We start from the raw sequence: 134,102 nt of genomic DNA, 5'->3' as shown, positions 1-134,102 counted from the left end.
AGAAAAGTCCCACAAAAAGGAACTGCAGCAAGGTAAGGGGTGGGCAAGGGGACAAGTCTGAGGTTCTCGACCTTGTGCTCTTTTTTTTCTTGTTCAATTTAGATCGCCCAACCTGACTTTCTCCGTGAGGGGGTAAAAAGTCTTAGGGTTTAATCTTCCCATTGTTTAAATTGCTTTTGTACCACCTGTACCCATTGCTTTTTTTTTTAAGTGTTTCTTTTTAATTGGTTAGTGCTTTTTTGTTTTGTTTTTTTATTAACGATTTCAACATAACAAATTATCAACACAAATCATCTTCATTATTTCCCCCCTCCCACCTCCCCAGCAAAACCCTCTCTTCCCCCTGAGACTTCCCTCAGCTCCTCTCTCTGATTTCTCAACCCATATTAATCTCTGCATATTGTAAAATTGTACACATCCTTATATTATCTGTCTACTATATTAACCCTCAATAAATTTGTGTATGTTTATTCAAAACCTGCCAAGGAGTCCAATTCATTTTGTTGTCTTTTTAAATAATTTGTAAAAGGCTCCCATTCTCTTTAAAGTCACAGTTGTCCTTATCTCACAATTTGCATGTCAGTTTCGCCAGTTCTGCATAGCTATCAATTTCTCATGCCACTGTTCTTTTGTCGGGGTTTCCTCATTCTTCCATCCTTGTGCAATCAAGACTCTTGCCACTGTTGTAGCATACATAAATAAGTTCTTTATTTTCCTTGGCAGGTCTTGTCCTACAATCCCTAAAAAAAACCGCTTCTGGTTTTTTTACAAATGTCATTTTAAACATTTTCTTCAATTCATTATATATCATTTCCCCCAAAAATTAATTTCTCTACATTCCCACCACATATGGTAAAAGATCCCTTCCTTTTCTTTACATTTCCAACATGTGTTTGACCTGGATTGGTTAGTGCTTGTTGTGTCTTTCTTTGTGAATCGTTTCACAGAACACATTGACTGAATTTGTATGAAGAAAAAATGGCTTCTGGGAGGATAGAAGATATCTGCAACTCTGAGCTCCTTTGGGAGAAAACGTGGGATTCAAATAAAGCAAGCAGACACATAGGAACTGCACCTTCACATCTAGCTTTGTCCCCCGCTTTTGCTATTCTACTCTACTAGAACAAAATAAGAAAAGTCCCGTCCGCCCGTTCATCCCCCCGACATATGTTGCCACTGCAGGATGATTCTGCAAGGCTTTTCCAAATCTTGTCCTTCAGCTGGAGTAGAGAAGCTTGTTGAACCTGCAGCTGCTGCCTTCTACTCAGGCCCAAACTACAAATTATCGGTACATTCCACAACTACTACTCCTTCTCCCTTGTAAAATGTTATTAGAGGAGATGCTAGACGTGATAGATGAAGAGGAAGGGGAGAGACTTCTCTGTCTCCCTTTCTGTCTCTGTTTCCTGCTTCTTGCTTCTAGAACAAAGTTCAACATTGAACAATGGAAGCGAGCTGCAAAAGGGTCTGGAAGATTGTGCCTGAGGGGGAGGGAGGGGGAAAGAGGCTTTTGCAGGGGGAAAGGGATGAGGCTTGGAGGCTGACAGAGGTGTCAGGAGTTCAGCCTACACTCGAGTAGGACTCTGGCAGAGACACATGCCCAACTGGCATGTTCCCTCACTCCTGGTCGATCGTTCGGGAGCTTCATAAGCTTTCTTCAGCCCGAACATCACAGCGACCGATGCCAACAGATATCGGCACACTTAGAGATCTGCAGAGTTTGCGCACCTTGCGTAACAGACCTCAACAACTCAGCATTTTGGCTAATCTACTTTATTTACATATAAACACACATGGAGCACTGCAACATGGCTCCCTCTCTCTCTAGCATCAGACAGCAAAGAGAAAAAGAACAAAGGACAATAGTCCCACTTCATGGAACACAGTAACACAAACATCCTGTCTCCGTCACTTCCCACTCTGTGGAGTCAAAACATACACCATCATGTGATAGACAAAAATCCCATGACTGCAACCATAGATCAGGAATTCTAACAAGAGGTTGGGTGGGGATCAGGCAGCCTAACCTCCCTGACAGCTTTACCTTGCAACAGGCACCAAGGCAACTCAGATCGTCTTGGAAGGGAGTGGAAATAGCTGAATATGCAACATAGGAAGCTGCCTTATATGGAGTCTAACCAGCTCAGTAAAAGTGAAAGGTAAAGGACCTCTGGACGGTTAAGTCCAGTCAAAGGTGGCTATGGGGTGCAGTGCTCATCTCGCTTTCAGGCTGAGGGAGCCGGCGTTTGTCTGCAGACAGTTTTCCAGGTAATGTGGCCAGCAGGACTAAACCGCTTCTGGTGCAACTGAACGCTGTGATGGAAACCAGAGCGCATGGAAACACCATTTACCTTCCCGCCACAGCGGTACCTGTTTATCTACTTGCACTGCCTGCTTTCGAACTGCTAGATTGGCAGGAGCTGGGACTGAGCAACGGGAGTTCACCCCATCGCGGGGATTTGAACTGCCAACCTTCCGATCAGCAAGCCCAAGAGGCTCGGTGGTTTAGACCACAGCGCCACCCGTGTATTGTCTTACGCTGACTGGCAGCAGCTCTCCAGGATCTCAGATACTTAGAGGTTCTAAATCCAGAAAATGTGTCTTCAGACCAGAGCAGGGAAATGCCTTAGTGTGTGTGTGTGTGTGTGTGTGTGTGTGTGTGTACACACAAGTCTGTAGCTCAGTCGTAGACCATCTGCTGAGCATGTAGAAGGCACCAGTTCAACCCCGGACCTCTACAGCTTGGGCTCGGAAAGGCAGCTTCCAGTGTGGTGTAGTGGTTAAGAGTGGTAGACTCGTAATCTGGTGAACCGGGTTCGCGTCTCCGCTCCTCCACATGCAGCTGCTGGGTGACCTTGAGCTGGTCACACTTTTCTGAAGTCTCTCAGCCCCACTCACCTCACAGAGTGTTTGTTGTGGGGGAGGAAGGGAAAGGAGAATGTTAGCCGCTTTGAGACTCCCTAGGGTAGTGATAAAGCGGGGATATCAAATCCAAACTCCTCTTCTTCTTCTTCTTCTTCTTCTTCTTCTTCTTCTTCTTCTCCTTCTCCACAGAATCCCACAACCATCACCTTAGGATTGTTCTTCCAAGATGGAACAAGGAACGAACCAAAAAGGAAAAAGTGGCCGCAGAGCTACAAAACAGAAGAGCTTTTCTGGGACAGACATTGCGAGTGCATCGGGTAATACCTGACACCGGTGTGTCACACAGTGAAAAAGTGCTTGAGGCCTGGGTTGACTTGCCCTTTCGTAGACTCATGGCCATTACTGTTAATTAATTGGTTGTATTTTTATTTGCAACACCTACTTAAGAATGAAATAAGTAGTATATTACTGCCAGCCAGAGCCTCCTCACCTGTAATTGAGGCCTCTTTTCTGGCTGCCGCAGAGAAGATGCAACTGTTCAGCCCCGGTTGGCCAACCTGGTCTTGCTCTCCCCACACCTTGCCAGCAGCAGCCGTTTGAGAGATGCTTGAGGGCAAGCTGAGGCGAAGGGGTTCGGAGCCCTTGGAGGCCACTCTGGGCAGCTTCCGACAAAACACTAAAATACAATAACCTATTAAACATTAAAAGCTTCCCTAAACAGGGCTGCCTTTAGATGCCTTCTAACATCCCACTTTTCCATAGGACGTCCCTGTTTTCATTGGAAGGTCTGGAGTTATGTGACATCCAAGCCAAGGAGATAAGTAACTATACAACCTTTAGAAGACATCGGACAACAGCCCTGTAAAGGGAAGGTTTTTTAAATGTTTAATGTTTTATTATTATTCTATATATGTTGGAAGCTGCCCAGTGTGGCAGGGGCAACCCAGTCAGATGAACGGGGTGTTGTTGTTGCTGATGTTGTTACTGTTACTATTATTATTTAGGATGCCCCATTTTCATCGGAGAAATGTTATCGAGAGCATGACACTAGCATTGCTCCTGTTCGCCAGGACCTCTTTGCCACCCTGCCCTGCCACAGCCCCATGATGTCAAGCAGCAAGGATGTCTTTATGAGGAGGACAGCTCTGCCCCAGCTGCTTCTTCTTCTTCTTCTTCAATCACTCGTAGCAGAGTAAGATTGTCTTCCATAAACACGATTTTAACAATGAGTCTGTAACTGATTGTGGAGGCCAGTTCTGGATCCACAAGTCCTTCCACAGTGGGGACATTGGTTTCTGCCACAAAGGATGAGCCAGTTCGTCAATGTCAGTTTCTTGTTTTTCCAGTCTTCAGTTCGGTCCTCCACATTTCCACGTCAGTTTGTGAAATATGTATATATTTTTTCAAAAGCCCTCAGGATAATCCATCAGCATTTCAGTGCAAAATTCTCCCAATATACACATTTCTGCCTGCAATTCTGCCCAATATACACAACTTTGCCAAGCAATTGTCCCTAATGTGATGCATTTTGATGTGTAACTTTCACCGATTTTTATGCACACTCTACCATGACATATATATTTTTCTTTTTGTACGCCTTCCTTGGGCTGGAGAACTTGTGCTGCCAAATCCAGAGAAGAACAAATGTCAAAGGATGGCTCTGCTTCGGTGTGTGTATTGTTTCGCAAAGTCTGGATTAGGTAGGTTCACCTTTACATGGTGTAATGGGAATTGGGGTTGCTTGTGGGTAAATTCCAAACTGCTCCCAGCTGTTGGGGTAGCTAAACCTTTCCCTGATTTGACAGCCCTTACAAGGCGACTGTCTCAGTCACTGGCAGAATCCGTCAGTGGGCGTTCCCTGAACTTCTTCCAACATAAAAGCTGTTTGACGCCAAGTCTCCTCCTCGCCTCTCTGCGCGGAAGTCTCCTGCGCAGAGTGGGCGTGGCCAGCGGAGGTCCTGGGCTCTCCCCGCTGGACCCTGTGGAAGGGTCTTGGAGCCCTCTCTCCGAAGACCCTCCCTCCTCCCCTTCTTTCCTGGTGTCACGCCTATTTCCTTCCCCAATGGAAGTATTCTCCCTCTCCCTGCTGGTCCCTTCTCCTGCATCATCGGAGAGACCTACCTCCGCTCTGCGCTCCGATGTCAGTTCCCTGACACATGGGGACTAAATTGATTTTCTCCCATTGCTACTGGCCATTTCTGCTTCCACAGAGCACAGAATTTGAAGGAGAAAGAGAGAGGGAAGGTTGAAGAGGTGCTATCCTCTGAACTTTTGGTTGGTTTTTAAAAAGTGCTACAATACAAGACTGGTGCTAGCTGTGGCAGGTGGTTCTCAAAAGAGAGGCGCAGAACACCTGGAAGGGAAAATGACCTTCTGAGGAGGAGTAGGATCTTTGGAGCCTCTCCACCTAACTAAGATTTGACAGCAATGACTGCCTTCAGAGAACGGGCAAGGATGAGCCCTGGTGTGATGAGGCAGGAGATGAGGTTTACGAGAGGGAGAGGATTCATCACTCCACCCCTGCCCTCAGCAGCTGAGGCTCTGTGTCACAATCACCACCCGTTCAATGTTTTGGGAAAGGTTCCATGCCCTAGGTGGAAGTGCTACTGGCCCACACACTATGCACCAGAGTTGCAGCCTCATGATATTGTGCAAATATCTCCCCGAGTTCTTCTTTTGCTGGTCTTGGGCAGATGAGAAAGTAAAGCAGCTTCAGAATTGGGGGGCAGAGTGTCTCCAATTTCAAAGTTCGAGAAAGGTGTAAGCAGAAGACAACTCTCCAGACAACCACAGAAGACGATCAAGGATTGTGTATGGGTGCCTCCAGATGATCCGTATTTTGCAAGAGAGATTCAAGTACAGTTGTACCTTGGAAGTTGAATGGAATCTGTTCCGGAAGGCCGTTCGACTTCCAAAACATTCGAAAACCAAAGCGCGGCTTCTGATTCGCTGTAGGAAGCTCTTGCAGCCAATCGGAAGCCGCGGAAGCCCCATCGGACGTTCAGCTTCCCCCAAAAAATAGTTCGTAAACCGGAACAGTCACTTCCAGGTTGGCAACGTTTGGGAGCCAAAACGTTTGGGAACTAAGGTGTTCAAAAACCAAGGTACAACTGTATATAATAGAACTTCAGGTTTGCACAGTTGAAGTGGATTAAGGCTCTGTGGATTAAGTAGTAGAAGAAGAGGAGTTTGGATTTGATATCCCGCTTTATCACTACCCGAAGGAGTCTCAAAGCGGCTAACATTCTCCTTTCCCTTCCGCCCCCACAACAAACACTCTGTGAGGTGAGTGGGGCTGAGAGACTTCAAAGAAGTGTGACTAGCTCAAGGTCACCCAGCAGCTGCATGTGGAGGAACGGGGAGGCGAACCCGGTTCACCAGATTACGAGTCTATCACTCTTAACCACTACACCACACTGGCTCTCGCCATTAAGACTCTGTTGCCCTAGTACAGTAAATTCACTCACTCACTCACTCATTCAAGGTTTTGCAGTTTGGAAAGTGACTGTGAAATGTACAGACATATAAATCAGGACAAGTGCAGGATGAATGCTACTTGTCTAATTACTGCCCATAAACAAACCCAAAGGCTCTATAAAAACCATACTGGACTAAAGTTAGTGTAAGAAAATCAGGATGAAAGCTGTGGTCCACAGAGAGTTCATGTTTAACATTGTATTATGTTATGCCTGCCTTTTTCCTTTGGCAAGCTGGGAACGCAAACAAACTCATCTCCTTACCAGAAGCTCGATTGCTGCAGCCTTTAATTTGCACTAGATAATATATTAAATGTTTATCTGTGCAAGCGAGATGAATACGCTTGGCTTACCTGGAACCGAGTCTTGCTGGTTTGCTCACAGAAACGTTTGCAACCGTAAGCAAATGGTTTGCTCACAGAAACGTAAGCAAAATGGCTTAAGGCATATGTAGAAGCTTGGTTTCAACAGGACAGGAGTTTATTTAATAGAGTTATCTCACTACTCCTCCCAGATTTAGGGCAAGCTACTTGTAGTTTTAGTAGGTAAATATACGTTTTCTCAAAAACGTGTCTGCCAGGAGGGATGGGTGACTTCATTTATTTCCATTTCTCTCTGTTTCTTGTCCAGTTCTTCACATTTCTATATCTGTGCAAAGCTGCTTTGAAGGTTTCTCAACCCACCCTACAATCAAGTGGTATATACATTTTATTAAATAAATAAATAAATAAATATGCACATTTAAAGAATCGTCATGAAAATTACTCAGCATTTTAGTGCAAATGTCTCCTTGTTTTGTATACAATGCTGCTGAATATAGGCAAAGCAATTTCCCCTAATATAATGCAATTTTCACTAATATATCCATCTTTCTGCACATGCATTTGTTTGCACATTACCTGGCTGGAGAATGGCACTGCAAATTCATAGCGCAAATTTTGAAGGATTGCCTGGGTCAGGGTAGACCCATTAAAATATTGAACCTGAATTGGCCCCGGAAGGATTTCCCCAAGGAGTCTTATCTGGCTCCTTCTTTACATATCTTTAGGCACCGGGGCAAAAACGTTTCTCTTTGACCATTTGGCTGATTAACATTCTATTCCCTTTTAAATGTAGTTTGGGGAGGGGACTGTTTCTTTGGCTTCTGTTTTACAGTGGTACCTCAGGTTACAGACGCTTCAGGGTACAGACTCCGCTAACCCAGAAATAGTACCTTGGGTTAAGAACTTTGCTTCAGGATGAGAACAGAAATCGTGCTCCGGCGGTGCAGCAGCAGCAGGAGGCCCCATTAGCTAAAGTGGTACCTCAGGTTAAGAACAGTCTCAGGTTAAGAATGGACCTCCTGAACGAATTAAGTTCTTAACCCGAGGTACCACTGTATTATGCATTTTGTGTTTTTGATTTTGCATTTTTATGTTGTGAACTGCCCCATGATCTTTGGATGAAGGGCAGTATACAAATTTAAATACCGTATTTGTCGCTCTATAAGATGCACTTTTCCCCTCCTAAAAAGTAAGGGGAAATGTGTGTGCATCTTATGGAGCAAATGCAGGCGAGAGGCTCTGCTCTTCTCCCTCCTTGGGGAAAAGCCCCTAAGAGCCGCACACACGCTCCACGCACTCTTTAAAGGGAGAGCGGCTCTTGTGGGAGCCTTCATCCTGCTGCCCGGGAGAGGCTGCACGCAGCTATCCCAGAAGCCAGATCCCTCTTGCTGTTCTGGCTTCTGGGATTCAGAATATTTTTTTTCTTGTTTTCCTCCTCCCAAAACTAGGTGCGTCTTGTGGTCTGGTGCGTCTTATAGAGCGAAAATACGGTAACAACAACACTAATTTATCAACATCTTTATCAACGACTTGGATGATGGACTCAAGGGCATCCTGATCAAATTTGCAGATGACACCAAACTGGGAGGGGTGGCTAACACCCCAGAGGACAGGATCACACTTCAAAACGACCTTGACAGATTAGAGAACTGGGCCAAAACAAACAAGATGAATTTTAACAGGGAGAAATGTAAAGTATTGCACTTGGGCAAAAAAAATGAGAGGCACAAATACAAGATGGGTGACACCTGGCTTGAGAGCAGTACATGTGAAAAGGATCTAGGAGTCTTGGTTGACCACAAACTTGACATGAGCCAACAGTGTGACGCGGCAGCTAAAAAAGCCAATGCAATTCTGGGCTGCATCAATAGGAGTATAGCATCTAGATCAAGGGAAGTAATAGTGCCACTGTATTCTGCTCTGGTCAGACCTCACCTGGAGTACTGTGTCCAGTTCTGGGCACCACAGTTCAAGAAGGACACTGACAAACTGGAACGTGTCCAGAGGAGGGCAACCAAATGGTCAAAGGCCTGGAAACGATGCCTTATGAGGAACGGCTAAGGGAGCTGGGCATGTTTAGCCTGGAGAAGAGGAGGTTAAGGGGTGATATGATAGCCATGTTCAAATATATAAAAGGATGTCACATAGAGGAGGGAGAAAGGTTGTTTTCTGCTGCTCCAGAGAAGCGGACACGGAGCAATAGATCCAAACTACAAGAAAGAAGATTCCACCTAAACATTAGGAAGAACTTCCTGACAGTAAGAGCTGTTCGACAGTGGAATTTGCTGCCAAGGAGTGTGGTGGAGTCTCCTTCTTTGGAGGTCTTTAAGCAGAGGCTTGACAACCATATGTCAGGAGTGCTCTGATGGTGTTTCCTGCTTGGCAGGGGGTTGGACTCGATGGCCCTTGTGGTCTCTTCCAACTCTATGATTCTATGATTCTATGATTCTATGATAATAAATGTCCATTGCCTCGAATGAGTCTACTGAAGAGTAGGGCAAATATTGGCTACAACCCTCTCTGTGTTCTAATTCACACTTAGACCAAGTGCCCATCAGCTACCCTGTCCTTAGTCTCGGTGTTGTCCTCCCTGCTGACTTCTACAAGGGACGATAGGGATGAAACCAGAATGAGTTGGCTCTGCTTGCCATTGGGCTCAGGCTCCACATACTGTTGTGTCCCCTGCCTTCCACCCCACCAGCTCCAAAGGGCACCGGCCAACACTGATTGGCCTACCTAGAACCCCAAGATCTACCAACCAGGTCCAAGCACCAGGTTCGTTCCTCACTATCTCCAGGTATGGATGAAAGAGACTTCTGGCTGAGTGTTGACGATACGGAACTCGATGGACCTATGATCCCATTCAGCAGTTTCTTGTGTAACATATTACCTATGCAGCCTACTTTCAGTTCACCCCTAACCTGGAACAACAGAAGCACGCATTAGCTCCACTGTATACGGGACAGCCCTTCAAATAGTTGAAGATGGCTATCTTAATTGTCTTTTCTCCAGGCACCTTCAGCCCTTCCTTCTAGGACTTGGCCTCCAGGTTCCTCCTTGCTATTGCTCTTTTCTCTAGGGATTCCCTGATTGGCAAGGGGGGAGAGCCACAACCTTCATTCACCTGAGTCTCCTTTGCCTCCAGAGCAGCCAGCCACCTTTAACCGTCTTCATGCAATGAGGCTGGGCACCTAATTACAGCAGGAGGCTGCCAAGTTAGAGAGGAACAAGCCCAAAGGTTCCAGAGAAGTAGCAGTCATGGGCCCTGAAGTGTTTCATCACAGAACCTCTGGTGATTTCAAGGCGGCAGTGTGTTTGTGTGTATGTGTGTTGGGTGGGGAGTTGTGATGAACCCAGCTGCAGAATGCTCCTTCGGTGTCCAGGAGGCTTTAGATGTGGGAGGAAGGGCGTCCTTAAAAGACTCCTCCACCCAGCTGGAAGATGCAGATACCAACAAATGAGGCAGCAGTGAAAAGCAAGAGTGGACACCTGTGCACAACTCCCCGTCCCAGGTAAGACTCCATGGAAGAAACAGGGAATTTGACAATTTGCGAACTGCTTTGTATATGTGCGCAGGTAACTCAAATGTGTGCATGGAGCAACATCTAAACCAGGCATGGGCAAACTCTGGCCCTCCAGATGTTTGGGACTACAACTCCCATCATCCCTAGCTAACAGGGCCAGTGATCAGGGATGATGGGAATTGTAGTCCCAAACATCTGGGGGGCCAGGCTGATCTAAACAATCTATTGCACACAGCACTTTGATCTATGCCACGCATTCCTCTTACCCTTTTGGCATTCTGCTAAACACAGAGTGGTATACATAAGGAGGAATGCTAGCGTACATAAGAAGAATTTGTTAATCTTTGTCGTGTTTGCCAGTCAGTGATACTATAATTTTCCCTTTGATGGGAGTTTTATATTATATCATATATATATTAATCAGTATTATATTATATTATATTATATTATATTATATTATATTATATTATATTATATTATATTATATTATATTATATTATATTATATTATATTATATTATATTATATTATATTATATTGATGTTATAATTTTGTGTATTGAACCATGCTGAGATCTACAGATGACAGGCAGTATAAAAAATTTAAAAGTTTTTTTTTTAATTTACTAATATTTAACAGATTGATAGCCTACTCTTCATTGGTACCAGTACCAGGGCAGGGATTCAAAATGAAACATTATTATTATTATTATTATTATTATTATTATTATTAACCCATCAGTAAAACAAAAAACAAAACAAAAAAGCAATTCTAAAAACATCATCAAAGGCAACGAAAGAGAACAGAACAAAGAGGGCTAAAAGTCACTTGTGAAGATCAAATTAAATCGTTATAATAAACACCTTAGAACCCTGAGTGATCAGGTGCTCAGTGCTGAAATCATAGAATTGTAGAGTTGCAAGGCAACTGAATCAACGAAAAATGTATGATGAAGAGCCAGTGTGGTGTAGGGTTAGAGCAATGGATCTAGGAGAGCAAGGGTCTAGTCTCCACTCAGCCATGAAGTTCACCGGGTGGCCATGGACCAGTCACTGCCTCTTAGCCCAGCCTACCTCACAGGGTGGTTGTGAGGATAAAAAGGGGAGAAGACAAACCATGTATGCCACCTTGAGCATCTTGGAGGAAAGGGGGGGTGTTAAACAATAATAAAAAAAATAACTATGCAAATTAAAATTAGTTCTCAAGCTTAACATGAGTCAACAGTGTGATGCAGCAGCAAAAGAAGTTAACGCTATACTAGGCTGCATCAACAGAAGTCTGGTGTCCAGATCAAGGGAAGCCATAGTCTTGCTCTATTCTGCCTTGGTCAAACCACACCTAGAATGCTGTGTCCAATTCTGGGCTCCACAATTTAAGAAGGATGTTGACAAGCTGGAACATGTGCAGAGGAGGGCAACCAAGATGATCAAGGGTCTGGAAACCAAGCCTTATGAGGAATGGTTGAAGGAGCTGGGTATGTTTAGCCTGGAAAAGAGGAGACTGAGAGGAGATATGATAGCCAACTTCAAATAGCTTAAGAGCTGTCACATGGAGGAGGGAGCATGCTTGATTTCTTCTGCTCTGGAGAGTAGGACTTGAACCAATGACTTCAAGTTACAAAAAGCAGATTCTGATTAAACATTCGGGGGGAGGGGGAATCTATTCAGCTGAGCAAATGGGCAGGACCTTTGCCTTATAAAGTCAACTATTTCCTTGTGGATAAACCTTCAGAAGAGTCCAACTGCATACGTATTGTTACACACCACTCCCAATCTCCACAGCAAGGAGTTCCAGGCGCTGCCTGGACTGAGCTGGCAGTAAATCGGACTGTGCAAGCTGGAGTTAACTCTTTATTAGCAGTAACACGATCTGCACAAGCTTGGTGGTGTAATGAGCACAGCAGTTCATCCCCAGTAGGACTCAACCAATGGATCAGTTGCAGAGATGGAAAGTCCCTGCTTCCTCATAGCCGTTTAAGCCCCCTCCTCTCCAGGGCTTTCTCCAAGCAATCGGAGACTGTGCCTGTGTGGAGAGTGTCACTGCTCCACCCGTTTTAGCCCTCTTCTGGTTCTGGGAGATAATGGGAAGGGGAGTTTGTTGCAGCAAAAAGGGGAGACACCCATGCCTTTTCACCAACCTGACTCATCTTGGCCTCCCTCCTCTCCTGCTTCTGCTTCTGTCTCTGCTTCTGGTTTTCTCTCTGGCACAGACTCTCCCAGCTCACTAAGCCCTGTTACCTCTTCAGCTTCCGACACCTGCTCCTCCCAGTCTGCTCCCTCTTCTCCCTCATCGTTGTCCCACCACCACTCCCCGGGTTCTGATCCTTCTTCCCTTGGTGTTTCCCCATCTGGTTCCTCTCACCATTCATCTGCATCCAACCGGTCCATGACAGGCCTAAGGCCTTTGTTTTCTTTTTTTCTTTTTTGTTTTCTTTTTTGTTTTTCTTTTTTTGATATGAAGCACAGCAGAGACTGTGGTGTCTTTATGATCTATGGTTTATTTACACATATATACAACCTGAGCCTACGTAGGAATGGTCCACAACTAGGTTGTGGCTTCTTCCATAGCTACCATTGTTCTCAAACGTTGCTCTTCATCTCTCTCGCTCTCTCTCCAGCACGCTGCTTCCCAGCTTTGTTGCTTAACTCCTCCCTGCAAGGCCAAAACTCATGGCTTTATCTCTGGAGTCAAAAGGGCCCCACCTCTTTGCTCTCTGTGGCGAGTTCCTTTGATGGATTGTTGTGCATCAAACAGCTCATTACCCCACAGGCTACCACCTCCGTGGAACTTAGTCAAGAGTAAATTAGCACCCGCTTGCCTTATTCAGCCTGTAACACGTGCTAATTCCAGGGGGTTTAGACATGTCTAATATGCAGGTCAAATACACACATGGGTCTAGCTATCACCTCACACCGGGTGTGAGGAGAGACTAGCTTTCAACACCTCAAGTCTTAATTAAATTCTAGCACCTATAAACCTATTTTTATTCATTTATTTATTGAATTTATATACCGCCCTATACCCGCAAATTTCAGGGTGGTTCACAGAATAAAATCAGAATATAAAACCACAAAATACATAATAAAAATAAAAACAACAACCCAATCACTCCCCCCACAAAAAGAACACCACATTTTTAAAGGGCATAAGATGTCAATCAAATCAACCAAAGGCCTGGATAAAACGGAACATTTTAAAAAACAACAACAACAAACAGCAGTCAGGAATGGTGGGAGTTGTAGTCCAGGACATCTGGCTCCCCCACACACCTGCTGCACCCCACACAGTCCACACTGGGGTTTGTAGTCCCCAGGATAAGCAGCCAGAATAATCATGGGCATAGTTGCTTCTAATCTGCCGGAGGTTCAAGTGGGTTTACTTCTGCCTGGGAGGTGATGATAAGAGAAATTATTTCCCTTGGCTCAGGAGCTGCCCAGAACAGTTTCACTCAGAGCACTACTGCATCTTTCAAGATCTGTTTCAAGATCTTGTGGCGAGCTCTCCAGAGGTTTGGAGCCAGGTGCATCAACAACACACTCATAACACACAATTGGGTTGCAATTCATCAACACCTCCAGAAGCATTTTTCTTAGTCCTAAACAGGCTTTTGGGATGAATCACAAGGAGGACAAGCTGAATCCGGGCAGAAGAGGGTTGATGAGAATAGAGCACAGGTAGATAGCAATGAAAGAATACATGGTTTTTCCATTCCCACTCTGTGTCTGTCACATGCAACCCTGTTCCTGTTCTGCTGCAGTTCATCTTCCACCAACACGTACATGATTATCTCGCTGCCCATTCTGGTGAAACTCTGTAACTTATGGAATTGATGTAATAATGAAAACTGTGTTGCTATAACGTTACTCCATACCATTCCTTCAAATGCAAGGGAAAAGCAATGCAAATGGCGGGCGGGTGGAGGAGATGCAATAAATGACATACTTTTTACCAGACTGAAAGCAGCAATACCTATCGTAGTCACTGGATTGCGCTTCTGTTTCTCACATGGGACAAATAAGCAAACACATGCAGTTTCTGTTTGTATTGGAATACACCAACATCCCTAAAGGTTGTTGTTGTTTAGTTGTTTAGTCGTGTCCGACTCTTCATGACCCCATGGACCAGAGCACGCCAGGCACTCGTGTCTTCCACTGCCTCCCGCATTTTGGTCAAACTCATGCTGGTAGCTTCGAGAACACTGTCCAACCATCTTGTCCTCTGTCGTCCCCTTCTCCTTGTGCCCTCCATCTTTCCCAACATCAGGGTCTTTTCCAGGGAGTCTTCTCTTCTCATGAGGTGGCCAAAGTATTGGAGCCTCAGCTTCAGGATCTGCCCTTCCAGTGAGCACTCAGGGCTGATTTCCTTCAGGATGGATAGGTTTGATCTTCTTGCAGTCCATGGGACTCTCAAGAGTCTCCTCCAGCATCATAATTCAAAAACATCAATTATTTGACGATCAGCCTTCTTTATGGTCCAGCTCTCACTCCCATACATCACTACTGGGAAAACTATAGCTTTAACTATACGGACCTTTGTTGGCAAGGTGATGTCTCTGCTTTCTAAGATGCTGTCTAGGTTTATCATTGCTTTTCTCCCAAGAAGCAGGCATCTTTTAATTTCGTGACTGCTGTCACCATCTGCAGTGATCATGAAACCCAAGAAAGTAAAATCTCTCACTGCCTCCATTTCTTCCCCTTCTATTTGCCAGGAGGTGATGGGACCAGTGGCCCTCATTGACCTTCCCTGAGTGTTTTCCATGCATGGAATGTGTATTTGTACGCAATAATATCTCTGTCTTGCCTTGATGGAGTGTGTGGCAAGTGTAGAAATTTTTGGTTTTTGTATAGCTGGAATGTAGCCTACTGCACAATGAATTACATACCTGTTGCTCTGCCTACTATTTGCCTCTGATCCTGCCCACCATTGGTATCTGACCCTCCAAGAGGCTGCCCATGAGGGAATGTAGCTGTCATAGAAAAGCCTATCTCCTGAGGCACCATACAATAAGCCACACTTTTTGATGGGACAACTCATCAGGCCTTCATTGCAGAATGTAGGGCTTGGGTTGGCAGATATGGGGAGAGACACTTCTTCAAGTATTTGGGTATTAACACCTTGAACTGGGCCCAGTAGCAAATAAGCAGCCAATTCAGCTCTCTCAGGACAAGTGTTATACAGTCCCTCCTTGCCTCATCACATTCTGCCCTAGTTGGAGCTTCTGGACCGTCTTCAAGAGTAAGCCCCACTTAAGAGTACATGGTAGTCTATCTAAGCAGAGCATGGATCACACAGCTAGGCTACCCAGCTCCATTTGTATTAACTTTAAGTATCTTTTCTTCCAATTGCCTTGTTGATGAAACACACCGAGACGAAGGCCTCCCAGGCTTGTGTGTTGAGCATGCTGCTTTATGGAAGTGAGAGGTGTGCAACTTACAACCATCAGAAGCAATGTCTCAACAGCTTCCACATACACTGTGTCAGGAGGATCTGGGGCATCACATGGCAGGACAGCATCTCAAACAAAGATGTGCTCCCCCTAGCCCACATTCCCAGAATGTTCGCACTCCTGTCTCAGCAAAGTCTACGCTGGCTTTGTCATGTCCACAGAATGGAAGATGTCAGGATCCCCAAGGACATGCTCTACAGGGAGCTGGCTTCAGGCACCAGGCTTGTTGGTGGAACAACTCCCAAGACAGACGGATGCCAACAACATGAGAGATTTGTCCCCATCACCTTCCCTGCTGAGTTCCACAAGGGGCAGCCCTGATACTATGGCGGAGGAAGCTGGCAGCCAGTGCTCTCCTCTGATCTGGTTATAAGATCTTATTCAAGCAGGTGGGGGCTGGTTGAGGTTGATGGGACAGTGTCACATTTGATGAAATGAAGCAGCCTCTATATAAGAAATCAGCTTCTGGTATTATAGTGGTCCACTTCTAACACTAATGTTATACTGGTTGCTTTCTTTATGGATGCATTAACCACACCGCATGTCCATCACGTGAAGATTATTTCCTCTTCTCTTCTGACATTCCTAAAAATTAACCTCAAATGTACCTTTGGAATAATATAGCATCTGGTCATAACCTGAAAACAATTTTCTTTCCAATGAATGCACAATGAAATTTTTTTACCCTACTTCAAAATATATCCCCAAATGTCTAAAGAAACAGGTCTCTCAACTAATCCTAAGATTTATTTATCTGCTCTTCTGGGAAATGAAATTCTAGCAGAACTGCAGGCATTAGGATTCACGTCCTATTAACTGACTTTATTCTTTTCTTTGATTGTCTGATTGGTTTATTATGTGCAGACCGCAAAGAACAACCTTAACTAGCAGACATGGATCTCACCGTGATCAAGACGATTTTTCGCATCCCTATGACTATCCTATCAACCCTTTTCGTGCGGTACCATGCGTTGCCTTCACTAATATTCAGGACCATGATGTGGTGAGTGCATAGCTCAGGTTATATACAACAGTGGTGGGGAATCTGTGGCCCTCCAGATGTTGTTGGGCCCCAGCTCTCATCAGCCTCAGCAGGAATGTTCAAGTGTGATGAGTGTTGGGAGTCCACCAACATCTGATACATGAACTGACTTCCATCTGTGGTCAACTATGCAGTGTCCTAACCAGGAAGCAGTATCTGTTTGGTGCAAGTTCAGAATCCAGGAAGCCAGGAGGCTAACAGCTGCAATATGACAGCGAGGGAGAATCTGTGATCCTCCGCTGTTCTCAGACTCCAGCTCCCATCAGTTCCAGCCATCATGAGCAACGGTCAGGGATGATGGGAATTATAGTCCAACAACATCCAGAGGGTCACCTGTTTACAACACCCTGTACCAGGTCTGACTCTAGTATCTAGAGCAGGTGTGGGTAAGTTTTGGCTTTCCAGGTGTTGTTAAACTACAACTCCCATCAACCCAAAGAAGCATCAGAGGCAGGAAGAGAGTCCCTAAATCTGATCTTGATGGAGGGCTGGCTTAGTTGCCAAACAAATCGGCTCCCAAACGCTGCAAACCTGGGAGTAAGTGTTCTGGTTTGCGAACGTTTTTCGGAAGCCGAACATCAAATGTGACTTCTGCTTGAGTACAAGAAGCACCTGCAGCCAATAGGAAGCCATGCCTTGGTTTTTGAATGGTTTCAGGAGTCGAACAGACTTCTGGAATGGATTAAGTTCGAGAACCAAGGAACCACTGTACATGAATCTATGAGAGGAGAAGATAAAAAAGGAACAAAAACAAGGAAGTAAGAGCTTGCCAAACAACACTAGCAAAGAAGAGCCATAAATAAACAGGATGGCAATAAATGGCCCCTTTAAGGAGTCTAAGGCTATACTTTTAAAGCACATTCGAAGCACAGTCTTTCCTTCAAAGAATTCTGGGTACTGTAGTTTCTTAAAGGTTGCTGGCAATGGCAACTCTGTGGCAGGTAAACTACAGCACCCAGAATTCTTTGAGCGGAGGTATGTTTTGAGTTTGCTTTAAAGGCACAGTGTGCTCACAACCTAAATCCAATGTATTTTTTTTGAACGGGAAGCAGGTGTACCAAAAAAAGGCAAAGAGAGTCAAATTTTGACACACAGAGAAGTAAGGCTAGGAATTGTGTCTTTCCCTAGGCTTTCAAACCATCAGTAACCTCAGGATTGCAGCTCTCTGCTGTGGGAAGGTAACTGGCAGCTGTTCCTCAGGATCATACAGGTTGTTTTCTCTGGTAGTTATGATGTCTCAATGCACTAAAACTTCAAAGGACCGCTCCCAATGGCTTCAGAAAGGAACACAGAAAGCTGCCTGCTGCCTTGGATCATTTGGTCCATTTAGCTGGTAGACCAGCAGCCCTGACGGGAGATGGTAGAGCTTTAGAGTACAGCATACATCCCACTCAAAAAAATAATAATCCTGGAAACTTTAGTTTGTTAAGGGTGTCAAGGATTGTTGGGAGACCTCTGTTCAGCTCACAGCTACAATTCCCAGAATTCCCTAGAAAGAGGGACTCTGTGAGGGTCATAGGAGCCTCTTGACAACTCTCAGCACCCATAACAGATTACAGCTCCCAGGATTCTTTGGGGAAAGCCATAGCTGCCTGAAGGGACGCGGGTGGCGCTGTGGGTTAAACCACAGAACCTAGGACTTGCCAATCAGAAGGTTGGCGGTTCGAATCCCCGTGACGGGGTGAGCTCCCGTTGCTTAGTCCCTGCTCCTGCCAACCTAGCAGTTTGAAAGCACGTCAAAGTGTAAGTAGATAAATAGGTACCGCTCTGGCGGGAAGGTAAACAGCGTTTCCATGCGCTGCCCTGGTTCTCCAGAAGCGGCTTAGTCATGCTGGCCACATGACCCGGAAGCTGTACACCGGCTCCCTTGGCCAATAAAGCGAGATGAGCGCCGCAACCCCAGAGTCGGCCACGACTGGACCTAATGGTCAGGGGTCCCTTTACCTTTACCTTTATAGCTGCTTGAAAGTGGTATCATCCTGCTTTAAATGTATAGTGCAAATGGGGCCTTGGACACTCAGCTGTTATGTAATAATATCTGATTATATCATAAACCAAATAGATATCAATATACAGTGGAACCTCTGGTAACGAACTTAATTCATTCCGGAGGTCCGTTCTTAACCTGAAACTGTTCTTAACCTGAGGTATCCCTTTAGCTAAAGGGGTCTCCTGCTACCGCCGTGCCGCTGGCATGTGATTTCTGTTCTCATCCTGAGGTAAAGTTCTTAACCTGAGGTACTATTTCTGGGTTAGCGGAGTCTGTAACCTGAGGGGTTTGTAACCCAAGGTACCATTGTAATCAATTCCGGTGGCTGAAGATCCTTCAGAGCCCTGGAAACAGAGAGGGTTGGCCACAATATGGGTTAGACAGCAGGCCAAAGCAAAGCTGGTGAGCAGCAGAAACTCTGCCACCCTGATGTCAACTGGAAGTGCAAAATCACTCTTGCCTCATCTTGCTTCTCTCTATACTTTTAGGTTCAAACGTCATAGAAGGGGTGTGAAAGTGGAGCACGTGGATTGTGATGGCTACCGATTCAGTTACTTCACGCGGGGGCAGCCCGGACCTCGGCCATCCATGCTGATGCTTCATGGTTTCTCTCTCGACAAAAACATATGGTTAAATACAATCCAAGTAGGTTCCCATTTTGTTATTTGATATTTGCCCAGGGAGCTGCTTCAAACTGGACAACTGGCACCTTTGCAAGTGCCACAAAAATGCTCATTCTGCACTTGTAAGGAATCAATCATTTAGCGTGGCGACAATAACACTCTGGAACTCTCTGTCCCTTGACTATATTTATTTATTAAATTTGTATCTCACCTTTCCTTCCTTCCCTTGCTATATTGTTTTGTATGCAAATCATATTTTGTTTAGGCAAGTCTACTCAGATATGTAAAGCTGACATGTATTTTAATATGTAATTTTACTTGACCATATATAGTTTAAACTGTTGCTTATTTTGATTATGGTGCTTTTTAAGGTTAGCTTGTTTTTAACTCTGGCTTTGATTGGCAACAACTTTAATATATATTTTATGAAAACCACTTAGAGGCTTTTTCACAATTAAGCAGTATACAAATTCTGTTAAATAAAGGAACAAAGCAGCTCCATCCACACCCTACATGCAAAGCACTCCCATACTCCCATACCATGTTAACAGTCATGGCTTCCCCCAAAGAATCCTGGGTAATGTAGTTAAGGCTCCCCTAACAGACTTAACAAACTACAGCTCCCAGGATTCTCTGGGGGAAGCCATGACAGTTTAAAGTGGTATTATACTTTCAATGTACCGTGCAGCTGAGGCCTTTGTTAAACCTCTCTACAAGTAGATGAATAGGTACCGCTCTGGCGGGAAGGTAAATGGCGGTTCCATGCGCTGCTCTGGTTTCACCAAAAGCGGCTTAGTCATGCTGGCCACATGACCTGGAAAAACTGTCTGCGGACAAATGCTGGCTCCCTCAGCCAGTAAAGCGAGATGAGCGCCACAACCCCAGAGTCGTTCGTGACTGGACTTTACAGTCAGGGGTCCTTTACCTTTTTTTTTTTTTTACTGCCTTTCTGCCCAGGCACCCAAGGTTGTTTAAAATCTTAAAATACTAAAACAAACAAAAGATATAAAATATAGAGCAACAGAGTCTTCTCAGGCTGACTGATGGTCTCTCCAGAAGCTGATGGCATAAGCTCCAAGGCCTGGGCCTCCCTCACTTCTGCCTTCCCTCAGGTCACACAGGTCTTTCTTAAGCAACCCCAGGCAAGGTGGGGAAAGCTATCCTAACAGCTCTCTTGGGCTGTTGATGGTTCCAACAAGAACTGATGGTTCATATGCTCCCAGTCTGTACACATGAGACGGGCCTGCTAAAAAAAATGCCACCTTAACCACACCACCCTTCAGCAATGAAGAGGTCCAGTTATGCAGTTGGTAGAGCATGAAACACTTACACACTGGGCAAAAGATTCCTGCATTGCAGAGTGTTGGACTAGATAGCCCTTGTGGGCCCTTCCAGCTACAATTTTATGATCCTCTATGATTCTATGAGGGACGCAGGTGGCGCTGTGGGTTAAACCACAGAGCCTACGACTTGCCGATCAGAAGGTCGGCGGTTCGAATCCCCGCAACGGGGTGAGCTCCCGTTGCTCGGTCCCTGCTCCTGCCAACCTAGCAGTTTGAAAGCACATCACAGTGCAAGTAGATAAATAGGTATCGCTCCAGCGGGAAGGTAAACGCCGTTTCCGTGCGCTGCTCTGGTTCGCCAGAAGCGGCTTAGTCATGCCGGCCACATGACCCGGAAGCTGTACACTGGCTCCCTCGGCCAATAAAGCGAGATGAGCGCCGCAACCCGAGTCGGTCACGACTGGACCTAATGGTCAGGGGTCCCTTGACCTTTACCTTTATGATTCTATGCTTGTTTTGATTCCTTGGTTTTGTATGAAGAACGTCGTCTTTCCACAGCTCTTTCCTCGTAACCTCCACTTGATCTGCCTTGACATGCCCGGTCATGGAGAAACCACTCGCCTGCTGGGGGAAAGCTACACAGCTGCAGCTCAGACTAAACGGATACACCAGGTAAGGCCTCCGTTTACCCAACAGAGACCCATTCTATCTTGAAGGCTGGCAAGTGAGTGGTTCCTGGAGAAGACCTTCTACTGATTGGTGGAATGTGGGAATTGTCATCATGGCTGACTGTGTGATCACTTCAACTGGGGCCAATGGGCTGCTTAGAAGAAACCAAGTTGGGAGTTGAACCCTGGTTTGCAGGTTGTGGCCCAACACTCTAGAAGAAGCCTGGTTTTGGGTGTTGAATAACTGACCAATAAAACAGATCACCGTATTCTCTGGAAAACATCCTGCCTGGCTTAGTTGCTACAACAGGGTCACAAAACTGCCTAAATATATGTAACACGATTTCTCTTTACCTGCACTGCATAAAAATAAGTAACAATTTAATAATAATATTTCAGTTTGTTGAGGCCATTGGCTTGAGCAAAAAGCCTTTTCACCTGGTTGGCATGTCTATGGGAGCAATGGTTGCCGGCGTTTATGCTGCTCAGTACCCATCTGAGGTTTTCTCCTTGTCCCTCCTTTGCCCGGCAGGTGAGTACCAAAATTCTTCTGATCTCCTTCTCCAGTTGCCCTTCCAAAATGACACGGGTGATTATTCCTAGAAACTCGGAACTAAGTCATAGCATCGCAGAGTTGGAGGTGATCCCAGGGGTCATCTAGTCCAACCTCCTGCAAGGCATGAATCGTTTGGCCAATGTGGAGCTGGAGCCCATGGTAATGGTGACCTTCTTCTGGAACATTCTCCCCAGCTGGTGCCTTGCCATTTGCTTTTGAAGTTGCTTTTACTAGTTGATCCTTTAAATTCCGCTGCCATTTTGTCTGTTGAAACTGGGGTTGTGCCACAAATTGCTTTGGTTTGTCTGGACATTCTGCATTGTCTCCCAACTCCTAGGTCTAAAGTATCCAACAGAAAATGAATTCTTCATGCGCTTAAAAGAGCTGATTCAGGCCAAGAACCCTGAAGATACTACTCTTATTCCAGTGACTGACAAGCAGAGCAAACACTTGTTCAAACTCTGCTTGCATCGCCCCAACATTATAAACACACAGGTGAGGGAAGCTGTACTCCAAAGAATGCCCAATCCTTTGCAGTGATGTCTCCTACCTATGCCAACACCCTATCCCCACTCCTCAAAGCTGCTTAAGCAGGAAAGGCACAGGCTGGAATCTGAAAACTATGGAATTAGCTCCCGCAATATAGGTAGATATGACTCCCAACTTGGATGGCTTTTAAAAAGGATTGGATGAATTTCTGGAAGAGGATATCCACAGCTACCAGCCACAATGGCCTTTGGATGCCAGTTGCTGGAGACCACAGAAGGGGAGAGCGCTGTTGCACTGAGGTCCTACTTGTGGGCTTCTCAAAAGATATCTGGGTGGCCACTGTGAGTAGGGGATGCTGGTCCGGATGGGTCTTTGGCAAGAGAGTGCAAGTTCCCTGTAGGTAATACCAGGATGCCTTTCACCGGCAACTGGTAAATATGATAGGAGCTGGGCCCCCAAAGCCAGCAAGGCTGCCTCATCCCTATTTTGAAGTGAGGTAATGCATGTTAGCATCTAAAGACCACCAATCCATTAGACCGTGATCACCAGAGCCCAAAATTACATAACTACACCATTGATTAATGAATGCGGCAGCTAGACTGGTGACTGGGAGCGGCTGCCTAGACCACATAACACCTACACTGGCTCCCAGTACGTTTCCGAGCACAATTCCAAGTGTTGGTACTGACCTTTAAAGCCCTAAACGGCCTCGGCCCAGTATACCTGAAGGAGCATCTCCACCCCCATCGTTCAACCTGGACACTGAAGTCCAGCTCCGAGGGCCTTCTGGCAGTTCCCTCACTGTGAGAAGTGAGGTTACAGGGAACCAGGCAGAAGGCCTTCTCGGTGATGGCACCTGCCCTGTGGAACGGCCTCCCATCAGATATCAAGGAAACAAACAGCTACCTGACTCTTAGAAGACATCTGAACCCTGTACAGTGGTACCTCGGGTTACATACGCTTCAGGTTACATACGCTTCAGCCCTGTTTAGGGAAGTTTAGGGAAGTTTTTAATGAGTGATGCTTTAATGTATTTTTAATCTTTTGTTGGAAGCTACCCAACAAAGCCACCCAGCTAGATGGGTGGGGTATAAATAATTGTTATCATCATCATCATTATGGTCTGGCAGCAGCAGGCCAAGAATGAGTGTGTAAATACCGGAATGAGCAACTACCACTACAGCTTCTCTACTGTAACAGCCATTTTGCCAATTCGCAGCCGATAATTCCTATAAACTCATAAAAGTGGAACAGTTCTGAGGTGAATTCACTTCCGTTAGCCTCATTTTCATAGCAACGCTTTATTAATTTCTTCACGTGCTGTAAAAAAAAAAAAAGGCAACAGATTGTACTTCGCATATTGATATGCCTTGCAATTCTTTTTAAATGTCAATATGCCAAGTTTCCATCCGGTCTATGAAATACATAGCCAGAGAATCCAATGTATCACTACCACCAGCTGTCTTAAGAAAGGAACAACATATCGTTCCCTGACTCAAACCTCACAGCCTTCCGATGTTGTCATCTTTGACTCAGACCTTCTTGTTTTCCATGCTTAGCTGCTGAAGGGTTATCTCGACGATCGGAGACCACATAAGATGTTTTTCATAACATGTAAGTAGAGAAACCAGTTGTGGAGTCATTCTATGTTGCTTCACACATTACATGGAGTTAAGCCAGCTGAGAATCAGGAGCGCACTCGGCAGCTGACAAGCATACCTGCATAAGTCTGTTGCATTCACACATTCCAGTTTTCTGAAGAAGCAGAAAGTGGCTTGCTAAATATCCTTGAGAGGTGCTCATGCATCAGAGAAAGGGGAAGTTATGGATTCAAGCTATCACTGGAACACAGAAAGAGGTCTTATTGCGTCAGACCATTGGGTCCACTTAGTTATACTGACTGGCAGTGGCTCTCCAGGGTTTCAGACTGGGGACTCTACCAGCACTACCTAGATATGGCCATCAATGGCTACTAGCTATGATATCTGTTATGAGACACATCTGAAGTTTTGCAGTGAGGGCCCAAGGAGATGCATGAGTGCACATGTGGTGCAGAAGGGTTGCTATTATTCACCCCCTGCACTCCTTCGAAAGGGCGGGATAGAAGTTGAACCAATAATATTTGTTTTTACCGTACTGCCCCAAATATGACACACTTCTTTTTTTCAAAATTCTGACTGTGAAAAGTTAAAAGTGTGGCTTATATTCGCGACCTTACAAAAATTGGCTTGTAGCGGGCTTGTCCCTGGATGTTGCCTGGTTTCAGCTGGGCCCGCTCCCAAGATGGCGGTGCAGCGAGGGGGTCCCTGAGAGGGAGCCAGAAGGCGGGGAGGAGGAGGGAGGGAGGGAGGAGCATGGATGGATGAGAGAGAGAGGGAGAGAGAGAGAGAGAAGATCTGCTAGGAGGAGGAACAGGAGATGCAGCCAGTGTGCTGGGACTGGTGCTAGCCCGAGGTGCTGCCTGGCTTTAGCCAGCTGAGGGGTGCGTGAGTCCCGCCAGCCGCCGCCTCTCTCCGCCCGTCCTGTCAGGGGGCCATGGTGGTGCTGACCTTCTGGAAGTGCTGCTGCCCACTGCCACCGGAGTGAAGGCGCTGCCTCCTTGGCCCCCGCTCCTCCTCAGATATTGTCATTTCCTTTCCCCCTTTTAATTTTAAAGGTATGACTTATATTCGGGGTGCAGCTTATATTCGGGCCAATACAGTAAATGCAGCTGCATGTTTCCCCCCAAAAAGCAAACTGCAGCTGGGGATGGGGGAGATTAGGAAAACAGCTGGGGAGGCAGCTAAAGGTCCTTCCTTTGTGGCACAGCCCCTGATCAAATTAACGCAAGCAGGTAACATCATTTTTAAAAGCTGCATAAGATTGTTTTTACGGATCCCCTCGGCGTATCTAGTTCCCCCTCTGCGCATGACAGAAACAGCCCTAACTCTGCTTCCTTGTTGCTAAAGGTTTCTTAGACGTCTCCAGTGCTAAGTCCAGATACAGCCTTCACGACAATATGAGCAAGATTAAGGCACCTACACAGATCATTTGGGGACGGAGTGACAAGGTAAGTTGTGCGTGCGCATGCTTGTGTTCCTAGGGAGCGAAGCAAAAACAGTGAGCCGTTTCGGTGGCATTTCATTTCCCGAGGTTGTTGCTGTTCTGAATGGTTCGTTTATTTAAATTTGGCACACTTACGCTCCCACCTTTCACAGTGAAAATCATGGCAGCAGGCATGGGCTTCCTAGACAGTCTCTCCTCCAGACACTGACCAGGCCCAGACCTGTATTTTCTTTAGCAAGGTGGCTGCATCACATGCTCTCAGACCATGGCCTAGGTTAGCTCAAAACAAAGAACTTGGTTCATGGCCTTTATTAAGCTGGACATCTAAGGCAGGAAAAACAAGTGCAGCAAATAATTCCTTTATGGCTTCTACAAACCTAACTGAACCACACATCCTGACACTACAGCCACCAATCGTTAAAACAGATACAAACAGGCACATGCCAACCAACAAACTACCATGTCAGTCCAATCAATATTTGTTTATAATCTGAAATTTAAGGCACCTGCCCTGTCCTAAGAGAACAGGTAATATGGATGCCCTGGGGAACATAAATTCCCACTGAAGGGATGACATGCTAAATCACATTGGAGTTCAAATTTAGGAAGGTGAATACAAAATGGGATGAAGACCCAGAGTAAGGTGAATAATATTACAATAACTGTGCAATGAGCATTCTTTAATGATTCTGTATTTTCTTTGTTGCATTGTGAATTTTACTATTATATGACAGTAAATCTGAGATGCTTGTGCAAATAAGCTTAATCAGTTGGTCAATAGGGCGACTCTACAAGCAGAATTGGGATTCAGCTTGTCACTAAGTACCACTTAGCAGTTGCAAAGTTACTGAGCAAGGCGAAACCTCTCTGAATGGAGCAGGACTTCCTCTCTCCCTCCTATGTCCACCACCCCACAAATTTGATCTTGGTTGTTCCCCCAACCCTTTTTAGAGCAGATTTGGGGGCAGGGGTCCACAGGAGGATGAGAGGGAGGGGAGATTTGTTGGATTCAGTTGTGACTGACTACTGATGATGGTGATGATGGTAATAGTCATATGATAACACAATATAGATTTATACCACAACTCACCAAAGGTTAGGGATGCTATCAATAGTCACAGGTGAGAGATTTCCTCCCAGTGCCATGCAGACACCAGGGGAAAAATATATACTCATTCTTTGTTGTTCAGGTCTTCGATTCGTCCGGCGCAGAAGTTTTGGCAACAGCAATTCCCATCTCCCAAGTGCATATGCTGGATAAATGTGGACACTTCATAGCATTCGAGAGACCCAAGAAATCTGCAAAGCTCATCCTAGAATTCTACAATTCAGTTTGCGACAAAGCAGAGACGAAGAAGGTGGCATAAACCTCACTGAGTCCGGCAGCTGGAGTATTTAAAGGGACTTCCTACTCTGGAAAGAAAAAAAACACGGGGCATAACGTTGCGGGTGTCTGTGCTGGCTTCCCCCATTTGTTACAAGACGGTTATTTATTTATTTCTAAAGTTGGTTCTGTCCCACCTTTCGGGCCTGGACTGACCTTAAGGATTCTGGAATGTTCAAGTTGACTTCTTTCCTTCGATATATTGGAACCAGGAATTAAATTGCATGGTTTGCAGCACAGTCCTATGCACATCTATTTAGAAGTTAGTCTCCTCGAGTTCACTGGGGCTCACTCCCAGAGAAACGGTACAGCAGAGGTGCGGAACCTGTGGTGTTGTTGTTGTTGGACTCCAAATCCCACCAGCCCCAGTCATTGCCAATGGTCAGGGGTGGAGGAGCTGGAGACCAATACATCTGGGGAGAGCCCACGTTCCCCATGCTAGCGTCACAGCCTTCAATTATAAAACCAAACTGCGAGCCGTTATGGAATCATATTGTGTTATTTTTACTTGATGCCTGTCACTTCCCCTCCCCCTTATTTCAAAAATAGGGTGCACTTCAGAAACGGACAGATCTGTCAAATGCACCTTGCTATCTCAACAGACAGCATATACATTTTAAAGACAAACTTTAGGCTGCTTCCGAGATTCAGCTGAGATGGTGGTGCCAGAAAGACAGGTCCCTTTTTAAACAGTCAATATTCCATCTGCCCCCAAATCCTTATTCAGACACTTCTCACAATACGTTGCAAAAATAGAAACGCTGCCATTTTTCTCCATCCCTTCAATAAAGCTCTGGCCACACCTCCTCCCTTGTCCGATCTCAGTCCTTTCACCTCTTAACCAAACTGAGCATCCAATGAGAATTCATCTCTCCATACTGGGAAGTCTGTGATGGCCCTCCTCAAATTTTACAAAGTCCCGTGCCCTTCCACATCCAGCACAACTGCCTGGTCTTTCCTGTTCAAAGCAATCCAAGCTTCACAAACTGGGCTCACTCCTCTCTGCCTTATATTCACCATTATCTCTCTGCTTCCAATATTCGCTGGCATTTCCACCACCATCAAGTTGCTCAGAAACTGCAATGGATCTGCTCGGTTTTGGTGCCATTTCTGGGATACTCCCCTTGGATCACCTGCATAGTTCTCTACTTCTTTTCCTTCAATTCCTTCCCCCAAAGTGCACATTTTACATACAGCATATTGCTCAGCCTCTTAAGTCCACATCTCCAAGGGAAAAATGAAGCTCTGCAGAACAGACCTATGAATGCCAATCAAAAGAAAGTCCAGCTGTTTCCAATGGTGCTTAGTCCAAAATTAGTCTTTAAAGGATTAAAACTTGCCCATTTAACCATGTTTGTTCATATCCCTAGGTGCCCTTGTCTTTTCATCATTCCTCCAGTGTTGACATTTATATTGTAAGCTCACTGGGGTAGGGACCTGGATTTTTTCCTTTCCTTATTCCTCTTTGCAAAGCATCATGTAGCACAGTTTCCAGCAATCCTGTGCCCCTCAGAAGTTTTGGACTACAACTTCTATCAGCCTCAACCAGCCTATGCACTACTGGGAATTGTACATGAAGATGTCACACAGAGAAGGATGGGGTATGGACTGACATGACTCAGAATTGCTTCTCTCGCTATAATGCGATGAAGGTGATTGTTGATCCATGGGTAGCACCAGCAAAGAGAGAGAAGCATTAGGACTTGAGCCAGTGTGGTGTAGTGGTTAAGAGCGGTACTCTGGTAATCTGGTGAACCGGGTTCGCTTCCCCGCTCCTCCACATGCAGCTGCAGGGTGACCCTGGGCCAGTCACACTTCTCTGAAGTCTCTCAGCTCCACTCACCTCACAGAGTGTTTGCTGTGGGGGAGGACGGGAAAGGAGAATGTTAGCAGCTTTGAGACTCCTTCAGGTAGTGATAAAGCGGGATATCAAATCCATACTCTTCTTCTTCTAATTGTCCAAATCATGTTTTCCTCCTGTTATTTGGGAAAGCTGGTTAATGGGCAAGAGATCTGTGCCCTCCACACTCTTTAGACTTAGCAGAAAGAATAGTCTAGAAAGCAGGACATAATCAAAAGAAAATCCTCATTTAAAAAGTTGTGAAAGGGACAGTCTTTGCCACCTCTGAAGGACATAGCATGTGTTTCTGTCATGCCGTTTAGGAACATGCAAGCGGCAAGGTTATTCTTCCATGGTATACTTCCACAGGGCTTCAAGGAACTTGGCAAAGCAGAGCTTTCTTGTACAAACATAATGCTGATTATCCTGTCGATTATGGTTCAACATTAATAAACCAAACTGAGCATGACTAGCTGGCATTATTAAGGAATGCTTCCCCGGGAAAATGTGCACACCGTCCTTCAACTCGAAAGCTTACCTTTACTTCCCAAAGCTGAAGCTGACAACAGCATTAAAGCTATTCTCCAACTGTACTGAACACTCCAACATGAAACAATCCCCATGTTTAAAAATGAATAGAAAAAACAGAAACATGGAGGCATGACAGAGGCTTACAAACACTTTGCAGATAAGATAGGTACACACGCTTTTCTCCCATCCTTATAAATTTTGAAGCTTTGGCTTTTGAAATGTTTGATTGGCATTAGGCTCAGGACAGCTGTAAACTTCACATAAAACAACTGATGGAACTCACTGCCACAAGATGTGGCTACTAACAGGCGGCTTTTTTAAATTGTCATACAAATTCATGGAGTATTAAGTCGATCAATAGCTTATCAAGTAACTGTAAGGTATGATAACTAAATCTATGGACCTATTAGGATAACCAAGGGATGGTTTATTGCCCCTCATGTCGTGTTTTAAAGCTGGGCACTGTTAGGAAAAAAACATACGTAGTACAAGAAGGGCATTTTTTCTGACTGAGGCGTCAAAAACAGGCTCAAATAGAGACACTGGCTTTATAAACTATTATAACCAGTGCTGTACATCTGCTGCAATTCGATGAGTAAAGAGCTCCATTTCCGAAGGATCTGAGTTTTCATTTTAAAGAAGTTCCTAGAATTACTGTATTTTTTGCTCTATAAGACTCACCTTTTCCCTCCTATAAAGTAAGGGGAAATGTGTGTGTGTCTTATGGAGTGAATGCAGGCTGCACAGCTATCCCAGAAGCCAGAACAGCAAGAGGGATTGCTGCTTTCACTGCGCAGCGATCCCTCTTGCTGTTCTGGCTTCTGAAATTCAGAATATTTTTTTCTTGTTTTCCTCCCCCAAAAACTAGGTGCGTCTTGTGGTCTGGTGCGTCTTATAGAGCGAAAAATACGGTATATGAGTGGAAGCTAAAGATTTCCTGTTGGCAAGGACATGCCTCAACCACAATTCTGCAAAATGAGAACATACTAATTTGCTTAGTTTGCATAATTTATACAAGTCTCAGAAATGGGTTCATTTCTGGGTGAATTTGCTGTAGAACTACTCCCCTCCAAAAAGTCAGTACACACAGAGACCCGAATATAACATACTCTAACAGCAAGCTCTACTCTATTCCAGCTTTCTACTGGCAAGCAACAGAACACTCAGCCCTGCTCAAAGAGACTGAAATAGGCTACATTACTTTCAGTGCCCTTTCTCTTACATGTTCCTAGAAATCTACGGAACAAAGCTTGCTACTTTTTGCCACTATATAACTGAATCATTGGTGCTCCTAGGTCCCAAAATTTGCTTTGTATTGAAATGATGTTTTAAAGTGAACTGCAAACGCAACTCAAGTGGCAAACAAGAACTCGAACAAATTAAGATAAAACTTGCATTAATTTAATGAGAAGCATACGGATCATCCTTCCCGGTGTCAAGGGGCTGTTTCCTTTTCATGCAGATCTATTCTCCGTAACAATAATCCTTAAAGCCTTCATAAGCTCAGCTTCAGATATCATAAACAGCTCAAAAAAATTAGCACTATAAAAACAGCAGTGCCAGCAGGCATTGGACCAAGACTCAGGTTGCAAGCGGAGCACTCAAGACAGCCATGGGTTGCGGGGCTTCCAGTGACCCAGGTGAGTTGGTGCGGCTTGGCAGCGAGAGCTTAAAGGGTTTGCAACAGAGCAGCCAAGAAATGATGTATGGTACCACAACCATGGATGCAGGTGGCGCTGTGGTCTAAACCACAGAGCCTAGGGCTTGCCGATCAGAAGGTCGGTGGTTTGAATCCCCGCGACAGGGTGAGCTCCCGTTGCTCAGTCCCTGCTCCTACCAACCTAGCAGTTCGAAAGCACGTCAAAGTGCAAGTAGATAAATAGGTATACGGCGGGAAGGTGTACGGCATTTCCGTGCACTGCTCTGGTTCGCCAGAAGAGGTTTTGTCATGCTGGCCACATGACCCGGAAGCTGTCTGTGGACAAACACCAGCTCCCTTGGCCAGTAAAGCGAGATGAGCGCCGCAACCCCAGAGTTGTCCACGACTGGACTTAATGGTCAGGGGCCCCTTTACCTTACCACAACCTTGGTGAATAATTTTTGCTAAGGGCTACTGAGGAGAGTAGTGGTTTCTCAAGAAAGCAGGGGAGAAGAAGAAGAAGAGTTTGGATTTGATATCCCGCCTTTCACTCCCCTTCAGGAGTCTCAAAGCGGCCAGCAATCTCCTTTCCCTTCCTCCCCCACAACAAACACTCTGTGAGGTGAGTGGGGCTGAGAGACTTCAGAGAAGTGTGACTGGCCCAAGGTCACCCAGCAGCTGCATGTGGAGGAGCGGAGGCGCGAACCCGGTTCACCAGATTACGAGTCCACCGCTCTTAACCACTACACCATACTGGCTCTCTGGGAGAGTTGCACAAAAACCGCTTGCTATGGGCAGCACTTCTCATCAAGGGTGTGATGAATCAGTCCTTGGACTTTGGGTGGAAGCGGGGAATTAGACAATTAATTGGTCCTGTTACGCCTTAACTGTGGGAGCCAAGGTAATCTAATGAGTTGCCCTAATCCACTTTGCTTGATCTAGTTTGGGGGTAGCAGCTTCAATTTTTTCCCTTTTCTTTTAAAGATTGTCACAGTAAGTTAACACTGAGGAGTGGACGTTCAACAACACAATGCTTATTTGCCTTCCGCAGGCAGAGCAAATTGCGTTCAATCAAAATTCCTGCACTTCCAAGCGGCAACGTTATCAGCAAGAGAGAAATGAAGCAAGGAAAATGAACGCTCTGCTGTTAATGCTGCACGCTTTTTGTTTTATTACACATTACAGTGGTACCTTGGTTTAAGAACAGCTTAGTTTATGAACAACTTGGATTAAGAACGCTGCAAACCCGGAAGTAGGTGTTTTGGTTTGTGAACTTTGCCTTGGAACAAGAACATGTTCCGCTTCCTGTTGAGTGTGCTCCATTTGTAAATCGAGTCCCCCGCTGCTATAGGAAAGCACGCCATGGTTTAAGAACGCTTTGGTTTAAGAACGGACTTCAGGACGGATTAAGTTCGTAAACCAAGGTACCACTGTACTAGGTAGTGTAGGAGAGGTGCAGGCTAGCCATCAGTGACAGTCCTGCCCATCTTATTCTGTTATTGAAAGAAACTACATCTATTTTTTTCAAACAAAGTAAGATTCTAGGGCTGGATTGAAAGACTGTGTATCGAATTTGCATGCAAAGCTCCCGATTTCTAAAACTGGATTCTAGTTGAGTCTTAGGGTGTATGGGAGAGGTGTGGTCAAATGAAGCTTGCAGAATCAACATGGGAGCCCAAGAGTTGAGTTTTAGCCAAGTTAAAGACAAACACTGACACTGACAGAAATCAAGGAGAAAAGCAGCAATTTCAAGCAAATTATGCCCTATCTCTAGTTGTGAATTTGGGTCCTAGAGTAGCTAAACAAGCGGAACGGCTGGGATGCAGAATCTTTAAGTAAAACCAGGCTGTGTTTTAGGTTTCTATAATCACCTCCATTCACATTGCATAACATTTATTTTCCAGGGCCACCAGAATGTGAAGAGAGGTAAGATATAAAAGTAGTGAAAATTGTTACTCACTTGGTAAAACGATGAATGAGAGTTAATTGAGACTTAATTCAATCAACACAAATCTGTTTGTTTAATATAAGAAAAATAAAGTTCTAAGAATGCATTTATCAAATCAAAGACCGTAGAATCATAGAATCTGTAGAGATGAAAGGTACCCTGAGGGTTATCTGATATAACTCCCTGCAATGCAGGAATCTCAAGAAAGCATCCATGACAGATGGCTACAACTTCTTCCTTTCCCAGTCTTAACCAGAATTTGGCATTCTCATCTTAACAAGGATTTGAAAGAGATCAACTCTGGTTAAGAGGGAATCTGGTTGGCATTAGCTGGTGCAGATGTAACGTTAAACCACTGTTAAAGAGGGCAGAGGGAAAGAAGGGAAAATTTGCTCCAGAAAGTGGAAGAGGAGGAGGGACAGCACGGAGCAAAGTATTTCTTAACCATAGTTAATAAAAATGCCGTAATGTAAGGGTTATAGCATTCTGCCCAAATTTCTTCAAGGTGAAGGAATGGCAACAGGATCCTGGGATATCACCCAGAAAGCCCTTAAAAACACATGAATAAATTACAAATGAACAATCACACAGGACTACAGAAAAACAACCACGTCTACACAGCCATGTTCACACATCAAATTAACCATGGTTTATCATGATTTCCACCAGAAGCATTGAACTTTAGATTCCTGCACTCCTCCTTCCACCTCCCTTTGTGTCTGGGAAGAAGCACGCAGGAGCTTTTAGTTTCACTTTGAGTAAACCGTGACTTCCTGTTCCAGCTGAATCTGGAATTGTAGATCAATGCTACTTTGATCGATTTCAAAACAAGCCAACTCCAAAGCATGGGTCATGAAGCTGGTTTGTTTAAACCAACCAGAGTTAGCATTAACTCATGATCCCCAGTTTGGACAAAATGGGAAGTTGTGTTTTACCGAAAGTGAAAGCATCTACAGTCCTTGTTCCAGTCACAGAAGAAAGGGGAGCAGGGAGCAGCCCAAGGGTTACAGGGTTGGACACATCACAATAAACCTTATCATGATATGCAAACTAGGTCACTGTGCAAACATCCCCAAAATGCCAGGTGTCACGCTTTCACAATTAAATGAGCTTAAGAACCTGCTTAGAATGACACTCCCATTTAGTGCCAAGTCCTATAATTATAAACAAATCATTTCTCTTTCATCTACTCTTTTGATCAATGACACATTTAATCCAGTAAAAGCCTTTTAATCAAGAAAGCAATCTATCCAATTAGATAACCAATCACTGCAGCTTTCTGCAAAATGCCTCTTGAACATTCATATCTGGTGCAAAGGCTTTTGAACTAGTGTTTAAATATGATTGATGAACTCATTTAATGCAATATGCCGCCAACAGAAGCAAGCACTCATTAAAATGTTGTTTTTCTTTTGGTTCAGGGCAGAAAGTGAAGGCAGGTAAGTTGTGTTGCAACACACACACACACACACACAATGTAAAGTGTCCTTACTCGTGTTAATAGGAACGCAAAGCCACGGGATGGTTAGAATTTGTTTAAAATTATTATTATTTATTAAATTTGTTAGATGCTTCATCTTGCCCAAGGCAACCCAAAGAGACACACAACCAGTACTAAATTAAAATGTGGCCTTTAAAAAGGTTATCAAAAGAAAATTATTCCAAGTGAATAAGCAAGCAGTAATGGGTAATGCTGGTGTCACAGCTTCACAACATAGTAGCTAAGTTATGAACTACAAACCCAGATGTCCTCAGTTCAAATATTGCTTCCCCTAGGAGCTCACAGATCTGCCTCCTGGGAAGTCACTCTTAGGATCTGTGTAATGGGGCTTTCCCCCTCTACCTCCCATGCCACTCCCACTGGTATGCAGAGGAAGGAAAGGGTGGGCTGTTAATGGGCGTAGCCAGGCTTTATTGGGGGGAGGCTTTATGGGGGAGGACAGAACCAAGTTATCTGGGATGTGATTGGTCAGTTAGTTTTTTTTATTTATTGACTTAATTTTGGGGGGCAGCTGCCCCCTTGAATATACCCATGGGGCTGTTCTAACTGGCAGCATGCTGAATTTCTCCCACAGCACTGTGGGATATAATCCACTGAGAGCAGTCAAATACAACATTCCTTGTTTTCCCAGAGTGGACATGCAAGGGAATGTTTGGTCCAGCCAGTTGAAACTTCCTCTTCCTCCTGGCCTGGAGCATCCTTCCTTGCATGTGACTAGTGGGGGGGCATGACTTTTCCAGACCTGGTAAAAGGACAAGGCATGCTGCCACACTCTCTTTTTTCCCCATCTTCTTTTCGTCCTGCAAACTTCCCGAAATGAACTGCTGGCTGCCAACCAAGCAGTCCCTCAGGTCATCTCCCTTATGGGGTAAACGTGTTTTTATACATTTGTAACTTTAAGCCTAAAGTCTGCGTTCAGGGATCACACTGTGCTCTGCCTGATCGTGAGTAAACTTTCTTTTTATTGCTTATGAATAAGACTGTGGTGTCTTTATTCTTTTAGGGGGGATTCAAGGGGTCTTACCAGGAAAATATTAGAACACATTTCAATCTGGATAAGCCAGACTGAATTGTGTATTGTCTTAAGAAACTCACACGAGTTTGCAACTAGTTCTTTGCTGTGCGTGAGAAGAGGAATGTAAATTCTGCTAAGTAAAGGAACTTGCTAGCGCAAGTTAGGAAGGATATTAATAAACAATATATCCTCTCCTGCCACCCTGAACATTTCCACAAGCACTAGAATATATGGGTGGTATTCAATGCGAGTCCTGCTTGTTCATTTCAATGGGTCTTCTGAGTAGCACCTAGTTAAATACTGGCTTTAGTGCACAAGCAGTTTGCATGGATAGCAGTATTTGCCCCCTCCAATATGGTCAGTTACAAAATATAACCACATCCCTACTCCCTTTCATTTTGACTTATGCTCCAATTCTTATAGACCCCACCTAATGGGGAAGTACCATAACGTATTTTTGATAATTCTGTGACTGAATCCCTGCGCTTATGCTCTACACGAAAGAAAGAAAGAAAGAAAGAAAGAAAGAAAGAAAGAAAGAAAGAAGGAAAGCCTGGGTGGGGAAAAGAAAAGAGCGGGAGTATTACAGGATAGACACACTCCACAATACCATCTACAGGGCTATGACGACTTTGAGCTTGCTGCCCTCTGCTATTAGTAGGGATCACACATTAGTTGAAATTCATCTACTATACCTCAGGGTTCCTGTTTATCAAGCTAACCTCCACTATATCTCTTCCTTACTACGACAAATGAATTGTTTAGGCCGCCAACACAAAGCACTTATGTTGGACAAGGATCAAAGGCAGATATTCAAGAGGAAGTTAATAGGTTGGTATCTTTCCCCAGCCCTTCTGTGCTGTTCCTCTTGCCACACAGCATAACAATGCATCGTGTTATGTAACATTACTTGATTCCTCCTGGCTTTCCAGCATCTAATGCAAGCATAGGAGAGGTGGTGGCTGGTGTAAGATTCATATGCAGAGACAGCTCTGATAAAGAGGCATCAATGGAGGCCTGGAAAGATGTGCAACAGAAGCATTTTTAGGAAAATGATGCTGCTTTATAAACAGAGGTGAAGGAAGTCATACACGTCTATATTTTGCTTTTCTGTTTGTCTTGAGCTAAAAATAGCTTAATTCCATCAAAACCATCTGTTCTTTGATTTTATGGTGCTTGTTGTTTTTTTTAGGGGAACATTACAGAGCCAATAAATGTTTCTTGTCTCTTATCAGCCTGGAAAGAAAGTCATGAGAATGGAAAAGCTGATTCCCAATTACCTGCTGCCTGGAACATTTTGCACCTTCGGTTATACAAAATTGAAAAACGAAGCAAAACAAAATCCTCGGTATTTTGCTCAATGGGAAATTTGATTGGCTGCGGCATACTGACAATTGCTCCCAGAATTGATCAAGGATGGTTGTAACAGAACTAGGCTAACCCAACTGCATCCAAAAGACTTGGGGTGGAAAAAAAGAACAGCTCTGTAAAACCATAGGCTTAACTCCTGCATATCAGTCCATACTGGACAACAAGAACGCCCCACAATAACCTCTTTGGGACAGGCTTCCCACAGCTATAGGACAGGTGCTGAGAACATCCATCTGCATGCTATAACTTGACATGTGGGAAGCATGAACACCAATTTCTTGCCAGATCAGAGATTGTATAATAATGAGCCTTTTTGCTAAAGTCGGAATACCTCATGTTGTAACAATGCCATGTGGAAATATGGGGAAAGTATTAGAAAATCAGATACAGTGGTACCTCGGGTTACATACGCTTCAGGTTACATACGCTTCAGGTTACAGACTCTGCTAAGCCAGAAATAGTATCTTAGGTTAAGAACTTTGCTTCAGGATAGGAACAGAAATTGTGCTCCAGCGGCATGGCGGCGGCAGGAGGCCCCATTAGCTAAAGTGGTGCTTCAGGTTAAGAACAGTTTCAGGTTAAGAATGGACCTCCAGAACGAATTAAGAACTTAACCCGAGGTACCACTGTACAGTCACACCTCGAGTTGAATGTGCTTCAGGTTGAGCGCTTTCGGGTTGCGCTCCGCAGCAACCCGGAAGTAACCGAGTGTGTTACTTCCGGGTTGCACCGCTTGCGCAGACGCTCGAAATGACGTCACACTCATGCGCGGAAGCGGCAAAACACCACCCGCGCATGCGCATCTTACGTTCCATTCAGGATGCGAATGGGGCTCCGGAACGGATCCTGTTCGCATCCCAAGGTACCACTGTATATAATCTAATGGCACCTTAAGCCTAAATAACACAATGTCTAGGTACCATTCCCCGCCCCTGTAGGATGGTGATTGTTGTTGTTGTTCATTTCATTTCATTTCTATGCTGCTTTGCATTTTAAAGAACAAATCTCAAACCGGTTTACATAAAATATCAAATAAAACAATCCAGAATAAAACAAATTCAAGCTTCAAGGAAAATATTTCAGATCCTTCTCTGACATTCTGCTTTCCCCCGTCACCAACTGCTTTCAGGACTTATTGTAGTGGGAAGGTGGGACTGAAAAATTTTAAACAAATAAGAACAATGGTATCTTCCACTGGTTTGCAAATATTTGAACTTTTTAAGGCAAGGACTCTAGAATCAAGTGTCCAATCTGTGGCGAAATTCATACAATGCTTCAACCTCACAGAATACTGTTACTCACCTTAAGGCGGTCGTGCTTGAATAAAGGAACTGCAGAGAAAGATTGTAGGGTGAATCTAGTGAATTACAATTTATCAAGATTTCAATTCTAGCATCCCAGTGGCCTAAGAAAATGGTCTTTAATCCTCAAAAGGTGTTAATTAGCTAACCAATGCTAGGGTGTTTGTGTTAATGTTGCTTTGTGAATTGTGAATAATCTTTTTTGACAAAATTAAACTTTAACGTAATTATTACCACCTTTATTCTTTGCATTTCTTTCCTCTCTGATGTTACTGCTTTTCTTCTTCCTTCTCTTGAGACAGACAGATGCCAACCAGCCAGCTAACCAGAAACACCCACACCCAACTTAGGATATTATTTCATGCAGCCGGTGGATTCTAATTCACTGAGGTTTATGCCTTTTTTATTGTGGTGTAAGACATTACCTTATGATTCATAAATCAACCTTCTATAATAGCTACAGTTCGCCCTACAAATAAATTTGTAACTAAAATTAAAATCTGCTGTTCTGTAACCTTCATTTAGTAGCCAGACACTGAACGAGTTATTCCACCTGCACACTTTAATGATTCCTCTGGCATAAAAACCCAAATGCAAATTCTGGAGAGAGACAGTAATACGTAAAAATATGGGTCTGTGTGCTTGGGAAGAACAATTGAGTTAGTAAGCCAGGTGTTCAACCTAAGTTGGGAATAGTGCAAGACTGACTTTTGAAAGCGACTGTGGGGGCTAATAATAATAATAATAATAATAATAATAATAATAATAATAATTTTGTTTATTCCCCGCCCATGCAGCTTTTCCTGTCTGCTAGATTCCCGTTTGCAAGGAGTGTGACATGCAAGAGCATTTGAGCACCTGTTTCTGACCTGCAATCCAAGTGATCTCAGGAAGGCTGCACCGGGTCAGACTACTGGTCCATCCAACCCAGAAGTATGCATTCTCTCTGGCAGTGACTGCCAATGTATATCAGACTGAAAGGTCTTTCCTAGCACCTGCCACCTGAGACTTTTTAACCTGGAGATGCCAAGAATTTGACTAGGGACCTTCTCTGCATGCAAAGCATGCCTTCTTCCACTATGCAATGGTCCTTCTTCTCCCCTCAAGAGTTACTGCACCAAGCAGCCATGACCTTTCAGTACTGCCTGTATTCAGTACTGCACATGGCTCAAGCTGAATTGTCTCTTTTAATTTGTAAGCGTGGGTAAGGATCACGTTCGCTGAAGTTTGAAAAGCAGACTAAGACACACAAGAAGGTAATCAGGAAGGCTGGACATGGCATGTCAGGTTTTATTAGTCGGAAGTGTAGTCAAACCCCAGATCAGTTTGACACCAGCATCTCATATGGCGGGCGTACTCTCCCCCACCTTGGGCAATACTATAGTGCAAGAACTGATCCCTCTGCAAATCTGCCCACACTTTTTGAAAACAAGGACAAAAAATAATAATCAAATATTAGCTGTAAAAATGAGTTAAAACAGGCCCCTCCCCAACAGATCTAAAAAAACCCAAGAGAACATCCCACATACTTAATGCAACAGAACTTATCAAAACCAGTTTGTGGAATTCTCACAGGCAAGACACATTTACAGCACTTGGAGCCTTGAGGTAGCATTTTTAAGCAAAATTGAAATTACCTTTGTGACCGGAGAAAAGCATTCATAGCACATGGTTTAAGATTTAGATAGGCTCAGAAAATTTGTGCCACGTGCCTAAGAGATTAGGGACCGTTTTCTGCTTCCTGGGTGATCAAGGCGCAACAGATCAAGGCCCTGTGCAGCCTGTACAGGGAGAAACCACACAGAGAGAAGGCCTCTTCAAATGAAACATGTGGCTGAGCAACTGGAACACACTGACTTCACCAGCAGTACTCACAACAAAATATAACCGGGGGGGGCGGACCCAGAAAAGTTGTATTTTTGGCAAGACTAGTATACAAATACATGTCAATAACAACTGAAAAGAAAATGGCATTTAAAGGGGTTACCTTTTCTCCTCTGCAAACCTGCACTTCACATATCAACATTTCGTTTCTTACATACATTTCGTGAAATTTGTGCTGTGACATTAACAGAAGTATAACACAGGGACACTGTAAGCTCTTCCTACCAGCCTCAAAAATGACAAGCAGAAAGCTGTGTTGTTGGTGGTGGTGTTTTAAAAAATGACCATGTGAAGAGATATCACTCTCATTAGCCACTTTGCTGCTGAGTTCTCTTATTAAAGCTAGACATCACCAGTGATCATACGCAAACTATTTGCAGATTTCTTTCCCCCCTTGATAAAGAGCAATACCAGAAGCAGAAACAAAATGCTTAAAATACGTTCAAATGTCATAAGGAGTTAATGCAGCTATGGTAAAGCGGTGATCCAAAAATGGGAGCTGAACCACTCTCGGTCAATATTGCTAGACTCCAGGGAGACTGGGGACGGAGGCATGAAGGGGAAATAGTAGATGTCAACATGATTCGTCCAAGTATCTTTCACTCTAAGTATTTCACAATACATCATTTTACAAATAGCCAAATCATTACCACTCAGACATATAAAAAATGGCTCATTTTAAAAGTAATGTTGATGTCTTCAGTGCGAGGAGCAATCCACACGGCTACAAACTGGACTTGCGTTTAAATCCAGCCAAAAAAAGAAGACTGTCCTCCTTGAATGTTCAGCTGGAATTCCCACACAACTTATCACAGGAACACCAGAGAACTGTGGCTCTTGATAGTGAGTCATATGACCAGTCCACCATCCATAAACACACAGAGATAAATCAGTTTTGCACAAAAAGGAACGTCCAATTTTGGGATTGTGCATTTGAGCCCTTCAACTTGCCTGCTTTCAGAAAAGTATAGAAAATAATTTTCAGCAGGTAGTCTATAGATCAGTATAGCTAGTCTGGCCCCCACCCGCTCTATTTCCTGTAAAGCCATTTCCCTTCGCTGTCATTTCTTTCTAATGCAGCAGAATCCTCTACAAAACTCCAACAAACAGAACCCCAGAACTTCAGCTTGGCCAGGTTGAGAAGGTGCCATTTTGAGTAACCTGTTAAAAACTATAAAGCAATGTTATATAGAGCAAAGACAAACGCCTGCAGGGTTCCAGTGAGTAAGTGCTCAGCATAAGAAGGGAAGGCCTCTACTGGCTGGAAACTGGGTTTAGAAGGAATTTGGCTCGCCTGAAATTTGACGAAATCTTAAGGAAAACTTGAGAATGGCTTGAATGCATACCTGCTCAACTCAGCTTACAAAGGCTCCACAGTGACCTTTTCCAACCAATCCCCTTAATTAGATCCACAACCTAAAAGAAGTTTACACACGGAAAATCCTACAATGAAACAATATCTTTGGTGTAAAATCTTAAGATGAATGAAGCATATTTTTCTTCTGGGCTTTTGCAACTGTAGCAAGCCTGTCTCCTACAAGCAGAGAACGCACAGCTGAAATGGAGGTGTTGGGGGAAGAAACGCAGGATACAATCACCAGAGCTTGGACGTCTTTTCCATTGGCTTTCATTACATTAAAAAAAGTCCTTTTGCCTTCAAGCTAGTACAGTATCATTCCCTGATTCAACAACGTATTAAAAATTATGTCTTAAATTGCTAATGTAAAAACATAAAAATGAGACAAACTGGGAAATGGCTACTATGAGCTAATTTGTGGTTTAGATCTGTGGCATTGCCAAGAAGGAGGAATTATGAATGGTGGAATTATTTCAGGTTTAAATGGCTGGGCCACAATGAGTGAAAGGTTTTAATCTATCATTGCAAATCCATAATTAGTGAAAATCTCTCTCCAAAATAGTCATGTTTATAAACACTGACAAACACTGATAGTGAAATAGTCAAAGCAAAATGACTACTTACAGGTTCCAAAACTTTTTTCCTTAAGAATGTTCTTTCTAATGCTATAAAGAGAATCGTTTTAAAATCTAATGGCTGTAGATATAATACTTGGATAACATTTAATCCAGATTTTTGGCCGAGATCAAATATAGTGAGAGCAGGAGGCCCCACAAGCAACAGGGCTTTTCCTTCCTCTCTCCCAAAATCTGCTCCGGAGGGTTGGGGGAATTGCCAGAGCAGATTTTTAGGGAGAGTGCACAAGGGATAAAATGAGGGAGAAGAGAAAATCCCAAGTTCTATTGTGCAAGCAGATTTTCATTGCACAGGTGGTAAACATCACTGGATGTTGCTAATTATTTTAAGTAAGCAGTAAGATAGAAAGAAGATACTTTTTTTAAAAAAAATGCTGCTGACTTAGGAAGTGTTTTGGAGAAATGTAGTTAACTGAATCTGAGCTCAAAAGATCCCTCCAGCCACAACATCAATTGTCCAGGGAGTGAGATTTTTTCATTGTAGGTTTCTTTTTTTTTAAAAAAAGAAATCATTCTCGTTTGAAGTAAGTTTCCAAAAAAGATTTAGCAAACAGACTTGGCAACTGGAAAGTGTATACCTAATTTTGTTAAAGAATGCTGTAAAATATTACAGTAGAAGGGAGCCCCTTAAGTACATAAATATTAAGTTACAAAACAAAACCCCAAAAGCCAACCCTCCTTAAAAAAAGAGCATTAAAACTGATTCTGCGCAGGGCAGTGCCATGCAAAATTGAAGTGTATAAAGAATCCCCACAAACAGGAACTTGGGTTACGCACTTCTGTTTCCCATCAGACCACAGATTAAGTCTTAATCAAGAAAACAGGTCAACTTTTGGAGGACAATATTGTTGCAACACTTCGGGCCACTGGATCCCTTGACCTAATATTCAAATTCACTGTAGCTTAAAAATATAAAAAACCTAATTCCGTTTTCTGCTAGATACTGCTCAGAATTCAGTATTTTGCTTCATTATTCATCGACTGGAGTAGGTCCACCCTTGGACCCAGAAGCTTTAGAAGCTGCAGTACCTGCCATTTGCAGCAGATGGCAGGGAAACATCAGAACTCGCTAGCTCCAAAATCTTCCCATGCCCTTGACATTATCAACTATTTCAAATCCAAGTACAACATCTGTATTAAAAGCAGATTGATACTCTGTCGGGGGGAGGAAACGTCAAAAGGAAGATACTGTAAGGAGGTAGCTGTCCCTGAAAGAAGGAAGAGCCACCTGCTATTCCAAATCACAATTACAAAGTTTTCTCTCGCAATGATTTTTGTTTAAACAAGAACAAATAAGAGGGCTCCACATCTTTCGTATCAGGCACTTGAATTGTTGGAGAGACATGCCATTCTGAATCAAGCAAAGTGAAAGGAGGATTAAGAGACTCAGCAGTAAGCTAGGTCTAATAATGAAATTTCAGCAGCAGCAAAGCAGAGGCCTGGAGCAAACCTTGACCTGTCCAGCTGTGCTGAGACCTATGTAGGTTTCTAAAAAAATGCCCAAGAAGACACCAACAGCCACTGTCCCATAGTGTCCTTCTTTCATTTGTGTGGTGCTGCGCTGTTGCTAATAGGAGACTTTTCTGTGTCTTGAACTGAGAAGGCACTAAGGTACTCTGTGCCTAATTGCCTGGATGGGTCAGGTCCAAGCTAGAACCAAACAACGCTACCAGCTGCTCTTCGTAATGGGTTATATTCCTCTTCATAATGTCCATGCAGGGCCCAAGTAACCTTTCGAATGCTTGCACATCCATAACTGCACAGAAACACAGGGAGACATGGAAAGAATGCATCAAAGTAAGACTTCAAGGGAAATCCCCGCCCCCACCTGCACCTTCAAAGAAACTGGAAGCAGAACAAGTTAACCAGGAAAACAGGGAGATATTGTTCCTTGAGGTTTTTATGGTTGCTCCAAGAGCAGCCACCTGTTTTAGGGAAGTTTTTAATGTTTGATGTTTTATTGTGTTTTTAATTTCTGTTGGGAGCCACCCAGAGTAGCTGGGGAAACCCAGTCAGATTGGCGGGGTATTATTATTATTAATAATAATAATAATAATAATAATAATAATAATGTTGTTGTTAATGGTTTGGACTGCTGCATCAGCAGCATGGTAAGTCGCAGGGACAGAAGGAAAGTGGCACAGTTGATCTGAAGGATGGATCCTTTCCAAATCAGATCATTTCAAGGGAAACCACTTTTCACAGACAAACTTTTCACAGACAAACTTTTGCCTGGTATTGCTATTTACTGTGGATCCCAAGGCTATTCCAGAAATGCATCTAATTCTAGACTGTAGGCCGCATCCAGCAGAATGAACAGAAAACAAAGCCAATGAGAACAAGTCAGATCTATTAATAAGCTGGTTTCCAAACTTCTCACCAACGTAACTACCCAAGCAAACACAGAGCCAAACTGGAGAGCAACTTTTCTGAAAACAGTATGCCTCCAGTATCACTGGTAGGGAGCGTGAGTGAGAGGCCTTTGTCGCTTGTGTATTTGACTGAAACTTACTGATGGGAAGAGGCGACCTTCTCAGTGTCTCCCTTAATGTCTTCTGGACACCAGGCTTTTTAATCTTTCATGGAAACGGTGTTAATATTGCTCTTTTAGATTTCAACTGTTTTATAATTTTATCACTCTATTGTAAACAACCCTGGAATTCCCTTTTTAACATAGCTGTAAAGGTAAAGGTACCCCTGCCCGTACAGGCCAGTTGTGACCGACTCTGGGGTTGCGCGCCCATCTCGCTTAAGAGGCCGGGGACCAGCGCTGTCCGAGGACACTTCTGGGTCACGTGGCCAGCATGACGAAGCTGCTCTGGCGAGCCAGCACCAGTGCAGCACACGGAAACGCCGTTTACCTTCCCGCTATAAAGCGGTACCTATTTATCTATTTGCACTTAAGGGTGCTTTCGAACTGCTAGGTGGGCAGGAGCTGGGACCGAACGATGGGAGCTCACCCCGCCGCGGGGATTCAAACCACCGACCATACGATCGGCAAGTCCTAGGCACTGAGGTTTTACCCACAGCGCCACCCGCATCCCATTAACATAGCTGAGTAGGATATAAATTTACAAAATAAAAATGAAACTGAACGCCCTGTCAGATTTTGAAGCAAACTGGAAGGAACTGATTTCAACTAGGATATCCCGTGATTTAAGTATATAATTCTATGTTGCTTTATCCCCAAAATGTAAAACGCATCAAGAAATTTGGAAATCGCTTTGTTACAAAGCCACCAGGCACCCATTGGTTTTGCCTTCTCTCCATTCTGCAAAGTCAGAGGATTTAATAAATGTGTTCTGGAGAACACCAGAGTTCCTTGAGAGCATTTTAAGAGATTCAAGAATATAAAGGACTCTGAATGTTGGCTTGCCTGCCACTACTGATCTTCCTGTGCAACATGAAGCCACAGAGGAACGCTAGCCGGAGGTACACCTTTATCTGAATAGGACACTAGTGAGACTCAACAGTTGTGATGTGGAGTGGCTGTGTTCAAACATAATTCTAGACCAAGGTTTAGCGCTATGTGCATGAGCTGGAAGCCCAAGTGAAGTTTCAGGCTCACACAATTTCCTCTGCACAGGCAGAGGGATTTCACAAGCATTTAGTTTCAGTTTCACAGACTACTTGCCACGCCATGTGAAACAATGGTGTGGTATATCACAAACTCTAGTCAGTTTCAAAACAAGCACACTCTAAACTGTGGGTTATGAAACTGTCATGTTTAAATAATCAGTTTGTGATAAACCACAATCTCTGGTTTTGCTTAGCAGCTACAATTCTTGATTTTAAATGACAGCTCACTTCCTCTTGAGCAGATAATAAAGTTTCAAGAGAACTTTCTAAATACTGATATCCTTAGATAACTCTGTTGGTTAACATGACCCCTTCACTATGGGGCCTTGGGTGTCAAGTAAAGACTATCTTTTCACCTCGGCTTTTGAAAATAATTGCTCAGGTCAGGGTTATTATAAAGACCACTGCAGTTTGTATTGTTGTTATTTTAACAAAGATGCATTGCTGTTCATCAGTGTTTACTTAACTCTTTGCTTTTTATGGTTGTAAACCTGAATTTTATTGTTTTAACTGATTTACTATAAACTATCCTGAGATTTTAAATTGATGGCTGGTTTAAAATAATAAATAATATAATGCTGGAAAGGAATTACAGAGTGCTCATTCCATCTACGACTGACTTGGTTCACTCACAAGTCAGCATATTTGTCCATAAAACTGAAGTCCATTCACTGCCTCCTATTATGGAAATGAATGTAGTCATTCACCCAAGATAAGAGTGAAGAATCAGGAAACCGTAATTTTACTAGGCATCACTGACTGAACTTTCCAAGTTACCGTCTTGGATGAAGAAATCAAGGCCTCAAGTTCACTTTGGATTCAAATTATGTAAACAGGCCCAAACACAGGTACTTGCCAAGGAAAGAAAACAAGTCCTTGGAAACAAATCTTTGCATAGCACATGTCCTTTTGCTAGCAATCTTCTAACCAGCTGGGATCACCAAAAGATATGCAGTGGGTCAACTCAAACAATTACAACATATCAGACCCTTTAAGAAAGATGCTGTGATATTTTCAAGATTTTCTTCATAGGGAAAAGAGCTAGAAACTCAGTGGAACTGAAGGGCGGTATATAAATTTAATAAATAGTAAGTGGGTGGCGCTGTGGGTTAAACCGCAGAGTCTAGGGCTTGCCGGTCAGAAGGTCGGCAGTTCGAATCCCCGTGACGGGGTGAGCTCCCGTTGCTTGGTCCCTGCTCCTGCCAACCTAGCAGTTCAAAAGCACAAAGTGCAAGTAGATAAATAGGGGGAAGGTAAATGGCATTTCCGTGTGCTGCTCTGGTTCGCCAGAAGCGGCTTAGTCATGCTGGCCACATGACCTGTATGCCGGCTCCCTCAGCCAATAAAGCGAGATGAGCGCCGCAACCCCAGAGTCATCTGCGACTGGACCTAATAGTAAGGGGTCCCTTTACCTTTATAATAATAATAATAATAATAATAATAATAATAATAATAATAATAATAATGTACCCGAACAAAAAGATTATGGATCCAAACAGAAGTGTGGAGGAAATGGAGCCGCTGGTGGTACTTGATCATACAAGGAGAGAGAAAAAGTTCTTACCTAAACATTTGACCTCCCCAACTGCATAGGCAGAGGCTGCTCTGGGTTTGTTGGTAACAAGTGCAAGTTCTCCAAAATACTGTCCTTTTTCACATCGCGCAATCTCCACCTCTTGGTTTGCGTCCTTGCCTGTGACGGTCTGCATCAGAAACATTAACAATTGGAAGTGATTCTTGTTCCCCTTCAAACCCTTCTATGCCGCGACACTACCTGAGTGCCCTGCTGTCAGTTCCATGGCTATCAGACTGAAGTATCACAAGCTACAGAGGCTTTTCTGTGGTGGTGCCCTCATTGTAAAACCCTGCTCTCAAAGAAGGCTGGAAGGCAGCATTGTCTACATACTTTTTAAAGTTTGAACATACAGTATTTATTTCAACAAGAATGAGGTCGGTCCAGCTAGGACCCATACAATGACAACTGTTTTCTTAAAAAAATATTAAATTGATATTGAAACTATTGATTGATTTCACTGTTACCTAGAGGATTTTGTACAGTTATGTTTGGAGGAATTAAAGTAAAACAGGTTCTCTAAGGGAAAGTGCCACCATAAGAGGCAAGTTCTGGGTGTTCTAGCATACTATTTGCACAGTAGTTCTCTCAGCTATCACACCTATCTACCGTATTTTTCGCCCCATAGGACGCACCGGCCCATAGGACGCACCACGTTTTTTGGGGGGGAAATAAAGAAAAAAAAAATTATTTCCCCCCAGGCGCTTTTGGGGCCGGCTGTCCCCGGAGCTTGCGGGGCAGGCAGCGGGGAGAAGCGCTCTTCTCCCCGCCGCCCACCTGCAGACAAGGTCCAGGGACAGCGGGAAGACGGAGCTTGCGGGGCAGGCAGCGGGGATAAGCGCTCTTCTCCCCGCCGCCCGCCTGCAGACCAGGTCCGCGGACAGCGGGAAGACACGCTGCGCCTCCCAGCTGTCCCTGGAGCTTGCGTGGCAGGCAGCGGGGAGAAGCGCTCTTCTCCCCGCCGCCCGCCTGCAGACCAGGTCCGCGGACAGCGGGAAGACGCGCTGCGCCTCCCAGCTGTCCCCGGAGCTTGCGGGGCAGGCAGCGGGGAGAAGCGCTCTTCTCCCCGCCGCCCGCCTGCAGACCAGGTCCGCGGACAGCGGGAAGACGCGCTGCGCCTCCCAGCTGTCCCTGGAGCTTGCGTGGCAGGCAGCGGGGAGAAGCGCTCTTCTCCCCGCCGCCCGCCTGCAGAACAGGTCCGGGGACAGCGGGAAGACGCACTGCGCCTCCCCACTGTCCCTGGAGCTTGCGTGGCAGGCAGCGGGGAGAAGCGCTCTTCTCTCTGCCGCCCGCCTGCAGATCAGGTCCGCGGACAGCGGGAAGACGCACTGCGCCTCCCCACTGTCCCCGGAGCTTGCGGGGCTGGCGGCGGGGAGAAGCACGCGTCTCCCCGCCGTCAGCCTCCAAACCACATTGGGAGACAGCGGGATGGCGGCGTTCCGCCTCCCCGCTGTCCCCCGACCTTGTGGGGCTGGCGCTGCGGCTTTCCTGAAGCCTGGAGAGTGAGAGGGGTCGGTGCACACTGACCCCTCTCGCTCTCCAGGCTTCAGTGAAAGCCTGCATTCGCCCCATAGGACGCACACACATTTCCCCTTCATTTTTGGAGGGGGAAAAGTGCGTCCTATAGGGCGAAAAATACGGTACTTAAATCAAGGCTGACTTAACAAGAGGCTTTGACCCCTCAAAAGATCTCGGCAGCTGCCTAATGTGAACATGAATTTCACTCAAAAGCAATTAAGTGCACTGCTGAGAAGGCAAAGCACTAAGGTATTGAAAATTGCATTTTTTGTTGACTGCATTCTAATACTGCTCCATTAGGAAACATAATATTTTTTGTTGATAGCCAGGGTACATTGTGACTGTCAGCATACGGTATAATTTATATGAAAAACTTTTGGCATGGTGGCCCAAAGCAGATTTAACAGTAGGAGTGGGACATGGGTTCATGCACACCCTCTCTCCTCCTCTCTGCTGTACACACACTTCCTCCTTTCTCTTGTCTGTAGATTACAATGCAACAATGCTAACAGCACTGAGCTTTTAACAAGAGGTGTGTGCACAAGCCAAAAGCTTTGGTCTGGACCCTGTTTCAGTGCTTCAGAAAACAGCCCAATTTATCTCAAGACCTATTTAACGTCTGTGTGGTTCAGATCTGAATTTCAAACCAGATTCAGGAAAATCAAAGCTAATCACTATTTTGAGAAATTAAAAAATGTGATAAACTACTTTTTTAAACAGAATTGGATAAAAGTTGCAGGCATATTAGCTGCGCCTGACAAGATAAAACATTGGTTAATTTCATTGTACACAGGTTGTACATTGACAATAAAGGTATTATTATTATTATGCTAATTTCCACACAAATTGATCCAGGAGTTTTTGTGCTGGGCATATATAAGTTAAACACACATACACCATTTTTTTAATTTTTTTACTAAATGAGATTACATTTGCAGGCTTGGTAGCCCCTTCTGAGGGGATAAATACTGCCAAATTTCAGAAGGGTCGCTGTATGTGAACCAGACCCGTGGTTTTCTCTCACTTATGGTATATTATTTCCTTTACAATGCATCTAAATGACCAATTCACATAGGACAATTCCTATGTATTTTTAATACCATTTCAAACATAACTTTCCTTACTATACTAAAAGTATTTCTGTAAGGTGAAACTAATTAAGAAAGCTATGTGTAGAAAAGGTGCATATAAAAATGTATGTCTAGAATATGTTTTGTGACAAGAGACACATGAATAGCTTGTTCACACGTGAACAACTATGGCAATTCACAGCTTTAAGGCTTTGCAGTGGTCTTGCTCACAGCCTACATGAACTTTCGGCATCCTAAGAAACTGTTAATACCTTCACACAATTGCTTCCCTGCTCCACCCTCCCACCCCAATAGTAACTTTAGAGTAAAATAAGTAGCAGTTCTTATAGCAAGATTCTTGAAAATGATTGCTTTTTACTGGTCATTTTTCTTGATATTTGTATTTACTAAATTTTAACCAATCAGCACCACAGCATATTTGGACTCACCTTGCTTTTAATCAAGATCTTTACTTCACCAGATTCTACAATGTAAAAGCTGTCTGCCTTATCACCCTGTGAAGACAAGAAGTTGTTTTCAGATTTGTTTTCGTTTTCTGAAACTGTTCAGCCCACTGACTTGGGTGGTGGTGTTGAACTGCTTTATTGCTTCACTGGAAAATTTCTGTTTCATTAGTTCATTAGTAGCAACAAGTGGATGCCATGTGCAAATCAAATATTAGACAAGCTTAACGGTTTTGAAGTTGTTAGTTATAATAATAATAATTTATTATTTATACCCCGCCCATCTGGCTGGGTTTCCCCAGCCACTCTTTGTTTACTAAATACACATAAACATACTAAATTATCTCTCTCTGGGGCATTTTCTGATATAAATTTCCCTAAGTTGCATGGGGGGAGGGAATTCCAATTCAAAGTATCGCTGGTACAAATACTGGCATCAAACCACAATTGTGCTAAGTTCCGGAGTAAGGTAAAGGTAAAGGGACCCCTGACCATTAGGTCCAGTCGTGACCGACTCTGGGGTTGCGACGCTCATCTCGCTTTATTGGCTGAGGGAGCCAGCGTACAGCTTCCGGGTCATGTGGCCAGCATGACTAAGCCGCTTCTGGCAAACCAGAGCAGCGCACGGAAACGCCATTTACCTTCCCGCCGAAGCAGTACCTATTTATCTACTTGCACTTTGCAGTGCTTTTGAACTGCTAGGTTGGCAGGAGCAGGGACCAAGCAAGGGGAGCTCACCCTGTCGCGGGGATTCAAACCGCCAACCTTCTGATCGGCAAATCCTAGGCTCTGTGGTTTAACCCACAGCGCCACCCGCGTCCCTAAGTTCCAGAGTAGTTCTTATAAAATGCAAACAACAGCATAGAGGGAAAATAAAAGATGCAGGCTGAATGACAAATAAGTACATCAGCAGAACCATGAAGTACCACAGCAATACCATAGCACTTTGGTCAAGTAATGAAGAAAGGTGCATATAAATGGCCACATTGCTTAAAACTTGAACACCAGTCACCCTAAAGGCTTATATTCATTTTACTTTCTGTATGCTGGTTTGGGTAACATAAGTAGGTATGATCAGCTAAAACAGGGAAGAACAGTTCATGCTGATAATGAAGTCAAGCTAAACCTGACATTACGATACAAGTGTGTTGAGGAAGAACGGTGTCCACATACCTGAGCAATGATACGTTCCCCATCTTGAAACGTTTTCTCCCCTATTACATCAACAATTTTCATTCGCTCTGAAGGCTGGAACAGAAAGAGAAAATGAATTCCACCTCCCATAATCCTTCCTCCGGCATAACCTAACCAAATGCTGTAACCAGGTGACCCAAGTGCCCATATGTGGATATGTTAAACCCTTCCCACAGTATTATTTGCATAACTTTGTCCAAAACAGCATTGCAGTTTATGGCCAATGGGCTGTTCACCCATTCACTGTTTTTGTCACCCATGCTTGCCTTCGACCCTACTCCTTCCACTGCTTCCCTTAGTTCTGACAGCTCAAAGGAAGTCTGCTTCTCCATCCCTCCCCACATCATGAAACTGGACACAGCAATTGATGCCTGTTGTTGCTTCTAGTATACCTGGAAGCCAAAGAGAAACAGCAGTGACAACCACAAAAGCGCCACGTAGAGCTCTTTTGCCTTCATTTTAAATTAGTAACTAGAAAGGCAATAGGGAGAACGACGCATACAGCTCTTGGTGACAGCATTTCGTGAGCTGCCAGTTAGCTCAAGTCATCATTCTGAAGGTTCCATTAGAAACCCTTTAATACTGGGAAGAGAGCCACACAAAGCCTCGATAGCTCGGCATAGTTTGTCCTGCATAATTTGCCCTTTCTTCACCTTGGGACAATTTGCCAGACAAGTAGCAAGGCTGGCTGAAATAGTTAATGTGGAAATACAGCACGGTTCTAAAGGAGTTGCTGTTACAAGTCCTATCCAAGCCTGGCAGGCTCAGCCACCCACCGAATATTCACAACGCTGAAAAGTTAAGTATAGCAGTGCCCCTAAATCAATTTTAATCATTCTTTATGGGTCACCTCCAACAAAATACTTTACCTCCAGTGACTTAAGGATGGGCACTGACTCAATGAATAGTTCATACGTCTTCCTTTTCCTTGCATTGTTTTTCACGATAATTCTTCTGAATGTCACTCGATCCTTTAAGAAGCAGCATTAAAGTGTAGGTTATTTACCCAGACAACTTCTATCCGAATTAGTCAAACAAGGACCTCTTCAACTGAAACAAGGAGCTCACTCCTGTAAAGTTATAATTACGTTTCAATTCTTTGTAAGAAGTGTCACTTTTTTTGCTAGTCAGGGTTCTGGTACTAGCTTTTGAAATGTCCACAAAGTAATGTTAATACTGGAGAGGAAACAGGAAGAGAGAAGAGAGGGGGAAATGGCTCTTTCCTAACCTGGTTTCTCTACATGCACTTTGACTGATGCAGAGGATACATTCAAAAACTGCTTGTTGAAAATGAGCAAACATTTATTTAGCTCAGCTCACAAGGACCCATTAACTGCATACCAAATATGGAATTAAAATGTCCATATGAAATTTGCCAACCTTTCTGCAAATCCACATAAGGCAGTTCACAGTTTAAGATGGCAGCTTGTCATTTGATAAAAGCAATACATTAAGGGAAAGGGATAGAAAAGGAAGAGGAAATAAAATTCAGGCCCAATGTCCACTGCACAGGAGTATGCTGGGAGGAGAAAAGCCAAATGGCAAGTTATCTCAGCCACAATAATGGAGGGAGCATCACCATCTCAGATGCAGCTGGGTGGGATGGATGATGGAGACAATTTGGGGCGGGCGGGCTAAATGTATATTAAGCTTAAAAATCAAACAAATGAGAAACCTGCACCACATGTTTATCATCTCTGCCTTAACGCCATACTGTTATTCTTTTAACATTTTTTAACGTTTTATGTACACCACTTAGAAATTCTCAATATTAAGCAATATATAAAGTCCTGAGAAGACCAGCTCGACCCTGCTTTCCTAGTTACTGATAATTACATTAAGAAAATGCACTCAAATATCATGGAACTGTAGCCCTGGAAATTGCTTAAAAACATAAAGGAAAATTATTCTGAAAACAGCCAGTCTCTGAAACAAAAACAATTGGTTGGATAAAGAAAGAGTGTCTTAATATGTTTGGAAAGGAAGAATTCGTTTGCAGCTGGATATATAGCTATGTTATCTTTCCAGAAACAGTAAACTGTACACTGGGGCAAGAGAAGACAGAATCTGTAATGGCTGTGCAATAACTACAGAAAACAGTAATTCAGTTTCCCATTTTTGTCAGCACAGGCTTGCAATGCTGCTCATGTTTAATTTCTCTAGCGTATGGCAGTGCTGGGGAGAGCCTGTCATTCAAGAATGCCCCCAGGGCCTAATAAGCAGCTGTGAGACAAAGTAAGGTAATTGAGAAAGCTGCTCCAACACGATGGCAGCATTTCGAGAAAGGAAAGAGACATAAGAAAGAGAATCTCTGGGAAGCTGAAAGCAATGCAGATAATCAGGGAGAAACCTAGTTTATGTCCAAGAAAAAAACATGTCGAGGGCATGGGCAGTGAAGCTGTTTTCATTTCTCTTCAACATTTTGGACACTCGTTTTTAAAAGGGATTCACAAGTAACAGCATGAATCTGATAAGGTATCTGGAATAAAATGCTACCTTTTGTTTTGCCCTCTTCTAATAAATAAACTCACATAGTATAACATAAAGGTAAAGGTAAAGGGACCCCTGACCATTAGGTCCAGTCATGACCGACTCTGGGGTTGCAGCTCATCTCGCTGTATTGGCCGAGGGAGCCGGCGTACAGCTTCCGGATCATGTGGCCAGCATGACTAAGCCGCTTCTGGCAAACCACAGCAGCGCACAGAAACGCCGTTTAACTCCCGCCGGAGCGGTACCTATTTATCTACTTGCACTTTGACGTGCTTTCAAACTGCTAGGTTGGCAGGAGCAGGGACCAAGCAACGGGAGCTCACCCCGTCCCGGAGATTCAAACTGCCGACCTTCTGATCGGCAAGTCCTAGGCACTGTGGTTTAACCCACAGCGCCACCCGCGTCCCCCTATAGTATAACATATTTGGTATCAATTACTTAGACGGTCATTTCCAACTAACAGCAGGGAAAGTGGTGGCAAATGGCCAAGCCCACAATGGAGGACGCACCTGCTTAGTGGCGGACAGAGTTTGATCAAAGCCATCCCTATCAGACGGACTAAATACTAATTGCCATGAAACTTGGTAGATACAGCGTACATACACATAATCCATGACACTTCAAAGGGCTCTATGACGTCAGAGGAACCAAGGCAAATTATTGCAGGCAACTATGAAGTGATCCCAGATTAGCAGCTGCAGATTAGTGCTAGAAGGGAAGTTACTCATTTTGTAAGTGTATCCCAGAAAAAGCAGCAATGCTCTCAGTCAGCTTTGGGAACCGCACTTCAGGAGCTCTTTGCACTCCCCTCTTGGGGAGAAGAGAATCTATAAAGGCATTTTCCAACTCCATATGTAGGTATACCAAGGCCGATGTGCAAGAGAGGCAGTTGTTCACTGGAACCAAATAACTGGTATATTTAATACTAGCAGGGATCTAAATAATTGCATTTCTAGTTTGACATGCCAAGGGGACTCTGGCTTTCGTTTTTTGAACAGCAGTCCCTGGTGCTGCATGGCAAATAACTTTGGAAAATGAGGCTTTCAAAAGCTGTTTGCAATAGGACATGGGTAAGTGTGAGCAGAAAAATATTTTCCACTAGGCATGGAACCAAGACTACCAAATACTCCCTTAAGCAATATCAGCCATCTTGTTTTTTTACATGCTGCCTTAGGTAATTTTCATTGGAAAGGCAAATGAGCTCAGTGAGATGAAATTAAATGAATTAGCCAGCTGTCAGTACTGTCAGTTCCCAGTCCACTTTATGTGGTAAAGAAAAGGACTGGTGTTTAGAAAACAGTCCACCAATAATGTAAAATCTCTTACAAGGAAGTGACTATCTGGTACAGAGAGCCTTTCGTACAGAAAGCGAGTTCTCAGAAATGAATTCTGTGAAGCGACAGCATAGCTAGCTTAACTGCTAAATGGCCAAGGCTACACTAGATCTAATATACACAATTTTGAAAATAATAGATAGCAAGCCCTGCCAAAACCAGGAATAGCATAAAGCCATTGGAAGGGGACAACATCTGATAAACATAATGCCTATAATAGTACAACAAACAAAATGCGAGTAACTTTCCCACCACGCCCCAAATAAACTTACCAATCCCCAAAGGGATCCTTCTGTTGTGGCAACAATTGTCGCAGCTCTAGGAGTGTTGTACATCAACGCCAGTTCCCCAAAACTGCCATGATTATCGTAGCGGCCAACACAGCGAGTTTGGCCATCTCGTGTTACAAAAATATCATACAATCCCCTAGAATGACAGGAAAACAAACACCACGGGCATTAGACCAAATATAACACTGCTAAAAAAACTCAACTTTGGCAAGAACACAAGGAATAAAATAAGATGGTTTCCGAATCTCTCCTCTGTGGTTTGGAGAGAATATACTCTGCCAACATGTATCCTGATCTGCCCTCAAAATAACTTGGCTATTTCCTTTTCACTGTGTTAGGTCTTTATTTGGAATTCCTTTTCTCTTGCAAGTGCTATATATATATTTATAATTTGCAAAATATTGTATATCTTTTATTTACTGCTCTCAGAATAATATTTTGAAGTAGGTCATTATTATTTCTGTTTTACAGATGAGGAAATTTAAGCAAATAAAAAAATTACTTGCTCAGAAGGCACACACTAAGTGAACAGTTGAGATGGGATAGTGATATATGCCTTAGAAGGAATATGTTAACATATCGCAGTGTCTATCAGTGATGTAGAGACTTTATTTTTTCATGGAAATACTTCTGTTTCATAAACTCTAAGTATGAATGCCAACTGCAAATGGTAGTTTCAAAGCTTTTAGTTTTTTGAAATAAAATAGATATGCAAAATTAGATCACAATCTATGCTACTAGAGAAATTTCTGACGCAAACTGAAAGCTACCTTAAGCAAATTACCCTGTACTCAAATGACTGCAGTTGTCCATGAGACTTAATTTTGACCCCAATGGTTAAATTTTCCAGCTACTTAATCATTCAAAATACTACTAGTTATGATCTGGTGTTCTCTTTATCTCAAGTGCCAGTCTAGTCAACCTCTGTATGTACCATTTGAAAAAACCTGCACTGGGAGCCAATTATTTATATCCCACTATCACTCCAACTGCCAGGCGTAATTACACACACACACACACACACACACACACACACACACACACACACACTGTTACAATGCCTTGAGATATACTGAAGAACATTTTGTAATCTGACTCCCCAAGGTACCATGCTATCCTAATAAAATACACCAGCACAGAAAGGATTATGATCTATCACTACAAAAAGAGCAATGTTACTACTGAGCCCCTAGAGGATTTTGTGTCTTCAAAGGGTTTGGGGCTTAAATGAGCATGAAGTTGTCAGAGTTTATTTATTAACTAAAACTTTATTTTAGAACAACAGTGTTCTAAACTTGAGTTGAAGCCATGTTGCAACTTCCAAGACACCTACAACAGTTTTATAGCTGGTCTAGTTCAGTGCGGCTGCTACTGGATAATACAGATCTTAGCGTGCAACCCTCACAACTCCAAGTTAGGATTGTTGATTTCTATGTATTAAACTATAGAATAGAGGGAAGAAATCATGCTCTCCAACTAAGTTCAACTTGGAGTAGACACACTGAAATTAATGTCTGTGCACGACTAATGTTGGATACAACCTTGATACTACAATATTGCCTTATGCTAATTGCTGAAGCTTTAATGCTAAAGACATTAACATTTTGGGAGAGCTCTACGTTAAAAGGCTATTTCGTAAGTGACAAGCTAAACAATACCAACTGGTTACATTTTGCCCACAATTTTTATTCCATAAGAATATGAGTATGCAACGTTTTCCCTTCATAACAAAGTTAAATTATCACATATTTTCAGCAAAATGCAAGAAAAGGAAACACGTGAAAGTTGTCATCACTGGAGAACAATACATAAACTGGGGATCGTTTTATACACTGATGGTGAAAGCACAGGGGTTCAAGCTCTGGCGTGGGCGGCCTGGGCTTGTGTTCAGGCTCTGGCCCAATTTCTTAATTTGGGGTTCAAAAAAATAAGGGTCATCTTATACATGGGGGCATCTTATACAGGGAAAAATATGGTACATTTTTATCTGCAAAACTCCAAAGAGGTACATCTTCAAAGTTGTTTCAAATATCTTATTCATTCTTTCAAATATCTTATTAAATAGTTGTTCTATCTATGTGAGATTCTTATGTGCTCTTTTTAGATTTCAGATCCTCCCTTTTAACATTTTAAACTTTAAAGTTTTAGCTTTTAAACATTTTATTGTATCTTTGATTTGTGCTGTAATACACTTGGAGATTCATTTGAAGAGTTATATATATATATATTCCTATAGAAATGAATAAATAGATAACGCATATACAAGTCCTTGTTAAAAATTTGTGCCATCTTAAGACTGTAGCTGAGCTGAGCTCTTAAGAGACTTTATTCCCACAGCCATTTAGCCATTGGTTCATCAGTCTTATTATCATCCTCATTCCACAGGAAACCATAAATGTTCATATTTCACTATTATCTGTAGAAGAATTAAGTAGGTGTTCATCAGTAAAACTGTCAGGATAATAATATTTAAGAGGGAACATTACATGACAGTTTTAGACACTTCAAAAATGATATAAACATATTTCATGACTAACGCACAAGCTTCACAAAAAGACCATTCTTCTTACTTGGAGATAATGTCAACATAGTTAAAGAGATAATGTACAAAATCAACTTAAGCGTTACTATAACTCTGACAAGACAACTGCCCCAAAGCTTCAATGAAGAATCGGGCTATGCACAATTAAACTGCTGGTGTTTTACAGAAGAAGCATTTTGAATCCTATGAGTATTGTTGATGGTTAGCTAATGTAATGCGCATTTTGTACACCTACACTCAAAGGGATCTTTTGACTGCATCTGCCATTGACAATTAATGAATGAGCCATAAAATGAAGGCTGAAGTATTATCCAGGTATCATGTGCGTTTTCAACCATATGGTGTTTGTAGAACCCTCTTCTCCAGTATGCACCCTGCTTAGAAAATTCCATTTCCTAGCAAGGCACTCCTAGGTACTAAATTACATTTCAGAATACCATTTTCTACTCAGATAAAAAACCAAGTCCTAAACCCATGATAAAGCAATGCTTTAGCATCTTACCGTTCAATTACATAAAAGTTGTCTCCATCATCTCCTTGGTCGATTACATGATCCTGAGGTTGAACTTTCATCTCAAACATGGCATCAAGAACCTGTGATAGTTGCTCCTGAAAGGACAATAACGCTTGGGTTATTTTTATGCCCCAAATCGTCCTGTTTGTGCCTACAGTCCCATGTTCCATGTGAGGAGAAAAGTCAAGTAGCCATTGTAAATAATGGCTTCTTGGAAAAATTCAACCTTATTTGCACTTTCCAACATGGCAACTATCTCCATGAAGGGAAAATCTATCTCATGAAGCAATCCAACTATTTAACTCTGAAAGCAGACACTTATTTTAAACATTTGCTGTGGGGATCAAGCAAGCAACCAACTCGAGGCACTTGTACTAATGCAGTTCTTATATAGAAGTACATTTTGCACATGACCACCAACGCACAGGTCCCTTTGGACCCACAAGAGGGCAGCACAGGGGCAGAGGGGGCAGAACAGGCTTATGCGTGCTCTGCTGACATGTGTGAAGGCCAGGAACAGATCCTGTTGCTGCCTGCGTTTACACTCACTTTGCAACACACACGTGAGGATAAGAAGTGAAGTAATCAAAGCACCTGCACACTAAATACTTTATTATTAAATGGGAGTAAGTCTTAGCAGACAAAGCCAGAAAATGCTTTGTTACAAAAACCTGCTTCAAACATTATAGTGTAAATAGCACACAGAAAAGAATGAGTGTCTAGATGGTGGGCTTCATTAACACAGAGTACTTTTTTATCACAGCTTGTATCTGTATTGATTCTGAAATTGTTTTAACTGGGTTGTATCCAACTAAATCATTGTACATGCAGGACTATTTTTGTGAGTGCAATGAAACTCCCCCCCGCAAAAAAAAAAAGAACTGCTTTGGGAGCTCCTGAAGCCAATTTGCAGATGGCACAGGGAGCAGAGGAAGGAGAAACTCCAGTGCACTCATGGTAGACATTTAGTTGGCTAGAATCCATTGTTTTTATATATTGTTTTAATTGTTGATGTTTTTACAGTGTTTTTACAGTTGAATCACTTTAAGATAGGAAGCAATTCATAAATTGAAATAAATAATTTCTACACATTTTAATCAGCTCTGAGTAGCAAGAAAGAAGTGGGATTGAGGACATTACTGAAAGAATTTTTGATTCAGAGGAAGGGATTCCCTTAACTGAAAAAAGGCTCCAGAGCAATATAACTTTCATTTAGTAGCTATTATCTGGAAGTACTTCACAATACTGTGAATTACAAAATGAAATGGCACAAACTGTTTGGCAATTACAAAATGTAATTGCCAAACAATTACAAAAATCGTTAAGTAAAAATAAAGCATCTCTATGAAAAATCAGATTAAAATCAATGCAATTATTATTTCTATCACAGACACGAAACAGTTGTAAGAAACTATATTTTCAACCCATAATTTTATTTAATTCATGTGAGAAACATAATCATCCATTCGCAACTTGCAAAAGTGTTTGACTGTACAGAATTAAAATACTGTGATGACATTGAGACCAATTTTATATTACATTTTATGTTCTCGAAGTTGTCATCTTATTCCTCAAATAGGACACAAATATTTCTTATCATTAACATACAGAAGGCAAATCTGTTTATGTCCTAATGCAACCTTTCAACTTTGAATGATGCTTGCTAGGCAGTGAGCCTGCAAATACATCCTTTATTATCTTAGTGTTGACCAGCCTACTTAATAACACATATTTTCCTTTCTTCTATAGCAAGTACTGTCTAGTGACTAAGAACCACTTTTCAGCCTGAAGGCCCCGCAAGCAGTTCGCTGTTACACATACACCCAAGTCTATACTATCAGTTACTAAAATTTTGTTTGATACTGACACATATGAACTCTGTTCTCAGTTGTAGCTTGTTTGCAGTATTACTGCTTTTTGAATGATTAAAGCTGAAAGTGCTACAGTAAACATTTTGAAAGCAAAAGGGATTATCTCAGAGCTGCTGAAAAACAAACTCTGGACCACCTTCAGTGCGAAGAGGGGGTGGGATTTGAAAAGGTTTCAAACTATAGTAGTTTGGGGAGCTGACATTCAGACAAAAGGTTGTTCCTCCCTGTTCAAATCCTATCAAAGGACGTTCTAGGGCTTTCATCATACCAGGATTCCCGGTGCATGCAGCGTTTCTGAATCATCATTAAAAGGATGCAGATAGTAGCTAAGCAACCTATTAACAAAGCAAAGAAAACCTAGAGAAATAAAGGTTTCAAAAGGTTTTACAACGCCTCTATAATCATACTTTCTAATAGCGGGCAAACAGATGGGGCAAATCAAGCTGGGTCACAGGATGGAATGAATATCTCAAGGGCTTCCATAGGTTTGCACAAGAGAATAAACTCCTCTACTTCTGATTCACCACTCCATTCATCACCATCACTACCATCCTCTGGCAGATGATCAGAGTCAAGGTCTTCAGGGGAAGCAAAGTGTCTGGGCAGGCATTGTGTTCCCCTATCCTGAAGTGGAGGGGCAGCAAAAACCCTGGGTTGGGAGTGAGGAGCCCTGTGTGAAGGTCACGCTCTAGGCCAGGGGTAGGCAACCTAAGGCCCAGGAGCCAGATGCGGCCCAATCGCCTTCTCAATGCGGCCCGCGGACCGTCTGGGAATCCACGTGTTTTTACACGAGTAGAATGTATACTTTTATTTAAAATGCATCTCTGGGTTATTTGTGGGGCATAGGAATTCGTTCATTTCCCCCTCTCCCCCCAAAAAAAATATAGTCCGGCCCACCACATGGTCTGAGGGACGGTGGACCGGCCCACTGCTGAAAAAGGTTGCTGACCCCTGCTCTAGACTGCCTGTTGGAGCTGGAGGGAGGAGCAGGGGCAGCAGATAAAGATTGTTGATGAAGAAGATTTGGAGACTGAGAGGGCATTGAGGGCAAAACTACCGTATTTTTCGCCCTACAGGACGCACTTTTTCCCCTCCAAAAATGAAGGGGAAATGTGTGTGCGTCCTATGGGGCGGATGCAGGCTTTCGCTGAAGCCTGCAGAGCGAGAGGGGTCGGTGTGCACCGACCCCTCTTGCTCTCCAGGCAGCTATCCGCAAGTCTTGCAAGCCCGGCGGGAGGTCCCGCGGGCTCGCAAGGCTTGCGGGCAGCAGCCTGCAGCCCAAAAGCTCGGGGGACAACGGGGAGGCGTAGCGCCGCCACCCCGCTATTCCCCGACCTGATCTGGAGGCTGGCGGGGGGGGGGGAAGCAAGCTTGCTTCTCCCCCCCCCCCCGCCAGCCCCACAAGCTCGCGGGATAGCGGAGAGGCGGAGCGCTGCCACCCCGCTATTCCCCGACCTGATCTGGAGGCTGGCGGGGGGGGGGGAGAAGCAAGCTTGCTTCTCCCCCCCCCCCGCCAGCCCCACAAACTCGGGGGACAGCAGGGCAAGCCGCTGCCCCACGGAGGCTAGAGAGGCTGTCCCAGAAGGCAGAAGAGGGAGACGGAGCGTTCCGTCTCCCTCTTCTAGCTTGGGGATGGCTGCGCAAACCTGGGGGGGGGAAATAAAAATTTTTTCCTTGATTTCCCCCCCAAAAAACTAGGTGCGTCCTATGGGCCGGTGCGTCCTATAGGGCGAAAAATACGGTACTTCTGTAGCTAGATCTACTAGTAGAGCCTCCTTAAGGTGGTGCAGTAGAACTGGATGAAATTCGGGAATTAATAATGCTGTATTCTGAAGCAGAGACTGCTGCTTGATTGTTATGTAATGATGCTGAAACATTTGATTCATGTTAGGCCAAACTGCATGAACACCTTGACTCAGAGAGGTTTCCAGGGAATGAGGAAATTTCTCTAAGTTCAGCTGAGGAAGAGCTTCCCTGTTAAGTGATCTAACTTGGGAACTGCATGCTCTCCTTCACCAGGAATAGATTGTGTTGTCCTCCTCTCTTTGCCTTGTGAGTGCTCCTAAACCAAAGCAGAGGTACAGTCACCCCCCTAATAATTGAGAAGGAATTGATCTCTCCCCCCCCCCCCCGAGGGAGGAGGAGAGGCTGGCAAACCAGGAAGATCTGTCATAACTGAGCTGAAAGTGGTACATACTGCTACTGGGTGGCATCTAGAGCTAAAACTTGAGTAGAAGCAGAGCTAGCTGTAATCATGTCTAGTTCCTTTACGGGCTGTAATTTTGCTGCTGCAATTTGTTCCTTGCAGGAACGTGTGGATTTCTTCTGTGTCTTGATTGTTAGCAAAAAATGCAAAGAAACTGGCTAGCCCCCCACTAAGCTAAGGTCTAGTGGTTTGAAAAGCCTTACCTGTACTGAGCAAAATGCTGGAAGCAGGAAGGAGGCTAACTAAAAGCAGCAAAAATGCAATAAAGAGTCTGAAGAGATTGTAGGTAAGGAAACCAACAACTGAATTGGCCTTAAAAAATGAGTGGGAAAACACCAGAGCGCTGGATGGAGCGCTGAGAAGAACCAAAATGAGGCTAAACAGAGAGAAATTCAACAAGAGGTAGAAAAAACAAGGAAAGAACCAGCCTGAAAGAAGTTTCAGGAAGAAAGAACCGCTTTCTGTGACGCAAAGTAAAAAACCAAAGGAGGAAATTGCGGGGAGGAGCTAAAACAGCAACTTCCTGTTTGAATTCTTTATTTTTATAAGCTTGCAATGTTACCTATTGCCCACCAGGCAGTTCCAAACCTAAATCTCAATCTAGCCACAGCTTTTGTGGGATTCTCCAGAGTACACATCCATACTCTCAGCTAACTAGTGGAACTGCTCAATTATGTAGGGTTGACATACGTCTGGAATTTCCCGGACATACCCGGAATACTGCAGTCGAAAGCAGTGTCCGGCGGAAATCGGCTAAATGTCTGGACATATGGCAACCGCTGTCAACAGCGTCGTTTTTCCCAATATTCCTCAAAAATAGCTCTAAAACATCCAATTTATTTGCGGTTTTGCAAAAAAAGCTCAATAATATGGCACTCCTAAATTATGGAACAGCTTGGGTAGGTGCTACCAGGTTTGTTCCAACCACCAGTACACTTGGTTTGGTTTCTGACTTCCATGATTAAGACTTGCAAAGACACAACAGCCCGAACATTTTCAACAGGTGAAGGAATGTGCCCCAGGCAGTACTATTTCTTGTTCCTTCTCCTAGCAAAACTACCACTCAGGCATTCTGCTGCTCAGGAAGGGAGAAGAAATCTGACAGCACCATAAATACAGCCTCTGGTGAGAGCTAACTTGTCTCCCTTCGCTCAGCCTCACTTCTGCAAACACCTGACTATGAATTCCCCTTGTTGGAATTTAATGAATAAAGAGCAGTCACATGTAATTTATGAATAACCTTGAAATTATGGCTACGCTTATAAGAAGTTCAGCACAATTAAGGCTACTGAATTCAAAGACAGCTTGTTCCAGTTAGGTTAAAAAGCTGTTTCACAGAGTTGAAGCTAGAATGACAATCATTCTTCTTGGGTGCATCACAGAACAGAGTGGCAAGAAATGGTGAAGAACATTATAGACCAAGACTGAATTGCTGTATGAACAGTAATGCCAGGGCAATATATTATCCAAACATAAATGGCAATTAAGAGCGGATTGAACTCTGTGTTTGCACAAAATGACAGAGAGATAAACAGATGCCGCCTGGATTCTTCATTTTGGAATGGTGAAGCAGAAAAAAAAGCTGTCATGGCATGCTAACCTTAAAACAGGAAACTATGTTTTCACCTTTTACCACTGCACCATTCCAAAAAATACCTACAGAAGGGTTTGCTACCTTATTGAATTCTAACCTTTCACTGCTCACTGACACTTGCTGATCCTGGACTGCCTCTATAAGTAGCACAGGCCAGCCTTTCATAACCTGCCCAAGTATCAGGTTTTATACTGACTGCACTCATAGCTTCCTTGCACTCTTTTCAGGGACTGACAGGATGTTGCGGAAAATCAGAAGTGCCCAAAGTGGGTCCCCATGTAACAGAGCAAAGCAAACGTTGGGTTTTATATATATCTTGAGTGTTATGGCACTGATGGAAAATCACTCGTGTTATAGAACAGCCTTTTTTGTAGCCTGTGGTGCATCACGGAGAGCACAGGGGGAGAATCTCTTCATCTCTCTATCATTCTCAGGCTAAAGAAAGGGATATGTCAAAATCCCTCTCCCAGGCAGAGAAAATAGGAAGAGAATACTAGGGAAGAACAGATCATAAATTTTAAAAAAACTTTTAAAACAGCTCTTTCCTTTTCTTATTTATGTCACTTAAGACACCAGTACAAATGACAACTTAAATACTACCATAAATATCACTTTCCTGATGCCTTATAAGGTTATTTGTTAGTAGATGCACTGGATGAGCATCAACACTTTTGCAAGAGCTTCAGCTTTGTTCACTGTTTATCCTAGGCATAAATATCCTTCTTTGGTTGCCTGGTGTGTGCAGAGTAGCAAATATTTTCTCCAAAAAGCCAACTGAAAAAATGTTTTGTGACAGAATAATGCATCAGTAATTGACTAGCAAAAATTAGCTGGTTTGGATAGTAATTTGGTCATTTGACTGGAGTGCTTTAACCTAAGGATTGATTTGCTTTTTTATTCTTTTCAATTAGTGTCCCATTATCCTATCCATTAAAAACTCTGGGAGTTCCTTGGTTAATTTATATTCAATATTTGTAAATTCCCTTAGATGACAGTGTTCAGAAAGTAGAACGATATAATATTTCTCTCTCTGCACTAGAACTTCCAGTGGAATCAATTAGCAGTAGGCTCAAGACATAAAACAAAGGTCTTCGTAAGACAGTGCGTAATTTAAGAAATTCACTTTCACAAAATGTCCCCAAAGACTGAACCAACTGCTATTAGCCATGGAACCACTATGCTGTGAGGCACCATGGCACCTACAAGCCCACAGTGGGCAAGAGTAAGATGGACTAAATAGACCTTTGGTCTGATCTGGCATAAAATTACAGAGTTGTAGAGTTGGAAGGGACCACAAGGGTCATGTTCTCATATACTTGGTCTAAGGCTGAAGTTCTATGTAGAATTTACTAGTGATTAAGTCTACTGGACTCAAGGGGCTTACTTCTGAGTAAACAGGCACAGGAACTGGGCTGTGGCATTCTAATTTTTTTTCTTTCTAACTAATCTATAGCAGGTGTGGGGGATCTTTCATTCTCCAGATGTTGCTGAACTGTAATGCCCATTATCCCTGACCACTGACCATGCCTGCAAGGACTGATGGGAGTTGTAGTTCAGCAAATATCTAGAGGGCCAAAGTTTCCCACTTCTGCTCTATGTGGAAAAGCACGGGTATGCTAACTGATTACTTAAAAAAAATACTGCATTTGATGGGTAAGAGAAGAGCAGTTAACATTAGCTGATTTCAGGCTGATTCTCTGCATTGTGAGGTTAAAGCCAGAAAATCGTTTTCAAAAGTTTTCTTACAGATTCGTGGAGAATACCTCTTAAGACTGCAGCACCAGAGTGGTTACTTCCTGCTAGCAGACCAACTACCGTATTTTTCGCTCTATAAGACGCACCAGACCACAAGACGCACCTAGTTTTTGGAGGAGGAAAACAAGAAAAAAAATATTCTGAATCTCAGAAGCCAGAACAACAAGAGGGATCGCTGCACAGTGAAAGCAGCAATCCCTCTTGCTGTTCTGGCTTCTGGGATAGCTGCGCAGCCTGCATTCGCTCCATAAGACGCACACACATTTCCCCTTACTTTTTAGGAGGGAAAAAGTGAGTCTTATACAGCAAAAAATACGGTATTTAAAAATGTCAAAAAAGAGTAACAGAGTTTTGGTCTTTAACAGCTTTTAAGCAGTTTGCTAAACCTTAGAGTTGAATTTTTAGGGCAGCTGGCAGTACAGTGGTACCTCGGGTTACAAACACTTTGGGTTACAGACTCCGCTAACCCGGAAGTAGTACCTCAGGTTAAGAACCTTGCCCCAGGATGAGAACAGAAATCATGTGGCGGCGGCGCAGGGCCCCATTAGACAAATGTGGTACCTCAGTTTAAGAATGGTTTCAGGTTAAGAACGGACCTCCGGAACATATTAAGCTCGTAACCAGAGGTACCACTGTAGCTTGAAATTACAGCAAAAAAGACCATTGGCAATGCTGCTGATAGATGTGCTGAAATGGCTCCACTGCGCCACGTTTTGTGGAATAAGTAATAAACCAATTTTATAGTACACCTACTTATACCAGATGAAAGTACAAGTTTCTAGCAGCAACAATAGAATGAACAATGCCTGAAAAGTGATTTTTCCTCTTCCCAATTTCACTTGCCAAGGAAGGACTGATACTGACCTTCAGTGAGAGTTCAAGCTGGGCCCAGGGGTAGCAACTCATACCAAAGTAAGTGAGCAGAGGCATTTAGAGTTACTGTAGAAAGGTCCAGCTTTCCAGAACACCAGCTACGCACTCCTCCTTTCAAATACTGACAATAGACAAGGCAACAGAATGCACAAGGCCTTAATACAGCAAGGGGGGAAAAGGCACTGAGGTGGCTGAGGCAGGTACTTCCCCAAGTGGTACCAACGTGAAGCACTAGGCTATCGCTATTGCCAAGGTCATTCGCCTAACGACAAAGGCGCAAGAATTCTTGTGAATATGCTGCTCTTGAGGAGGAAGAACAAGGTGAACCTCTGAGTCAACAATGATTATGTTGCAAAGAACTAACAAGATAAGACATCAAATGAAAGTAGTAAACACAACAAAAGCAATGCTACCTGATCTAGATTTTTGAAGAGGAGGATATCTTTGCATGCTTCTTGCAATCTGCATCTCTGCTCATCTGTTTTGGGATTTACTACCTGCAAAACATAACAAAGGGAAAGAATTATAGGAGAATAAGCCAGCTTAAATTTAGAATATACCATCTTACTTTAAATTTGAACAGTGAAAATTCAAACATGTGTACAGAAATAGGTACCAAATTTGATCGATAGATGGATGGGTGTGTGGAAAAGGGCTTTCCAATACAAACATGTGGGACCACCACCCCCGCCAAAAAAAACCAAACTCATCCAAGTGTCAAAGGAGCTTCTGGAATGAGTAAAATGGGAGAATTTGGCAGGGTTCCCTTGCACAAGTGGAACTGTATTTCTGCTCACACAATACATCTCTGTTTGGTATCTGTCAGGGAACTGCCATCGGAACTAGAGGAGGAGGCGAGGCCCCACAACGATGCTGGAGAGGGGCCAAGCAGGGAGAGAGGCAAGTCTCCTGTTGGGGAAGAAAATCAGCGCTACACCAGGGATAGAGGGGGGCCAATGGGGGAAGCAGAGAGCAGGCTCCAGGACTCTTCACAGGAGACCAGCGAGGAGAGCACAGGTCCTCCGCTGCCCACGCCCTCCCTGCGCAGAAGACTTCCGCGCAGGGAGAGTAGGAGGAGACTGGGCGTCAAACAACTTTTATGTCGGAAAAGGTTTAAGAAACGCCCACTGACGGATTCTGCCAGCGACTGAACAGCCACGGAGTGGATGGCTGTCCAGCGAGAAATGGTTTAACCAGCCAACCTAGCCCAGAGCGGCGGCTATTTACGCACAAGCAACCCCTAAAGCCATTACAGTATCCAATGATTAAAAGGATACCATTAAGTGCACCTCAGTAAATTTCATGCTCTATGTTTGTTAGAGAGTGCTCTGAAAACACCTGTGCTAAGGAGCAAGTTTTCCCATTGATATCTAGTTTGTTATTCATTTTTAAAAACTTTAAATAACTTGAGAAAATGAGTGAAAGAGAATGCTTGTTTACAAGTGTAACTATATTTGCTCTAGAGATGTTTTCCCTATTTGAAAATATAGACTTATCCCATGAAAGATACGAACGTATGAGAGTATGAACAGTTTGTTAAGTAATATTGAGCATTCTCTAAAAACAACTGCATCTGAAATCCCAAACAAGCCTATCCACACTTTTAAAACTTGTATAAAACAAATGTTTCTGCCTTTTACAGCATGTGGAATAATGCTGGGAGTTTTTAGGGGGGGGTGATAGGTATCTCCTACTATTAGTCAAATTCTTGAAAAAGTAATGCATCCCACTTCTACAAAGTGGCATTAAAAGACATGAGGAAATATGGATATCAATTTTACTAATTTTTACATGCCACCACAAGTAGTATGATCAAAGTCTCACAGATAAAAGACCTTCAAGTATAATTGTGAAAACCCTTTGCTATTCAATCTGTAACACAGCTACACTGCCCTACTGAACAAAGTGTTGCTGCATCACTTATGACTTCACTTTGTAAACGCACAGATCCATGTTATAAGGAAGGCAGGTAGCACAACAGAACTGCTTATTGCAGAACCAACAGTATGTGTCCCATGAATCTGCGCAAAAATCAGATACGATTTGTTCATTCTCCCTTACCCTTGGTTCTGTGTCTTCCTCTTCTTCATCTGGGTTGAATGCTTCTGCACAGACTTGAAAGAGAAGAAAATATATTTTAAAAATTGTAAAAATTATAAACATGCATAGAGAACAATTCTGTGTGTGTGCGCGCGCATGCGTGTGTGTGCGCGCGCGCGCATGCAAGCTTGCAATGCTGCATTGCAACCTATTTATTGTGTATGAGGAAGATGTACTGATATCTTCAGTTATGTTATTGTTCCCAGTTTTGGCTAACTGTTCAGTAGAAAACACGCTATTGCAATTGTCGAAGTCAAGCATGTCCAAAGTCCATTTCGGGGGGCCTAATCCGGCCCGCCAGTCAATTTAATCCGGCCCCCGTGGCAGTATATGTCCTGGAGTAAAATCCTAAAAAAAAGCTCAGCAACTTCAATTCTTGATCAGTTCACTTCATCAAATCAGGCCCTCTTTGAAAAAAGTTTGGGCACCCCTGGTCTAAGTAAAGCAAAGGCTTCTTCCTCAGTTGCATAACCCCCAATGGCTGGCTTGGTTTAGCCCATTAAGTCAGTCACTCAGCAGAAAGTTGGTAGGGGGGAACTGAAAACTTTTTCTGTTGGGGAGCTGAATAATATTTCTGTGACCTTATCACCTTCCATAGGGTAAATTCAAATTATATATATGTATGGGAATTAACAGGAGGATGAGGAATTAGTTCTTGTATATCTGTCACTGTTATATTTGTATGGTGACTGCAGGGCTACGCCCTTCAAGCTATAAATTATAAAAGTGTCATTTACTGTAGTTGTCTTGTTGCTTTGGGACTAAAGCTGTTTGCAAAGAAGCAACTTTGCAATATCTAGCACCTTGGCACATTAGAAGAACATTTGGACTGGTTGACTCTACAGTTTGCAAACCAGAAATGTCTAATATTCTGTCAGACTATTGTGTTGTTCACGTGTTAAAAATGAATTATTATGCATTAAACTCCTTTTTTGTAAATAAATTTTTATTGATTTTACAATTTCAACTTCAACAATTATTTTCCATCCAAAGAAAAAAAAAGAATGAGAAATACAAAACATCCAACATGAAGTATAAGAACTAAAATAAAAAAATAAACATCTTTTTGGGGGTTCTCTTTAAGGTCCTGACTTCCCTCCATTTCCTTTCCTGGCTCATTGAATATATATATTTTCTGCATAATTATACTTAAACCTCTTTTTTCTTATCCTTATTATTTTATTCTAATTACATTTTATTGTTTCAGTTCAAATTTCCTTCCATAAACTTTATCTTATTTTAACTACTTGCAAGTGTTTGATCAAAGCCGGCCAATGTTTCTACTTGTTTACAATATTTTTGTACATATACAATAAATGCCTCCTATTTTTGCATTAAACTCTTTTTAAGCATCTGCTGTATTGCATAAACATGGCTGCATCTAAAGAATTTCCCCCCACTTTAACTATTCACAAGCTTTATGCCACCTAAGTCCCATAGGACCTACACAGCCAGAAGTTACAAACAAAGTAAGTGTGCAAACACAGATTACTGCAATGAATGTTACATAAAATTGGGATTTGGTCTATATAGAATTGTTTCATTAAGTGAAATTGATGTATTTCATTAAGTGATATTGGTTGTATTATATTATCTATGTACATCTGTCAGGGGTTCAGGAGCAGAAGGGACGGATGGAGAGGAATCGGAGGGAGAAGTTAGCGACGATAGCCGACCAAGGTCCCTAAGTCTCTCCAGCGAATCGGAGGATTCACAGAAAGGGGCTCCCGTGGGCAGAGCTGGGGGGTTGCCAAGAGGGGCACCTCAGGAAGGAGGGACCAGAGGGGATTCAGAGAGCAGCAGCTGGAGATCAGGACCAGCTACCCCACCGGAGAGCAGCAGCTGGAAATCCGGACCAGCTACGCCACCAGAGAGCAGCAGGGGGGAGGAGTTCCAGGCACCAGCGACAGGCAGCTCTCCGGCAGCAGCCACGCCTGCGTCGGAGAGCGAGGAAACGGTAGAGAGGAGGGTCGGAGACAGCGCGCGCGCGCCAAGTTCAAATGTAACAGAGGGAGGCGCAATGAGCAGCCCGGAAAGGGAGCCAGGTCCTAAAGCCCGCCGAAGGGAGGGGGAGGAATCCGAAGGGTCCGCATCCGAGGCATCCAGGAAGGAAGGAACCCCGGGGGGTGGTAGGACCCAGAGGCGAAAGGAGAGACGCAAAAGGTGGAGCAAGGCTAGGGTCTTGAACTGGTGTACAGGAGGCGGAGATTCAGATGGGACTTCGCCGATCTAGGGAATAGACGTAGAGACGCACGCTAAGATTTGGAAATGGAAACTATACTTCAATAAAGACTTTATACCGTTCTACCGGCTAGCGTTGGTCCTTTGTGAGCCGGGACCTAGAGGCAGTCTCTGACAGTAAGTCCCATCTCTGAAAGTTTTCATCAGTTCTCTTTGACTCAAGCGGCGTGTGGGGAGCGAAGCAGGGAGGAAAGAGGACTGGTGCCTTGGGAGCTCACAAGAGTCAAGCGACATGTCTACTGAAGAGCAAATTGCTTCCCTGCAAGAAGCGGTAACGCAGCTCAGCGCAGAGATACTCGCCTCCAGGAAAAGAGAGGATGAAGCGGCTGCTGCATGCCGAGATCTCCAAGCCAGGTTGGACGTGCTTACTAAGCAGGCACAAACGGGGTCCAGATCCGAGGGGATCGGGTTGGGGAGGAGAGGAGGCAGCATTGTATCTCACTTCGATGGGAATTTACAGCAGTACCCCAATTTCCGAGCAGACGTGCAGTTTGCGCTGAAACTGCTGGAAAAAGAGTTTAGAGAGGAGCAGGAAAAAGTGGGGTTTATCTTGTCTCATTTGCATGGAGACGCGAAAGCATGTCTGCGGAATCTGTGGAGAGATATGGACCCAGCGCTCCAGAGTTCAGCTGCATTCATTAAAGCGATGGATTCTTGCTTTCTATCGAAAATAGACATTGACATTGCCCGTAAGGACATATTTGGGCTGAGACAAGGGAAAGCCAGCGTGAGGCAGTATCACTCCCGCTTTTTTGCATTGGTCAATGCCTTGGGGTGGGACAAGGATTCCCCCCCCGTTAGAGATCTTTATTGGGAAGGATTGAACCCCCAAATCAAGGATGAGATAGCGCGGGGGGAGAGACCCAAAAGCACCCAGGAAGTGGTGGACAGATCGCTCGCAGTGGGGGTGAGGCTGGAGGACCGCCCATGGGACAGAGAAGAAGGGCGTTGGGGACGCACACCAGCCAGAGCGCCCTCCCTCTTGCCCAGGGATGTCGCGCGTGCGCAATCAACGCCTCCGCAAGCAGGGGGGGAGGAGCCAATGGAGATCGGCGGTGCTAGAGCTCAATCAGCCACCAGAGCCTTAACACCGGGAGCAGTCAAAACAAAGCAGCCTAGAGGGAACAGGAAGTGTTACATCTGTGAAAGTCCTAAGCACATGGCGAAAGAGTGTCCCCAGAGGCTCCACAAGCACACTGCAGCTTCAATGACAGTAATGGGAGCAACTCAGCAAAGTGAACCACAGCAGGGAAACGAAGGAGTCTGGCTGGAAACAGAAGCACTGGGGGCCAGCCAGGCGAGTCAGTAAAGAAGTCCCCAGAGATTTTGAAGCCCACGGATCCCCTCCCGCCCAAACCAGTGGTGCAGCTCACCGCATCGCTCCAGCTGCCCAGTGGTCTCACTTTAGAAGTGCCGATTACGATTGACTCTGGCAGTAATGCGGACTTTATCGCACTGGAATTCCTTCAACAACACAACATAGCGCTACTGCCAGCCACACTGCCCCTGAACGTTGTCACAGTGGATGGCAGGGAACTGCTAGGGGGGCAGGTGGTACAGCAGACACCACCTATGGTGATGCAAATTGGGAATCACCGAGAAATAATCAGCTTCAACGTCACCCAATTGTCGGACACGCCAGTAGTTCTGGGAATGAGTTGGCTACACAGGCACAGCCCAGCATTGGCATGGTACCAACGCCAACTGACTTTTGGCTCCTCCTACTGTGCGGAACACTGCATTCTGCCTAGACCAGAAGGGGAGGAGGATGACCCACAGTTACATTTGGGCACGCTGCAAGCAGTACCTCTCAAGTATTCTGAATTTTTGGAGGTGTTCTGCGAGAAGGAAGCGGACAAGCTACCCCCCCACAGACCCTATGACTGCAAGATTGATCTCCTGCCGGGGGCGACGCTGCCAACAGGGAAACTGTATTCCATGTCTGAGGATGAACTGCAGGAACTTAGGGAGTTCATAGACCACAATTTGAAGCGCGGGTTCATCCGGGAGTCGAAAGCTGTAGGGGGCAGCCCAGTATTCTTTGTGAAGAAGCGAGACACGCCCCAGAAGAGGCTTGTAGTGGACTTTCGAATTTTGAACTCGAAAACCAAGCCCTCGTCCTTCCCCATGCCCAAAATAGACGACCTGCTCGCGACGGTAAGGAAAGGACGCGTTTTCACCAAGTTGGATCTGCGAGGCGCGTACAACCTGATTCGTGTGCGGGAGGGCGACGAGTGGAAGACGGCCATGTTCACACCACTGGGCACCTACGAATACAGAGTTATGCCCTTCGGATTACAAAATGGCTCTCACTGTTTTCAAGCCTTTATGCATCACGTGTTGGCGGGACTCCTTTACAAGAAGTGCGTATGCTTCCTGGACGACATCCTGATATTTTCTGAGTCGCGAGAGGCGCACGAGAGGGATGTCAGGGAAGTTCTGCAGAGACTAAAGGAGCACAGGCTGTACGCCAAGCTGGAGAAGTGCCAGTTCGACGTGACGGAGGTGGATTTCCTGGGCTATAAACTGTCGGACAAGGGGCTCGCCATGGACAGCGCCAAGGTTCGCTCAGTATTGGACTGGAAAAGCCCGCGCAATCGGAAGGAAGTCCAGCGGTTTGTCGGCTTTGCCAACTTTTATCGCAAGTTCATCAAGGGGTTCGCTATGCAAACGGCGGCCATCACCGACACGCTCAGCTCCAAGAAGAAGAAGTTTCTCTGGACGGAGGAAGCGGAGCAGTCCTTTCAGAAACTCAAGCGTCTCTTCGCGTCCGAGGAGCAGCTGCTGCATGTGAATCCCAGCAGACCAATGAGGGTGGAGACAGACGCCTCAGACAGAGCCGTGGGAGCTGTACTGTTGCAACAAGACCAGCAGGGGGACTGGAGGCCGTGCGCCTTCTACTCAAGGAAGCTCAGCAAGTCGGAGCAGAATTACACCATCTGGGACAGGGAGTTGCTAGCCATCCATGCAGCGTTCAAGGCGTGGCGGCACTTCCTTATCGGAGCCAGACACACAGTGCAGGTCCGCACGGACCACAAGAATCTAGAGTACTGGCGCACGGCGAGGTTCCTGAATCAGAGGCACATTAGATGGGCAGAGTTCTTCGCGGACTTCGACTTCAAGATAGAGTACATCCCGGGTGACAACAACATCATGGCGGATGCCTTGTCCAGAAAGCCGCAATACCTCGAGGAGGAGGCACCGTCGGCAGCCAAGCACATTTTCGCACCGGAAGCGTGGGCTTGCGCTTCGGCGACCGTGGATCTGGACGCCGTACGTCGAGCGTTGCAGGAGGACCCCTTCGCGCAAGCCAAGATGGAGGAGGTGCACAAGGGCACGGTGAAGGACGACGAGTTCCAGATCAGAGACGGGTTGCTCATCCGCAAGGGAGCACTCTACGTGCCGGGGAATGACCTCCGCGCGAGGGTGCTGCAGCAGCTACACGACGCCCCCACTGCCGGGCACTTTGGCAGAGAAAAGACTGTAGAACTAGTGACCAGAGACTTTTGGTGGCCCAAGATGCGGGGGGAAGTAGCGGATTACGTCTCGAGATGCGACACCTGCCAAAGAGCCAAGTCAGTGCACAAACCGCCGGCGGGATTGCTGGAACCGTTGCAGACGCCGTCTGAGCCGTGGGAACGGGTGGCCCTGGACTTTGTCACGGATCTGCCCAGTTCGAGGGGAAAGACGGCAGTGCTTGTGGTGGTGGACATGTTTACCAAGATGGCACACTTCATCCCGTGTGCGAAGGTGCCCACGGCAGAACAGACCGCCAGGCTGTTCATAGACCACGTGTTTAAGGTCCACGGTCTGCCACGATCTATTCTATCCGACCGGGGGCGGCAGTTCATCTCGAACTTCTGGCAAAAGTTGATGGGCATCCTGAACGTCAAGATCAATCTAGCGTCGGCGAGACACCCGCAGACCAACGGACAAGCGGAGAGGGTCAACGCCATCATGCAGCAGTACCTGAGATGCTACGCCAATCAGCAGCCTAACACGTGGGTGGACTACCTGCCCCTCGCAGAGTTCGCTTACAACAATACGAAGCACGTGTCGACGGGGGTGACGCCGTTCTTCGCCAACAACGGGAGGCATCCCAGAACCTTCCCAGGTTTAGAGAGGGTGGGGGAGGGGGAGCCGCAGGCAGCGGAAGACTTAGCGTCAGAGTTGCAGGAAGTCCACGAACAGCTTAGGAGGCAGTTGGAACTGGCCAAGCACGCATACAAACTGCAGGCTGACAGACACAGGAGAGTAGGGGAAGACATACAGGTGGGAGACTGGGTCTGGTTAGCAGCGCAAGCAGTGCCGACCAAATCGTTGGCCAAGAAGAAGCTAGGGCATAAGCAGCTAGGGCCTTACCAAGTCCAGGCACAGGTCAATCCAGTGGCCTTCCGGTTAGCGCTTCCGGAGGGTTCCAGAATGCATCCGGTGTTCCATAGATCGGTGCTCACGCCCTACAAAGCACCGCATAGATTTCAGGAGCCAGGCACAGCACCAGATCCGCCCAGAGAAGGACCCAGGGAAGGGGGGTCGCCAAGAGGGGAGCGCATCAACGAAGCCACAGAGATTTTAGACTCGAGATGGGGGGAAGAGGGAGTAGAATACCTTCTTGCCAGAGAGGATACCCCGGCCAGCGCCAACAGTTGGGTGCCGGGCTATGCCTTGGACGAGCCTCTTCTCAAGGAAGAGTTCCATGCCATTTTCCCACACAGGCCCATGCCAGCCGAGTATTTCGACGACTGGCTCTTCACACCCACACTTTCAGGCAGCACGTTCCAGGGGTTCGACTCGGACGAGGAGACGGCACCACACATACGCTCTCCGGAGGGTTCAACCTCGGGTTCTGCCTCAGACCGCTCCTATTGGTGGGATACTCAACCAGAGGAGCAGTGGCGCAGGAAGTGGCTGGGGGGTCCCTGGCAGGCATCACCCTCAGAGGGGAACGGGGGAGAGATGGACATGGACGTGTTGGGGGAGGACGTGGGATTTGAACACGAAGGCAGGGAGATGGAAGCAGAGGAGATCGACGTCGACGAGCGCACGGAGGAAGAGCCAGACCTGCCCGATGTGATGTACGACACGGGGGAAGAACTGTATCCGGCACTCACCCCCGCCACGACGGAGCACCCAGAACCCACACCGGAAGGAGGGGAGGAGGGAAGGGGGGGCTTCGAGGGGGGGATGGATGTCAGGGGTTCAGGAGCAGAAGGGACGGATGGAGAGGAATCGGAGGGAGAAGTTAGCGACGATAGCCGACCAAGGTCCCTAAGTCTCTCCAGCGAATCGGAGGATTCACAGAAAGGGGCTCCCGTGGGCAGAGCTGGGGGGTTGCCAAGAGGGGCACCTCAGGAAGGAGGGACCAGAGGGGATTCAGAGAGCAGCAGCTGGAGATCAGGACCAGCTACCCCACCGGAGAGCAGCAGCTGGAAATCCGGACCAGCTACGCCACCAGAGAGCAGCAGGGGGGAGGAGTTCCAGGCACCAGCGACAGGCAGCTCTCCGGCAGCAGCCACGCCTGCGTCGGAGAGCGAGGAAACGGTAGAGAGGAGGGTCGGAGACAGCGCGCGCGCGCCAAGTTCAAATGTAACAGAGGGAGGCGCAATGAGCAGCCCGGAAAGGGAGCCAGGTCCTAAAGCCCGCCGAAGGGAGGGGGAGGAATCCGAAGGGTCCGCATCCGAGGCATCCAGGAAGGAAGGAACCCCGGGGGGTGGTAGGACCCAGAGGCGAAAGGAGAGACGCAAAAGGTGGAGCAAGGCTAGGGTCTTGAACTGGTGTACAGGAGGCGGAGATTCAGATGGGACTTCGCCGATCTAGGGAATAGACGTAGAGACGCACGCTAAGATTTGGAAATGGAAACTATACTTCAATAAAGACTTTATACCGTTCTACCGGCTAGCGTTGGTCCTTTGTGAGCCGGGACCTAGAGGCAGTCTCTGACAACATCGATTTATTTTTTGGAGTTAAGAATAGGACTGGGATAAATTGTGTTCGCTGAGCCCGTATTTTATACAGTCTGTATATGATGTTTGTTTGATAATGTGTGGTGTGCTATGCCTAATAAAGGATTTTGAATTGAATTGAATTGATATTGATGCTGGAGATCTATGAAGAGATTTAAAATGTTGTGGAACTGAATGGTACAATAGTTAAAATCCAAAAAATAAAGGGAAACGGTCCGTGCTGTTTGGAGAATAGGAAAGGAGCGCAGGAAGCAGAGGCTGCATGGAAAGTGGGACATATATATGTCTGTGGATGAAGAGGTCACAACATTCCTTTGGGTGGAAGCTATTGCTCAGGGTTACACTTGCACCGTCCTATACTGTCCCCATATAACAACTGGGCTTACAGGTACGTATCATGATTAAATCTTTGGTTAGCAGGATTGCCTGTGGGCCTTATTAACTAGCCCTGCTTAAAGGGGAAAGGAACTAGAGATACAAAAATCCTGTTTTGAGAGAGAGAGAGAGAGAGAGAGAGAGAGAGAGAGAGAGAGAAAGAAAGAAACTTCATCCTCACTGAACATGAATGGGTACACTCTGCATCAATATAACCACCAATACTAACAAAATGATATTGTGGATCTGTATTTGCTATCCAGAAAGAATAAGGGTTCCATATACTGTGAAACTAAATATTTAAACTGAAGCATGTGAGATTTTATCAACCCAATCTGTATTAAAAGAAGCAAATAAATTTTATAGCTAAATTCACTCACATGCAGAAAGATTACTTGAACAGGATACATTAAGTCAATGATACCTCATTTTCTGGTGTAGCATAAAGCTCCTAGGGAAGTGAATAACCAACTCTAAACACAAATTAGTAATCCATGTATCCCCTAAAGCAGGCATGTCCAAAGTCCGTTTCGGGGGCCTAATGCAGCCCGCTGGACGGCTTAATCTGGCTCCTGTGGCAGTTTATTTCCTGGGCTAAAATCCTAAAAGAACTCAACAACTTCAACCCTAAAAGAAGCTCAACAACTTCAATCCTAAAAAAAAGTAAACAACTTTGGTCGGCCTCCACGGCCCTTCACTTCATCAAATCTGACCCTCTTTGAAAAACGGTTGGACACCGCTGCCCTAAAGCCTTCCAAAGACTTAGAACAGCCATTTCAACTTTGAAAGGTCATTTTATTCTACTATACCATTATACTGAAACAGAAAAGCAACTCAAATTTGTATTCAGAGCAATTAAATGTTGTTCCCAACTATTCTGAATATACAGTTTAGCATTTTAAAAATTGGTGTGACTGTCTGCAAACACTGGGCTGTAATCATCTAAATCCTTTATCATTCTCTACAAACAAAGCCGAGTGCTTTAACTCTCCAACGGTTTGACTTTACCCCCTTAGGCGCACGCTTCCACTGTCTCACAAACAGACGGGTGCCAGCATTAACTTCAATAGGTCTATTCTGAGTAGGACTAGCATTAAATGCCACCTAATGGGTTTCATCCAATGCCAGTCCTACTCACGAGTAGATCTAGTCAACTTAATGAACCTGACTTTGTGCTCAATGCACCCAACCAGCCCGGTCTGTAGAAGACCTGTGCAAGAACTTCCGCTCGCGCAACAGGGCTTTCCCCCTACTCTACTCCCGCTGTGAGCCCCCCAAAACCGCGCGGGGGGGGGGTCATTTCACCTAGGAATCAGGAATGTTTGCACACTGTAAGAAGCTGTTACAGCTTCAAACAAAACAAACAAAACAGTTGTCTTTTTCTATCTAATTTTATCTCTCCTTTTTCTATCTAATTTTAATATGTGACATTTTAGTGTATTTTTCATCTTTGTTGGAAGCCGCCCAGAGTGGCTGGGGAAACCCAGCCAGATGGGCGGGGTACAAATAATAAATTATTATTATTATTATTATTATTATTATTATTATTACTCCTTGCTTATTCTAAAATTTTTATGTAAACAGGTTTGTGGGGCCCACCTGAAAAGCGATATATACCATATTTCACTGCGTAATGGTATTACGCACTGCATAATAGTCACACCCCCTTTCTTTGGTCCCTAAAATCGGTCCCCAAAGCATTCATCACACAATAGTCACAAGGTGTAACTCTCATCGTGTGCATTCTCAGTACCAAAAACAAGTACCGTATTTTTTGCTCTATAAGACTTACTTTTTCCCTCCTAAAAAGTAAGGGGAAATGTGTGTGCGTCTTATGGAGCGAATGCAGGCTGCGCAGCTATTCCAGAAGCCAGAACAGCAAGAGGGATCACTGCTTTCACTGTGCAGCAATCCCTCTTGCTGTTCTGGCTTCTGGGATTCAGAATATTTTTTTTCTTGTTTTCCTCCTCCAAAAACTAGGTGCGTCTTATGGTCTGGTGCGTCTTATAGAGCGAAAAATGTGGTACGCCTACGCTGAAATACTACTGTAGTAGAATCTCAAATTACAACTAGGAGAAATGCATCTTTTCTTACCTTACAGTTACAAACAGCTGAGAGAATTGAGATCCTATGTCACCTGTCACATGGCAAGGTTGGAATGGTGTTGAGTCCTCCCTTCCTTGCCATCCTGCAATTCATTTTACTGTAAGAGATTCACCTGCTACTTCTTCCTTTCTAGCTGGAATCTATGTGTTTGGAGCCAAGCCAATCCCATTAGTTCCTTGTTCAGATCTGAACTTTAATTAAGGCTCCATTAAAAGATGAATCTATAACTTCTACTTTGCTTTGATTGCAAGACTAAAGAGAACAAGTCTGAAGGGTGGGGGATTCTCCTATGCGAGAACCAGTTGTAAGGTTATTTTGAATGAGCTGATATGCGGTGAGTGAAATTTAACTGCCCCTCCCCCACCCTACCACTCATCCTGAAGCCATTCACAAAATTTAAAAAAGTCCTGGAGGCAGTGAAAGGCTCCATGCAGCCCTAAGCAAGAACAATAAATTATTTATAAAAAGAAATTATGACCAGTATTGACAGCAAATACTCTTTCAAGAAAATATATTATGGTATGCTCAAGTCATTCAGTGAAATTGATCAGGAGAGGGTTCTTGCCCAAACAATTCATTCAACACATTATGTGGAATGCACTGCTGAAAGGTGCAGTCGTAATCACCAGTTTAGACAGCTTTTTAAAAAGATATGTCCTCTGTGGATTTGTCTGAATAGATATTTAAACATGACAGCTAAAGGTGCTGTTCCATATTTGAAGGCGGAATACCTCCAATTACCAGTTGCTGAAGACAAATTGGAACAGGATGCTTATCACCATACCATGCTGTGTGTTTCCCAGGAGCACACAGCTAGCTACTCCAAGAGACAGTGCTGGCCTAGATGGCTCATTGGTTGGATCCAGAAAGGCAGGTATTGTTGGACTGACCTGGAAAGTGCCCTCAACTTTATTTATAATTTGTTCCCTTCTCACCTTTCTATAGCAACACTCAGGTCAGTATACAATTAAAAGAAGCACAACAAAATATACACTCAATTATCCTTCAAGGACAAGATGTTTCTGGTCTTTTTTTCTTCTTCTCTTTTGTAAGTATGGTTGCTTTCAAACCAGAAATTTATTGCCTTTTCCGCTTACATAGTGAAAGTAAAGATGCCTAAGGACAGCAAAAAATTAGGAGTCAGAATTGTTTTAACCTTACTTTGTTCCTCTTCTGTTTATGTTTTGCTGGAGTCTACACCATTAAGAATTTTACAGAGACACTCATTTGTACTCTATTCACTAGCCTGACAGTACAAAACTCTTGGAACAGTGCCCAGCTTATTGAAGTGAATAAACCTGGGCAGAGAGAGAAAAGTAAGCCTTTTATAAAATCTGAAAGAAACCCCAGAAGCCTGCAAGTCACTGGAGATCAAAGGTTTATGCAGTTTCCTAGCCATGTTATGCATAAATGCAGCATTAGTTGAGATACTTATTTGTACTCTACTACAGAGAAGAAGTACTGTGTAAGTAAAGCATTGTCACTCTGCTAGTTAAGCATTCATTCAGGAATTAACACAGCGCATTCTAACATTAGCAAACATAAAGCTGAGATGAACAGTACTACAAATATCATGTCTTCTTTTTTTCTATTTCCCCCCACAATTAAGCAAAAATCAAATAGATGGAAATGTGCTGTTTTATATATGATGTCAGGCAGGATTCGAGATAAAAGTGCTCTTAGACAAAAAGTCACAGCATCTTCTCTTGTGGAAATACATTCCATGTTTTACTTTGCATTTGAGCGAAGGAAAGACACAGAATGCTAGACAGAAGAAGCGTTATCCTCATCTAGAGAGAAACTCATTAAAAAGTGGAACAAGGGTTTAAAATCTCCTTAACAGTGGTAACACAATAAATGAAACAAAAGAGTACCCCCCACTCAGAAATGAGTTACTACTGCATTTTGCTTTCTTTATAGTCTTCCTAGATGACACAAGGTCTGAACTGAATTACAATGACCATTTCGTGGGGGGGGGGGTTCTATTCCCAGCCCCCTGCATGCATCGGTGGAGCACATGACATACCGTTACACTCTTTTAGTGACATGTTTAATGATGCTTTCATGTCACTTCTTCCAGGTTCAGCGCTGTGCACGCAATCACGCATCATTCTGACGCACATTGATCGGTCCTTGCCAGTACTTTACATTATTGCTCACATGACAGCTGTGGTAAATGAGTTCAATAACTGAGGGGAATTAATGATCTGGAGGAAGGGACGTGGGTGGCGCTGTGGTCTAAACCACAGAGCCTAGGGCTTGCCAATCAGAAGGTCACGGTTCGAATCCCCGCAACGGGGTGAGCTCCCGTTGTTCGGTCCCTGCTCCTGCCAACCTAGCAGTTCAAAAGCACGTCAAAGTGCAAGTAGATAAATAGGTACCGCTCTGGCGGGAAGGTAAATGGCGTTTCCGTGTACTGCTCTGGTTCGCCAGAAGCGGCTTAGTCATTCTGGCCACGTGACCTGGAAGCTGTCTGCAGACAAACGTCGGCTCCCTCGGCCAGTAAAGCGAGATGAGCTCCGCAACCCCAGAGTTGTCTGCAACTGGACCTAACGGTCAGGAGTACCTTCACCTTTAATGATATGGAGATTAATATTCTTGAGCTTCAGTTTCGAGTTCCTGTAAGTTATTTGTCATGTCTCTAGTTGGTTACATGAAAATAAAGCTTGGAGGCCTATTCCTTCTCTGTTGCTTGCATTGGTGACTCATGCAAGGTTACATTATCAGTATTACAGCTATGGTTATTGTTACCAACCATTATTGTTACCAACCATTGACATCAGGTTTGAAGTCAGTTCACATGATCAAACAACAAGAAATCTGGGTTCCAGAACATATGCCTACAAACTGCTATGCATTCAAAGTGACATGTTCGACAGCCACATTTTTGTAATTCTACCTCACCAGTACGGCAGAATAGTAAGGAATTGGTTATTGTACACTGACCTGCTGAATACACTGGGCAAGTTCACAAATCACAATAAACCACAGTTAAAAACAAAGTATGGTGTAATGCCAACAAGCAGTATGCTACTCAAAAGTGTATTCATTCTCCATTTGTCCTACTGCTGACAAAAGAAGCCCAAGCATCTGGTGGGCTGTATGATCCAGAACTAGACTTACATGTTATTGAGCATATGGGATTTCTATTTGGTCAACTGTGGGAATCAGACTTCCAGACAGAGTAGTGAGACCTCCTTTGGAATTGCCCACCAAAATGGTGTCTCAACTTAATTCCCTTGGTGTCTAAAATCATCTAGTTAAGTCACTAATGGAAATTAACAGAGGGGGTGCTCTTTATGAAGACCATGATTGTGTGACCAGTCTAAGAGACATGAGATACTAAGATACTACAGCAGTAGCATGATTAAAGCTGCACAGCCTCAAACTCCAACCCTTTTCACTGCATTTAATCTTTTAATTGCCTTGTGTAGCCTCCAAGACTAAATGTTTTTCCCCAAGCTCTACAATAGTTATTTTCTACCCATAATTGGAAACACACTCCTAAGTATCTTTACAGTCAACATAAATATAATTTTATGAGCAATGAAATGAAGCTTTTAAATCATTCTGGTCAATATTTTAAATTTTCATTATATTTTCATTGGGTTCTTCTTTCAACAGCTTCCCCCACTCCCAGGGAAGTATTTCAAAAACTTCCAAATTAAAAAGCACCACCAGAGTCTGGTGATTCAGAGAACAGAGCATGAGATGCTGATAACAACTGGAATAAAAAGCTGGTGTTAATGTGACCTTGCAAACTGCAGGATCAAGCAGGTTGCAGATTGCATATTTGATCAATATGTTTTCAAGCAAAGCATTCTGAGTCTACACTTAGAATCTCTCATTATTATTTTTTTAAGAATATATATGTTGCTGCAGAAAAAGCAGAGTGTTGAATACTCCATTAAGGAAATAGTAGTATAGCACATAGTTGCCTGTCTTGCTTGACTCTCCATGGGAGAGGAAAGACTCAGTATAGCACAGCACATTCAGCTGAGGCTGAAAGCAAAGTCATTGCTCACCATTGTTTCTAGACAGAATGAAAGCTGGAAAAGGCAAGTCCTGTTCCTCCCACTAACCTGTCACGCTTGCAGTCAGATAAAGCACCCTGACAGCTACCCATATGGCTTGGATACATGGGCATAGCCGGAAGGGGGGGGGAGAGCCAGGCCCCCTAAATCAAGTAAATCAATAAAAATACTTAACTGAGGTTCTGCCCCCACCCTCCCGCAACATGAAACCTGCCCCCCAACATTAATCCTGGCTACGCCCATGCTTGGATATTTACTTTACCACCCATTCTTAAGGTGGTGTACTTTTACTGCAGAATTTAAGTGTTATTTTTGAGGGGGGAAATGTGCAATGAAACCCCTACATCTATACTGCAGCCTTAGACTCTTTCCAGACAAGTTTGTCTACTAAATAAAATAAACATGCAGCATCAGGACATCTTTCCTCAATGAAATGCTTCTCTTCCAGATCTGTCATATTCTCCTCAGCACTCAGTTTTATTTTCTCAAAGGGAAACACGTGCAATCTCGTCTCTCTCTAATGCACCCACTGCTACTGAAAATATTTGATTTTATCCAACTAAAACATGTGTGAACAGAGTGACTTCCATAAGCGCTACAGAACTTACCCCCCCACACACACTTCTCCCCCTGCACACCTCCCAGATCTGCTCTGGGCATTCCCCCAATTCTCAAAAAATCTGGGTATGGTGCAGGCAGTGCACAGGTGGGAGGAAATTCTGTTCTGTTCATGAAAGTTTTTCCATGCACACAATGATTTAGCTGGATACAACTCCAAGTAGAATCTATGCAAATGTCATTGACCTTATTGCACAACTTCTGTTACATCACTTGTGGCAATGCCTCATGCCCACAACACTTTTGGGTCTTCAAGTTTTAGGTTAAGAAGATTCCCACAAAGCAGAACCTACCTAGCACTTTTACATAAAAAGGTTACTGCTGCAGAGATTTCATGAGCCTTGAGGTGTTTTAGTTTTGAAGACTCTGCCCTTTTTAACCCCAGTATAGGAGAACACACCAGCTCTTTCCCCCCTCTGTATTTAAATATTAGTACACTCTTGTCAAAATTAAATAAAAAATACAATTTTTTTTTAAAGCAAGAATGGGGAACCTGTGGCCTGTTACTATACCACAATTCCCAGCAGCCCCAGCAGCATGGCCAATGGTCAGAGTTGAGAACTGTAGTCCAAGAGTATCTAGAGAACCACAGGTTCACCACTATTCTTTTAAAGCAGCTACTGATTGTCCCTGGGACCCAGGTGGTGCTGTGGGTTAAACCACAGAGCCTAGGGCTTGCCGATCAGAAGGTTGGCAGTTTGAATCCCCGTGACGATGGGGTGAGCTCCCGTTGCTCGGTCCCTGCTCCTGCCAAACTAGCAGTTCAAAATCAAGCAGTGCAAGTAGATAAATAGGTACCACTCCGGCGGGAAGGTAAATGGTGTTTCCGTGCGCTACTCTGGTTTGCCAGAAGCGGCTTAGTCATGCTGGCCACATGACCTGGAAGCTGTACGCCAGCTCCCTCGGCCAGTAAAGCAAGATGAGTGCTGCAACCCCAGTCGTTCACGACTGGACCTAACGGTCAGGGGTCCCTTTATCTTTACTGATTGTCCCTATTTCAACAAGACAGATAACCTATTATTTTGTGGAGCCAGGGTATCAGATCTTACATAAGTTTAGCATATATTTTTTAGAATAAAAGGCAGCTTTATTTTTACCAGCGAGTAATGCCCTTATTCTAAAATACAATCATACTGGCTCTGCAAGGTCCCCATGTTCAGAGTTACAAATCTCCTAACAGGAATGACATAAATATGACATAATAGGAATCACTGAAACCTGGTGGGATAAGTCCCACGATTGGAATGTAATAATGGAGGGATACAATCTATTTCAGAGAAACAGACCAGACAAGAAAGGAGGAGGAGTGGCGTTATATGTCAGGGGTGTGTATACCTGCGAAGAGATCCAAGATTTAGAACCTCAAAGCCAAAGTGAGAGCATTTGGGTCAAAATTAAGGGAGAGAAGAATAACAGTGACCTCATTGTGGGAGTTTACTATAGATCCCCAAGCCAAACGGAGGACATAGATGATGCCTTCCTGGAACAGATGGCCAAGCATGCAAAAGGAAGGGAGATAGTAGTAATGGGGGACTTCAACTACCCGGATATTTGTTGGATGTCAAACTCAGCCAAGAGCATAAGGTCAAACAGATTCCTCACTGGCCTTGCAGACAACTTCATTGTCCAGAAAGTGGGAGAAGCAACAAGAGGAACAGCCATTTTAGATCTGGTCCTAACCAATGTTGATGACCTGGTTAGTGGGGTAGAAGTGGAAGGATCATTAGGCGCGAGTGATCATGCTCTTCTGAAGTTTACTATACAGCGGAAAGGAGCAGCCAAGCATACTAGGACTCAATTTCTCGACTTTAAGAAAGCCGACTTCATAAAACTTAGGGAAGTGCTTGGTGAGATCCCATGGACAGTAATACTAAAAGGAAAGGGAGTTCATGATGGCTGGGAGTTTGTTAAGAGGGAGATAGTAAAAGCACAACTTCAGGCAATACCAATGAGACGGAAACATGGAAGGTGCCTAAAGAAGCCAGGGTGGCTATCTAAAGAACTTTTAACTGAGTTAAGATTAAAAAAGGATGTGTACAAAAAATGGAAAAGGGGGGAAACCACCAAAGAGGAATTCAAACAAATAGCCAGCACGTGTAGACACAAAGTCAGAAAAGCTAAAGCACAGAATGAACTCAGGCTTGCTAGAGAGGTTAAAAGCAACAAAAAAGGCTTTTATGGGTATGTTCGTAGCAAAAGGAAGAACAAAGAAACAGTGGGGTCACTCAGAGGAGAAGATGGTGAAATGCAAACAGGGGACACAGAAAGGGCTGAACTCCTCAATGCCTTCTTTGCCTCAGTCTTCTCCGATAAAGAAAACAATGCCCGACCTGAAGAATTTGGAGCAAATGATTCAACAGAGGAAACACAGCCCAGAATAACTAAGGAGATAGTACAAGAATACTTGGCTAGTCTAGATGTATTCAAGTCTCCAGGGCCAGATGAACTGCATCCAAGAGTATTAAAAGAACTGGCAGATGTGATTTCAGAACCACTGGCAGTCATCTTTGAGAATTCCTGGAGAACAGGCGAAGTCCCGGCAGACTGGAGGAGGGCAAATGTTGTCCCTATTTTCAAAAAGGGGAAAAGAGAGGACCCAAATAATTACCGCCCAGTCAGTCTGACATCAATACCAGGGAAGATTCTGGAGCAGATCATTAAGCAAACAGTCTGTGAGCACCTAGAAAGGAATGCTGTGATCACCAATAGTCAGCATGGATTTCTGAAAAATAAGTCATGTCAGACTAACCTGATCTCGTTTTTTGACAGAATTACAAGCCTGGTAGATGAAGGGAACGCAGTGGATGTAGCCTACCTTGATTTCAGCAAGGCATTTGACAAGGTGCCCCATGATATTCTTGTAAAGAAGCTGGTAAAATGCGGTCTTGACTATGCTACCACTCAGTGGATTTGTAACTGGCTGACTGACCGAACCCAAAGGGTGCTCATCAATGGTTCCTCTTCATCCTGGAGAAGAGTGACTAGTGGGGTGCCACAGGGTTCTGTCTTGGGCCCGGTCTTATTCAACATCTTTATCAACGACTTGGATGATGGACTCAAGGGCATCCTGATCAAATTTGCAGATGACACCAAACTGGGAGGGGTGGCTAACACCCCAGAGGACAGGATCACACTTCAAAACGACCTTGACAGATTAGAGAACTGGGCCAAAACAAACAAGATGAATTTTAACAGGGAGAAATGTAAAGTATTGCACTTGGGCAAAAAAAATGAGAGGCACAAATACAAGATGGGTGACACCTGGCTTGAGAGCAGTACATGTGAAAAGGATCTAGGAGTCTTGGTTGACCACAAACTTGACATGAGCCAACAGTGTGACGCGGCAGCTAAAAAAGCCAATGCAATTCTGGGCTGCATCAATAGGAGTATAGCATCTAGATCAAGGGAAGTAATAGTGCCACTGTATTCTGCTCTGGTCAGACCTCACCTGGAGTACTGTGTCCAGTTCTGGGCACCACAGTTCAAGAAGGACATTGACAAACTGGAACGTGTCCAGAGGAGGGCAACCAAAATGGTCAAAGGCCTGGAAACGATGCCTTATGAGGAACGGCTAAGGGAGCTGGGCATGTTTAGCCTGGAGAAGAGGAGGTTAAGGGGTGATATGATAGCCATGTTCAAATATATAAAAGGATGTCACATAGAGGAGGGAGAAAGGTTGTTTTCTGCTGCTCCAGAGAAGCGGACACGGAGCAATGGATCCAAACTACAAGAAAGAAGATTCCACCTAAACATTAGGAAGAACTTACTGACAGTAAGAGCTGTTCGACAGTGGAATTTGCTGCCAAGGAGTGTGGTGGAGTCTCCTTCTTTGGAGGTCTTTAAGCAGAGGCTTGACAACCATATGTCAGGAGTGCTCTGATGGTGTTTCCTGCTTGGCAGGGGGTTGGACTCGATGGCCCTTGTGGTCTCTTCCAACTCTATGATTCTATGATTCTATGATTCTATGATTCTATGAATGTTCTATCAGCACCAGTATCCTCAAATCAATTAGAACAGCTGAAGCACAAACATTCATTCATTCATTCATTCAACCTTAAAAAATGCTTGCCTTTGGTACTGTGTGGCATGTTACAGGCAAATCCTTAATCTTGGGCATGTCTAGATATGTCAGAGCCATGCACCTGACGAAAAAAAAGTTGATACAAACATAGAACACACAATAGCTGTTGCATTGACTATAAAGAATACATAGTCTTTGGTCATAGAATTTTAGAGTTCGGAAAGAGCCAAAGGTTATCGAGTCCAACCGCCTGCAATGCAGGAATCTCAGCTAAAGCATCCATGACAAATGGCCATCCTACCTCAGCATAAAAACCACCAAGAAAGGAGTCTACCACCTCATGAGAGTCTGTTTGCCTGGTAGTTATTTTGACAGTTTCCTTTTCTTACGATTGCTAGTTTATCTGAACTCTCCGATTGTGTTTTGTATTTTCAGACATGCACTCATGAAGGAGTCACTAAGATTTAACACTAGATTGTTTTCAATGGAAAATTCCACAAAAGCACTGCACTATTTTCTCTGACTTTCTGCCTGGAACAAGTTCCCATATCAAATCCCCAAATTCCATTTTGAACATTTTACTTCACATGTATTTAAGCTGCTTTCCATTAACACCTTTAACACAGAGACGTGACAGTTAGAACTAGTTGTTTGAACTTCATGTTCCTCAAAATATAACAAGGAAAGAACAGTGGAAGGTAAACATGTTAGTTGAGCCTATGCCAAGTCACTGCACAGAAGGAGAATTTCTGAAGAGGCTTTTGGATAAGATACCTGCCCTAAAAAAGATCCACTGGAAAATATGAGTCATTCACAACCACTACTTTACAATTCAAGGCAAGGCCCCCACTTTTCGGAATATCCTATGTTTTCACATTGTTTACTTACATAATAGTTTTAAAATATCAGATCTGTGTAACTAAGGCAAATTTAGCAAGGCACTGAGCACCAAATTATGTCACTGTCTCAAAAATAAGCAGCAACGTTTGTCATGCTAAGAGCAGGGGTGGAGAGAAAAAGGATATATGAATTTTACTTTAAGCCTTTTTTGGTACAGTGCTTCAGGACTCCCAGCAAGTTCTAACAAATGACTCAGGCTGTATTGCCACAATCAGTATGCAGTTTTTACAAAGGTTGTTAAACGCAAGTACTTGGCAGGAAAATACTCTTGAAAATAAGACACACACAGGGAGAGAATTATATTCTACAAATAGGGAATCTTGTTTGAAATACAGTTTCAAATTAAGCTGTTCCTGTTTCATTTAAAAAAGAATTCACTGAGTGGTTTATTTCAGTTATGAATGGAGCAGAAAGAAAACCATACTCCTTGTTCTGTGATGACCAGCCAAAAGCATACTTTTGTGCACCTATTACCCAACAGATTTCCCCACCCAGTGGAAAATGAGAGGTTGTTCCAACAGCCTCTGGAGAGGCATCTGTCGTATAAGTACTGGTGCTTTGCATCCCCCACCTGGTAGAGGGTATGGGACTGGAGGAAATCAGGACCCAAATGGCTATCACCACGCTAATTCATAGTTATTAACGTCACACAAAATTATTATTTCTGCCATGAAAGAATTATGATCACACAAACGAGCTGTATTTTAGGAGGCTGCTCTGGAAGGCATATTTCACGTGCTCTACAAACTTGTAGTCTTATAAAGATTATGCGTATTTCATTCTATTGAAAGAGCAAAAAGTAATATAGTCGTACCTTGGAAGCCGAACAGAATCCGTTCCGGAAGTCTGTTCGATTTCCAAAATGTTCTAAGGGACAGCTTCCGAAGAACGTTCACAAACCGGAACACTTAATTCCAGGTTTGCAGCATTTGGGAGCCAAAACATTCGACCACTAAGGCGTTCATCAACCAAGGTACGACTGTACGTACTGGGAACACAAACCAATCTGCAATCAGAACCCACCATTAATGAAATCTGCAATGAATATAGTCACTTGCAAACAAAAATTACAGTTCTGCATTTGCCCTCTGGCCTGTAAGGGATGCCACTAAAAACATCAGGATATATTGAGACTTCCCCCAGCCACACTATGGAAGGAGACAGGAGGCCTGGTCACACATAAATCAACTTGATGAATTACTGAATATATTCAGTCCCCATTGAACGTTTGGGTTGGTTTGCTGTGAGCAAGTGATTAATAGAAGAATGTTGGTTAGTGGTTTATGAAACAACGCATTAGCAGCTTAGACACAGCTTGTTCTGTATAGGTAGCTAGAACAAAGTCTATCTTTGTTGCAGCAATGTTCATTGTTAATGGTCCTTGAAATTCAGAATAAAAATTAGACACAAGCTGAAGCTGTGTAATATATGGGTCATAAAACAGGCAAAAATTATCTATACTGGATTTTAGAAAAAAAATGAGCTGGTCAGGTTAAGCAGGTCAAGCCATTTTGTTTTTTTAAAGCCTCATCCATCCTCTTCTCCAACAGCCTGTTTACTGATGTGTATATGGTTTATTACCTTATGTGCATTGTATACCACAGTGAGCATGCAGCAGTTGCACCTTGTCAGAACTTGTCAAGAAATGCATATTCTGACAATCTGTATTACCATCTTAAAATCTTACAACCCAAAAACTGAAATATTAGAAAAAATCCCTGACTATAGGCATAACCTCATTCATACTTTATCCTTTTCTGATGTGTTTTAAATGAGCCATTCTTTTCACAACCTCTGTCAACTATTCATCAATACCCGTTGCCAATAGTGGTGGTTTCTCCAAAGAGATGTCTCCCAAGTTCAATTCGCCATCTCATCAGTCACTTTTAGAGGGCCAGATGTTGCATTTAACTGGAGCTCCAAGAACCCAGGTAATATGCAGCCAACTCCATTTTGAAACCCTTCACATTGGCTTAAAGCAAACATTTCTTGAAGTCTTAGATCCTAACTGCTATTCCAACATCTTCAAGCAATATAGAAGCAACTTGCCAATGGAAACTTGTATTTTACTATTTGGTACTGTTTGGCCAGCTTAAAATATTTGTTCTTCACTTCTAGGATTAAATAAATACAATAAATTTATTTCAGATTTTGTGGGAGGGGGTGGTGGGGGAGAACCCTGCTTTACCCCACAATGATGCAACACATGATTGCCATGGTTATTTATTCATTTATTCTTTAATATTTCTAAGTTGCTTAATATTTAAAAAAAATTCAAGTAGTGAATGCCAATAAAACCACAAAACCAGTATCATACATGAAAATGCCATACAAAAATCCAGTGGTACATGGTCCATTCTTATGGATCAGGGAAAGCCTACACAGGAGTTTAGTTTGAAAACATAATGGCAAAGGAGTTAAAAGGAACAGGAGATGAGACAGGGGAGAAAAGAAACCCAAAGACTTTAAAAGCTATTGTTATTATTTTAAAAGATATTATTTTTAAGAGCTGACTCAAGTTCAACATTTGAGGTTAACAAGTATGATGTATACACTAGCTGTCGTTTGGCCCCCACCAAGCTCACTGAAATGCTGTGCAAAAGTTAATTACATGCAGGCTAATATGCAAGTTCCAAGCTGCTCTTTAGTTCATGAACCTGTCAATGGGGGCCCTCACAACTGAAAGAGTTACCCACTCCGAATTTGCAGTTACTTTTCCAAGTAGGTATTAGAACAAGATGCAGCTTTAAAACTGTCAGAGGAAGAGTTGCTCCTTTGTGAAGCTTCCCAAGCTGTTAATCTATTACAGCCTGAAAACAAGCGCTTGCTATAGCTCAGCTAAACATCCATTTGTCTTTCGAACTGGAGCAGGTCACAGTGTACCATCTGATCCAGCCCATTTCTGCTAAACTCTACAGAAGTAATTGTGAAAAGGAGAATCACCACCCCCAACTGGGTGCATAGGACAACACGGATCAACTGGGGTGATTGGGTAGCAGGAAGAGCTCTCTGTAATTATTATTATTAAGCTCTGTATGTTTATATACATGATCTACATACTAAAAACTGAAATGCTTTTGTTTGTTCCTCCGTAACTGCCATAAATCTTTGCTTAGGTTACCATGACATTTAGAGCAGCCCTGGCAAGCCAGTGACAGGTACAATAATACACTGCTTTTATTCTTTGAATGCATACCAACTGCTAGTCGAGATATAAATTTGTTTCAGTCTTATGTATGTGAAAACCAACTGACTCATCACATGCCTTTCTGGAATGAAAGGTCATCTTATCGCTGCAACAGGACTGCCTACAGTATAGTGAGTGTATCCACATTTACATAACCTTGGCCTTAACAATGGAAAAGAATGTCAGTACAGTGGTACCTCAGGTTACATACGCTTCAGGTTACATACACTTCAGGTTACAGACTCCCCTAACCCAGAAATAGTGCTTCAGAATAAGAACTTTGCTTCAGGATGAGAACAGAAATCGGGCTCCGGCGGCACAGCAGCAGCAGAAGGCCCCATTAGCTAAAGTGGTGCTTCAGGTTAAGAACAGTTTCAGGTTAAGTACGGACCTTGGAACGAATTAAGTACTTAACTCGAGGTACCACTGTATACCAATATGTGAAGCAGAAATTATTCTGATTTGTGAACAGCTAAACTTGAATTTGACATGCAAAGCAAACCATTCTTACACTTGATGAAGGATTTTCCTACAGGTGTACAGGTCCGAATCTACAGACATACCTCAGGAGCCCTAACTAGGCACCTTCTATCTGCTCCCCAAAATAAACACACCAGGCAACCCTGGGCACATTGCAGCTTCAGGCATCAGCACAGTCAGGGAGCCTAATTATGAACTCTATTCTCAGGCAAAATATCATCAGCACTCCAGCTTATATACAGGACACCACTGACTGTCTGAAGAAACTACAATATTCTACATTATTTGTACTTCTACCCCACCCTACACCAAACGGGACCAAGGACAGATTATAAAATTAGTACAATAAATCAGAAATAACTACAAAACAACCAAGGACAAAGCAGCAGCACAGAACAGCAATGAAGGAGGAAAGCCATTCACTTAAGTAAAGACAAAGAACAGTATTAAGAAGAGGTAGATGGAGAAACATCCAGGTCTCCCCATAATTCAAGAACTATTCTTATGGTGAGTGGAGTACCTATGCATACTGTGAGCTGATCTGTGTATAATACTAAGCTAAACCATGACTTAGCATACATACATAATGACTACCAGTGAAGAGATTGCAGCTGCTGTGCTCTTCCCCTAGCTCTCCTGCTGCAAGCTAAGCCATGGTTTGGTTTGGGCCAAGGTGACCCGCGACGTTTTGGCACCTGAGGCATAATGTCCCACTGCCGCCCCTGCAGTTTGCCAGGGGCGTGAGGCTCTGCAAGGGCTTCCCCTCAAGGAAAACCTTGTAAAGCCTTACAACCAAGCTCCACACGAGCTTCTGGAACACCTCCCTCTTGCCAACGGTTGGTGAGAGTGAGGCATTCTTCAGAGCTTTGGCACTGGTCTCTCTTCACCTCTAGGCCACAGAAGTGGTGGGGTGGGCGGGGCAGCTGTGGAGCACCACCTCTTGCATTTCCACCACCTGAGGTCTGAGCTCCTACTGGTGCCATCCTAACCTGAATTTGCCTGTGCATCTTCTCTGCTTCCCCTCAGATGACCCAATGAAGCAGCTTTATTCCAGTAGGTCCTATATAAGGAGGATAGTATGAAGGGGGGGTGAGGGGGAAGGCTATGTACATGGGTATTCTCCTGTAGCTTAAACCCAAATCCAAGATGACAGGACATTGTTGGGGGGGGGCTTGTTGAAGCTCATCTACATTTTGAAACTAACTTTAAGAAGCCCCTGAAGTTCCTTGCATAGTTTAAGCCAGGTTACAAAGGCAATACTATATGCAATTATACAATGCTCCTTGATCATCACACTTTGCCAGAAAATATACTGCTAGAGTTGGCCAATCAAGGAGCACAGAACAGTGGCTGGCATGATTATGTTTTCTTCTAGACAAGACTTTCATCAAGCCATCTTTTGCTTAAGCATACCACTGGCCAGGCCGGAATGCAGATGTTGACAGAGTCCGGAGTGTTCAGCAAAATACAGCCATAATATTCAACATCAAGTGTTGTTCAAAGCTGCCTACTCTACCAATGCCAACTTTTTGATCTATGTAGTTAATGCTTCACTTCAAAGGACATTAGCACTTGATGAAGTGTCCTAATGCTATAAAGAAAGACCACATGTGCTCTCTAGAAGTTCAAGTTGAACAATAAGGCCATCATACCTGAGCAAACACAGAGGAAATGTCACGTCTCAGTCCACTTCATTTAAAATGCACAATTAACCTTTTGTTCAAGAAATGCCGGAAGCAAGTTCTCTTCATCATGTAGCTATGTAACTAAGAAATTTTGCAGGGCAATTATTAATGGCTTCAACCCTTCCTTCAGGAAGAAAATACCCAAGTACCATTTGACAGTTTTTAGTCTACTAACCCACTAGTCTGATTTTTGTAAGCTTACTATAATAAAACTATGTTTATTGGATCCTAAGCCTAAAATCTGTTCTCTTACAAGACTGTATGTACTATGCATTCTAGCACAGTTGTCTAAGATACTGACAAGTCTATTATTTCTATACAAAAACAGAAGCTATTTTCCCTTTATGCTACTACTCCTCCAATTCACTTGCAGTATCATGGTAAGGATACAAAAGTAGCATATGGAGAACTGTGAAGAGCCTTGCATCCTTTGGTGTGAGGGGCAGAGAATATAACCCTTTTCGATAATTATGGCTGCTTCCTTTATTTCTTTACAAGTCAGTGGAAAGATGAAATACGTAAGTTTGAAACGGTGGGCAGCTGCTGCACAGCATGGGCAGTCTCTGCACTGCCTTGAGACCAGCAGGCCTAAACAAAACACATGCAACCTCTGTGTGTAGGAGAGTAGATGGGGAACTACTCACACTACAAAGCAATGGGCTCAAAACCTGTTGCTTCAGATATATAATGCAGATGAAGAAAGAACTCTTTGAGACCTGTGCCCATTACAACATATGCAACAGATCTGGACTACGGAGCAATGTGTAAAGACCCTCAGCTTTTTGTTAAAATTTCAAGAACGGGGGATTATTCAACATTTGTGGCAAAAGCTGCACCCTGGTGGCCTTCAACAAAATATTTGCTGAAAGGTCTAGAAAAACTATTTCTACAAACAGCAATTACCTTAAGAAGGCTCAGTTGCACACTTATATTGACTGCATCGGGTGGACGTACCTTTAGAAAACTGAAACTGGTTAAGCATGGATGGGTTGGCTCTTTGCTACGAAGGGCCACTGGCTACAGAGGAAAGTCAATCAAGTCCCAAGGGAAAGGCTAGATCATAGGTAGGCAAACTAAGGCCCGGGGGCCAGATCTGGCTCAATCGCCTTCTCAATCCAGCCCACAGACAGTCTGAGAATCAGTGTGTTCTACATGAGTAGAATGTGTCCTTTTATTTAAAATGCATCTCTGGGTGATTTGTGGGGCATAGGAATTCGTTCATTTTATTTATTTATTTTTCAAAATACAGTCCAGCCTCCCACAAGGTCTGAGGGACACTGGACCAGCCCCCTGCTGAAAAAGTTTGCTGACCCCTGGGCTAGATCAAGGGGAGCATGTGCTGTTAGGTGCTTTCAGGCAGCTCCCAGCACTACCGTTCCATGCAGTGTTTTTTTGTTAGGAAGACTGGTATATGCACTAAACATGGTTAGCCAGATGAAATTCTGCTATGGACCCACCCACAGACCAAAGGTTCTCCCCTCTCAGTGGTAAATGATTTCAAGATCTACCACAGGACATTTCGCGCTCTGAGGAGAAAGTAAGCTTACTTGGAAAATCTTTGGAAATTTAAATAGGTTTGCCAAAATGAAAATGATGGAAAAGTTATTCAAGGAAGTAGATGATTTATTAGTTATTACTTATTATAAATGATGTTTTGTTTTAATTATGTGAATTTCATACTTTTATCTTGATTTTAGTAATTTCAAATAATGCTTATGGATAGATTTGTAATTTCCAGAGATTATAAAAATTTTGTTTCACATTCTAGTAAAGTGGGTTAGATAAAGTAGATAAATGTATTAATATCACTAAACAGATGAAAAATATAATCATTTTTCATCAATAAGTAAAACATATTGAACTATATAATACACTTAATATGTCAGTACTACAGGTACTTAAATATGCTATGTTACTACTAACAGCATTTGGGGCATGTGCAACAGGAGAGCAGCAGAGACCACATCTTGCCCCAGGGCCCACATTCCTCTCTGTGACGCTGCCTGCATATGCAAGGAAATTCACTGTTGAGGATAAACATTTACGGTAAGTTGTCCCTTGGATCAAAGGTTAGAACAAAAATGGTCTCAATAGCAATTTTAACAGCTTTAAAGATTATCTTAGACTAAAGACAGCATAGAAGACTGAAGAAATCCACAACGTACTGACTCCCCCAAAGTACTGGTTTCATATGCTTAACATTCATTTCTGACTTAGGTCAGTACTGAACGCAAACAATGGCAGGATTCTTCAGTTAGCCTAAAATATAGATTTAGTCTAGGCGGAAATTCTGGCTCAACTTAACTCCCTGCTTTTATGACACCAGCACACCTTGTTTAATTCAATTTTGTCCCAATTTAGTGTTTCTCAATTAATCTTTGTTCCAGCAATGCATACAATCAGGTTTGAAAACACTCTGTTCCCTTGAACTATTTTTAAAATAGTGTGCATCTGAAAATAGACTTCACCGTAAGTAAGTGTGATAGTTTGGGGCAATGAAGTAGTTAACATCAATTTTTAGCAGGAAAATGGGAAAAATAAAAGCTACATAGATATTCACAAGAACTACTAGTGCAATGTCTCATCTCCACCAGATCTATGCAAATACAGTGTGACCACACTTAGAATACTGTGACATTTCTGCCCCACATCTAAAAAATATATTGTACAGCTGGAAATTGTTCAGAAAATTTCTATGAAAATTATCAGGAGGCTGCAGCTACTCCCGTATGATGAAAAGTCTTGTTGTGTGGACTTTTCAATTTTCCATTTGTGTCCTATCTTTCTAGATTGTCAGCCTGAGGGCAGGGATTGTATTTTTTGTGACTTTCATGCTGCTCTGAAAGTCTTTTTTGGCTGAAAAGAATTTTTTAAAAAATGTAAAAAATCATATGAAAATTAGCTGGCCCAGACATAGCAAGTAGTATTCAACTACTGCATCTCGTCAATGCAAGGATTTTGCTTGTGAAATGGGTGTATGTGCACTCTCCCCTAATCTGCTCTAAACAGTTGGGGGAACCCTTAGGACAGTTTTGGGGACACACAGGGGGGAGAAGAAGGAGAGGAGACGGGGAATATGTTTCATTGTACAAGAGCAAATCCTTGCACTGATGGAACTAGAGTCTTAGTTATATGTTGATTCCTCCCGCCCTGTCCAAGACAACCCTGCAGATTTCCTCAAATACAATAAGTTACCCTTCATTCTAATACTTCTATTTATTGTTAGCTTAAATCAGGAAATACAAATTGTGGGGGTATGTAGCCACAGGTATTGCTATTGCTGTACAGTATTATTGCATCTTTGCAAACACAGAACTACAAAGCTGCAAAGTTTACCTGAAACAGACTGCAAAGATGGAAATCTCTTTTAAAAGAAGAAGTCAATTTAAGTACCAAAGAGGAATACATTAAATCAATTTATCTTCCTTGAGTTCTGCCCTATTTTACCTTTACTGTGGTGGGGGGGGATGTTTTTAGAAGACACAGATTAAAAGATAACATGATTTTTTACTGCATGTTTAACAAAAGGCAAGCATCATTGTAAGAAAGTGAAATGATCCTAATCCTAAACACTATTGACGAAAGGCAGCCAAATTAGGCGTTCAAATCCCAGAAAGCAATTAACTTGACAGCTGAGGTCTTCTTACACAGCAGGGAGACACGCACAAAAAACTGAGGGAGGTTTCTGAAAATTTCTAAGCATTGCAAGAAGAAGAAAAGGCGCTGTGCCTTCGTGACTGCTGGCAGCCTACCCAGCCTAAAAGATTGTCTGATAATTATGCTATATACAAGACATGCAAATACAGCAAGGATGGAGAGCGTTTACCTTATGAAAGCATACAACATAAAAAGAGTTCACATTCTGGTGCCAAACTCATTATAATGCTACACTAGTTCCGTTTAAACCACTGTCATGTTGAATAGAGATATAAAAACAATATTTGATTCCCTCCCCCTCTCTTTTTTCCTTTCTCCTTCTGTGATGGAACTCCTATTTGGGGACTTCCCTGGCTTTTTTCTGGCCCATGTAGGACCAGTCTGGATAGTCAGTCTTGGAGAAGACTTGACGTTTTCATCCCCCAAAAAGTTTTTGATTTGGGTTTCCATTGAAATGAGGCTGTATTTTAATGTTTTGGTGTTGTATTTTAATCTTGTTTTTAAGTTGTATTTTAATCAATTGTTTTTATATCGAGTGTTAGCCGCCCTGAGCCCAGCTTTGGCTGGGGAGGGCAGGGTATAAATAAAAAATATTTATTATTATTATTATTATTATTATTATTATTATGCTGCAACTTGTCTTGATGGTGTCACAAAATGAACTTTCAAGGCTGAAAAGAGAAGCCAACTCAACCAGGATAGTACCAGTATTGGTCATGTGATGACCCTGACCTAGCTTCGACATAGCTACTTGACACTTTAATAAAATGTTCCAGTTCCATTTGGGAAATGAAAACTTGCAAAGCAAGCAACCAGTTCAATCTGAAGTATGTGTATGCTTAATATCCTGTATCTGAAACCTGTTCTGCCCCCTCCCCCACACTTGGTGCCATTTCGCAGACTGTCTACTGGACCCTCATACTTTTCTCAGCTTAAATGTTAATAAGGCCTCATCTACACATGCAGCAGAGTAAGTTGACCCAGAATAGTACCAATTCAGATGGCAGATGAGAGAATGACAGTGCTGAATGTTTTCCCATGTAGAACAGTCCCTGCAAATAAAAACCTAGCATATTTGGAGGAGGGATGCTAGCCTGACCATTACCTTCTATGCTATTACTATTTGTTTTTTGTTTGTTTGCTTGTTTGTTTTTACATAACTAAAAAGTGACCTTTCCCCATCTGGCATGATACAAGCCCATTCTTACAACTCAGAATTTTTTCAACTCTTTCAGCTACATATGTAGAATATGCCTTCATTTGTTATTAGGCAGAAATGTAATTACCCATTTCTGATGCATGCTACAGTTCCCTGTTGTTTGCTGGCACTTACTGACCTAGAGGCACAGATAATTGATCCTGTTATAAAATGTAGGAGAAGTGTTGTTTTAAAGAGAAAGAGGCAGGAGCATTAGCTTTCTCCTACTGCTCAAGTGGCATGCAGTACTTAGCTGGAGTTACTTCAGGCTAAAAGCCCGATTCTGAACCCAGATTTTATTAAAATATCTGCCAATGTTGTTTACATACTTTTCTAAAAAGGGCTTCATGCCCTTTAGAAAGAGGAACCCAGAATTTGCCTGGGGAAAACAGAATGCCCTTTTCAAGCACTTGTTCCCAGCAGCTTGTAATTGTTTACAGTAGTCTTCTGGTGTCTGGTAGCAGGCACCAGGTTGCGGGAAGCTGGTTTAGGGGTATGTCCAAGCTGGCTTGATAGCAAAAACTGTTTTTCACGAACTTAACAGTGTATACAGCCATTAAGTGACAGTGGCCTTATTAGGCAAATCACTGCCAGCCCTTACAATTACAATATGGGGACAAAATATTGAACTTTGGCAGCGTCAGTCAAATTGTTCTCTCTGAATTATCCTAGCACCACGCCTCAGTAAGAGCTTGATAGTCCAAAAGCAAGGACAAAAAAAATCTTACCATGTGTGAAGAATAATGCTGACTGTGATTTCTGCATGTTAATATTGAACTACCTTACAGGGTTATTCTAAAGTGTACATGAAGTGCTTTGAACTCTCAAAAGTCTTATGCAAATGCTAAGTATTACTAATACTATAAGGGTGTGTGGGGTGTTAAAGGAGGGGTAAATGGTGAGGGACACATTGTGCTCCTTCTGGGGTTGTTTGCCCATCTTTGGTCTCCACCCTGCACTCCACTCTCACCTGTGACTCCTAAAAGCTGCCAGCATACGACAGCAGCCACACCTCGTGAAACGGCTTTGATGGCTGGCTAAACCAGGTGAGGGTAGCCAATGGGTCTCAAACCCTCAGTGAGTTAGGGATGCGAAGACAGACTCTGGCAGATTGAGTGGATAAGACCAATAGTGGGTCCAACGGTCAAGAAGGCAGTTACTGCACATGCTGTAGAGGGAAATGAGGGGCAGACAGGACTCATCAACCTGGGAAGGTAGCTCTTCTGGGAGAAGGAAAACTTAAGCCTCCACTGCCTTGTGGCTATACTCATTCACAAGAAAGTCTTCAGAAGTAAACTCTGAGGAAAAATCCATACCCACTGCCATGCAGGACATCTATGGCGGGGGGCGGGGGGAGGCTAAGGAGCAAAACCTAACAAAATCTGAAGTGGAGTCCCTAGGGAGGGAGGGTGGGTGGGATCTCATACACCACCTTCTGGCAACTCCTGCAGCCAAGCTGGTGCCAAATGCATTGCTCTGCTTTCCTCTGGAACACAGTAGTAAGGCCAAGGGGAGCGGATCTTGTGGTCTGGGCAGCCCAGGACCTCCATGCACACTGCCCAGGCTTGTGCCCCAGAGAGGTCACTTGAGTGCTGCTAATGCAGCAATAGCAACATGGGAAACAACAGTTAAGAGTTACTGGTGTCTGCAACCATAACAGGTGCTGTGATTCTCCAGCGCTTTAACAATGTAACATACAAAATCATAAAGAAATATGGCAAACTAATCCAACTACAACTAATATAAGGTTAAATCATGATATACATAAAAAGTTAAACAAAACCAGAAGATACTGTAAAATCTTAAATAATGCTTTGAGATTGACTAAAGTAATAAATATAATTAAACTTTAACTTTGGAATATTTATATATCTATAGCATCACCTAGTGGTATAAGAGGTGTTATTTTTTCCACAGGTGAGCCTAGTTCACCAAAGAAGAGAGGGTTAGCAAAGTTATGTCAACCATACAATACAAAGAGTTGGTGACAGAAAATTACATTGTTCAGCTATACTCATCAAATCTATAAAGTCAACTTATTCTGCAGTGAATTTGTCTTTTTTAAATTGTCTGCGTGCAGGTCTCAATTTATTTGTCAATTTTCCAAATACTTTTTCAAAATTGTTTAGGGCAGTCAAATATGAACATTTACTTACTTTCTCTCTTGTGAGAAACATAACGAGGCCAATAACTACAGTCCACTGCCTCTGGAAATGTGAGTAAAATAGAGGTTTCCTGCACCTTCTAAAGAATCTGTGGCATAGATGGTATCTGAAGAACTGTATGTTGAATGTTCCTACAGCAGAACTCCTTGCTTGGGGAAAGGGAAGCATGCCCCGGAACAGGCTCAGAGTCAACCATTCTGTTTAACTTATGTGTTCAAATCTTTCTATTCAAATAATATTCATCAACTGCATTTCTGAAGATTCCTAGATTTTAAATGTTCAATATAACTGAGTATTCTAAGCAAATTTATGTTTTGCTAGGCCACTGTGACTCTAACAGTTAAAAACATTCCAAACACTCACATACGCTATCACAGATAAGAGATTAAAATAGTTTAGAGGACAGGTTTTGCCCCATAAAACTTGGTGTAAAAGTTTTATCACTTATAGCGATACAAACAACAGCTGTAGTAAAAGAAATTCAAGGCTGCAGAGTGCGGTTTATTTTGGAACATGAACATAATAATCCCATGAAACCAAGACCAGACACTCACTGCAGCTTAGATCCTAAGAGACAGGCTTGTGAAAAGCCAATCCAGGATTTCCATTCTGCATGTTAAATGTTAACTACATGCTATTAACTGCACTAAATCCCTGTACAGACATACATACACCATATTGGGAACAGCAGAGCTGCCTTACTGCATGTCCCCTGCTGACTGTGTCTTCTATGCTTTGGGACGGAAGGTCTGAAACAGGGAACTTGCTCTACACAAGTACTCTCCCGATATAGTTTAGAGCCCTGATTGCACACATCACTGTAAACAGTCCCCCTCCCCATAAGCGCATGGCCACTTTGGGGGTGGGGAGAGAGCCAGCAAAGACATGTAGGCAGAAGGACACGATAACAGCAAGCATCACCTGTTCTTTGCTTCATATGATGGTGAACATTAGTGCAGGCAGCAACAGCATACATACTGTTGGACTCCAGATAATATTTAACTCCCCCAAACCCAAAGATAAGCAATAGGCATTGAAAAGCCACCAGCTAGGGGAGACAAACACATTTCTACAGCGAAGGAAGTCCATATAGTACATACTCTCTTGGGAGTTGGATGTCCCTGCTATACACCATGAAGTAGTCTGGATATGGCTTCCAAACACTTTTCTAGAGCACATATAAGACATTCAGAATAAATGACCAATAACCAACTGAGTTGGTGTTATATGAGTGTTGCTCCATGACATAATTTTAGACTGCCTTTTGAACAGTTCAGATCTATTGGATTGGGCCTTTTTTGTTTTTACATTTCGTTTATGTATGTAAAGTGCTTCAGTAGCATTCTGCCCTGAAAGACAGCAGATAATTAGATAATTAGGTAGATACAAGCCTATTTTGCTGGCACTCCATCATGGTTTCAACAGCCCTCACTGAGCTATACTGAAGGAAGCTAGGCAGCAAGCAACTTCTCAGCTGCATTGTAAGATGCTAGTTTCCATGTCTGCTAGTCCATACAGCCATTCAACTCAGCCCTCTGAAGGCCACTCTGCTGCTTCATAACATTAAATATCCCCCTCCAAGAGCTCAGTGACATATTGCAAAAAATATGCTACTTTTAATTCTATTTTGAATTGATTTTTTTAATTAAAAAAACAAAGTATAAAAGCCAACTAACAGACTCCCCGATCAAAACCTCCAAGTTGCAAGCACTCCAGAGTTCATCTGCCCTGCTATCTGCACTCACAGAACATTTAACATTTTTACAAGGAGCTCATATTCTAGTTGGCCCTTTTCCTTATTCTCCCTCCACGCCACATGATACCAGTTCCTATTAAAACTGTAAGCTAAGCATCCAGAACAGAAAATTTGAGTTTTTATACAAATATGGTACATGCATATGCTGCCCTTAAGCTGGCAACTTCCCCCCCCCCTAATTTTTACAATAGTTAAAGCTGCCTATTAAAGAGGGAAGAAGGTACAGCTTAGTGATGGAGAACATGCTGTGTATTCTAAAAGGTGCTGTTTAATTCTTTCAGTTAAAAAAAAACTGTCTTGGACAGCATTCTCATAAATTTTGCCTGATTTGAATGAGAAACATTCAGTGTAAAAACCCTTAATTACTTGGATAAATAGTGTAAAATACAATATTGGTAGGGTATAAAAATAGAGAGCAACAATACAGCACTACACATCTGGTTGTTGCGGTAAGATTGTAAGACATTAAGACCAAGCTATTAAAAATATCACCTTTTTAGGATGGCATATAAAGACATCACTGCTCTCAAAACATGCCCACAGAATTTGCCAACACAATATAAACATATATGCACACTGAGCTGTTTTTTAAAACAATTCTTTGACAATTGTTTTGAGTTGCGTTAAAATATGGAAAATCTTACCTGATACTCTTCTGTTGAATCTGTTGATAACAGGAGCTGCAAAAAGAGAGAAAAAAAGTCCAGTAAGCTAGGAAATACTTGGTTGCTGAAACTACTAAGAACACAATACCATACTCCAGTGGTTTTCAACCAGTGTGCAGTGACACCCTAGGGTACCTTAAATCAGGCTTCCTCAAATTCGGCCTTCCAGATGTTTTGAGACTACACTTCCCATCACCCCTGACCACTGGTCCTGCTAGCTAGGGATCATGGGAGTTGTAGGCCAAAAACATCTGGAAGGCAGAGTTTGAGGAAGCCTGCCTTAAATAGTGGCGAGGGGTGCCGTGATCAACATTGGTCTCTGTCCCTCTTCTTTTCCCTCCCTCCTCTGATGCCCTCTTGCGTCTCTGCCTCCCAAAGGCTTGCACTGCTGTTTATTGCAGCACCCTGGCTATAAGCTTCACAGGCAAATGGTGCCTGGGAGGTACCTCTCTTTGGAGCTGGGGTGGGGGGAATGGCAGCTCAGAGACCAGGGATGGTAGCAGCAGCTGCCCGGAGGACTCCCAAGGAGAAGAGGCTGAGGGAACACCCCACAAGGGAGGGTGTTTGAAAAAGGGTGAGAGACTGCCAGCTCTGCAGACAAGGGGTGACATAACTGGACTCCTGAATGAGCCCCACAGGGGTGCTGCAGAAAGAATGTAGTTGGTTAAGGAAGACCTGGACTCAAAAAGGTTGAAAACCTCTGCCATGCTCTGAAAATGCCATGCTCTGAGAACAGGAAAAGGGAAGGGTGCACAATCCTTTCCCTGTTCACCACTTTTCTGCTCAAAGCTGAACATCACATATGACTGCTTTTTCTCATGCAGGATTCAAAGCTTCCGTTTCCCTCACAAATACATGAGCAGCTCAGAGAAAAGAAATGCCATGGTGCAGCAGCACAACCGGACGCCTTCATCTGCACCAGCTGCAACAAAACGTGTCTCTCCTGTATCAGTATCCACAACCATAGCTGGAACTGTAATTCTCCAACAGTTTGACTTCACTCGCAATAGCACATTCCTCTATTGTATCCTGAGACAGACAGATGCCAACAACTAACATGCTTAGATCCCCAAAAGGGAAAAAAGTGCCTAAGGGACTCTTGAGCATAATCATTATTTAATCCATACCCCCTTGATCATTTGTTTTCCTTTTGTCAAGATTTCTGTATGCGTAATGGAACTTAAATGCTTTGCAAAGTGCTAGAAGTTATTTTTTGTTAAAAGGTAATCAGATGTGCACACCTGACTCTGCAACAGAAATATGAGAACCTGTTAGTAACTAGGGTTGAAGGCATATATATCGCTTCTGTTAATTAACAGACTAATGGGATGTTCTTAGTAAATTTTGATGTCCGTGTTCTTAACATCCCAATCAACATCCCATACAAGCACATATTAATGGTATTTATAGAAATTCTAATTATAGATTTCAGTTGTTAAAAATGGGCTCTCAGTGAAGTAACTGAACGTATCTGGTATTACATGTTATTCTTCAAATTAGGCATCCAAGCAAGCATTTGATCCTTCCTCAGCATTCTCAGAACTTAATGCCTTGTTTCCATACCTTTGGAATTTACATCATATATCAGTGGCAAACAAACCCGTATTTTCAGGAAGACGCGTGCAACAGCTCGCACTTCTTAGTGCAACTGCACTAAAGCTACTATCATCAAGCACAACCTTAAATACTCACAAACCCTCCAACCAATATATAGTGGATGCGTGGATCCACAATTTAGAGTGATCCAAAGCTTATAATGGGGCACACTTCCCCAGTTCTTTATTCATTTCTACATATGTTGAGTATTCACATGGGGATGCCATGCTTGAAAGGATCTTGGTCTCAGTGTTGGACTGCATGCAGTACTATGGTATGTGGTAGACACAACTGGAAGTTTGGGAATTATCTTGGGTGACTCAAAGCTTATTGTGGACCCCACATTTAGAATGATCAGGCTTTGTTGTCTGTTATTATGCATTTATAGGTTGTTCTTATGTAGACTCCTGCTTAAACTCATTTCCCTCAGAAAAGGAAGTCTCTCCTCTGGGCTTGTTGCCTGACATTCTGAATTGCAGCCTGGAACGCCTGACATTTATTTATTTATTTATTTATTTATGCTTCACCTCAACCATACACTCTCTTTACCTTAGATTCAACCTTCCTTTAATCCTCCTCCTACAGCTACGTATTTGATCTTTTGCATTTGCTAGCTGTTTGCTATTCAAGCTGCATTAGCAATAAAGTTGAAGATAAGATCAACGTACTTGAAACGGTGAACTGGATCCAAGTTTAGTTGCCTGGATAGATATACAGTACAGTATGATGTGTGTTGTAGGAAAGAACATACCGTTGTTCATGGGGTGATATTGGCATGAATGTGTTATGCTTGTGAAGTGTCTTGTGCCCCAATGAAGCACTTAACTAAAAACAACATTTCAGTAACTTTTACAAGACACAGATCTGGAAGTGTGAGTGACAACACAAAGCACCCTCGGTCTTGTACTTCTCTCCTGCTGGTGCTGTCATAAGCAAGTCACTTCTCCTTGCTGGATGGCAGAGTTAGATTTATATAAACCATAACAACACACAAAAATAATTTAAGTGCTGTAGATCTATAACCAATTTTCCTTGCCCAAAATCACATTCAGCATTATTATTCACATATGGTAAGATGTTTTTGTCCTTGCTTTTACTGCAGCACAGTCAGAGCACAATTCAGAGGCAAACGACAATCTGACTGAAGCTGCCAAAGCAAATGTTAGCGATACTGTTCTAAATCTTGAATGTTTAACAGCACAAAACCACCACAGAAGATGGTAAAGAGGAGAAATGCATGGATCTCATCTCAAGAAGAAAAAGCATAACTATCAACAGATCAAGAACTGCCAGCTTTCGGTGGGGGGGCAGAGGGTCTGCAATAGCTCAGAAGCAGCCACCACTCTCTTCCCAAGTGGTAGTAAATGAATGTAATAACCTTTTCCACCAGACATATTTAGAGATATGACTGACTTGCAGAAGCAGTCCATGTCAAAGAACTGGAGTGCAAAACTGCCATTACGACTGATAGCTCAGAACAACAGACAAGTTAATGAACAGCTATAACCACACTAAGGCCGTTCCGAGAAAATTTTACTCAGCAAAGTGAGCTACGCCTGCTTTCAAAAAAGGGGGGGCAAGTAACTTACAGTATTCCTTAAGAAATTATATTCTATTTTTAAAACTGAATATTATAAGAATAGGAATCAGAAACAAATGGAATATGAATGCACTGGTGTATATTAGAGGCTTCACACTCTTAATTCCTCATGCAAATACTGCTAATCTATGCAATCAGGATTTTTCCAAATGACATAGGGTAGCTCAATTCACAGAGCACAAAACTTGACAGCACCTCTGTCAAATCAAATGCCCTCAGTCTGATTGTGGTAGAGGGTAAATGGAGCCAAGTGAAATGGCAATGCTACAAATTTTAAAATATAATACAGCGGAACCTCATGTTATGGACAGGATCCGTTCCGGAGGCCCGTCTGCAACACAAAACTGACGCAAGCCGAAGTGCCGCATCTGCACACGTGCACAGCACGATTTAGCACTTCTGCGCATGCGCGAGTGGCGAAACCCAGAAGTAACCCATTCCGGTACTTCCGGTTGCCTCAGGACGCAACACGAAAACACATAACCTGAAGCGGATGCATCATGAGGTATGACTGTATAGTCCCAGTGGATCAGAGAGAAGATTAATCTAGTCCAGCATCGTGCTTCCAGCTAAACGCTTCCAAAATACCAACAAGCTGGGCAAGAAAGGCAGGAACAGATGTATACCACCTCAAGATGGAGGATACCCAGAGATTTTCATGCCTGCACAGGGATATAAACATGGTTTCCCACTACAGCAGGCATAGGTAAACTCGGCCCTCCAGATGTTTTGGGAGTACAACTCCCATCATCCCTGACCACTGGTCCTGTTAGCTAGGGATGATGGGAGTTGTAGTCCCAAAACATCTGGAGGGCCAAGTTTGCCTATGCCTGCACTACGGCATACCTGTTTTCGTGATGTCTGTGAACCAACCAGAATTTAGAGGGTAGGTACACATTTGGCTGCCTCTAATATGCCAGCAAATTAAAGTTCAATCAAACCTTGAATAAAATAATTGAACTGGAGTACCCAAAGTGAAGAGGGAAGGGATAAGCATAAGGCTCTTTCTCACAGCACCAGATCATTGTTTGACATTGCAATAAATCAAGAATTCAGGTTCAGTTGTACTAAACTAATCATTAAATAAACTAGAAGTCTCTCAATAAATACAATGGCTATTCCTATTATCATTCAAGCCACCTTTTATTTAATATTTAATAAAATAAGGAAAATTTTATAATTTTCCTAATTTTCATTTTAGACATGTAAATTCAAGCGATATTTCTGAAAAGCGGCAACCATTCTATGCATGCTGATGTTTGTTTCCTTTAAAAATGTTGCTCAAGAACAATACCAAAGGAGGAACTGTGTGAGGAGAATACTAAATTATGGTTGCATGAAGTACATGAATAACACATTTGCAAATCAGCTGCTACTGTCAAATAAGAAAGACAAAACATCTCCATACTGTCAAATTTCCTTAAGCGCTCTTTTACATGAAAACATGCTAAACTGTGAAGCAAAAAAAATTAAACTGCAAATTTATTTCAATACCTACTTTTTATGATATCTAACAGTGCCAACTTTAAAGCAGTCATATTCATTTAACTTTTCTATTACTGTCTTGGGTCGTTGTGTGTGTTTATTTCTTTGTTTTTGGTTCACAAGTAAAACTGCAAAGGAATTTTCTTAAGAATTAGACATTAGTCTGAAAATCCTATCAGGTGACTAAGGAATAAAATGCCACTCTAAGCTGGACAGGGGAGAATTATTTAGCAGGGAATAAAAACACTTCAGTGGCTGTCACCACTTGATTTCACCATCTTCTGATGTCTTATATACTTCACTTTAGCTAATTCAGGCAAGAAAGGCATGACATGCAGAACAGGCTTTGTCAGTAATCCTCTCACTTGAGAAATGCCCTCTCAAAGCTCAGTGCCACAGTACAAAAAGACTGCTTCATATATGAAGCTTCATATATGCTATTCTGTCGCTGTGGAGAATGGTCAAGGACTGCAGGTAGAATCAGGAATTTGACTATATTTTCAACAAACTGTGCTGCAATTTCTTTCTGACTTCATTCATTTCTTGAACAGGGCTATGTTGTCCATTGTTGTACTGTATTTGTTATTAGCTCTAGTGCTTTATTATGTAGCCATTACATATCCCAAAGTGTGTCACATTTCTCTTAGTGTGGAAATCAATCAACACTCTGCAAAATTAACAGTTTGTTTGCCTCACCATCTCATTGTATCCCCTCTTTCCTACAGCTATGCAAACACACTAACCAGAACTACGCCATGGTTTGACTTACATTAAAAACTAACAAACCACAAACTAACTAATGTTTCTTCTTGGTTTACCATTCATGGTTTATTTGGGGGAGACAAACCATGAGCCAAATTTGTTTTGATAATTGAGGGAACTGCCATACTGAATGATGCATCAATAAGTGATAAGAAAGTGAGAGTGAACTATGACTGTCAAGTGATTTCCACATTCCAACAGGATGATAAACGTCCAACGGCACACACTGAAGAGGGTGAGAAAATCTGACAGAGAAGTTAAGCAGCTCCCAGATACCAAATGAACAGTCCAGCCAGTTCACACATTTCCTTTCAGAACACACAGCTCTGCCAAGAAGAGCAATGAAATCTTGCTGAAGAGCTCTTCCAATCAAGTGCAATGTATAAACAATCCACGTTCAGTTTTAAGAACAGCCCACAATATAGACAGAAAAAGACCATTCAAATTAGCAGCCTGCAGTTCAGGTGAAGACCTTTGTTGCAGCAATGACAAATGTTTCAATACCAAGCTAAGGTTGCACACAGTACTCAGGGTGAAAGTATCAAGACAACCAAATTCAAGCAGTCCTATTCAGTTCAATGTCATATCCTGTCTTGTGCATCTTTCAGAGATCTCTTATTAACATTCTCCTCAGAATCCACAAGAAGTACATACATTTATTTGCATAATGCAAAGTTGCTGAATTTCTGCAGTTTAGAGATAATCCTTAGATCATTTTTGCCTGGCTTTACTGTTTCGTTATCATTGTTTTAAATATAGTTGGAGTTTATTAAAAAGCAGGAAGGAGCTGCCGTGAGCCTTTCGTTTGCATGTTCCCTTCCCTTTCCTTCTCCCACATGACCAGAATGATAATTGGCATGGTTTAGTTTCACTTTTCATTTAGCCCCACTAGTTGTTACATAAAACAAACTCTGGTTAGTTTCTATATAAGCAAAAGTCAACCACGGGCTATGAAGCTGGTTTGTTAAATTAATCCCAGGACGTTTCGGAGCACAATTCCAAGTGTTGGTGCTGACCTTTAAAACCCTAAAAGGCCTCAGCCCATTATACCTGAAGGAGCGTCTCCACCCCCATCGTTCGGCCTGGACACTGAGGTCCAGCGCCGAGGGCCTTCTGGCAGTTCCCTCACTGTTAGATGCAAAGTTACAGGGAACCGGGCAGAGGGCCTTCTCAGTAGTGGCTCCCGCCCTGTGGAATGCCCTCCCATCAGATGTCAAAGGAATAAACAATTATCTGACGTTTAGAAGACATGTGAAGGCAGCCCTGTATGGGGAAGTTTTTGTTGTTTTTTAAATGACTGATGTTTTAATGTATTTTTAATCTCCTGTTGGAAGCCGCCCACAGTGGCTGGGGAAACCCAGCCAGATGGGCGGGGTATAAGTAATAAATTGTTGTTGTTGTTGTTGTTCATTTTAAACCACATCTATTGTTAGACAAGCCACATTTTTAGGCTTGTGTCAAAATCTTTCCTCTGCCACAAAGGAAGAGAAGGGAATGAATGCAAGCTTCTTTTCTGCATTTGCACATAGCACTAAATCATGGTTTAGAGTTACATGCAAACTGTGGTTTCTTGTAGTTTGCTTCAAGCCATTTTTCATATGTGAAACAGTATGCAGCTTCCAGGATGCTTTGTATGCTTGCCACTCCTGCACACGTTAAGAAAATTGCTTTGACTGAACATTCAAAGATTCTGGAAGTGTCACACTGTCAACTTTCTAATTGCCAACTATTACAAATAGCAAAGACATTCTCCTGCACACTTGAAATCTTTCATAAGCTATGTTTATTTAGTAAGTGTAGCATCCATTTTACAAGTGCCCAACTCACTTTTACAGCATGTCATGAAACAAAATGTACATACATAAAGGAAAATTATTGTAGACAATTATATGCAAGGTTTACATTTCTTATTTACACAACAGGGCAAAAATCCAGTTCAATGCTGAACGTAACATTTTCCTAAACCATCACCAACACTGTGTTAATAACTGTGCTATGTTTATGGCAGGGTTGTAACATTTAACTCATTAACTCAATTAAAAAACACTTTTAATCAGCTAAGGCATCCCCACTTAGCTGGGCAGCATACTTTTTTAAAGTGCTAGCACCATCTGAAAAGGCATTCTTCCTTCTCTCAAAACAAGAGGGAAATCTCTCCTGATCATGCCTCCTAAGACACACACATGTACACCCCTATAATATATGCTTTGTTTCAATCACACATGATCAACTGAAACTCTCATGATTAATCCATTAAAATTCTTTCAGATTAATTGTGGTCCTAAGGTTAAAGGAATCCACAGTTTGAATGTTGTGTGCATCAGTATTCAGAAGAAGTCTGCAATGTAACTTTGGAATGATGCCATAGCCATCACCACACAGCAGTGTGAGTGTGAATACTAGACACTAGCTGTTGGCATTTGCTCAAGTGGCTTTATAATAAATGTCCAGCTGAAAAATTGATGATCTATTTAAATAATATAATGTGAGGATCCAGAGGGCAGGCAGAAAATTAAACTTTTAATATCCTGGAGCAGTTCTGATCCCATCTGCTTCTAACATGCTGTTTGCCAGTGCTCAGCGGTTACTAGTAGTCAATTTTGTATTGTATTTCCAAAGCAAGCAGGATGATGCAATGACTCAGTACATAGCCTCCATATTTACGTGGACAATTAATACCTATTGTAATTTTTATATGAACACCCTGTGATTCCAATGAAAGACAGTATATTAATATTTCACATAAACAAATAAAAATAAATATTTAAGGAAACAGGTTCAGCTATCAGAAGAGTAGAGCTGCACTATAGCAAAACCCAACTATATATTTAAAATCTTAATACAGAGCTACATACTGCAAACACAATGACCATTTATGTATTTATGAAAGTATCCATATACTGCCCTATCATGCAAAGCGACTAATGTTGGTGGGCATGAAAATGACATCTGCACTGTCAGAACACACAAGGAAAATTAAAGCTAGTTTCAACAGCTTTTGTACTGTGGAGGATATTGATACGTTTAAAGAAAACTATTTAGGTGACTATAATACTTTGCTTCTTAACTCAATTCTTTCCATTGTTTTCCTTACAACAATGGTTAAACAAGTGCCAGGCAGTTTTTCTGCAGCACAAAGCAGGAGTTTGATGCAAGGTTTGGTTGCGATGTGAATGAGGAACTTGCCCCACTCACATAAGTGATAGCCATGAGAGAGGCCCCTCGAAGATTCTGAACTTTGCTCTGCATAGGTGCAGAACCTATAAATGACACCAAACAGAGGCCATGAAGAACATTAAGCCTACTGGGTGACCTTTGGTGAGTCACTACGTCTTAGCTTAATTCACCTCACAGGATTGCTGCGAAGATAAAGCAGATAAACTAGGTATGGCGCCCTGAGAGAGTGGGAGGAAGGGTGAGATAAAAGTGAAATGAGTAAATAAATATCCAAGCAGCAATAAAAAGACTCTTTCCAATTAATCCCTATGCCTCAAGACAGACCAGCTGTTTTAAATCTCAGCTAAAGCATCCATGACAGATGACCATCCAACCTCTGCTTGAAAACCTCCAAGGAAAGAGTCCACCACCTCTCATGGGAGTCTGTTCCACTGCCAAACTGCTTTTACTGTCAGAAAGTTTTTACGAATGTTTAGTCAGAATCTCCTTTCTTATAACTTGAGGTTCAAGTCCTACCCTCCAAAGTAGGAGAAAACAAGCTTGCTCCCTCTTGCTTGTCTACTACAAGTTAGAAATCGCATGTTGCTGGTGCCATGTGGTGGAAAATGCTCCCAGCAGAGGTTCTAGATTCTGACTTTCTGAAATCTCTTGAAGATCTCTTTATGCTGACAGGCCTTTGCAGCTATTGAGTGGTCAGTCGGTTTAGCGATTCTCGGTATTGTTTCTTTGGGTGTTTCATGTTTTATTGTGAAACACTACATAGACATTTTATGATACAATATAGAAATATTTTTATAAATAACTGCCAGGAAACATCTAACTATACCAACACATTACCTGCTATCATTCTAAGAAAAAGTTGGTGCCAGCCTACTCATCCACTAAGTAAGGCCTACTGGTCGATCGTGGGATGTCCATGGTCGATCCTGGGACCCTCAGCTAAATACTCCCCCCATCCCCCCCAAAAAAAAAAGCTCAACAACTATGGTGGTCAATTATATAGCGGTAGTAGATGACAGTCTCTTGGAAGTTGGACAGCCTGAACTAAGTCATCAATATAATACACAAGGAAAATTACAATGTGTGAAATAAGCCATCCTGTTTTACATTCAAAGATCCAGGGTAGCTTTTGATCACATAAATTGCAATGCGGAACGCTGATGATGGAAAATGGCCATGCCTCAATAAAGACAACCTGTTGCAGAGGTCAGTATGGTTAAGCAGCTGCCAAAAGCTTGAAAGTGCCCAACATCAGGGGTTCCCATCTGGTATCCCCAGTGCCAATGAGTCTCTGACCATGGATCAGATCCAGGTAGCAGCTCATCTCCCTCCTATTCAGAAGAGTCACTGCCTGCAAGTAAAACACATCTAGAGTACACAGGTGTTTGATGGCTACAAATGTTGGTACCAGCAAACCAGATTAAAAACAAAGGATTTTTGACCAGCAATGTGGAGATTTTCCACAAGCCGGTGTTTTGATCAAGAGCAAAAATTTTACTTTAATGAAGAAAACAATGTTATTAATTTCTGCATTTAATTTAAAATTTAGTTAGAGTTTCAAAGTCATAAACGGGGGAGACTGGAAGAAACAGACTGCTTACTAACAAGGGCCTGACGGTTTCCCTAAGCAACAATCATGTTCAAGTGGAATGTATTGGGGGTGGGGGAGAGAAAAGAGAACAGACTCTGCTTGCTATCAAACAGAAGCTGACTACACTTCCTTTTCCAAAATTGAATACGATAGTGTAATTGATATGTGATCAGATAACCAATCAGAAAATTCTGGTGAATGTTGCTTTGCTAGCTGACATGATTCACTCACCTTAGTGCAGCAGCAAAATGACCAAGGAAAAAGCAGTCACAAATGTCTCTCCAGCAGGCTGCAAACTCACGTAAGTCATGCTAAGCCATGGTTTGGCCTAATGTGGTATGAAAATAGTACAAATTTCAAAATAAGGAGTGAAAGGAAAGGAAAAGGTTTCCATTTGCAAAGAACTCACATATGAGGAAACGTGTGTTTGGGGCTTGTGACTATGGGAGAATTTGCTAGAAATGCTCTGAGTCTGAAACAGTGAAGAGAGGGGAAATGTTTTTTTGTCTGAACACAACATTACTGACCTGCAATAAATCTGATAGGTATTAGAACAAAATACTTCTTTTATTTTCACTTGAAATTCATAATTTACAGGGAATTCCACTGCAACTAGATGTAACAGCAACTTCTTTAGATGGCTTTACCAAGATGATTAGACAAATTTATTAAGAAATGATCAATCAATGGATAATAACCACAAAAGGGTGTGTATATATATACTCTTCAGAAAACTATAGCCCAACGACCAGATGCTGAGGACAAATCACATGGGATCAATTATATACAGCACAAATGCATATTAGACAGTTTATAAATAATACATTATGATGGTCATTGCTAGAGACAGAATGCTGGCCTAGATGGATCTTTAGTCTGACCCTGAACACATTTCCTCAGGATCTCTTGGGAAGAAAACAAAAGAAACCACCACATGTATAACTAGCATACCATGTGGCCTGTTGAAGTGGCATAGACAGAAAAAGACAACAAGCTCAAAACACTAGGGAACAGTTTAAACAAGTTTTAAAATCTCTTTAGCTTGTCTACACCACACAATAGTACAAGATAAATCTCAAGTAACAACTGCTGTCATACGAAGCACTTATTCATGGCACAAATGCTAGAACAGCTTTCTAGTGAGATGTATGTGGTCACCACCAATCTCATTCCCAGCAACCTCTGGGATGCACAAAGGGCTTGGGGGTTGGATAGGGTTTTCTTCCTTTTGTGTGGGATATGGAGAAAGTAAGAAACAGTGGCAGTTTCTACTGGACAGGACTTCTGGTTCTTACTTGTTCAAAATCTGTTCTGGAGAAGAGAATTTGTGGGCTGCTGGGTTTCCTGCTTTCCAGTTTCATAGCAATGGTGGAGATGCATTCTCATGCCTGATTCTGAATGCTCCATTTTATTTTTGAAAAATAAAATTTCTTGCCATTTTGACTTTATAGAGAATGAAACACAAATAAGCAGTGTACTACCCAAGTGCATAGTATGTAGGAAACCTACTCCTACCTTCTAATATTCTGAACAAAAAGGAAATGTGGACTTGGTAGTATTTTAAAAATTACATACTCCATTACAAGTACAGTGGTACCTCGGGTTACATACGCTTCAGGTTACAGACTCCGCTAACCCAGAAATAGTACCTCAGTTTAAGAACTTTGCTTCAGGATGAGAACAGAAATCGCACAGCAGTGGAGCGGCAGCAGCAGGAGGCCCCATTAGCCAAAGTGCTGCTTCAGGTTAAGAACAGTTTCAGGTTAAGAACGGACCTCCGGAACAAATTAAGTACGTAACCTGAGGTACCACTGTATTTAGGTTTTCAATGCAATGGGTTTATGATTTTAACTCTTCAGTCCCCCCCACTCCAAATCCTAACTCCGCTATCACCACACAAAAGGCCTGCCAAGCTGTCTGCCCACACAAATTTAACTGACAGGATAGTTTTAATAACTGGCCTAAACTACTTACTGAGAAGGAATTGCTACTTGCCCTACTCACATGACAAACCCTGACTGACAAATTGTAGGGAAGGTTGTGTTGGGGTGCTTAGAGCTCTTGGAGACGGAAGTTAAAGGGAAGGGCAAAATCCTGAAGTGGTTTCTCTGCCCCATAACAGAAGATCCTGTCATTCCCCTGCAAAGTGATTTGAAAAGAATAAAAAACCAAAGATGATTTCTTCTTGTGTTTCTCTAAACAAGGTTGGGGGGCGGGCAGCTGCAACCTCATTACACGCAGCACCAGGCTGTCTGTACACAACTACATGCAAGGTTCTCTGCACTTTCAGCTGTGGAACACATGACTGGTGATGCATTGGGGGGTGGGTCAGGGAGTAGTTCATAGGGCTAAAAACATCAGTGAACAAATGCAGGCAGGGAAAACCAAAGCCCGTCAATTCTGGCATTAAGACAGAAGAATAAGCAAGGCCAAGGAGGATTTTGAGGAATAGCTATTTTAAAACCTTTAGAAACTGGATGATTGCCAGCTGCTTCAGTAATAGGGAGCAGCATGCATAATAAGTATCACATATATTGGTGCAGAAAGCACATATTCAAAGCCACTTTGCTATAAAAGAACCCAGAATATTGATGTAACAATATTTGTCTTTTATATTTCAAAATCAAACGTTAACAAAATCTTCACCTAGTATTCCAAAATAAAAGGTGACAGTAAATGTGGTACAGATCAGGGGGATCTAAATTGATTACTTATATTCAATCATACCTGTAGTTGGAAAGCAAGATGCTTTTAATCAAAGTTTCAAAATTTTGCTCATGAGTCACCAAGTTCTCCCAGCAACAACCCAGCTTTAACAGAACATTTTGTCCCAGATTTCCTATAGGTTCTATGAAACTTTGGGTGCTTTGAAACAAGCAGTAAAAAACCAAACAGAACTTGATTCTGAAGGGAAGAAAAGAAACATCGATCTCCCAGCTTTCCATCACAAAAACATAGTACACTTACTTTTCTAAACACTGCACTTTAGGAGTCAAAATACCAGATCACACATATATGTGTATGGATTTAAGATGTTATTCCTCTTCCCTCTCCTTTTCAGCTCTGGTTAACGGTGTCTTTATTCTTGTGTAGACAGAATTTTATAAAACTGGTTGGTATCCAAGAACTGACTAGTCATGTATATTTAACCAGCAAGCCAAAAAAAATCCCTCTTCAGCTAGCAACAGCTATTATTTCTTGGTAATTAAGCAGCTTTGTATTCTAGGAAGACAGCACCTATCTTGCATAAACTACAGAGGTCAGCTCTTCTAATGAGATGAGAGATTAGGACAGAATACTGCCATGCAAAAACAGCTGGGTATCTCGTGTACAAGAAATAAAACAAAACAAAAATCCCACAATTTTGAATACTTCCCCAGATCAGTATTATAGAAAATATTTAAGAACCAAGAGAAGGATATCTAAATAGTCAAAGAAAAAGACAAGTGGTGCCCTTACAACAGGCCGCTTGGCATAATGCAAAGATATATTGCCTTCAAAAAGAACATTACAAAGAGCCTTGTGATGCCCTAAAGACCAACAAATTTATTTTGACATAAGCTTTCTTGGGTCAGAAGCAACTTTGTCACACTTCTGGCAAAGTACACTGTAATCCTTCACAATCTGTATACCCTCACTGCATCAGGCTATCAGAAATATGCTGTAGTTAACAAACACACATAATTGTGTAGAAAAAATACATACAAATGCCAATGTATGTAAATAACATTCTAGGCATATCTGTGAAACATTCACAAAAGCAGAAGTTGTAGATGTTAGAGTAAATGCTCATGAAAATGACCTGTTGTCTTCAAACTAAAAGTACAGATATATATAATTATTATTCAGAAGGAAAGAATACTATCATTCATGTATGATCTGAGACCGTATTTATCTAATTTTTTTTTTAATTCTCATTTTTGTTTAGTCACACAAAAACCTAACTTGGACATTGATATTTATTTTTTAAAAAAATTGTATAATGCTAGGATGGAAATACCTATAACAGTTTCATATGCCGCAGGGAACACTGATAAAATTGAGAGAGTAGTTCCATGCAAACATAGAAGCAAGTGTCCGTTTTGTGCAAGACACTAACTGTTAGTTTAGAACAGGCTTCCTCAAACTCGGCCCTACAGATGTTTTGAGACTACAATTCCCATCATCCCTGACCACTGGACCCGCTAGATAGGGATCATGGGAGTTGTAGGCCAAAAAAACATCTGAAGGGCAGAGTTTAAGGAAGCCTGGATTGGAACCACGGGAGAAAGTCTCAGCAAGCCTTTGCTTTTGCACTTCTCCCACCTGGCTTTTTAAAAACATTATTTGAACTTTAAACCAGCCTTTCCCAACCTGAAGTCCCCATATGCTGTTGGGTGAAAATACCATTACCACCAGCCAGTTTGATAGTCAAACAACATCTGGGAATACAAGGTTAGGGAAGGTTGGTAAACTAATCAGTTTTTCAGAGGTTCAGATACATATAAACTCTGGTTAAAAGCAAAACTGGTCTCTTTCTTTTGGCCAAGTGAGGAGAGGAGAGAGCCAACCTTAGGTTTTCCAAAGCTCATTCCATAGCATTAAGTCTGGGGTGGCCAAATTCTGGATCAGGAACACCATGTTTTGCAGCTCCCAGTATCCTCCCCAAAATTTTTGGTTGGCTTAACAATCGCTGCTCTCTGCAGCTGTTTGGCCTGCAAGTAACTGAAAGGAAAGGGGAGCACACAGCAGAAAGTAGTACTTAAATCTGCCACACTAAAGGTTTTTCACAGGGCACTGAATTAATGGGAAATGCCGATAAAAGAATGAGAGCAAGTCATAAGAAAATAAAGTATGAATAAAACTGAAGCTTTATGCCAGGCATGTCCAAAGTCCATTTCAGGAGCCTAATCTGGCCCACTGGTCGGTTTAATACAGCTCCTGTGTATCTTGGGGTAAAATCCAAAAAAAAAAAGCTAAACAACTTCAATCCTAAAAAAAGGTCAACTTCAGCAAATCTGGCCCTCTTTGAAAAAAGTTTGGGCACCCCTGCCAAAATTGGAAGAACTTGCATTCACTGTTAAGATGCAAATACCAGTGTCTTATCTGCAATGTATCATTCACAACAAAGGAAACAATTTGAAACACTGCTAGGAAACAATCACAAAGAATATTTAATCAGAATACCAGAATTAAGGAAAAATAAATTAAACTACATTAAAGCAGTCAAGCACACTACTTTCAGCAGTCACTAAAGAAGATGACTCAAAGACTAAAGCCTGTGTTGCTATTACATGGAACATCGCTCATGCTAAACAAATTCTGATTGGAAAATTGTCAACAAAATACTGCAGAAATGTTGTGATTTTAGATTCAAACACAGCAAATTCCAACACAACACCACGCTACGAATCTTCCAAATCAGTGCTAATCTTGCTGACATGATGCATAATTATCTGAAGAATTCTCTAGCAACCAGGAAACAAGCCACAGTAGTGAAGCAAATAATGCTCATGAAAAGCACCGACAATGACAATGTACTACAGGATAAACTTCAGAGTATTGCAGCACGTGGAAGACCTGTAACAGTAGAAAGAAAGGAAAGTTCCTATTGCTATAGTTGGCATCCATATGTCTGAAGAGAGACAATGGAATAGTGCACCATCAAGGGTAAAGTCAAACAGTTGGGAGTTAAAGTGCCTGCTGTGGCTCTAGAGACCAATATAGGCTTGGGAGAGCATATCTTTGCTTGAGACTCTGTTCTGCCCTGTGGTGCCCAAAATCTTCCTGATGCAGTGCACATGGAAGGTGTTGTGGCATCGCTCCTGGTGGGTGTAAGTTGCCCATGACTCACTTACATAAAGCAGTATGCTCAACATGCAAGTCTGACAAACCCTCGTCTTGGTATTGGTTGCTAGCATCACATTCTCCCAGACCCTTTTGGAGAGGTGAGCCATTGCCATAGCTGCCTTACCAATACATTTGCCTAGCTCAGCATCAATGGAAAGGTTGCTGGTTATGGTAGAGCCCACACAGGCAAAATTGTCTACCACCTCCAGCGTGTGGTCACCAAAGCTGATACATGGAGTGCTGGCAAAGTCATGACCCAAGATGATGGCCCTTGTGGTCTCTTCCAACTCTATGATTCTATGATTCTAAGTGGTCCAGTTTCCAGATTTTTCCCATGTTGGTTGCATCATCCACCATGAAGATCTCATTTGTGGATATATAAAGTAGGAAAACAGTGCTGGAAAATGTCAGTTTTATCCATATGAGTGGGAGCACTCATCCCCAGTTCACTTAAGAGGTGGCTCCAGAAGACAAACCTAGTTATGTTTCTTTCTACTGTGTTGGGACATACAGATCAGTCAGCAATGCCTTAAATAAATTTGCTGAACTGCTGAAGCCTAGCAGTACCTTTATTTTTTTAAAGGAAAAGTCATTATCAGATAGAGGGTAAAGAATAAACACAGGATCTGACGTTAACTCAGTATTTGCAGAATCTCCATTTGGCATCCCATGGTAAAGACAGAATTATTTCTGTCCTTGCACTGACACACTTCACGCTTAAAGCTTTGGCTCAGAGCCATAGCATCAAAAGGCTTCAAACACTTTCCTTTTTCCACTGAAGTGGAAGTGAAAAATCACAAAATTTAGGAAAGTGAGATCCTGATTTGCCTTTCCTGTAAATCTATTTATGAATGATATAATCAGTGGTGGCTGTCAGATTCACAAAACCATGGCTATAGAAACATGAATGGAACATCAGGAGGACCAGGCTCTATGATGGATAAATCAGTGTCAACAATCATGTTCTGGGAGCAAGTGCCAAGAGTTAAGTATCATCTAATTAAGAATGCTAAACCGTGGTTTACCATTATGTGCAAATACAGCCATGGCTGGCCTTGGGCATCTCTCAGTCTCCATGATCCTCACCTATAAAATACAAAATTTTAATTGACTACATTTGAGCCTTTGTTGAGCTCTGCCAGTCATGTTGCGTAGTGTGATTTGATGCTAGAATCCCCTTATTTGGATTAATTCTAGATTAATGTTTTCAAATAACCTATCATCACAAAAGGATCTAGTGATTTTGTATAATTTAATTTTGGGGAAGGTTCATCATATGTGGTAGAAGTAAAAAATAATCATATTTTGAGTGTACCACCAGCATTGAGAGCTATTGTTCTAAGCAGTCAGTCTGGATTCAAATATCAATTACACATTATTTTATAATTCTTCTCCCTTAGGTTTTGACAGATTCCTCAGGCTTCACCTTTTATAAATATGCAATACATTTAAATGATTATTTATGTTACACTTTGCCATTGTCAGTGAATTATCTTGAAATGTTGCTATGTTTTATTATGTGCAGTTTTCTGATGTGATGAGCCACTTTCAGCATTGTTTACCATGTTAATGGGACATTCAAATAAAAATGATAATCTGATATATGAGAAAATCATTTCCCGCCACCCACAAGCTTTAAAAAAAAACACTATCACAACTGTCATCAACATTTAATAGTAGACTATAAATTTTGACAAATTCTTTAAATTAATCTGAAAAAGGAAATACTTAGGAGGGATGATGATGTTGGGTAACTTAGAGGTGTGGGCAGGTTTTTCAGTTCTGAGTTGAATAGACACTATGCACTGTATGAATTGAATTATGGTTCTCCTTGAACCATATGTAGATCACACAAGCCTGAAGTCTGCCCATCCCTGATGTATGATGAAATACTTGCCAGGGACATAGGGACAATGTTTTCTATTTTTGAAGACACATGCAGGGACTCATGTCATCTCTTCTATAGGTCATTCTCATAAATTCTGTGTGGAAAAGGTGGGACAGTTTTCTACTTGCACTGTTGAAAGGGAAAAGAATTCTGCATGCGCTCAGAGAAAAATTTACTGCTTATCGAGTATAATGGAGATAATTATTGGCTATGAAGCCTGGTCACAACTTGGCAACTTAAAAGCATGACTTGAACAGCAGATGACTGAACAATATTTCAGCAGTACACATGCTTAAATAAGTCTATAAAAGTACATGCCTGTGCTAGTTTGCTCAGAAGTGAGCCACACTGGGCTCAACAGAGCTTACTCCCAGGTGAATGCATAAAAAATGGTATCCTTCATACTGTTTGCCTTTTCTCCCTATATCGAGTTTGGGCCCATGGATAGATTCTGAAGTTTAGATTTGTGTGATATCAAACCAAAGCGACATCATTTGACACTGCCAATTACCAGAGGCTGTGCTCAACAACTTTGGCTGGGTGCTCCCCCCTAAAAAAAGGTCAACAAATTCCTGCACCTCTTTTCCTAGGAAAAAAAATGAATACACTGCTCAATGGTAAATACAACTGTATACAAAGCAAATAAGCCTTTAAAGAGAAATAGAGTGTATAGCAAGTTATCACCAAATGAATATTTAGGGGGAAGGGAAATAATGCATACTGAGTAACTGGCAAACCCTAGAGCGGAATGCCCACACAGATAAACTTTGACATGTAAATGGGACATTCTATGGCATCATAATGGCATCAGATGATTGACATCTGTCAAAGTTCAAAGAAAGTTGCTGTAACAGCTAACATTGACGGATATAGTAATCACTTTTGGTGATAAAAGTGTATCTTTAATCAGTTAATTAGCAATGAGAACACACTTTCAAAGAAGCTCCCTGTAACCACTGGGTTATAGAAAAGATAGGTGCCAAATGGCTTCTGGGACCTGGGTTGTGGGCACCAAAACAGAATGTCTAGTCGCCACTGGGGGGGGGGGGTGTCGGCAACACTTTTTTATTATTTTGAAACGCATGAACTCATACGCAATTCATGTAAGTGACACATTGTTAATATCACATTTTTTAGCAGAAACTGTTAATACATGTTTAATTGGGTGCAATAAAAAATTGTACCATACTTCAAGTTTTCAAAACACCCTACTCTTTATTGTTAAACTCCTTAAAATATTGTCTACCTTTAACATACACCGAGGCTTCGAAGCACATACATTTAAGTAATCCTCGAGTATCAGCCAGGCACAAAAATAGCACCCAGAGTTTTTGAGGTGCTCACAAATCTTTAGATGCAAAATGCGCCTGGCACCCTGCTAATTTTGAACCCTGATTGGGGATACAGAACCTTGGGTCCATAGGCCTGTCTTGGCCCTGCCATGATTCCCCATTTGGCCTGCAAGGCCTTTTTGGAAAAGCCACTTCCCTCAAGACAACTAATGCCATACAGGTAAGGACAGGGCTTGTCAAAAGCCTATTTTCTGTAGTTCCCAAAGCACTTGACAACCAGCTGGTTGTCATGAGCCTTTGAAGCACTGCACAAAGCAGGAACTCAAGAGTGCATGAGAGAGTTCTCAGTGAAGGAAGGGAGAGCAAGGCTGCTTGGGTTCAGGTGCACCAGAAAACTCCCTGAAAACTTATTTCACACTGCATATTTAGTTATAAGACTAACCTATTCCACATTTCCATATATGTAGTGACTTTAAGGTGGGTAATGAAGTCATATGGCCACAAAAAAGATTTAAAAGATTAAGAAATACCTATATGGGGGACTAGGAGGTCAAAATTGATTATTTCGTCTGTCCGGATATGGTGGTATCTTTGTTACCTATTCTCTCGTACTTTAGGATTTTGTTGTGTATTGTAGTTGCTCACTCTGTAATTTAAACTATTTCTGATTTTATAGACTTTCCACGGCCTCTGGCTAGTACAATAAACTTATGAACTAAAAAAAGTGGTAAAATAAGATGTTTCACACACAAAATAAAATTGTAGTGACAATTCATTTTGGGCTGAGCCAGACTTACCTTCAATTGGAGGATAAAATATGTTGTGTTAACATGACTATATCTCCTTTCAGCTAAAAGGCCCCCAGTAATTAAACCACTGATGAAAAAACAGTAATCACTATATTATACATGGAAGAACAACACAGAAACTAGCCTTAGAAAAGGTGGTGTGGAGAATCAATCAAACCCCATCATTGGAAAATACAGTATTCATGAGAAAATGAAAAACCCAAGGAGCCAAATACATCTCCCACAACCTAGCCCCACCCTGTCCCACTAAATCACCAAGACAGTAGTGAAACAAAGAACACCCCTCATCTCAATAGAACAGGCTACAGTAAGTCTCTCGGAGAAAACCAAAGTACAAACTATTAAGAGTTCTAAAAGGTAACAAACTGGGTTCTGAAACAAACCAGGAGACTGACTGAATAATACTCAGTAATATATTCTGAGTAACCAGGCTCAGGTAAAACCTTGATGGCAATATTGTAAACCATTTGTGATTTCCAAAGTGTCTTCAAAGTTGGTCCCACATAGTCTCAAATATATTAGCTCACAGTTTGCTCTGAAGATGGAGAAAATTGATTGCAGTTACAATATTAACTGCTATACAAACCAAAGACCACCACAGTGACATCAATACAAAGAGAAAACAGATTAGCAGAAAATTATTTATAATAAATCTATACTTACTACATAAACAAATCTAACTGCTTATTTTATTACAGTTGTATTTCACCCTTCCCTGAAGGAGCTCTGACCACTACACATATGGATTATCCATTTTATCCACACAGCTCTTGAGATTGTGACTGACAAGGTCACCAAATAAGCTTCGTGGCTCAGTCAGGATTTGAAATGGAATTTTTCTGGTCCAAAACTGTAGCCATTAAACTCTCAGACTTAAGCAGACAGTTGGCTCAAATAGGAACCTGGGAGACAAAACACATTAGCTTGGAACCTAAATTATTTTGCCATTAAAGTAAGGGGGGGGGGGAGTTTTAGCCAAAATCCCTACATGCCCTTGCACCACATTGTACGTCATTTCCAAAGGTCCACCAATCCCCTGGAACAGATTTACAAGGGACAGCAAAGGGAAGGGGGTAGCTAGAAATCCCTTTCCCATTAATGTTAAATCTGGTCCATTCATAGAAGGAAAGTTAGGAACTAAGTTACTGAGTATTAACTCAAAATTCACAATTTAGTTTTAAGGAGTATTAGATACAAGGACAGAAGAGCTTGGGCTGACTAGAAACATCTAACTATGATGAAAGACAGGTAAATTATATATAAAATTTAAATAATCTTACGCAATGTTCAAAATTAGCTGGGCGCCAGTCACATTTTGCAACTGGCAACCAGCCTTTTATGACTGGATGGCGATATCTGGGCGCCAACTTTTTGCGCTTAGCATCTCCACCTGCTTGGTTGCAGTCAGTTGGTCGGGCACTGTGTGCTGCCCTGCAAAACATCTGATTTGCCCAGCAACGCAGCAGCAAAAGATGCATCTTTTTAAAAAAAATGCTGCCAGGTGAATCACCTTGTCTGGTACCATGGCAGGGGGGGAAAAGGCACCTGGACATGGCTCCTCTCTTTCCTATCCCAGTTTCTAACACAATGCTAGAGGTGAAAGTGCAACCTGGCAAGGCAAATGGATCACTTGAGAATCCCTTCTTACCTCCACGGCTTGCACTGCATCTTCTGGGGGAAAGGGAATAAAATTTATTTGAAGAGATATTTAGCTCAGGAAGTTAAAGGAATTAATTTAAGAGATACTTAACTTAAACTCACTTGCATTTTTAAAATTTCAACAGCATATGTCACACTAAGAAATAAATCCTACATCATTTCAAGTCTTCACCATGAAAACTGGTTATGCTTTACTACTGGTTTTTGTAACACCTAATCAATTGATCTAAAACTCAACAGAAAACAATTTTCCCACAACCCCAGCATTCCATTCAACCCTATTTTCTCTTACAGCTACCTTATGCATATTCCCTCGTTCATCCCCATAATGCAATACAACCCTTCTTTGTTCACAACACTCCCTTGCTTCTTAATCCAGAAACTGAATCTATATTTAAACTCACCATTTCATGATCCCTACCCTAAACTTCAGAATGCCAATTCCCTGCAAGATTTCCCTTTCCTGCCTTTTATCACACAGTATTCTGAAATTAAGAACAGAGCAACTCACATACAAAGAAGGTAAAGTATCTGTCATGGGAATAAGGCACTCCAAGGCTGCACTCATAGCAGCATTCATAATTCTTGCGGGAAATGAAGTGTGTGTATGTGGTAGGTAAAGTATATGAGAAATGATCAAATTGGGTATTCACTTACACAGGAAAGCCACCTTCAACTATGCAACTGGTAGAATTAATGGTTGAGTTTAAGGATTAACTGCTTAGATCCAGGTTTAATATTCAAGTAGTTATTATTTAGGAGACACTTAGTATTTAAGAGTAATCACACACAGTCTTAACAAATTTAGTCCTAGAAAGCCATAATATTTTGTTAGCTTTTAAGGTGGCACAAGGCTCTTTGCTGTATTTGCTGCAACAAATGAACCCAAATATCCTCTTGGAATTTTCTATTTTTTTAAAAAAAAAAACCACCTGATTTTAAAATCTGTAATCACCGACTGCTTTTGATCCAGCTAGACATCATTGTAAAGGGATGAGGGAGCTCTCATGATAGCATGACAGTCCTGACCCAGACTCGTACATAATCTTAACAAACACAAGTCTTATACAGCCCAAACTCTCACTCCCAGCAAAAGTGTATCACAATTCAGGAAGTTACAGTACCTTCTATGAATGTTTCAAAAAAAAAAAAAAAAAAGGAGACTAGGGAGGGAAGAAACCTTCCTTACTTTTTCCCTCCTCTCAAGCATGGCAAATTCTTCTCCAACATATCCAGAGTGTGTCCAGTCTAAATGCTATTGTGGGAATCTCCAACATTACCTACATCTACACGAAGAGAAAGCCTGTTACCTCACTCCAAAAGTTGAGGTCATCTCCAGGGGGTTCTGCCTTCTCATACATCACGAAAGAACCTACTACTTGCACAAACAGCTCTGCTCCAAGAATGATGGATTCACTTCATGCTCTTCTCTTCCTTCCAGAAACATAGCTGAAAGGCTAGGATCACACTACCACACACACACAAAAATGGGTGCTGTAAATCCTCTCCACTCCACCTCACATCCAAGAATGGAGAGGAGACTCCTTCAAGCCACTCCCTCCACCCTCCTGAGATTTCCTTGAAAGCTTTCTTCCTTTCCAGCCATCTAAATCCCTCCCTCCCCCTGCTCACAAGAAGGCTCTCATTCATTTAAGACTGACTCAAGCAAGGCAAATTACTCCCACCCATGCAAAATGCTTTTATAAAAATATTTATATACCACAAACTTAAATAGAAGGCATGGCATAGTATCATCAGGACTCCACAATAATTTGCTTTCACATGCCTTATCTCTTTGCCAGGGGGCTAAGATTCAACTGCAGACATTCTAAAGCAACTGGCACGTCTTCTGAACAATTAACTTCAGTTCCAGTTGTGTGCAAGTACCCTGATACTAGGGCAGACAATGCAATGGCTGGAGACAAGATTAAGCTGCTATTGCAACCGCACTGTCAACAAACCCATAATAATTAATAACCCACTTTGGCAGGCGGAAAAGAATAGACAGAAAGGCTCTGTATCTTATACACTGCACCTTCTTTCACTACACACGCAAGGTCACACCTACTCCGTGTACGAGAGAGCCACGCACACCCTTGTGCACTCGCTGTTATCTGCAGATCCTTTCTGGCATGTTTATCTGTCGGGCACGTTTTTATGTCTCGCCTTTCTCCCGTCGTGGAACTCAAGAAACCTGCGGTGAGGATCACCCACCCACCCACCCGCTTGGCGCAGAAACAAGCCGTGTAGAGCAGCGAGGGAGAGAGAGCCCATCTTTCGCTGATCAGACTAACAAGGGCTGTAATGCGAGCTGAAAAGCGCAACCAGTCCCGCGTTAAGCGACCCTTTTGCTGAAGCCGCAGGCGCATGGAAGGGCAACTATAATAATAATAATAATTATTATTATTATTATTATTTATTTGTACCCCGCCCATCTGGCTGGGTTTCCCCAGCCACTCTGGGCAGCTTCCACATAGACCAAAAATACACTAAGGTATCACACATTAAAAACTTCCCTGAACAGGGCTGCCCCTATTGTTTCCTACAGTTCCTGGGGTCTGGGGGCAGTAATAATAAGAATAATCTTTAGAGCCTTTAAAACACAACCCCCCCAACCCACCCCCACTTGCAGGCCAGGCAGAGGACGGGGTGGAGGGCCACCCCACCACCACCAGCACGCCCCCTGACCCCGACCCGCCCCTCACTCACGCTCGAAGTCGGAGTCGGAGTCTTCGTCCCTGCGCTCTTCCTCGCCGTTGGACTCTGTCTGCATGGGCTCCGCGCCGAAGTTGACCCCTTTGCCCCGGGCCCCCACGCCAGCCTGAAGCTCCCTCTGCTGCTGGTCGCGGGTTTCCCTCAGGCGGCCGAAGTACTCGGCGGCGAAGGCCAGCAGGTCCGGCGGCCGGTGCCGCAGCACCTCCACCGTGTAGCCCTGCAGCAGCTCCGTCAGACCCGGCGGGATCTCGATGCTCATCTTGCCGCCGAGGCGCGCGGGAGACTCAACGGAAGGGCCCGGGAGACAGAGAGAGACAAGACGGGGAGAGAGAGCGGGAGTCCCTGCTCGGAGCCGCCGCTACAACTACTACTGTGGCGGTGGTCGTGATCGTAGCCGCCGCCGCCCACCTCTATCTATCTCTCCACCTCAGCTTTCTACGCGGGCCTGGAGCCGGAGGTGGGGGGTGGCCGCCGCCGCCGCCGCCGCCGCTTTCTCCGCCTCCACGTCCTGCCTCCTCCTCCTCCTCCTCGAGCCCTCCGTCAGCCCTGAGGGAACCGCCGCGCTCGCGCCGCCGCCGCTCTCTGACACGCGAGAAAGAGAAAGGAACGGAGCGGCGGGGTAGTCGGGGGAAGGAGGGGCCGGAACGGAAGCGCGAGGCGAGCTGCGCATGCCCAGCAGGAAGCGGCGGAGAGCGCCACAGAAAGAGAGAGAAGCAAGGGAGGGCGGGGAGTGGGCGGGAACACGCTTCATGCGTCACAATAACGGACAAGAGGCGCTCGAGGGATAGATTAGGTGGATAGATAGAAAGCTATTCCCCCCCCCTCCCGACACCTCCGCCCGAGGTGGGCGGGGTGGGAGAAAAACGAATGGGGCGCGTGCATAGAAGGGGGCGGGGACTAAGGTTCGTCCTCGCGCTCTCCCCTCTCCATGTTTGGCACGAGGGCTTTGGGGGCGGGGGGGGGCGAAATGAGCGCGAATTCGCCATTCCCTCACATTGACTTTTTTCCTTTTTTTGACTGAGAGAAATATAATAACACTGAAAGTTTCCCTCCCATCTGGGTTTCGTGAGGAAAACGTGCCTCTGAATGCCGGCTGCTGGGGCCCACGCAGGTGTGGAGCAGTGGCATAGCAAGGTCAGGTGCTACCCAGTGGGGAAAATTTCTTGTCATCCCCCACACACAACATTGAAATTATTAAAAGAAGGAAAAATAGGATACTTATAGTTGCAAGTGTTATTTTCTGGTTTATTTACTTAACATTGTGAGCATAAGCACTTAAAACCTACCCCCCCAACTTTGTTCTCTGCAAATTTTGAAATAACATCGTCAAAATCAATTCCTTTCACTACTTTGTTTTCAGTTGACAAGATGGCTAAGCCAGAGAGCCGAGCTTGACTCATAGCAGCCACATTTCGTTGCGTTTGTTGACTGAACGAAAAAGTTTCAATACGTATTATGCTGACTTGTTGAGGTTAATTAATTGTCAGACGAAGTTATTAAACTTGTTTTAAATAATATTTAATAATGATAATAAATTGTTATTATTTTTTAATGTGAGCCCAATTTTTTTAAAAAACAAAACATATTTTTGCCATTTTGTCACACACACCCTCAGTGATGACACCCGGAGCATCCCGCACCCACCGTACCCCCCTTCCTACAACACCGGTGTGGAGAAGGCTGTTAGGCTCATGTCCTTCAACACAGATTATTGCACCACTAAAAACACAGTATTTAAAACAAGCATAGTGGGTCCTGAAAATAGGCACCTCAAGCATCAAAAGCCGGGGCAAAGAGGTGCATCTTCAGCATTCTGTGTAATGAAGGCGTCAGGCCACCTCTGTATCCCACAGCTTAGGGGGCCCTCCATGGGGAAGGCCCTCTTCCAGGCCACTATCCCCTCAGCCTCTGAGGGCAGAGGAACTACCAAGGGGAATCCCCTCTGCCGATCTCGGCACCCAAGAGGGTCTGTGGGGAAAGAGACAGCCTTCCAGATATTTGGGCCAGATACCTGGTTGGCAGCTCATATAGATGGGCCTTTGGCCTGATCCAAGTGCATAGTTGGAATCATAGAATCGTAGAGTTGAAAGGGTCCCCAAAGGCCATCCAGTCCAACCCCTTGCAATGCAGGAATCTCAGCTAAGGCTTCCATGACAGGTGGCCAACCTCTGCTTAAAAACCTCCAAGGAAAGAGAGTCCACTGCCTCCCGAAGGAGATCGTTCCTCTGCTGAACAGCTCTTACTGTCAGTTTTTCCTGATGTTTAGTTGGAATCTCTTTTCTTGTAACTTGAAGCCATTGGTTCGAGTCCTACCCTCCAGAGCAGGAGAAAACAAGCTTGCTTCATCTTCCACAATTCAGGGGTAGGCAACCTAAGGCCCATGGGTCGGATGTGGCCCAATCGCCTTCTCAATTCCGGCCCACAGACGGTCCAGGAATCAGCGTGTTTTTATATGAGTAGAATGTGTCCTTTTATTTAAAATGCATCTCTGGGTTATTTGTGGGGTCTGTCTGGTGTTTTTACATGAGTAGAATGTGTGCTTTTATTTAAAATGCATCTCTGGGTTATATGTGGGGCATAGGAATTTGTTCATTTTTTTTGTCCTTCAAAATATAGTCCGGCCCACCACATGGTCTCAGGGACGGTGGACCGGCCCACAGCTGAAAAAGGTTGCTGACCCCTGTTCCAAATGGTGGCCCTTGAGATCCTCGAAGATGGCTATTACCGGTATATCTCCTCTCAATCTTCTCTTTTCCAGGCTAAACATACTCAGCTCCTTCAACCGTTCCTCATAAGGCTTGTTTTCCAAGCTTGTCTCCACGTTCATGAGCATACCCTCTTCAAAATTACCAAGACAACAGTTCAACAATTGTAAGTCTGTCTGTTGTTGTTGCTTTAATTACCTGTTACTACAGTTGCATGAAACTTCCAGTGTTTTCTGGGGCAGGGCAAAGGAATGTATTTCCACCTCAGTCGTTGTCCTAAGGTAGCCTCCTTTTGGGAATCTGTGTTCAGTGAAATTAATTCAGCACAGGACTTATTACTATTACAGTGCCCTCATTGGCACTGCTAAGTATCTGGGACAACCAGAACAATGATAGAAAAAGTAGAACGTCAGTCATCTTTTGGGGGCGGGGGGGAGGGAGTAATGTCTGCAAGGCTATAAATCCCTAGGCACTGGAGGGCATCCCTATAGAGGCATTGTAATCGTAACATGAGAAGGTGTGGTTCCTGACTGTCTTGGAGAAGTGTAACTATTTAGGGGACATAAAAAACAAAAACACCAATTACTGTATACAATTTGGTTTGACTTTTTTGAATATATCCAGGATCGACAAGTATGCACTTATTTGAAACCAATGTCAGCCACCTCCTCTCTTCAGAGTTCAAATGCACTGGATGGACACAATGAGTCATGATTTATCAGACATTTCTATAAAGCAACAGACAGATAATAATTCTATTTTTTAATTTTAAATAAAAACAATTTAATGAGGCTTTCTTCCATAGCCTTGAAAGCGGAAATTAGCTTTCTAATTAAAATTAAAGCTATAATTGTGGACATTTTTAAAAATCGTCTTGTAATGTCATACTGGTGTGTGTAGATAAATGCTAAAGTCAGTTTGTATTGTCCTAATAAGAGAAGATGGACATTTCTATCACTGCTTAGTAACCAACAACTCATTATTGCACATGGAATAATAGAGAAATTAGAATTATTATTTTAACCTTCACCCCACTTTTCCTCCAAAATGCAGGGGACAGCCTATATAGGTCCTCCCTCCTATTTTTTCCTACAGAAAACCCATCATCCTTGACATGCTAGCTGAGGCCGAAAAGAGTTGGAAGCCAACAACCCCTGGAGACCCACAGCTTTCCTTATCCCTGCATTAAAGCAACATTTCATAGCCTTGTAAATAGAATTATGAAGCATATTAGACCACTTATGTTTTACAAGGTCAGTTATTCATACACCTATTTCATTCATTTGTGATACAGTTGAGTGATACAATTGTATCCCAGTTAGCAGAATCTCAGTTTGGTTGCCTGGAGACAACTCTGGCTACCGCATCATAAGTACCCTAAAACCTGAGATTCAATAGGTAGGACTTGGTGATGTCACAATAACAGGACTTGTGATGACACATAGTGCCAACTATATTTTTTTTCTCCTTTTTATACTCATACTTGACATTACTTAGGAAACCTAGTAGCATATTGTGTATTATTATAGTGATGTTTCCCCCCTAATTAGATAACTTTAAAATGCAGTATGTAACATATGTAGATTTCTTTCCCTAGGAGTTAATATTTTCTATACAGGCAAGCAGAGAGGCAGGTATTTAAGTATTTACAGCTGATGGGTAAATGGGAGTGAATGTGCATTTGCAAAATCTGTGGCTTGTGTCCTTAAGTCTTTTTTTTAGTGCAAGATCTTATTCCTGTGCACAGCATTAGAAATTAATATCTAATATTTCTAAATATGAATACAAAAGTCTAGCAAGCAAACAAGCACTTGGCACCGGCCTTCCTATAAGACGTTAAATCACCAGGTGACGTACAGGCTGTGGGTTTGGTGACGTCACTCTGTGTTGCCAGTGTAAATGTTTATGTGCTGTTGCTCTGGTTTCAACAATAGAAAGAGGAAGAAATCAATATTTATTTGAATTGCAGGTTCTACTCACTATTATGGCTTGGGCTGAGCTTGTCAGATACAGCATGTTTTTTATTCCTTGCTTAATGAAGTTTTCAACTGCTTCTCCACTCCCATTTCCCAGTCATTTCCCTAAAATAAATACTTAACTCTTTTATGCATATTGATTGAGAACAATAAGTTCCCTCATTAATAATATTTGTTGAGATTGTATGTTTCTGCTGCAAGAGGGGCTGACTAAACGTTTTCTTGGTTTTATTGAAAATGAAAAGGGAATGGCTATGTGTATTAATGTAAGCTTTAACATGGGGGTTTTCCAAGGAACTATATTAAAGCCAAGAAGTGCTCTCTGAACTCTGAGTTGATAATTAACTATTTTTGTTTCCTGCTGGCTAACACATGAGTATTGAATTGCTAATCATCATTTTGAAGGGAGTTGCTTTTGGTTCTTTTGCTCCCAGGCTCTATGGAATAAGGACATAAACGAAGCTCTCCAGGAAAACAGCTCCAGGCAAAATGGATGCTATAGGAGAGAGACCTATGCTTATAGATCTGTTTGGGTTATTTCATATTTTGTAAGGTGCTGAGCCTATGCCCTGGACTGGCATATGTCTTGTGGAGCTGTTTAGATGACTCATTTGATGTTTTCACTCTGTTATGAAGAAAGTTCTGCAAGTAAAGTTTTGAATAATATCTAATGGGTCTGGACAATGCTTCATTCCAAACGGACTCAGTTTTCATGCATCCAGTCACTTCAAACTGCACACTATTAATATCTGCAATAGCACCACTATCTCTTGGCATTATGTTCACTAGCAGTGTTACTTTCAGAGGTCTGTGTGCAGTACATTTTCTGTTGGTGTACTTTGGAGGCTTAAAATTGACTTCTACTGGCAGCATACACATCCTCAAAACCCATTGGCTTAGTTGTTGTTATGTCATGGAATGTTTACAAACACTGTAGCAATTGAGAGAGAGGGATCAATATAATACCATCAGACAGTGAAACTGCAGTCTGGGTATGTCATGAATCACTGAAGGAAACTATTTATATGGGACCAAGCTCATATGGTTTATTTTTATACTGTTGGTGAAGAGGTCAACAATCAAGGGAGCTTGGAGAGCCAATAGAAATGTGAGTCATGGGGCCAAGAGGCCAGAAAGCCACATGAAATGTTTACATTTTGATTGGATATAATCAGCCATATATTTGGCTACTGTACATCGTTGATTAAAAGAAGCATAAACACAAGATAAAAATAAACTTTTAGAAAATATAGTAAGTACCTTGG

At 43.0% G+C, this 134,102-nt stretch overlaps 2 protein-coding genes and 1 long non-coding RNA gene across 8 annotated transcripts; 2 read left to right on the top strand and 1 right to left on the bottom strand.

The window, feature by feature from the left end:
- Window positions 1–9,760: 9,760 nt before the first annotated feature.
- Window positions 9,761–27,519, top strand: LOC310757103 (monoacylglycerol lipase ABHD6-like). 2 transcript variants are annotated; one of them, XM_083602267.1, is made up of 9 exons: window positions 9,761–10,176; window positions 16,498–16,636; window positions 19,154–19,310; window positions 21,130–21,243; window positions 21,639–21,771; window positions 22,133–22,290; window positions 23,844–23,898; window positions 25,233–25,333; window positions 26,520–27,519. In XM_083602267.1, the coding sequence occupies exons 2-9, from the start codon at window positions 16,527–16,529 to the stop codon at window positions 26,694–26,696; spliced, it is 1,005 nt and encodes a 334-aa protein (XP_083458393.1). In that variant the 5' UTR covers window positions 9,761–10,176; window positions 16,498–16,526; the 3' UTR covers window positions 26,697–27,519. The 2 variants fall into 2 exon arrangements, with proteins under 2 accessions (XP_083458393.1, XP_083458394.1); XM_083602268.1 differs by lacking the exons at window positions 9,761–10,176; window positions 16,498–16,636; window positions 19,154–19,310 and adding an exon at window positions 19,938–20,035.
- Window positions 27,520–39,135: 11,616 nt separating this feature from the next.
- Window positions 39,136–128,944, bottom strand: PRKAR2A (protein kinase cAMP-dependent type II regulatory subunit alpha). Its single transcript, XM_083602094.1, has 11 exons — window positions 128,151–128,944; window positions 103,733–103,768; window positions 68,664–68,716; window positions 67,016–67,099; window positions 58,292–58,398; window positions 55,230–55,383; window positions 52,003–52,104; window positions 51,113–51,187; window positions 49,925–49,990; window positions 46,879–47,017; window positions 39,136–43,491 (listed from the first exon to the last, which is right to left on the bottom strand). Exons 1-11 carry the CDS (start codon window positions 128,413–128,415, stop codon window positions 43,358–43,360), a joined length of 1,215 nt encoding a protein of 404 aa, XP_083458220.1. The 5' UTR covers window positions 128,416–128,944; the 3' UTR covers window positions 39,136–43,357.
- A 121-nt stretch (window positions 128,945–129,065) lies between these two features.
- LOC310757348 lies at window positions 129,066–133,503 on the top strand. 5 transcript variants are annotated; one of them, XR_014545085.1, is made up of 5 exons: window positions 129,066–129,290; window positions 130,915–131,027; window positions 131,957–132,114; window positions 132,831–132,873; window positions 133,243–133,503. It is a non-coding gene; the product is annotated as an uncharacterized lncRNA (long non-coding RNA). The 5 variants fall into 5 exon arrangements; XR_014545086.1 differs by having other exon boundaries at window positions 132,831–132,877; window positions 133,247–133,503; XR_014545087.1 differs by having other exon boundaries at window positions 132,831–133,213; window positions 133,247–133,503.
- The last annotated feature ends 599 nt before the right edge of the window (window positions 133,504–134,102 follow it).

This window comes from Podarcis filfolensis (genome assembly GCF_964270895.1).
Source record: "Podarcis filfolensis genome assembly, chromosome: 2".
NCBI classification, from domain to species: Eukaryota; Metazoa; Chordata; class Lepidosauria; order Squamata; family Lacertidae; genus Podarcis; species Podarcis filfolensis.
This window is presented reverse-complemented; position numbering and strand designations above follow the sequence as displayed.

Coding starts and splice junctions, on each gene's coding strand:
- PRKAR2A (XM_083602094.1), bottom strand. CDS start 128,415: ATGAGCATCGAGATCCCGCCGGGTCTGACGGAGCTGCTGCAGGGCTAC. Junction 55,384..58,291: donor AACTTTTATGTAATTGAACG/GTAAGATGCTAA, acceptor CTGTCATTCTAG/GGGATTGTATGATATTTTTG. Junction 49,991..51,112: donor GGGAACGTATCATTGCTCAG/GTATGTGGACAC, acceptor TTGTCTTCACAG/GGTGATAAGGCAGACAGCTT.
- LOC310757103 (XM_083602267.1), top strand. CDS start 16,527: ATGGATCTCACCGTGATCAAGACGATTTTTCGCATCCCTATGACTATC. Junction 21,244..21,638: donor AGACTAAACGGATACACCAG/GTAAGGCCTCCG, acceptor ATAATATTTCAG/TTTGTTGAGGCCATTGGCTT. Junction 22,291..23,843: donor CCAACATTATAAACACACAG/GTGAGGGAAGCT, acceptor TTCCATGCTTAG/CTGCTGAAGGGTTATCTCGA.